At 44.8% G+C, this 109,438-nt stretch overlaps 2 protein-coding genes across 2 annotated transcripts; one reads left to right on the top strand and one right to left on the bottom strand.

The window, feature by feature from the left end:
- Positions 1–13,250: 13,250 nt before the first annotated feature.
- RBP3 (retinol binding protein 3) lies at positions 13,251–43,095 on the top strand. Its single transcript, XM_088473489.1, has 4 exons — positions 13,251–16,250; positions 33,411–33,601; positions 39,241–39,383; positions 41,320–43,095. The coding sequence occupies exons 1-4, from the start codon at positions 13,251–13,253 to the stop codon at positions 41,646–41,648; spliced, it is 3,663 nt and encodes a 1,220-aa protein (XP_088329615.1). The 3' UTR covers positions 41,649–43,095.
- Positions 43,096–68,125: 25,030 nt separating this feature from the next.
- Positions 68,126–76,774, bottom strand: ZNF488 (zinc finger protein 488). Its single transcript, XM_088473554.1, has 2 exons — positions 76,648–76,774; positions 68,126–69,064 (listed from the first exon to the last, which is right to left on the bottom strand). The coding sequence occupies exons 1-2, from the start codon at positions 76,769–76,771 to the stop codon at positions 68,328–68,330; spliced, it is 861 nt and encodes a 286-aa protein (XP_088329680.1). The 5' UTR covers positions 76,772–76,774; the 3' UTR covers positions 68,126–68,327.
- Positions 76,775–109,438: the final 32,664 nt, after the last annotated feature.

The following is a 109,438-nucleotide window of genomic DNA, read 5'->3' as shown; positions in this document are numbered from 1 at the left end:
TGTGTGTTTTATAGGTTTTATTTTATTTTTTGTTTGTGCCTCGCTCCTCTTCCCTTGACCTATGACTTTTCTTTTGATATCAAAGTGGTTTTTTTCCCCCTGACTCTCCCTACTCGCTGGGATAGGGAGATGGGGACTAAGATGTTTATCCTTTTCTAGTATATCTATCCCTGGCTAGGTATTGGCTGATATAGATGTGAATAGTCCCTCGATACCTAAGTCTTCATCTGGATCACATTTTAAAATTCTTTCCTGGAACGTGGGCGGCCTTAACTCCCCTGTTAAGCGTAAGAGGGTGATAACGCATTTAAAACGATTCCGCCCTCAAATAATATTTCTTCAAGAAACACTCTGGGTGGCGGGACATGGTTCTTCTCTTAGAGCCCCTTGGTTAGACCAATGTGTCTCTGCTGACTTTCATAAAAAGGCTAGAGGGGTAGCAATACTGTTTGACAAAAGCATTCATTATACTCTCCTGAATTCAGTAGTGGACCCTAATGGCCGTTATTTAATTCTTGATGTGGAATTGTGGGGTTCCAAATACACATTGGTTAATGTTTATGCCCCCAACCTAGCTACTCCTGAATTCTTTCAAGACTTAACAAATCTTTTACGACAACGTACTAATTTACCACTTACCTTGGGGGGGGATTTAAAGTCGGTGGATGACCCCATCTTGGACAAAAGGCCTCCACCACGACATGCTGGCTCTACCGCATGGAAACAAATCCAAACAATGAGATCCGTTCTCCAGCTTACAGATATCTGGCGACTCCTGAATCCTACTGATAGGTCTTTAACATTTTATTCTGGAGTCCATAAGTCCTGGTCCAGAATTGATACTATTTTGATAGCTGACTCCTTAGTAACTCGGGTTAAACATACTGATATTCATAGTATATTGATCTCTGACCATGCCCCAGTTTCCTTATTATTATTACAAAGATCGCTACAATCAGGAAATTTTAGATCTTGGTGCTTTCCCAGTTATCTTTATCAATCTGAGGACTTTCGTGGATTTTTGACAAACAGTTGATCAAATTATTTAGACGACAACTTGGACTATTGGGATAGACCAACCATATTTTGGGGTGCAGATAAAACTGTGCTTTGTGGTCAAATAGTAGAGTATGTTAATAGACAGAAAAAGAGATCGGCTGGAACGTACTGCTCTTTACATGATTCTTTAACCAATGCCCTCCAAGCGCACTTGACCTCTCCTAGTGAGGAATCCTTGCAATTATATATCGAAGCTAAACAATTGTTGAATGATTACTTGTTATCGCAAGCCAAAAGAGATTTAGTTTTTTCCAGATTTAAGTATTATAGATGGGGAAATAAGGCAGGTCGCCTTTTGGAAAACATGTCCAGAAAACTAACAGCTCGTCGTTATATTACAGCCATTAAACATCGTCATACGGGACAACTTATTACCGATTCTTCCGCCATGTTAAACCATTTTGAATCTTATTATACGGAATTATTCTCTAATCTTCCCTTTGATGAAGCAGCCCATGCCCAAATGTTGAGGGACGCTAATTTGCCTTCTATCACTCAATCTGAATCTTTAGCTAGAGTTATAACTCTTGAGGAAATCAATACGGCCATTTCAAAACTTCATATAAATAAATCCCCAGGTCCGGATGTTTTTTTTAATGAATTTTATAAAATTATCCAGCCACATATTGCTCCCCCATTGTTGGAACTCTTTAATGATATCATACAACATCATACCCCTTTTCAGCACTTTAACACCGCCCACGCAATTTTAAGCCCTAAACCCAACCAGGATTCTCAGTTGGTAGGCTTTTATAGGCCTATTACGTTACTAAACACAGATATTAAATTACTAGCATAAAATTCTTGCCGATAGACTTCAGGCCTTTCTTCCCCAGACTCTGTCAGGCCACCAACTTGGATTTGTCCGCAACAAGCATTCTATTAAAGGGGTTAGGGCAGCAGTTGCTGCGGTCATTGCATCTTCTCATTCATCTAATTCCCAAAATATATTATTGAGTGTCGACACTACCAAAGCGTTCAATACTGTGCTTTGGCCGCACTTATTTTCAGTATTGCAACATAGAAATTTCCATCCGGACTTTATTAAAATCATTCAATATTTATATTCGTCTCCTTCCACCTCCCTGCTACTTAATGGCTATTGCAGCGAACCCATTGTAATGCATCGAGGAACACGCCAGGGATGCCCTCTTTCCCCACTTTTATTTAATTTGGCTAATGACCCCCTTTTGCATTTACTACAGGATGACTCCCAGTTATAAGGGATTAAGATTGGACATAGAGAAATAAAATTGACAGCTTTTGCTGATATTTTGTTGTATGTATCCAAACACACTGACTCTTTACCACAAGTTGTTCAAATTTCACGTCTTTTGGTGCTGTTTCGGGTTTTTGTGTTAATTGGGCCAAATCAGAAGTATGCGCTTTTGTTGTTTCCATTGCTTTCAATGCATTTTGGCCTAAAACGGGTAATTTCATTAGGGGAGGTGTTGGTACTATACCATTGACTTGGAAATCTGATCATATTACTTACTTGGGTATACGGATTCCTAGGAAGCTATATAATCATAATTTTACCACAATTATTCAGAAAATCGCTGTGGAGTTGGAGAGCTGGAAATCTCTCTCTCTGTTCTATTTGGGGAGGGCCAGCTTGGTTAAGATGGTGTCATTCCCTCATCTTATGTACTTTATTCAGGCCTTGCCAGCGGTGCTTTCACCCAAAGACATCCAATATATAAATTTTATTTTTCGAAAATGTATTTGGCAGGGAAAAAGCCGCGCATAAGCTTGCTTAAATTACAACAACCAGTATCTAATGGTGGTGTTAATTTTCCTAATCTCTTGTGGTATTCTCAAACTGCTCAACTGCAGTACCTCAAGGATTGGATACATAACCAAGAAAACTATGCTAATACAGATCTTGAAAGGGAATTTTTACAAGGTGAGGATTTAATCTCTTTTTTAAATCTTCACAATCAGGAGGTCCCTTCCCCAGTTAGGGAAAATCCATTATTGTGAAGTATTAAAAAGTTATAGGTTTGAATGAGACATAAATAGAGTGTTAATACGCACAAGTCATTATTCCTTCCATTTTTAGCCAATCCAGACTTTCAAGAAGGAATGGCGCATCACCCTTTTAATATTTGGAGGCTGAATGGGGTGCTTAATATAGGTAACTGGACCGCTGACCATGCTCAAAGGCCGCTCACGTTCCAGGAGGCTACTGACAAATTTCCTGTTTTGGCGGCGTATCCAGTGGCATTTCTCCTTGCACAACACTACACCAGCTCAGTATTACGATATTTCTCCCCAGTAGATTGGCAGAATCCAGTGGATGAGATGCTTAGGCAACTGCCGTCTGTTGTGACTATTTTGGATCACTCCACACGTCAACAGGGCCTAGCAAATTGGCTACAGCACTTACCTGACCTTCAGTTAGATGATCTATTGCAGTCTCATACTCGATCATGCAAAATGTTATCCTCTTCAATGTATAGAGATGTTTCTAAATGTGCTTCACAGAACCTACCTCTCCCCTCATAGAAGATTTTTATTTGGAGTATCTACCACTTATAACTGTCTTAAATGTGGTGAGTCACATGCAGACCTCTATCACTGCCTTTGTCCATTAGTTTGTAGGTTTTGGGTACAATTGCGTAACTTCTCAACTGAACATTTAGTTAATTTCCTGCCCTTAACCCCTGAATGGGCGCTCTTTGGTATTTCTCCAAGAGGTCAAAATATCTCCAGAGGTGGTAAAAAATTGCTACTTGCAATTAGTGCAGCAGCCTGTAAGTCTAATTTACAAACTTGGATAAACCCTGAATCACCATCTTTGTCGCTATTCAAAGCTAAACTCTTTTATCTCTTCCAGATGGAGTGCGTGGGAGTGATGTTGGAGAGCGACAGGAGGGTGGAACAATTTTTTGGTGTATGGGAGAGTTATATTACAACGTTATCTAGTGCTGTTAGAGCTCAACTTCACGGTTCATTATCCAATACTGTTTGGTACATGACACGTATGACAGAGGGTGATCCACCCATTGTCCTCTAATCTTTCAGCCATTTATATGGGGTTGGGGTGGGGGGGGGAGTGGGCGAGCACAATTGTTTTTCTTTTTATTTGTTTTGATTAGTTTATTTGATTATATATTGGGATGGTGATGTTATTTGATTGATATGTCTACTATATACACTCCATACTATAAGGTTACCTTTATCTATTAGGCTAATTTATTTCTCAATATTTATATTATACGGTAACCTGGTATAGTTGACGACCCTATTCTAATATCTGGTTGTTTTTTAATTACATGTACCACTTTTCATCTTAATGTCATATGTAATTTGATATTATGATTGTTATATTTTGTTGCACCATTCATTGCTTCAAAAATAAAGATAATTAAAAAAAAATTCAATAAATAAAGATAGAACACACATACACCGTATATAGTACAAGTTTATTACACACCTATCCCATTCACACATATTTACCTGCTGCCAGAAGTTTCTGTCCACTTCTCCAAGTAGAAATCCATAAGGATGTACCTACACATTTTTTTCCCCCTATATTTAAAACCAGCACTGGCCCTGCAGCTAGGTGCTGGTTCTTAAATAAGGTGGATCCCTTCTCATTTTGTTCCCCATAATTTCTGGAACTAGGACTGGCTGACCAGTCCGGTGTTGGTTAGCCTTTGGGGGGGGGACCCCATGTAAATTTTTTCATTAAAATTAGCCCTTAAATTAAAAACAAACAAGCAGCATGGACATATTTCCCTGATATGTGCAGGCTGCTTGTTCAGGAGAGAAAGTCAGGCTGGAAACTCGAGGCTTCAACATGGACAGGATCGTTCATTTACACCATCAAAACAAACGATCCTGCAAAAACCAGGAGCTTGGTAGATTCACAATTTTTTAAGTGAAAAAAACGGCCATTTTTGATTGATCCTATCTGAACTGAAAAACGGGACAAATTGGGACCAACATGAATCTTAGTAAATTTACCTTATGATCTGGGAAAAGACAAAGTATCAACAATTTACCTTGGGTGCAGGGCATATGCTCACATTCCTAAAGAAAGAAGATGCAAGCTTGATCCCAAGTCCATCTCATGTATCATGCTTGGATACTGCCTATATAGACAGCACAGGACTGGAACTCTATATATTCTTGTGTTGTTCTGCTTAAAAGAGACCTGTAAGGAGTCTCCAGAGGTACCAGTGACTGCAGCGTCGATTGTGCAGTTTCAGAACTTTATTTATACGTATATATATATATATATATATATATATATATACAGTGCTCGAAGTGTGCCGGTATGCAACGGTATGGCATACCGGCACTTCAAGCAATAAACATTTTTTTGGTTTCTAGTTTATAGGACAGAGGGATGAGCGGGACAGCCCCTAAAGTTAGCCGCAGTTTGTGTTTTTCCCACCCATCCACCCGCCCATGTGTGCTGTGAGCCATCCCCCATCGGAAGGGCTCTGGAGCCAGTCCTCAGTCCAATTTGTGACTACTGGCTTGTGTCTCCAAAGCCCCGCCTGCGCGCGGGTTCCGTTACCCACCTGGAAAGTCTATGCAGCATCAAAGCTGCAGAGTCCAGCATTGTGGCTTGCTCGTTCCTCAAAACCCCGCCCACTTACTCGCGTGTGCCGGGTGCATGTCCTCCGCCTGCCCATGCCGGATATTTGTGTTTGCCGGAAGGTCTGCAGCACCCATTACATGCTGCAGGAGGTGCAGAGTCCGGAATTGGGTCTCCATCATTGCTCTCCCTCCCGGCCATCTATGTGTGCCCATCCCCCGCCGATTTTAGTGACAGGACAAGAATCATAGCCATACAGCCCCTCATACTGGCCTCCGCGTTTACTGTGCGCTGGCTGAAGGAGTCCTGAGGCTTGGTTCTACTGCTGGGGGCTGAGGCTTCCCCCCTCCGTAGTACAGATGTTGGTGCCACTGGCTCCTGTACATTTCCCTGCTTCCCTCCTCACTCCTCTGAATAAAGCAATCTCCACTCCACCTATTTGGAGTCAGAGTCAGACAGCCTCCTCCGCAGCAATTGGTGAGTAATACTTGCTTCAGTTATTTTTCCTATGTAGTGTGTGCCTCCCCATCCCTGCGTACGTTCCCCCCCCTGTGTACGTTCCCCCTCCTGTGTACGTTCCATCCCCTGTGCACATTCCCAGCCCTGTGTACGTTCCCCCCCTGTGTACGTTCCCCCCCTATGTAAGTTCCCCCCCCTGTGTACGTTCCCCCCCCTGTGTACGTTCCCCCCCCTGTGTACGTTCCCCCCCTGTGTACGTTCCCCCCCTATGTAAGTTCCCCCCCCTGTGTACGTTCCCCCCCCTGTGTACGTTCCCCCCCCTGTGTACGTTCCCCCCCCGTGTACGTTCCCACCCCTGTGTACGTCCTCACCCCTGTGTACGTTCCCACCCCTGTGTACGTTCCCACCCCTGTGTACGTTCCCCCCTGTGTACGTTCCCACCCCTGTGTACGTCCTCACCCCTGTGTACGTTCCCACCCCTGTGTACGTTCCCACCCCTGTGTACGTTCCCCCCTGTGTACGTTCCCACCCCTGTGTACGCCCCCCCGTGTACGTTCCCCCCGTGTACGCTCCATCCCCTGTGTACGCTCCATCCCCTGTGTACGCTCCATCCCCTGTGTATGTTCCCACCCCTGTGTACGTTCCCACCCCTGTGTACGTTCCCACCCCTGTGTACGTTCCCACCCCGTGTACGTCCCCCCCCCTGTGTACGTCCCCCCCCCTGTGTACGTCCCCCCCCTGTGTACGTTCCCACCCCTGTGTACGTTCCCACCCCTGTGTACGTTCCCACCCCTGTGTACGTTCCCACCCCTGTATACGTCATCACCCCTGTTTACGTCATCACCCCTGTGTACGTTCCCACCCCTTTGTACGTCCTCACCCCTGTGTGAATCCTCATCCCTGTGTACGTTCCCACACTGGCTTAGGGCGCACTATCCAGCATCTCCCAACTTAGTGCCAGTCACGTGGGAAACAATTGAATAGCTCTGGGAACTCAAAACCTATAGGGGAAATTCAATTACTCTGGATGATGTTTAAAGTAATAGGTGCCCAATTGATTAATTAAATTTAGTCAGGCATCCATTACTTTTGAAGCACCCAGACGCACTGGGTTTAGCTGTGCACAGCGGCCAGACGTGTCTAACTCTGTCTCTTCAGGAGGCTGCGAAAAGCATTGTGTCACCAAGAGTAATGCGTGCCCGAAGGAGAAGCATTTTAATTGATCCATCGGGCGCCTATTAGTATAGGCGCCATCCAGAACTATTGAATTCCCCTGTTTGTGTTTGGTTTTTTTCAGATGTCAATGTGTGTGATTTTTTATTTCTTTTTTCATGCAAAGCTTATGTGACTTATTTATTTCCTATGGCAACCTATGTGACTGTTTTTTTCATGTAAACATTGTGATTTAGTTATTTTCTGTGGCGGGGTCCTATGAGTTTGGTTTTTCCCTATGGGTGTCAATGTGTTTTTATTCCATTCAAATTTTCTGTGATTTTTTTACTTTCTGCGGCGGGGCATACGTGTTTGGTTTTTCCTATGGGTGCCAATGTGTGTGAGTGATTTTTTTATTTCCATGCAACGCTTATGTGATATATTTTCTTCAGGGGTCCTATGCGTTTTTTTTTTTTTTTATATGGGTGGCAATGTGGGTTTTTTTTTTCCATACAAAGCTTATGTGATTTACAGTATATATTTTCTGCGGGGGCCTATGTATTTCTTTATTCCCCTATTGGTGCTATTTGAGTTTTTTTTCATGTAAAGCCTGTGTATGTGTGTGTCATGCAAAATGCACATTTATTTCATGTGGGGCCCTATGTGTTTTTTTTGTTATCAGTTGTTTGTGTGTTTTACGTGCAAAGCCTATGGGACTTACGTAATAAGGGCCGATTCAGACCCGCTCGCAAGTGCATTGCGCTCGCAAACGGGTCGATGGTTGCCCAGTGCGCACGTGCGGTGTGTGCAACACATGTGCGTGAGCCCCATAGCGAGTGAGACCTTCATCCGTTACGGAGCGTGCAGCAAAATGGGGTGGCTGTCGATGTTGAGGGTGGTTCAACAAACTGAGGCGTTCCAGAAGGAATGCCTGCCGTTTGTGGGCGGCCCTACTGACATCACTCGTGATGTCAGTAGTGGACTTCCTGCTACCTTAGGGTTTCCTCGCAATGCAGATAGTCACAATAATCGCGACCATCTCCTGCCCGCTCGCACTAGCTGTGGGTGGGCACCCATAGCTTAGCGAGCAGACAGGAAAAAAAATATATATATATATTACCCGCCCTGATTCAGAGCAAGCACTCGCAAATAGCGAGCGGCTCTGAATCAGGCCCTAAGTTTGTGAGCTGCATCTGCGGCAGGGATTTATGCGAGTCTTCCCATATTTTTTAAGTGTCAATTACAGTATTTTAAAGGCAAAACCTAGGTAGTTTTCCTTTAAAATGTTTGCCATTTTAAAAATATGGGAACACTTGCATGAATCCCTGCAGCGGCTGCAGATCACAACCGATTGCATAAGCCCTTGCATGTGTTTTTGTTCCAGGTATGCTGCAGTGAGTCAGGTAATGAGTATGACGTGTATGTACTATCTATGAGCAGTGTACGACCTGTCTATAGCATTCAGTAACATTATATAGGGAGTGAGAGAGGGAAGGAGAGAGTAAGAGGTAAAAAGAATGTAAAAAGTAAACAGGGAGTGAGCGATGCAGGAGGTTACAAAGAGATGGAAGGAAGAAGTTAGATGTGCAAAGGGTGAGAGATGGAAGGAAGGAGTCAGAGGTGCAAAGCTTGAAAGATGAAAGGAAAGAATGAGAGATGGATGCATGACACTCCCCGTTTTGAGTGGCCACGCCCATAATGACACATAACCACACCCCCATGGTGCGTGGTCCCGCCCATTCTTCTCGCGCACCAAAGGCATGCACTCCGAATCCCCATACCCCCACTTTAAAATTCCCACTTCGACCACTGTATATATATATATATATAATTATATATATATATATACTGCCAAGAGAGCTAAGGTTCCAGATTATGGGACATCAGCAGCAAAAAGCTTCTAAAATCAAGAGATGTTGTGTTTCACGAGACCACTTCAGCTAAAGATAGGCAAGATATCGTAACACCACAAAAACTTGTGATGCTAGAAATGGTTGCAGATGGAAGCGTGTCAGAGACTTAACCCACAGATACAAGTGATCAATCACAAAGCAGAAGTTTTATAAGAAGCAACAAAGGAAAACCTCCTAGAAGGTACAGCTAGGAATTTGCAAACTTTGGCTGCTGTAATCCTCAAACCCTCCAAGAAGCAAATCACACATGGACTATTGTGGAAGGCAGAGTGACCATAAAACTGTCAAAAACAAGTTTATCTTCTGCAAGAAGCTTCATACCAATGGAAGTCTTGCATGTTACAAAGTCCGACTTGCTGCCAAGGGTTACATTGACTACTCAGTCAAATTATTCCACGTGTCCAGTGAAAACAATGTCATTGACATCTTCACAAAAGGTCTGAAGTCACATTTGCTGAATGTTATCTTGCAGAAATGTAGACTGAAATACGTTTAAATATTGATGTATTTTGTTATGTCTTGTTTACATAACATTCTCTTGTGTTTTTGGTTGTATGTGAGTCCTAAATGTGAGATGCTCATGTTGTTAAACTTCTGTAACTAGAGACATCCTTCAGTTAGGGGAGTGTTGAGATGTGCTCTGTGCTGCCTCCGTGTTGCTGGAGCCTCAGCAGCCGCCAGGCACTAGGACCCAGCAACTTGCCGGAGGTACATCCTCGGAAATTAGCTTTTGCGCATGCGTGGCTTTCTGACACGTCTTTCCTCCAGCGCCCACCATTATGAATTTGTCCCTGACAGTGTCCTATAATGGAAACTGTACCCACATGGGGTGACCAAATTACACTGTGCCACCACAAGGGGCGTAGAGAGCCGTCCCCGTCCCGAGGGAAAGGGGCATGACCTTAACGGGGAGGTGTGGCCATGCCCCCTTTGCAGCCTCCCACTGCAGCCCAGCACACAGCAGCATGTGCTGGGCTGCTGAGAGTTAAGAGGGGGGGCGATGGACCTGGGCCCCTGCCTGGCCCTCCATCAAGCCCGGTCCCAGGTAATTAGTTGCTGCCCCCCTCTCGGCACCCCTGGCCACCACCTCTTCTATTATTAAGTGCATAGAGGTGGGACAAGCGAGTAAAGTAAAGGCGAGATGTGTACTGCTCTGCCTATGGCTTGTTGAAATACACTTTTATTTTTTTTTTGGAATCGTTTACCACTATTTTACCAACTGATATGCATCAGCTGCAGAGCCTCCTTGTACATTTATCCTTCCCTCTGTAGTCTGTATGCTTATTAGCAATGCAGTACCACTACTTCTCCTAGCAGGACTTATTATATTACACTATATTGAGGCCTTTGGGCCTGATCCACTGTGGATCGCTATTGTGATTGCAGCTGCGATTACGCACGCAGGTCTGCTGCGAAAATATGCTAATTAATGCTATCGCAAAGCCCTTGCACAGCCAGCACAGAGACGCCCACTGCCGCCCACTACCGCTATCTCACATCTGTAATACCTTGCAGTCCTGCGTATACATCAGGAAAATCGAGTAACATTGGCTCCTCATGCAGAATTACAACAGATCTGACCTTACTCAGAAATTGCTAACCTTGTCACACGCAGTGAGTATTCAAGCTGCATATGCCATCGCAGTGGCTAATGTATGTACGCCCATGCAACCACGTTCAAACGGACAGGTACGCATGTGTTTCTCGTACCACTCCTCCGTTACCTCCCCCAAATGCTGACCTCCCGTTACTCTGTGATGGATTTGTGTCTGCATAAGTGGTTGCAATGCTAACTCACGGACGCGCACTGCGGTACATATGCATGCCCAGTACGCACCATCGGCCGATCTGCATACGCTGTTGCAGTTGCAATCTAATGAATCAGGCCCTTTGGCGGTATTCAATTGCTATAGTGCGCCCGATCTCCCGTCTAAAGTGACGGGATATCGCGGGGCGCTATTCAATTGTTGCTGTTTTTGGCGCTGATCGCGCCCAAAGTGATCGGGTTTAGCCACGTAAAATGGCTACCCCCGACCAAAGTACTGGGTGCGATCGCAATAAGTGCAGTTTGAGCACCCAAACAGGTAACTTTTCGCCCATTTCAGCTTGCACCCCCTGGGGCTGCGAGTTGAAATGGTGCACTGGCAGCTGATCGCGCACGGCAGGAGCAACAATTGAATAGTTCCTGTTGGGCGTGTAAAGGGGCGAAACAATTGAATACCGCCCTTATGTCCAAATAAAATTACTATAAAACATAGACCTGCAATAGTGTGAGGTTTGCCAGTGGCATACTTGCCTACCTTTGAAAAAGCATTTCAGGGAGATTGTCAAATAAACACCTATTAGCGTGGCGGTAAAGTGGGTGTGTACTGCTACATCTGAGAGGCGTGTCATAAACCTGATTTACACCCAAATGTAAATGAGCCCCAAAGCAGTTAGTAAGATCTGCATGTTGATAAAAACGCACTAATACTTTTCTAAAATGCATGTAATCATAGGGATCATTGTGCCTTATACCCAATATATCTCTGGTTTTTCTTTTTCTATCAGGTGCTGTCGGGGTAGGCAGGGGAGACAGAACCTTCCCTGTTATAGTCCCTCCCCTATCATACTACCTGTCATGCTCCAGAGTTTTGATATATAAACTTGTGGGCCTGATTCAGCAAGGACCGCTGATGCGAACACGGCAGTTCTGCTGCAAAATTAGGCAAATGATTGCGATCGTAATGCCGCCGCAGCACAACATAAAGACGCCCACTTCCCTTTACTCTCATCCGTAATACCTTGCAAGTCTACGTAAACATCGGTACCATCGAGTACCATTGGAACCTCACGCACAATTAAGGCAAGTCAGACCTCACTCACAAACTACGAAACTACGGTATCTAGAGCTCAGGCTGCGTATGCCGTCGCAGGGGCTTAATTATGACGTTCAAATGCACTGGCACGCCTGTGTTTCTCCCCCCCATCACCACCCCCAAACGGTACTTCCTGTCAATCACTCTGCGATAGGTCTGCATAGTCACTGCGATTGCAGTTCCATTCGCAGTGGCTATTTTGCGTATAGCGATACATACGCATGCGCAGAACGCAACAATCAACCGGATGCGTGCGTTTTTGCACTTGCAATCCTTGCTGAATTAGGCCCTGTGTTTATATACATGTGTAAAAATATTGACCATGCCATTGACCTCACCGCACGTCACTGTTTTCTATAACAGCTTCATAATGGGAGTAAGGTGTAGTCAGGGAGATTACTAAACTCTTCAAGGAGTCAGGGAGATTGCTGCTATTTCAGGGAGTCTCCCGAATAATCAGGGAGAGAGCGGCAAGTATGGCCAGTACAGTATCGCAATGTCTTTCAATCTATTGTCTTTCATTACGTTTCATTTATTAGAAAAAAATCCCCTCCCCATGTGTTCTCTTCATCCTCATCACCTCAATTCATGTAGACATTAGCTCTCCGAAGGTCTGAAGATAGGATTAAAGAACCATCCCTTATCGGCTTTATGTCAGGTTGAAAAGTTCGTGCTCTAAATTAACCCTAGTTTAAGTTCTATTGGTCATGCACAATGGTGTCAGATGTGTCCCTGTGTAACACCAGGATAAAGTAGACAAATCCTAATTAGCAAAATGAATTACAATTAGTGTCTATAGTAAAACCATATTAAATTTGATGATTTTACCTGTAAATATCCAAAACGCTATAATCCAAAGGTAAATTTGTCATCATGAAAGTACATGGCTGCACAAAGAGACATACTGTATAGCTTTACAATTAATGCACAGTGTCCTGTTTGTATAATATATGCATACTGTATGTATCTATGCATGTTTGTATGTATGCATGTATGTATGTAAATATATAGAATATATATATATATTGTGTAATTATTGGATCCTAATGATGTCCAGCCATCACTGTGTTTACCCAGAAATTGTGAGCACCCGTGTGCTGATGCTCATGATTTCATTAATGTGATTAAAGGTTTAGCAGAGATAAAAGAGAATTCTCTGTGCCCTGCCTTGGTTTATTTCTTCATTCTAAGTCGTAGAAGCAGCATCAGAGACTACACAGTGGGCACAGGAACAGCCACCCCGGAGCTGTGTCAGATATGTCCCCTTGCTATCAGACACTGATATTGATGCTACTATTTTGCAATGCCTGCAGCAACCCTGTCTTTCAACCTTCTCTGGTGCTGGACATGGCCAAAGTCCTGCTGGATAATTATTGCTTTCCGGAGAATCTGATAGGAATGCAGCAAACTATTGAGCAGGCGATAAAAAGTGGGGAGATCCTACATGTCACAGATTTCCATACTTTAGCCAGTGTATTCACAGCTGGGGTCCAGGGGTCCCTAAATGACCCTCGTCTGATAGTATCTTATGAGCCGGCTGTGTCTGTGATAAAGCAAGAGGAGGAAACCATCCCGACTCCTGAGCAGCTGCAGTTCTTGGTAGATCATTCTATTAAATACGAAGTCCTGCCTGGTAACATTGGATACCTTCGAGTTGACTGCATAATAGGCCAAGATGTGGTACAACAAATCGGTCCCTCTCTTGTCAAAAACATTTGGCAGAGGCTAATGTCAAGTTCTGCTCTCATCCTCGACTTCAGGTACAGCTCGCAGGGTAAGGTCTCGGGAATTCCCTTTGTTGTGTCCTACTTATGTGAAGCTGAGCCTGTGGTCCACATTGACACCATTTACAATCGACCCTCAAACACCACCACTGAACTGTGGACACTGCCCAAACTGATAGGGGAAAGATATGACAAAAGCAAAGATGTGATAGTGCTCACAAGTAGGTTCACCCAAGGTGTGGCAGAGGACGCAGCCTACATTCTGAAGCACATGAACAGGGCATTATTGGTTGGAGAGAAAACTGCAGGTGGGTCATTGGACATCCAGAAAATAAAGATTGGCCAGTCAGATTATTACATCACTGTTCCAGTTTCCAGGTCTATAAGTCCTCTGACCGGACAGAGCTGGGAAGTTGCTGGGGTATTCCCTTGTGTGGTTGTCAATGCAGAGGATGCGCTAAATAAAGCTTTAGCCATTCTGTCTGTGCGGTCTAAAATCCCGAATGTCTTACATCAGCTTACTCAGGTCTTAGGGAAATTCTATGCTTTCTATGACCGGATCCCAAGCTTACTAAGGCACCTTAACACTATGGACTTCTCCTCAGTCATTTCTGAAGAAGATCTTGCTGCCAAATTGAATTATGAGCTTCAGTCAGTGACTGAGGACCCAAGACTGGTACTAAGGGGCAAATCAGAAACACCAGTAATACCAGAAGTGTACCCACCTACAGAGAATTTACCAGATGATGAGAACATTCTTCAAGCTGTGGTGAACAGTGTCTTCAAAGTGGATATCCTCCCTGGAAAAATTGGCTATCTCCGTTTTGATGAATTTGCTGATGTCTCCATTCTTGCCAAATTAGGACCTTACATTGTCAACAAAGTGTGGGACCCAATTACCAGCACAGAAAATCTCATTATAGACTTGCGTTACAACACTGGTGGGCCCTCTGCAGGTGTTCCTTTGCTGCTGTCTTACTTCCAGGAACCAGAGTCTAGTATCCGCCTGTTCACTGTGTATGATCGGCTTGTCAACTCTACTAAGGAGTTCTATAGCTTCTCTGAGCTCCGTGGAAAACCCTATGGCTCTAAAAGAGGGGTCTATGTGTTGACTAGTCATAGAACTGCAACATCAGCTGAGGAATTTGCATATCTTATGCAATCCTTGAGCAGGGCAACAATCATCGGTGAAATCACATCCGGGACTCTCATGCACTCCCGCTCATTTAATCTGGGAGGCAGTGATTTAGCTGTCACAGTACCAGTAATCAACTTTGTAGATAACAATGGTGACTGTTGGCTTGGGGGTGGAGTAGTTCCAGATGCTATAGTCTTAGCAGATGAAGCCTTAGACAAAGCCAAAGAAATAATTGGGTTTCATCCAGAAGTGTTTGCATTGGTAGAGGGCACTGGGCTTCTCTTAGAAGTTAATTACGCCATTCCAGAGGTGGCAAACTCAGTCAGCCACACCCTTCAGGGTAAGTGGGCTGAGGGTGGATACCGCTCTGTGGTGGATCTGGAATCCCTGGCTTCCCAACTCACAACTGACATTCAAGAGATCTCAGGCGATTATCGACTTCATGTTTTTTTCAGTAACATAGAACCAGAGATCTTAGAGGAAACAGCAAATATTCCCTCTCCTGAAGAGTTAAACTACATCATTGAGGCACTATTCAGGATTGAAGTCCTCCCAGAAAATGTAGGTTATCTGCGATTTGACATGATGGCCGATGCAGAGATAATTAAAGCAATTGGTCCTCAACTGGTTAGTCTAGTCTGGAATAAGCTTGTTGACACAAAGTCCCTAATCATTGATATGAGATTCAACACTGGTGGGTATTCCACTGCTATCCCTATTTTCTGTTCCTATTTTTTTGACCCAGAGCCTCTGCAGCACCTGTACACGGTGTATGACCGTAGCACTTCAACCGGTACTGAAATCTGGACACTGCCAGTAGTGGCTGGCCAAAGATATGGCTCCACTAAGGACATTTATGTTCTGACAAGTCACATGACAGGATCAGCAGCTGCAGCCTTTACAAGATCAATGAAGGATCTAAACAGAGCAACCATCATTGGGGAGCTGACTGGTGGGGTGTCCCTCTCTGTCGGTATGTACAAAGTAGGGGCGAGTCACCTTTATGTGTCAATTCCGAACCAAGTCGTGATGAGCTCGGTGACCGGTAAAGTGTGGAGCGTGTCAGGAGTTGAGCCTCATGTTGTCATCCAAGCCAATGAGGCTATGAATGTCGCCCATCATATCATTAGACTGCGCTCCAAGATACCTTCTGTCATTCAGACAATTGGGAAATTGGTGGCAGACAACTATGCTTTTGCAGAAACCGGGGCAGAGGTGGCTTCCAAACTACTTTCACTGGTGGAGACCGTGGACTACAAAATGATTAAATCCGAAATGGAGTTAGCTGAGAAACTCAACTATGATCTTCAGACACTATCCGGAGATGTCCATATGAAAGCTGCCTACATACCAGAGAATTTAAAGGATCGCATACCAGGAGTTGTGCCCATGCAGGTAAGAAAGATAGGGGGAGTTGTCCTTCTTTGGCGGGATGTGGAGCAATTGCCCATAGCATCCAATCAGCTTCTAAATATAATTCTATAAAATGATAGCTACAAGTTGATTGGTTGCTATGGTCAACTTCTAAACCTGCCATCTACAGAAGACTTGATACATCTTCCTCATATTAATTTACTTTCCCTTCTATTATATCCACGTACCAAATTTCAATTTATCCAGTACATCTTACAGTTCATACAAATCATACAGTTTTCCTATAAATGTTTGCTAAATGTTTAATCATAATTCATAAGTCAGAGAATATTAGAGCTGCTGTACTTCTTGTTCAGCTGAGGTGAATTGAAGTATCATCCTTAGATCTGGAAGCAGCTTCACAGTAGCCAGATTATTACTGAAAATTTGTTCATTTTACTTGTATTTACCAAGATTTTTTTGATTATCGACATCTAAGCTCATGCAAAAGGTTTTGTGAACGTGTGTTAAGCGCTTTGAAATGACACCAGTGGGTAGACCTTAATCTTTGGGACACTTTATTTTTAAAAAAATTCAACAGACTGGGGGCCTCATTCAGAGGCGGTCAGAGGATGCAAGCGGTCGCTCAGAAACTGGGCGGCCACTTGCATCCTGACCGTCCGCCTCTGTTGCGGTCGTTAGGCTGTGGGTTAACACCCACAGCTCTAACGACCGCTCGGGTGATGGTCTCGATGGTCAGAGACTTACGACGAGACCCTAGGGTAGGGTCTCACTTGTCGTAAGCCCCGGAGAGCTTCTGGCTCTGTCAGAGCCGGAAGCTCTCCACTGACATCACTAGTGATGTCAGTGGGGCCTCCCCCAAACGGCAGGCATTCCCATGGGAACGCCTCCGTTTGGGCTGCCACCCCCCCGGCCCGCCTTCCAAACGGGGCGAGCTGTCAATCAACATCGACAGCTCGCCCCCTTTGGAAAGAGACCCGCTACGACCAGCGCTGCCGGTCGTAGCGGGTCTCACGCATGCGCATGCACACTGGCAAAACATCGAGGCGGCCGTGCGGTCTGAATAAGGTCCTGAGAATCGACATCAAAAGGAGGTAGTTGAAATCCCAGCGCTCGGAATGCTAAGTATTGGGGTTAGGTGTGAGGGTTAGTGTTAGACACTATGCGGAGGGTTAGGGTTAGGCAATAGGCACTAGGGGGAGAGGTTAGCGTTAGACACTGGGGGGGGTGAAAGGTTTATGGGAAGGGTTAAGATACTTACAGACAGGTGTCGGTATCCTAACCCTGTCAGGATGCCGGCGTCAGGATTCTGACTGACGGGATCCTGAGCGAGCACCAGCATCCCGTACCCAACCCAGTCAGATATACACAAGTGCAGAATATGCAGATCCCACTACATTTTGAGGCACATAGTATATGTTTTGTGTATACAGACAGGCAGAAGAAGTTGTAGATGTGTACTGTTCACAAAAGACACTAAAGGAGAGATGTAAAGATGTGTTCCCCCAATCTAAGTGCAGGAAGCTACAGTCTGAACATTATTTGCTAATGCAGTGCAAATCTGAGCTAATGCAATAGCAGCAAATCAGTAATTAGCGTTCACAAGCCTCGTGCATGTTAAGACATTGAGAGCAAACATCTGATTGGTTGCCATTATTTTAGTGTAAGGGCGGGATGCAACAACAAGCATCGGATTTTGGATGCAGTGCATCCAATCAATTATCGCATGCATACCGGCATTTAGTAACACCGTATGCTTGATGATTGTAGCAAAGTACAGCTCTCCCGATAAGAGCCGTCCTTTGCGGTGTGGGGACTTGCGTGTTTATGACCCAGGAGTTCCTTTGCGCATGCGTGGCCATCGACCAGCGCATGCGTGAGCTGTGGGGAACCCTGAGAGGAATCCTATTGGATGTGGCATTTCCAGGGTTATATTAGTGGAAGGCAGGAAGGGACTGGAGTTTCCCATTGGAATGTATGCATCACTAAACCAGATTGGGAACACTGCATTTTACTGAATGGAAGACATCGGCATTCAAAACATCTTGTGTGACACAAGCTCTAATACGTCACAACATACAGTAGAAATGGGGAAGTGTGAGAAATGGTTTCACATAGGAAAAGATGCTGGTTAATCGGGTAAGTTAATATAGATTCCAAGAATATTAGACTTTAACAAGAGCAACTGCAACCAGATAACACTGACAGATAGTATTACAGTCTAGAATAGATAATGGGCACCACTGCAGATTTATAATCAAATTGGCAAACCTGATTTTTTTAAGTTCCCTATATAGTGGTTTTGGTTTTGGATCTGGATTAACTTTTGTATTTTAGTTTTGGTTCTGATTTTGCAAATCCACGCTCATGTATTTTTTGTTTTCTTTTTGTTTTGGATCTGTATTTGTTTTTTTAAAAAAATGATAAAAACAGGTAAAATCACATCATTTGGGCCTGTTTTTGTTCCTACAGCATTATTAACCTTAATAACATTCATTTCCAGTCATTTCCAGTCAATTTTGACCACCTCACCAGTGGCAAACGCAGGATTTCTAGAGTGGGGTTTCCAAATGCCTGATTTTAGAGTGAGTGTAGCCAGTCCATGAAGAGGGAATAATTAGCACTTATCCAGCTTTAATATGTTATATACAAAGTGTATTGTGTTGCATAATTCCAGCATATACAGGACCAGCGATCACAGTAACCATTATATGCGGCAGAAGGTCCATCCTGCCTGAGATGTTTTTTTTTTCAGATGTGGGCACCATTCCGGAGCATTGGCGCAAGTCCGGAAATCTGGGGTAGCAGCAGAAGAACCTAGAACTGCCCTGGACATATATGTACATATTGGTCTCCTTATGTACTGGATAATGTATTATTATACAGTATTAATAATTAACCCTATTGATGGTCTATAATATACCAGTGCATGTTTTCCACATGTCCTAGTTGGTGCACAGGTGTATTTATTACTGGCTGACACATTTTAAAAGATCCACAGGTGGTGCTGATTATTTCACTTGTGATACTGTGAAGAACATGCAGCACTAGTAAAATTCGATTACATTACTATTTCTATTGTGGTCATGGTGTGGGCTGGGGAGGGGGGTTTCCAGGCAGACGGAACCCCCCCTGCGTTTGCCTATGCTCACAGCTCACAATATTGTTTTCACTACATTTCCCCAATATAGGCCAAAGGCTGCAGTTGAGCTGGCTGGCTAAAGTAAGCGACAGAGCAGTGGCACAAACACGCGTCAGTTATTTCTATTTAAAAATGTTTAGCAAATTATTAATGTATTAGCAATAACCAATCAAATTAACTGACAAGTACTTTCAATAGAAAACAATACAACACAGAAATTTACTAAAAATCGTGCGTGGAATATCCTTGCTCAAAACAAAACTAGTAGTATCTCTGTAACCATAAAAACAGCATTCCATTCCTGCGGGTCAGAAACTGTGGGTCGGATACAGTGCAGGTCAGATATAGTGCGAGATACAGTGGAGGTCAGATACAGTGTAGGTAGGATACAGTGCGGGATATAGTGTGGGTTGGATACAGTGCAAGTCGAATACAGTGCGGGATACAGGGGGGTTGGATACAGTGCGAGTCGGTTACAGTGTAGGATGCAGTGTGGTTCGGAGAGAGTGTGGGTCAGATACTGTGCAGTTGCCATCAATGGCATATACCAGTGTGGGTTGGGTACAATGTGGGTCGGATACAGTGCGGGATACAGTGTGGGTTGAATACAGTGCAGGATACAGTGTGGGTTAAATGCTGTGCAGGTCGGATACAGTGCAAGATACAGTGTGGGTCGGATACAGTCCAGTTTATAGTGCGGGTCGGATACAGTGTGGGTCGGATACAGTGTAGGTCGGAAACAGTGCGGTATACAGTGTGGGTTGGATACAGCGTAGTTCGGATACAGTGCGGGATACAGTGTGCATTGGATACAGTGCAGGTCGGATACAGTGTGGAATACAGTGTGGGTTGGATACAGTGCAGTTTATAGTGCGGGTCGGATACAGTGTGCGTCGGATACAGTGTAGGTCGGAAACAGTGTGAGTCGGATACAGTGCAGGTCAGATACAGTGCGGTATACAGTGTGGGTTGGATACAGCAGAGTTCAGATACAGTGCGGGATACAGTGTGAGTTGGATACAGTATAGGTCGGATACAATGTGGCATACAGTGCAGGTTTGCAGGTCAGATACAGTGTGGGTCGGATACAGTGTGGGTCGGATACAGTGTGGGTCGGATACAGTGTGGGTTGGATACAGTGCAGGTTTGCAGGTCAGATACAGTGTAGGTGACAGTGCCGGTTGGATACAGTGTAGGTTGGATACACCAATAGTGCACTTACACTGTCAGTGGCGTCCTCAGTGCAAGAGTGCCAGCAGTGTACTCAGTGCAGGGGTGTCGGCAGTGTCCTCAGTGCAAGAGTGCTGGCGGTGTCCTCAGTGCGTGGGGTGCCGGTGGTGTTCTCAGTGCGAAAGTGCTGGTGGTGTCCTCAGTGCGTGGGGTGGAGGTGGTGTCCTCAGTGTGGAGGTGCTAGCGGTGTCCTCAGTGCAGGGGTGTCGCCAGTGTCCTCAGTGCTGGAGAGCTGGCGCTGTCCTCAGTGCGGGCAGTGGCGGGGGTGTCGGCGGTGTCCTCAGTGCGGGGATGCCGGTGGTGTCTTCAGTGCAGGGATGCTGGCGGTGCGGGGGTGCCAGCGGTGTCCTCAGTGCAGGCGTGCTGGCGGTGTCCTCAGTGCAGGCGTGCAGGTGGTGTCCTCAGTGCAGGGGTGCTGGCGGAGTCTGTAGCGGGGGAATGCCGGCGGTGTCGGCGGCGCTGTCCTCAGTGCGGTGGGGGCCGCCATGTTGCATGAGTCTGCCCCATGAGAAGCGCTGATTGACTGAGAGCCAGGGGAGGCGGCATTGATTTCAATGGGACTTTTGAAATTGGCGCCCAAGGCAAAACCATGAGATCCGACAGCGGGATCTCATGGTTTTGCCTCGGATTGGGATCCAGGGCAGGTGCGAAGATCCGAGCTTCCGGGATCTCCCCAGGTTCTCTGAGAACCGAGCCTGCTTATCTCTAGTTATGACTGTCTGTTGATACAATTGCAGCCTATAGCTATCTGACTGTCTAACAGATCTTTGGCATGTCTAGCCTGTGTTTTGTATTGAATAAAATCAGTAGAATAGGAGAAGTACACTTAGCAGCGAGTTGCAATGGCTTCTAATGGACTAGGCAAATATGTAGATAGTTTGGGTTTATTAGTTGTGTGAATAATATTATTGTGGGAGAGTGGATCGTTATTGCAGTCATGAAAGCGCTCTGCACATAAATGAAAGGCCATAATTCGATATGTGGGCCCTATTGCAAGATTTTGTAAGTAAGTGAGTAAGTAAGTGACCCACTTAGAGATATTTCTCAAATCCAACTTACTGATCAGTGTTTGGCTACTGTTATAGCACTAACCAAGAGTAATCATCCTACACTGATAACAAATCACAGGTTTTCTTCTGGTTACCATAGCTGTAGCCATGGGGTCTGATTCAGCAAGGATTGCAATTGCAAAGCTGCACGCAGGCTATAGATATATGATGTATGCACGCAGGCTATAGATATATGATGTATGCACGCAGGCTATAGATACAGTATATGATGTGATCCTTGCTATTATGAAAATGCAGCAGGAGATGTATGACACCCTCTGCTGCATTTCTGATCCCAGCACTACGACGGAGGTCGCATGCTGGGATTATCATCAAGGCCATCGGTGGTCGATGGTTGTGATGATGGACGGTACTGGGCAGCCGGCCAGCTGAGTAAGCCTCAGCTTACTCAGGCTGGCCGGCTTGCGAGCCCAGCAGACTGCGCACATCCACTCAGTCCCTGGCTGGCCACTCCTGGAAAACGGGGCGGACACACCCCATTTCCGGGACCGCCGGCTGACCCTGCACCATACTTGCCAACTCTCCCTCATTGTCAGAGAGACTCCCTGAAATAGTAGCAATCTCCCTGTCTCCCTGAAGAGTCTAGCAATCTCCCTCATTTCATCCTTACCCCCATTATGAAGCTGTTATATTAAAAAACAGAGATATATACATTCCAATGGGATCATTAGTGTCATTTCCTTGCATTGGTTATTATAAGGCACAATGGCCCTCATTCAGAGCCGTACGCTATTTGCGGTCGTTCGTTTAAAAACAAGGGGTGGCTATTCAAATGATCCGTACGCACATTGCAGTCTGTTCACACCTCTAAGTCTGAACGAGCGAGCAAAACATACGCTCGTTTATTTGTTAAAAACGCCCCCTGGCCGCACGCATCCTACGTCATGTCCGCTATTTATTAGATTAATCGAGTACATCGACCAGCGTATGAACTGCTCGCTATTCTTGTGGTTGGTGTTTGCTACCACAAATTTGCGTGCAGTTCGGGCTATAAAATAACCCAGTGACGTGGTCAATGACGCTGCTGTTTTAAATATACACACCCATAAAACGCCCGTTTTGACCTTTAAGCACGCCTGCGTTCGGATCTCCACTCCCCATTTTCAAGCACCTTCCCCTGTTACCACCCACATACGCCTCATTCTGTCACTCAAAATAGCAGGCACTCGCTATATAGCGTACAAAGGATTTTCGGCCGCACTGACTGGTTCGCGCATGCGTACTAAAAAGCGTACGCATGCGCAGATGTGCAAACATCGCTCGGAACGAGCGTACTGTTGTTAACGTGCGGCTCTGAATGAGGGCCAATGATCCCTATGAATTTCTCAAAAGTATTAGTGTGTTTTCATCAACAAACAGATCTTACTAACTGCTTTTGGGCTTTTTTTTACATTTGGATGTAAGTCAGGTTTAGGACACGCCTCTCAGATTTATCAGTATACGCCCACTGTAACACGCACTCATATGTGCTGCTTTCACAATCTCCCTGAAATACTTTTTCAAAAGTAGGCAATTATGCCCTGCACTGCCCCTTAAATGTCTCTGCCTGTCAATCAGGCAGAGGCATTCAAGGGCTTGCGTGCGTCTTAGCAGGACCCATTGTGCACACTCGCAGAATGGGTCCTGCACACTCGCAGATTCCCGATAATCAGGAATCTGCATTCAGCAGTGCACTTACGTGCACTACTGAATCAGATTCATAGTCTGGGTGCAGTAGATATTACCGCCGGCCGCATGGCAGCCCGGCAAGGGTGAAGATCCCGATCGTCGCTAAGGTAAGTATCGCTAACCTAATTCTACCCCCTAACCCTAACCCTCCCTTAGGGGTGCCTAACCCTAACCTTCCTCCCCAAGTGCCTAACCCTAACCCCCCCTCTATGTGCCTAAATCTAAGTCCCCCGGGGGGTGCCTATCCCTAACCTCCCCCCGGGGGTGCCTAACCCTAACCCCCCTTCCCCTAGATTAACCTAACCCTCCCGGGGGGGTGCCTAACCCTAAATCCCCCCGGGAGCCAGAAACCTAACCCCCCCCCCCCCTGCGGTTGTCCACGCCCGGCTTACCTTCATTCGGTATGCTGGAAATGGTAAAACAATTTGACATTGACTGACAACAACCATCGATGTTTTCTAATCATTGCTGGTTGATGGACATCCCTAGTCCCACTGTTGCACCATGGGGCTATAAAAGGGCAGTTGAAGCCACTCCTCCCCACGATTGCTGGCTTCCTGGCAGATGCACCTCTTGCTACTATAGTATTTCTGCCCCTGCTAGTGAGCCAAAAAAGTAGTTATAGGAATAAATGTACTTTACATTTATATACCCAGAGTATTTTTGTTATAGAGGAGATCCTGAAGTGTTACAGCAGGCTCAGATGCAAAAGATATTAGCAGATTTATTAATCAAAATGGCAACCGGAATAGCAGCCTAAGGAGAATAAGGGGTTCCCAACTTACCCCAAAGTTTAGGCCTGTGGGGGAGATGTACTGAGCCTTGGAGAGCAATAAAGTGGAGAGAGATAAAGTACCAACCAATCAGCTTCTAACTGTTCTTTTTCAAACACAGCCTGTAACATGACAGTTAGGAGCTGATTGGTTGGTACTTTGGAGTCTATTTACTAAGCAGTGTTAGGAGACAGAGTGAAAAATTATAAGGTACCAGCCAATCAGCTCCTAACTGCTATCTCACAGGCTGTGTTTGAAAAATGACAGTTGGGAGCTGATTGGCTGGCACCTTATCACTTTTCACTCTGTCTCCTAACACTGCTTAGTAAATAGACCCCTTAATCTCACTCCTTTTTATCACTCTCCCAGGCTTAGTACATCTCCTCCTGTAAATGAAAAGGGTGTATCTGTAGCACTACAAAAGTGTGAATATTATAACCTCTAGTAGGATAGAAAATAAAGTGTCTGTGACACAAGAGCCATGTCTCAACAGTTCCTTACACCAAAGAAGAGCCGATACATATGATGGAACTGTTCAACAGATTAACACTTCCCCAATCAACTTCAAAGATCAAAAACCTTGTACTCAGTAAATATGTGTGTGCTGAAAATTGCAATGGGAAATGACCAGAGGGTTAATGATAAAAATACATATGCACAAGAGGACATCGGTACATTATTTTGATTGTGTTTAAACATTGGCACTTGGCCTTCTCCCCGATCAAGCCCCTAGTATTAATGGGAAAACCTGTTAATGGCGCTGATGTCATTGTCACATGCTGTGACTGCTTACCTCACAGCGTCCCTAGTAACACAAGCAGGTAAGGAGGATGTATTTGCTAAATGAAATAATTCCTTATAGTGACCTATTAGAAGGATGAATACATCTCTATGGTGAGTGTAAGTAACCAACATGCGCCTCCTGCTCTCTCCTGGCTGCGCTTCTGCACGTGTGTTAGTTGATCCCCTCTCAGAAGTTTAACTATGTCTATTCTCAGCATCCATTCATGGAGTTGTGGAAGACGTGTTAGGCTCAATCCATTTAGGTACGAGTTTGCGAATGCAAGTTTGTTTGATGAACCTTGCACACTTCGCACTACAGCACACTCTCGAGAAACGCCAATCCAATTAGAAATGCTAATTCACTCAAGTCGTAGCGAGGTTGTGCAAAAAAGCAAAATGAGAGAAGAGTAGGAAAAAGTAGGTAAACCATCCTGGACCCCCAAGAATTGACAACTGAGATAGCAAGACCACATAGAAGGCTGTCAGTGGCCATAAGTTAAGTACTGGAGGTTCTTAAAAGGTATCAAATATTTGTTTTTGCATTTTTTAATAATGGTTAAAAAATTATAACAAGCAAGTGTTTATCAACAAAGTAATGTCTTTCCATCATTTTGGGGTACAAGTTTGTAAGTCGGAATAAACATCTTTACCTCTCATCTGCAAGCTTAAAAAAACCTCCCATTAATACAACACCTCCACATGCCTGTCCCACACCATTTACACCTCCACATACCTGTCTCACATCATTTACACCTCCACATACCTGTCCCACATAATTTACACCTCCACATACCTGTCCCACATTATTTACACCTCCACATACCTGTCCTGCATCATTTACACCTCCACATACCTGTCTCGCATCATTTACACCTCCACATACCTGTCTCACGTCATTTACACCTCCACATACCTGTCTCACATCATTTACACCGCCACATGCCTGTCCCACATCATTTAAACCTCCACATACCTGTGCCACATCATTTACACATCCACATACCTGTGCCACATCATTTACACCTCCACATACCTGTCTCGCATCATTTACACCTCCACATACCTGTCTCACGTCATTTACACCTCCACATACCTGTCTCACTTCATTTACACCTCCACATACCTGTCCTGCATAATTTACACCTCCACATACCTGACTCACATCATTTACACCGCCACATACCTGTCCCACATCATTTACACCTCCACATGCCTGTCCCACATCATTTACACCTCCACATACCTGTCTCACGTCATTTACACCTCCATATGCCTGTCTCACATCATTTACACCGCCACATGCCTGTCCCACATCATTTACACCTCCACATACCTGTCTCACATCATTTACATCTCTACATAGCTGTCTCACATCATTTACACCTCCACATACCTGTCTCACATCATTTACACCACCACATGCCTGTCCCACATCATTTACACCTCCACATACCTGTCTGACATCATTTACACCTCCACATACCTGTCTGACATCATTTACACCTCCAAATACTTGTCTCACATCATTTACACCTCCACATGCCTGCCCCACATCATTTACACCTCCACATACCTGTCTCACATAATTTACACCTCCAAATACCTGTCTTACATCATTTACACCTCCACATATCTGTCTCGCATCATTTACACCTCCACATACCTGTCAGACATCATTTACACCTCCACATACCTGTCAGACATCATTTACACCTCCACATACCTGTCCTACATCATGTACACCTCCACATACCTGTCTCACATCATTTACTCCTCCACATACCTGTCTGACATCATTTACATCTCCACGTACCTGAGCCACATTATTTACACCTCCACATACCTGTCCCACATTATTTACTCCTCCAAATGCCTGTCCCACATCATTTACACCTCCACATACCTTTCCCACATCATTTACACTTCCATATACCTTTCCCACATCATTTACACCTCCACATAGCTGTCTCACATCATTTACACCTCCACATACCTGTCTCACATCATTTACACCACCACATGCCTGTCCCACATCATTTACACCTCCACATACCTGTCTGACATCATTTACACCTCCACATACCTGTCTGACATCATTTACACCTCAAAATACTTGTCTCACATCATTTACACCTCCACATGCCTGCCCCACATCATTTACACCTCCACATACCTGTCTCGCATAATTTACACCTCCACATACATGTCTCACATCATTTACACCTCCAAATACCTGTCTTACATCATTTACACCTCCACATATCTGTCTCGCATCATTTACACCTCCACATACCTGTCCTACATCATGTACACCTCCACATACCTGTGTCACATCATTTACTCCTCCACATACCTGTCTGACATCATTTACATCTCCACATACCTGTATCACATCACTAACATCTCCATATACCTGTCTCACATCATTTACACCTCCACATACCTGTCCCACATCATTAACACTTCCATATACCTTTCCCACATCATTTACACCTCTGCATATCTGTCTCATATCATTTACACCTCCACATACCTGTCCCACATCATTTACACCTCCACATACCTGTCTGACATCATTTACACCTCCAAATACTTGTCTCACATCATTTACACCTCCACATGCCTGCCCCACATCATTTACACCTCCACATACCTGTCTTACATAATTTACACCTCCACATACATGTCTGACATCATTTACACCTCCAAATACTTGTCTGACATAATTTACACCTCCACATGCCTGCCCCACATCATTTACACCTCCACATACCTGTCTCACATAATTTACACCTCCACATACGTCTCACATCGTTTACACCTCCAAATACCTGTCCTACATCATTTACACCTCCAAATACCTGTCCTACATCATTTACACCTCCAAATACCTGTCTCTCATCATTTACACCTCCACATACCTGTCCTACATCATGTCTCACATAATTTACAAGTCCACATACCTGTCTCACATCATTTAGACCTCCATATACCTGTCTGACATCATTTACACCTCCACATACCTGTATCACATCACTAACATCTCCATATACCTGTCTCACATTTACACCTCCACATACCTGCCCCACATCATTTACACCTCCACGTACCTGTGGCACATTATTTACACCTCCACATACCTGTCCCACATTATTTACACCTCCAAATGCCTGTCCCACATCATTTACACCTCCACATACCTGTCTCACATCATTTACACCTCCACATACCTGTCCCACATCATTTACACTTCCATATACCTTTCCCACATCATTTACACCTCTGCATATCTGTCTCATATTATTTACACCTCCACATACCTATCATACATCATTTTCACCTCCACATACCTGTCCCACATCATTTACACCTCCACATGCCTGTCCCACACCATTTACACCTCCACATACCTGTCTCACATCATGTACACCTCCACATACCTGTCCCACATCATTTACACCTCCGCATACCTGTCTCACATCATTTACACCTCCACAAACCTGTCTCATGTCATTTACACCTCCACATACCTGTCTCACATCATTTACACCGCCACATGCCTGTCCCACATCATTTACACCACCACATACCTGTCTCACATCATTTACACCTCCACATAACTGTCTCACATCATTTACACCACCACATGTCTGTCCCACATCATTTACACCGCCACATGTCTGTCCCACATCATTTACACCTCCACATACCTGTCTCACATCATTTACACCTCCACATAGCTGTCTCACTTCATTTACACCTCCACATACCTGTCTCACATCATTTACACCTCCACATACCTGTCTGACATCATTTACACCTCCACTTACCTGTCTGACATCATTTACACCTCCAAATACTTGTCTCACATCATTTACACCTCCACATGCCTGCCCCACATCATTTACACTTCCACATACCTGTCTCACATAATTTACACCTCCACATACATGTCTCACATCATTTACACCTCCAAATACCTGTCCTACATCACTTACACCTCCACATACCTGTCTCGCATCATTTACGCCTCCACATACCTGTCAGACATCATTTACACCTCCACATATCTGTCCTACTTCATTTACACCTCCACATGCCTGCCCCACATCATTTACACCTCCACATACCTGTCCCACATCATTTCCACTTCCACATACCTTTCCCACATCATTTACACCTCCACATATCTGTCTCATATCATTTACTCCACCACAAACCTGTCCCACATCATTTACACCTCCACATACCTATCCTACATCATTTACACCTCCACATACCTGTTCCACATCATTTACACCTCATAATTGTCCCATATAATTTATACCTCCACATACCTGTCCCACATCACTTACACCTCCACATACCTGTCCCACATCATTTACACCTCCACATACCTGTCTCGCATCATTTACACCTCCACATACCTGCCAGACATCATTTACACCTCCACATACCTGTCCTACATCATTTACACCTCCAAATGCCTGTCCCACATCATTTACACCTCCACATACCTGTCCCACATCATTTCCACTTCCACATACCTTTCCTACATCATTTACACCTCCACATATCTGTCTCATATCATTTACACCACCACAAACCTGTCCCACATCATTTACACCTCCACATACCTATCCTACATCATTTACACCTCCACATACATGTTCCACATCATTTACACCTCCTCATAATTGTCCCATATAATTTATACCTCCACATACCTGTCCCACATCACTTACACCTCCACATACCTGTCCCACATAATTTACACCTCCACATCTACGCTCCACATAATTTACACCTCTACATATCTGTCCCACATCATTTACACCTCCACATTCCTGACCCTCATAATTTACACCTCCATATACCTGTTTCACATCATTTATAACTCTACATACATATCTCACATCATTTACACCTTCACATACCTGTCCCACATCATTACACCTCCAAATCCCTGCCCCACATTATTTATACCTCCACATACCTGTCCCACATCATTTACATCTCCACATACCTGTCCCACATCATTTACACCTCCACCTACCTGTCCCACATCTGGTACATCTCCACAGAGCTGTCCCACATCTCCATATATATGTCCCACATCATTACACCTCCACATACATGTCCCACATCATCCCTGCCCACACCATTTACACCTCCACATCCCTGCCCCTCATCATTTACACCTCCACATCCCTGCCCCATATCATTTACACCTCCACATCCCTGCCCCACATCATGTACACCTCCACATCCCTGCCCCACATAATTTAACCCTTTATTGAGCTTTTTAGAGAAATTCACCTGAAAACTGACATGTCTTCATTGGCCAAAGTATGTTAATTAAACCCCTCTAGGAGTGTGATCATTCATTGGGATGGATGTATTAGAGGTTCTGCACTGTGTACCTTAAAATAATAATCTTCCTGTTTAAAGGGCTGCATATAAAAAAATGCAAAAGTCCTCTGAAAAATTCCATGCTAGATTGTAATTGGATTGCATCTGAAATTTGCGGTCTGAGGGGCTGATTCAGCTTTGGATGCATTTATGGATCCTAGCGCAGATTCCCAATTATTGGGAATCTGCGCAGGACCCATTCTGTGCATGTGCAGAACAGGTCTGCGATCCCACACGCAGATGGGGAAGGGTGTTGACGGCCTCCATTTCCCAAACAGAGGTGTGTTGCAACTGTTGGGGGGAGGGACGAGGACAGGATTTCTGTCGGCTGGCAGAGATTTCCTGGCCACTTTCTTTCATCTGCAGTGGCTGGCTTGCATGACCGGCCGACGTTGTACAAAGCAGCTCGGGTCCGTAATGCATTCAGGAAGCATTACCAGCTGTGATGGCTCTTGCGATCTAAGATGAATCAGCCCCCAAGTTCGCCGTGAGACCGGCCCGCACCTAATTGCATGTCGATGTGAGAATGTCGACATGGTCTGCATGTAGACATTCAGTATGTTGATGGGTCTCCATGTCGACATTCAGTCGACACTGTCATAATGTCGACATGTTCACCATGCCGAAATTATACATGTCAATGGTGTGAATACTGGCAGTACTATCTAACCCCAACCACAGCCTAACCCTAATACTGATATTATGTTCATAATGTCAATAATTTTGCCATTTTGTCAATATGTTGATTGTCAACATTATGAATGAAGTTGTCGACAAATGATTTGATTGCATACCCTTCAGGGATATGCAGAGGAGCAATAAGCAATGTAAAAGAAACAGCAGGATGAATATTTCTGAGTACTATGGCAACAGAAAACTATACATTTTACTTGTACAGTAATGCTATATATGGAGACTGATTGTTATATATATATATATATATATATATATATATATGGAAGAGAAGGGGTACCTTTGGTGCGCTACAACTTTGAGTATTAATTGAACAGAAGAAATTTCCACCACTTAGGGGGATTTATTGCAATATTAGCTGTTGGTCAAACACAACCCTCTAGTTAGTCTTCAAATCACCATAAGTTTATGTTTTGGATATTGTTCATAAAATAAAAGCCCTATGGTAGCCCATAATTCTTATACCTGAATATTTTATTCTTGGTATATCAACAGAGGTAAAAATGTAAACAATTTACAATACAAATAAATACATAAATCGCATAAAACAACTTTTAGTAAACCTGCCCCAGTACAGAAGGATAGATTTTATTGGATTATTATCTGCCACCTACACCTTTACTTCTGGACTTCTTATGTGGTAGGTGCAGGTTTTTCAAAGCGATGACCCTACGCGTTTCGTCCACCTACAGGATCATCAGGGGTAAACACAAAAATGGAACTGGTCTGAACAAACACTTCATGATATGGAACTGGTTAGAACACTCAGTAGTATAAGCTTATTTTCTGTCCCTTGATAGGGAGAAATTCCTAGAAAGGCTTTTAAAAGCCAAGTAGTTCTTATAAAGATTTTACTGGAACGATTAGATGGATGTTTCTCAACCAATAAATGTAACCAGATTCCTTAACAGCAATTTAAATATGAAGATGCATCATATACTCCCAGTGTGTAAAAATGATGAGACCCAGTGCCAAGCAAATGGTAAAACTCTATTCAGTCCAATGAAGTGTATGTCTCCCTCTGTTAGCAGTCTATATATACATATAATCTGGGTGTCCACACACGTTATTAGAATAGAGAAAATCCTTTATTGAGGCATCTCAGCAATAAACAAACACCAACATTTCGGTCCCCTTATGGATCATTTGGTACAATAAACTATAAGCACTTAAATACCCGCATATCCCCTCCCCAAACAATCAATCCAAACAAACTGGATACATTAAAAAACATATATTAAGTTAAGTGCTAAGTTAAGTGCTATGGTCTCTCCTGTTCCTACATCCATCATGCCACAGTGGAACACATATGGAACGTGTGTGTGTGTTTATATCAAGTAGAACATTATAGCATATCTCTTAATCTCCTATACATTATTCTCCCAAGGGCTGAATATATGGCAGATATTAAATGTACACTGGAATTGTTTAAATAACACTCCATATCCTATCTATTTATATTTAGTACCATATCTACTATATTAAAAACTGAAAAAAATAGTATGGGCACCAGCAGTATACTTCACAGACCCATTAACTCCACAAATAAAAAAATATTAATAACTAAAACAGGAAAAAAGAAAAAAGTACTTAAGCAATAAGAAAAAATAAGTTATACCGGTTTTAGTGCACCCCCTAGATAAAAATTGCTATATGACTGTGCAATCGTAGAGATGCCAATTGGTTCTTGGCTGGAAACCAGTTCTCCTTTACATTGTTCACAGACATTATTGGATGCATAGGCATGGTCTGGGGGCTTGGACCCCTCCTATATGCAATGAGGGGCTTTTTAAAAAGAGTTTTCCCCAATATTGGGTCTGTTGCCAAAATGTCTACAAACAATCCTACTCCATAGTAGGATTATTAAGGTGACTCTATATTCGTATTCGTTCATATATAGATTAGCATAAACAGGAGCAATGTTGCTTCCCATCACTGTCCCAGAGGTCTGGAGGTAATATCAGTCACCACATTTAAAAAATTACAAGTGTCATCTATAATATAATTTAATTAAGAAATCAATTGGTGGTTGGCTTCGGTGATGGCGTAACAGGGCAGAATCAGTATCTGAGTTGTGTGGAATAACCGTATAAAGTGAAGAAATATCAATTGTTACCAATAGATGTGTCTTAGGATCTCTCATAAGGTCATTAAGATCTCGACTGAAGTCTTTGTTATCCTGAAGAAAGCTTTGTATATGTTTTACACATGGTTGTAAGGAAGAATCTGACCACAGATTGGAAAAGTGAACCTTAGGCTGGACACCTGACACACTTAGAAGAGCAATGCATAGAGGGCAAGAGAATAGTCCTCATCTGCTCATTAGATAGAAATGAGCGCTATATAGCAGGAGCATCAGTTGAGAACAATAAGCAACAATGTATCATTAGTATACCATTTGTTGTTTCAGATCCCATCGCCTGAGATGTTTGAGGAGCTCATCAAATTCTCCTTTCACACCGATGTGTATGAGAAGAACATTGGCTACATGAGATTTGATATGTTTGCTGACTGTGATATTCTTAGCCAAGTGTCAGATTTGTTGGTTGAACATGTGTGGAAGAAGGTTGTGGGCACAAATGCCTTAATTGTCGACATGAGGTAGGTATAGATTTAACAGTACATTCAACAGTGAAATTTAACAGATGTAATGTTTATATTGTTTTATGTGTGATTAATGAATATATAAAATATTGTTAGATACAGCTTTGGGTGTTTTACTAACATTAAAGCCCTATCATCTGTGGTCTAAATACATCACAGATTGTTCTGTTTATTTATATTTGGAGAATAAAGTACTGTACCTCTTTTTTTTTCCTTTATGTATGCAGCACTAATCTCTGTATTATATACAGACTACATGCACATGAAAATTATATTTGTGCATTTTATTCTGATTAAAAATAATAAATAAACTGAGATTATTTTGCATACAATAACTAATACATTTAATGATTTAATTCTTATGTATGTATATTATAATAGTACCTTATAGCTGTCTTTATTTTACTTGTCGTGAAGATATTTTGTAAATTTTCTAAAAATGACTTTGAGGATTTTATACTGGTAGTGTGTGCTGTATCAAAATGTATCCAGAAGGAAAGTGGTAGCAGCTTCAACATGAAAATGGGCCTCAGGGACTGTAAGAAAAGGATTGACATATTTATATGAAACAAAAATGTTGTGCTATGCTTCTGTGGTCATTATTATAGTGTCAAAGGGACATCAGAATTTAGTTGTTTTTCTTACTTACGAAAATTAGAATATTTAGTAACTGCTAATATATTTGTTGATTGTTGGCAAGCCAGCTTTGGCATATTATAGGAAACTAGCTGAAGTACCCAGCATTGCCCGGGTTTAAAGCTTCAAGTTATTCAGTTTTATTATGAGATGTCGTCCAAATCCATCCAGTGGAAGGCCCAGAATAGGCTCCCTGGTTCAAAGTTGTGTACGGCGCACTCCACCGTAAGGTCCGGCCAGGACCCCAACCACTCCATTAGGCATCCCAGACTAATTGCTATCCCTCTGTGAAGTTTTCATCCAAACCCATCGAGTGGAAGGTCAAGAACAGGCTCCCCGGGTCAAAGTTCTGCTCAGCGTACACCAACGGTAGGTTCGACCAGGACCTCAACCCCCCTAGTATATCTTCTGAGATCCAATCTTACCACTCTGTGAAGTTTTCATCCGTATCTATCCAGTGGAAGGCTCAGAACAGGCTCCCTGGGTCAAAGTTCTGCCCAGCATACCCAACGGGAGGTCCATCTGACCGGGACTCAAAGCCCCCTAAAACCAGGCCAGGATCCAACTGGACCACCATTGTTGGTTTCATCCCAATTGGTGCAGGGGTGTCCGAATGCATAACTGTACAGATAAACAAAGGGGGGAATTCAATTCAATGCACTATGGAATAGCGACGGGAGGGACTCCCGAAGCTATTCAATACACCGTGCTGTTTGGGCGCGCTAAGGATTTCTTCTCGCACCCCCCTGGGGATGCGAAGAGAAATCCGACCAAAGTGCTGGGTGCGTGGCTGTTTTTCTGCATAGCGCGGCGCTAACAGCCGCGTGCCCGGCACTTTGGTCAGAGAATGCCGGGTACCGCGCTTTAACACCCTTGTTAAGGCGCGATGACCGCGATAACCGGCATTCTCCGACCACACAGCGCACAGCTCACTCCCGGCGCCATTCAATTTGCGTTGAATTGAATCGCCCCCTTTGGGAGACCAATTAATTTTATATATAAGATGACAAGCGTTAAATTATCATTCTTGCAGTTTACCAATCAACCATGGCACTATATGATTACAATAGTTATTGGCTAAATTCCTGAAAAAGTATTACATTTGTGAAACTGTCATCTAAAAATTTACTAGTTTTTATAGCCGAATTTACAAATGTTGTCACAACTTTAGTGAGTACTGTATGGGCCCTATTTACTACAATCTGTAGTGTGATATTTTCGCCTAAATTCGCATTGCAAATTTAGGAAATATCACAGGGATTTATCAAAAATCCCTTGCAGGGACAGAACTTGTTCTATGTAGCAGCTGACCAGGGTCACAGTGCAGGAGCCGAGAGGCCAGCTGACCGGAGCCCCAGAGGACATCACCGTAGCACCGATAACCAGTACCTGGCTTTAGATAAGTGTTTTTTGTTTTTGTTTTAACTATTCTTTGTTTTGTAGTGATCAGCTTGTGGTGCTATCTATATCACTGAGGGGGAGATGTTTCAAACCTTCTAGAGAGGACAAGTGAAAAAAATGCCCATTGCAACCACCCAGCTTCTAGCTCTAATTTAACTAGTACATTCTATAAAATGATTGGTTGCTATGGGTACCTCCATTTGCCCTCTTTAAAAGGTTTGATATACTGTATCTGTAATTTTGTGAGCAGCTATTTTGTGGTTGGTGCATGCCACTCCTGGTTACACTGGAGACAGCCTCTTATCGCACTGCCATAATTCTGGCAGCAATCAGGGCCGGGTTAAGGGGGGGGCGCCAATACACGGAGGGGCCGCCGCACAGGGTCTGTATGACCCTGCCGAGAACAGGTGTCCAATGGCACCTGTTTCTGGATTGAGGCTCACTGCTGCGATCCACTGTTACTGTATGCAGCAGCACAATCAGTGCCGCTGCATACAGCGCAGAGCAGCTTCCGAGTCCTCTCACAAGCTCCACGTGATACATTACGTCCGCAACGCTGATGAGAGGACCAGGCCTGCCAAGAGCTGCACAGGGCCACGACCCCTTAGGTTAAAAAAAATAAGTTTTTCCGCGCCGCTTCGCTGGTAAGGGGGGCGCAGTGAGCCCCCTTAGCCCGGCGTATAACCAGTGGGGGGCGCGATCAGCACCACTCCCCCCCTCTTACATCACAGCAGCCCATGAGACTGCGCATGTGCACCACCCCCTGCTCTGGTCGGCAGCTCTCCGGAGACATCGCAGGGACGGGCTCTGAAGCCCTGCATTTCCCGGATGATACATCTGACCTATAGGATCGCTTTTTGCAAAGCGATCAGGGGCGTTACTGGCATGCCCCGATGACATTGCAAAAGCAACCATTGATAAATGGGCATTTATTTAAGAGATTACTAGCTGGGTGGGATACAAATTAGGTAACTACATATATGGTTAGAGGTTATTAGAGAATGTTGGGTGGGGGACAGAGGCAATATTAATTTATAGATTATAAATTTGGCACCAAAATAATAACAAAAATAAATATTTTGTAGAGATTTTGTTTGTAAGCAGTTTCAGGCACTTTTCAGGCACGCACGTCTCCAGCATGCACAAATGATTTATTGACCGCACTAGTTGTCACCAATCCTAGTGCCGTCACTGGCCTGAGGAGCTGCATGTGATTATCTTCCCTGCATTCAACAGAAGCCAACGTCTTCTTTACATTCCATAAACATCATTAGATCACTGCATATGTGTAGTATGAATGGCAACTTCCTGAGCACACATATCCACCTTGCTCTTTTTAGCAGGGGGTGCTACAGGTGTATTAGACGAGGGCATCCAACCCTTAATCAGGCCCTGCAAGTATCATTGTGAAGGAATACAATTTGCACAGGCAACATGTCTGCCCGATTGCAATGGTCATGGCTATAATTAGGGGTGCTCGACTGGTTCTGGCTAGCAGGCAGGACCGTAACTAGGGTGGTGCGACATGTGCCATGGCACAGGGCACCGCAGGGCAGGGGGCACCATTCAGGCCTGTCAATTTTCTGTTTATAATTATTCTCACTTGCTGCTTCCTCTTTTGTTTATCCCCGGCATCTCCTGGCCTCCCCTATCTCCTCCCTATCTGACTCTCCCTCCATCTGACCACCTCCCCAAGCACCTTTGGTTACATCCTTTTTTATTTGCACACACATTTCAAAATACTGTCATGCCCAGGACTCAAACCAATCACCTCTCACATGGCAGTCAGACACCTTACACATGGAGCTATAGTATCTGCACCACAATTTCTGATGGCAGCCCATGAGGCCACACCCCTTTTTTGAGTGCACGTCTTATGTCCCTATTTGAAAAACGGGGGGAGCCAATGCTCTTTCTGGCCCAGGGCACCAAAAAGTCTAGTTACCGCTCTGCTAGCAGGGTTCCTTGCAGCTGGGATTACTGCAGTCTCAGGATGCTCCAAGTCAACACTGCACAGACTGGTACTGCCGGCCCAGTCCTCTCAATGCTGTGTAATGACATCATGAGCCTGGCATCATGACATTGGGCGCTAAGGGGGGAGGAGGATGGGGGGTCAGCACAGGGAGCACAGGAGGGCCAAAGGTTGAAGACCCATGACTTAAGCCCTGTTACGGCTCTGGCAATGGTTATGTGTATCTCTTTAGGTACATTATGTGCATCTGGTACACATTTTCCTTAGTAAGTGAACTGGGTCTGCTGTTTTCCATAAAAATCATTTAATTGAATTGTGTTGGTTCAAAAATTAGTTTACAGGCCAAATTAGGCCGGGAGAATATGTGTTACATTCTGTTTATAGGGCTATGTAAAAGTAAAACTAATATTTTGGAATAATCATTTGCCTGCTCACTAGCTATTGTACCTGTTGGTCTTCCCTTATCCCTCTCTCTTGCCATATTTCTCCCCATCTTCCCTTGTTCCTCTCATATCCCTCTCTCTCTCACATCTCTCTCTCTGGGGCCTATTGATCGTTACTAAAGATTCTCTGGAGGTAATTAGGTTTAGAACTCGCATGGAGTTCTACCTAATTACCGGGGAATTCATCATTCCTCCTCTCCATAACTATCTATTCCGAAAGCTGTCATTTTTGCGATGACAACTTTTTGGGAAATAGATAGTTTTCCCTCTCTACACTACCTTACCACAGCTGGGATCCGTGCTGTGCATTCGATGTTAGATCTGTAAAACCAGCGCATGCGCAGCACTGCCTACAGCTGCGGTCATTCTGTGGGCAAGGGATGTAAGATGGTCATCAGGCACTGCCAAGGCTGGGATACGGAGATAATCATAGGCAGCCAGAGAACATGCTGAGCATGAAGAAGGCACAGGCCCAAGAGAACAGCCACATCCCATTCATGGTGTCTGGGCTTCAATCAGGCAAGGCTGTGGTGTCCAGGTACAGGTGAAGATGTGGGAATGTCAGCCAAGATAGATCCTCCTCTTGGCCGTCTATGCTGCCACATCACCAGCCCGAACCTCCGAGTGGGGGGAAAAGAATGTATGGGAGTGGTGCAAGACCTACCCCTCTGGGGAGCAGGGTGATGGGAAGCACCCGGTTCAGGACTTTCTTCTCGGGAGTGCACTGTTCAAGTCCTTCTCCGTGGGGAGGTGGCTTTTTTATTCTCCAGCATTTTCCACTACTTTATTTATTCATCTGTCAGCACAGGGGGCTTGCTACTGCAGTGCGCCAGTGACGTGCGGTGAGGTAAATGGCTGGGGAGGCACTAGCCAGTATCAGAGCCACATTTACAAAAACATATATGAACCTGAGGTTTCATGTGGCAGTGCCTCACCTGCCATACACTTTTTACTCCACAGTTATGACTATAAAAATGATTAGACTACTACAAAGATATTTATAATATTTTCTTTACATTTTTATAGTCAAAACTCTGGAGCATACTGAAGTATGACAGGAACGGCTCTGGCTCACCTCATCGCACATCACTGCAGTGGGCATGCCCTAGACACATGCAATAAATGATTATATAACAGATTCTGTGTACTATAACATTAATTAATACATTTTTGCTTACTCATAGATTTAACATCGGAGGTCCCACAAACTCCATTCCAGCACTCTGTTCATATTTTTTTGATGAGGGAAGCCCTGTTCTCCTGGATAGAGTCTTCAATCGAACGGCAAATGCCATCACTGATGTGTGGAGCCTGTCTCAGCTCACAGGTATGTTGCAGAGGTTGTGTGCGAAGTATAATGTATTTTTATGGTGCAGAAGCAGCAATGTAGTGCACCATGTTATCATGTTACCATCGGGCATAACTAGGAATAACGGAACCCCATAGAGGCATTTTGAAAAGCTCCATTCACTCTCCACCCACTGCTCTGTGAGGGAAGGAAGCTGTGTACAAATACAATCACCAACAGCGAGTAGGTTAACACAGGGCCGGCTCTAGGGGTGTCCGACCAGTGCGGTTGCACAAGGGCGCCACCCCTAGAGGGCGGACCCTTCCCCAGCATCCCGATTTCAGCGGGACAGTACTGTCCCGCTGCTCCACCCGCGGGCCGAAGTGGCCAGTGGGTGGTCTAATCGGGAGGTTGGGGACCCCCACTGCCGCAGCTGTGCGGCGGTGCCGGACCCCCCGGAGTGTGATTGGATGCCGCGGCATCCATTCACTGACGGGAGAGGGCTGGGGGAACCCTAGCCAGTGACGGAGTGCTGGGCTTTACCCCCAGCCTGACGTTATTTGGAGACGTGCCATGCGGGCACGCCTCTACATAACGTCACATAGGGGGCGTGGCCTATGGTAATTAGGCCACACCCCCAAATTTGATGAAAGAGCGCCTTCTGATGGGCCAGCACAGGGTGCTCTGACCCCTGGAGCCGGCCCTGGGTTAAAAGATTCCTGGCACATGGGCAGTAATCCATTCTATGAATCCTGTCAGCAGCAAACCAGTACCTGTCAGGAAGTTAGCAGTCATGCTGTGAAGTAACACACAATGTAAAAGTACAGTGTTCCCTATGTTACTAAACACATATCTGCAGAGTATTATACAGTATGTAATCAATTACCCAACTCACTGCTGTCTGCCCACAGCTAACCTCCAATAATTTACTTTGACAAAGTTCCCATACGCCTTTAGCCATAAGGGCATAAAACTGTGAGCCCTCCAATAACCTAACAGAGAGATGGGGCACTTGGCTATACTTACCAACTTCTGTGACCCTCACTCCAGGATAGTCTAGGAGGGACTATCCCGGGATCGCAGCATTTTACAGTGTGGGCGAGGGTTAAGATGACATGATTCACTCCTCCAAACTGCAAAATGCCTTATACACTGGTGTCAGGTGTGTGGGGGGATCAATTGTATTTGTAGGGGCCCCCACAACTTAGTTGCCCCGGGGCTTGCACAAGGTGTAATCCGGCCCTGATCCTGCACTGTCCAGGTATATCCAATATGGTAGTGCTTATATCTATGTTTGCAAAAAAAACCCAAAAACTGAATTTAGGGGCCTATTGATCATTGCTACGGTGCGGGGACAGCTGCACCAAAAAGCAGCTGTCCTCACGTTTAGTAGTGCAGCTACAAAAAGAGCTGCGTTACTTACCTGTCCCTGCGGCTGGCTTCTGCACATGCCTGACCTGAGGTCGCGCAAAGCCACAGAGGAGTCAGCGAGGAGGCAGCGGAGGGATCTACTCAGATCCGTTTTGCATCGGGGGGTTACCCGAAAAATCGGGAGCCTCTCGCGAAAACCGGGAGGGTAGGCATGTATGAAATAGACTCATATGGGTATATTTACTAAATTGCTGGTTTTTAGAAGTGGAGCTGTTGCCCATAGCAACCAATCAGATTCTACTTATCATTTATCTAGCAGCTTATAGAAGATAATAGCTAGAATCTGATCGATTGCTATGGGCAACATTTCCACTTCTAAAAACACTCACTTTAGTAAATATACCCCATAGAGAACTGATTTCCTCTCCCTATCCCCTCATGGTGGGTGTTCCACCAACATAATTCTTGCAGTTGCATACAAACAGCGATGAGGACGTAAGGATCTGGTTTTGTGAATATAGGCTATGGGTTTGGAAAGAGGATTGACTGGGCTGGAACTCTAATGTTTGTGTCAGTATTTATTATTTTATCTGGTCTCCCACAGGTTCTTCTTATGGGTCCAGGAAGCCTCTCGTCATCCTGACCAGCTCAGTGACGGAGGGAGCAGCAGAGGAGTTTGTGTACATCATGAAGAGGCTGGGAAGGGCATACGTTGTGGGAGAAAAGACAAGCGGAGGCTGCCATCCTCCCCAGACCTATCATGTGGATGACACCCACCTGTACCTCACCATCCCCACATCACGATCAGCTAGCGCAGAGCGCGGAGCATCATGGGAAGGGAGCGGGATATCTCCTGACCTGGAGGTCCCTTCAGAGACAGCTCTGCTTCAAGCAAAACAGATACTGGCCTCTCAGATACAGGACAGTACATAAGAGATGGTTGTTAGTTACATATTGAGACACTGGGCTCTATTTACTACAATCCGCATACTGAATGCGGATTGTAGTGTGATGTTACCGAGTGAATTCGCATTGCGAATTCAGGCAATATCACAGGGATTTACTATAAATCCCTTGCAGGGACAGAGCTTGCGATAAAGCTCTGTCCCTGCGGATCCCATCCGCACTCTAGTCGCGGTATTTTCGGAAAAAAGAGCCCATGCATGCGCCGACCGACCACCGCTACTACCCCCCCAACGACGCTAAGCCCCGCCCCGGCACTAAGCCCCGCCCCCGCGATCGTAGACCCCCGCGACCCCCCCTCCCCCCCCGCGGTCTCCCCTCCCTTCATTACACTTACCTGCATCCTCCTGGCCTCCGGTGATCTTCTCCGGGCTTCCCGATCAGGTGATCTCCCATACTGCACTGGGGCCCGATCACCTGTACTATGTACTATGGGAGACCAGCTGACTGGAGAGGAGCCATCACCGGAGGCCCGATCACCGGTCCCTGGATTCAGGTAAGTTAAAAAAAAAATGTTTAATTTTTTTTTTCTTTTTTTTACAGCAATCAGCTTGCGGTCTGCTTAGACCACATAGCTGATTACTGGTACCGGCTCCCGCCTCTGCTCTCTCCGTTAGAGCAGAGTGGGAGCCCGGTAACCGGGGGAGACCCTGGATAACGCCACCTCCAGGTGGCGTTATTATCACAGGGCTTCCCCCGGTATTTTTTTACTATTTATTTTTAGTAACTATGGTCGGATCACATTTCCCATTACAATTATGGGAAATGCGATCTGCTTTACTAAAAATAAGTGATACTAGGGGTTGGAGTAGAATTTTACTAATTCTACTCCAATTGCCCTGTAATAACTACAGGTGAAACTAAAATAATGTGAAAAGGGTGTGAAAACACCCTTTTTCACTTTATTTTAGTAAAAATAATGTTAATAAATAGAGCCCACTGTGTGCATCTTATTCTGTGCCACTAAGAAGAAAAATAAATCCAACAATGTGCCCACCTTACACCCATTGTACACACTATATGCTATAAGACAAATAAATATATATGCAATATAGTATTGACCTGTGTAAAATTAACAATGGAGATTCAATTACAGGCCCCACAAATAAAAGCCCATCAGATTTGGCAAATAAAAGGGAAACATAATTAATTTTATTTTTCTTAGAAGCAAACAATATGAATTTTGGTCTTGTAAGTGGGATTTACTATAGTGTAATTTTCATGTTCTGGTCAGGGCTCCTATGCATCATCCACTGTGTCTCCAGCACATTGTGTAGGTCATAATTACCTGCTTAGATAGTTATTCCCTGTGTGCTTTGTGTGTGTTCCACATGAAACTGTTTATTCCTCTGAGGCTCCTTTTTTCTAGAGAAACATTTGTTTTTGTTTTTTTCAAATAAAATAATGTTTCCAGTAATTGCCTAGTATCTATACATCTGTAATTCCCCATCCCGTATGTCACACTCCCCTGTTATGCTAAATGTGGGGGGTGGGCTGTGGTTACAGAGGAGATTTCTCATAGCAGACTCTGGATAAATATGAGAAATAAACGATGAGTTAGTGCTAGGAGGATGAGTCATAAATTATAGAAAACTACATTATAGCTAGAAAAATGTCCAAGCTGGCACCTAAATGTACTATATATATATATATATATATATATATATATATATATATATATATATATGAGAGAGATTGATTGATTCCAGGATACCACACAAGATATTCAAGTGATTAGAGAAAAAAACACGTATGTCCTTCTTGTAAAGGAGGATGCAGTCTTTCCTTACTTATGTCTGTATGGCAACCGGATGAATGTGATCTGGAAAGGGGATTGGAAAGACCATGCACCTGATAGTGTAGTAAATGAAAAGTAATGTTCACATGCTCTAATAATAATGTACGTACCAAATACAATGTCTTTAAAGCTTATCTGAGACTTTGCATGGAGATTCCAGGTGATGGGATGAACCCGGGTTCCGGTGACTGTAAGACCTTATAGGAGGGGCTCAAGCAGAGCCAGAAACAAGATGATATAGTGTAGTACTTCCTTAGTAAATTATATGGTAATACTTAGAAATATTCGAAGCAGAAAAACACTTGAACTCATGGTCTGAGAGTCCTTCAGGTGCATTTTGGCAAACTCCAGGTGGGCTGCCATGTGCTTTTTACTAAGTAGTGGCTTCCGTCTGGCCACTCTACCATACAGGCCTGATTGGTGGATTGCTGCAGAGATGGTTGTCCTTCTGGAAGGTTCTCCTCTCTCCACAGAGGAATGCTGTAGCTCTGACAGAGTGACCATCAGGTTCTTGGTCATCTCCCTCACTAGGGCCCTTCTCCCCTGATCGCTCAGTGTAGACAGCCGGCCAACTCTAGGTAGAGTCCTGGTGGTTCCGAACTTTTTCCATTTACGAATGATGGAGGCCACTTTGCTCATTGGGACCTTCAAAGCAGCAGATATTTTTCTGTACCCTTCCCCAGATTTGTGCCTCGAAACAATCTAGTCTCGGAGGTCTACTGACAATTCGTTGGACTTCATGCTTGGTTTGTGCTCTGACATGCACTGTCAAGTGTGGGACCGTTTATACACAGGTGTATGCCTTTCAAAATTATGTCCAATCAACAGAATTTACCACAGGTGGACTCCAATTAAGCTGTAGGAACATCTCAAGGATAATCTGTGGAAACAGGATGCACCTGAGCTCAATTTTGAGCTTCATGGCAAAGGCTGTGAATACATATGTACATGTGATTTCTTAGTTTTCTTTTTCAATTAACTTTGCAAAAATCGCAAAAAAACTTTTTACAAGTTGTCATTATGGGGTATTGTGTGTAAAATTTTGAGGACAAAAATGTATTCTGTAAGATGCAGAACCACCAGTCATAAATAAAGGCCAAGGCCTTATACTTTCCTTGCCACTTTGTGTAGTAAATGGCATATTGCCAATATTTTGTTTCTCTGCAGCTAACTTAGCTTTTCATTTTTTTTTAACACTGTAAAACATTGCTTGTTTGATTTTGACTTAAGCCCTTGGGCATCGGCCTTCGTAGATGATGTTGACAGTCTTGCATCATCATCATGACTGCTGGCAGCAGCTGCAAGACTGGTATGTGGTTCCTGCTCTCCTCTAATTTGATTGTCCTCCATATCAACAAACTTACACGGTGGTCACCGAACAATATTTTTTTTGAAACTGGGGAAGAACACCCCTGAATGAGGCAGCAGCCCCTTGATGAACAACACAGACAGCACCCCTTTTTTATGGATAACAAAGCACCCCTGCCGAGTGCGGACAGACCACCTGCAGAGTCACAAATACGTGGGCGATAAACTGCGGCAGTGTCACTGTACAATAATAGCGCAGCTAAGTTACTAATGCACACAAAAAAATAACAAATAAAAGTTTGGGGTTTTATTTACACTGGGGAAAAGCACCCCTAATTGACAGAGCACCCCCCGTGGACAACACAGCACCCCTTTTATGGACTGCAGCCCTAGCCTGATGGACAGGACAAAAACAGCAGCAGCCACAGTTAATTGACAGGACAAGTGACACAGCAGCTGCAGTACCCACTGAAGGAAGCCTCCCTTTATATGCAGCAGCCTAAGCCCCTTTATGGATAACACAGCAGCAGCCTTCAGGCCAAGACCCCAGCTGGACACACACACTGAGTCACTGACAGTGACTGACTACGTCTGCTAGCTTCTCTCTCTGCAGCCGGAGTGAAAATGGCGCAGATCGCGGGGACCTTTATATAATCCAAAACCCCTGAGAATCCGACAACGGGAGGATGAAGCGTTTTGCCTCATTTTCGGATCCGAGTCAGGCAGGAAAACCCAAGCCTAACTCGGTTCCCGCCTCAGATCTGGAAGTTCGGGTGGGTCCGGTTCTCAGAGACATTCACATGCACAGTACGGGTGAGGTGCATGAGCAGATTCCCAATAATCGGAAATATGCATGATCACTGTCACTGCGTCCGCAGCTGAATCACCGCCTGAAATCACTCTGCAGACCAACATTGAAGACCATGTATAGCAGGGCTGCTATAAGGGGTGAATGCCGGAACTGAAGTTCCGTTCCCGGACAGAAGGGATCCGTCTGCAGTGGCACTGCGTGGCTGCGATCAATCTCCCCTGCTGTTTGCAATCTCCGTAGGATTTGCTAGGATCAAAGATTGTGGATTGATTATACTGTCTGCCACAGTCTGAATATATAGAGTGGAATGTATTAAGGGCCTGATTCAGAGCCGCTCAGAAGCGGCCGCTCCGAGCGATGTTCGCACATCTGCGCATGCGTATGGGTCGTAATGCGCATGCGCCAACCAGTCATTGCGGTCGGAAATCGTGTGCTCGCAAAATAGCGAGGGCCTGCTAATTTGAGTGACAGAATGAGGCGTTTGTGGGTGGTAACAGGGGATGGTGCTTGAAAACGGGGAGTGGAGATCCGAACGCAGGCGTGCCAAACGGTCAAAACGGGCGTTTAATGGGTGTGCATAATTAACAAAGCAGCGTCATCGACCACGTCACGTTGTCTTTTAGCCTGAACTGCTCGCATGATTGCGGTAGGAAAATGCTACCACAAGAATAGCGAGCAGTTCATACGCCTTTCGATGTATTCGATTAATCTAATAAATAGCGGAGATGACGTATGATGCGAGCGGCCAAGGGGCGTCTTTACAAAATAGCGAGCGCATGTTTCGGACTCTCGCTCAGACATAGAGGCGTCAACAGACCGCAAAGAGCGAGCGCTCAATTTAAATAGCCAGTGAGCGCAAATAGCGTCCGGCTCTGAATGAGATCCTGAGTGCTAAGATGCTCATGAGCCTGCCAGAGTGTGACAGTGTATGAAGCCAGCCCCTCAGCCCCAGAACCTGTGTAGTTTAAGAGTGTCTAGGTTTTTAAGCTCCAGTGAGGCAGGGACTAATCTAAGTGACCGAAATATCCCTGTACAGCGCAACACAATATGTGTGTGTTATATAAATACTCAGGGTCGGCCCGACCATTACGCCGGGTACGCGGCCGCGTAGAGCGCCACAGTGATGAGGGCGCTGCCATCCCGCAGCCCGACAACGGAAGTGATGAGGTGGCCGACAGGCGCAAAGTTCTAGGGAGCCAGGTCCGCGTATACCTTTCTTTCAGGGAAGGAAAGATAACGGTGCCCCGGCATACTTTACTCACATGAGACAGCTCCTTCCTGCTGCTTCTCTCTGTGGTAAGACACCCCAGGGGTCAGAGGAGCGTGTGGTGAGCCCTGATTGGAGGAGCCATGTACACATGCGCCTCTGACTCGGGCAGGGGCGTAGCTACACCGTCTTGTTCTTCAACTCCACAGTCCAGGGCTTCAGGCAGCATGGAGGAACTACTAGATGCTCCAGATCAATATGAGAGGGGGTGAGACTAAAGGGGAAGATATTGCTAATGTGCTTCACTCTCTGTGTGTGACCCTGCCTTGATGTGTGTGTGTGTGTGTGTGTGTGTATGTCTCTATGTAACCCTGTATGTCTCCATATGTAAACGTGTGTGTATGTCTCTATGTAACCCTGTATGTCTTCATATGTAAACCTGTTTGTGTGTGTGTCTCTATATGTAAACTTGTGTGTGTATATCTCTATATGTAAATGTGTGTGTGTGTGTGTGTGTGTGTGAGAGAATGGGTGACTGCTGTACATGTGTGCGTGTGAAACAATGGATGACTGCTGTGGGTATGCAAGACAACATCTGACTGGTGTGTGTGACAATGAGTGACCTCTATACACCTGCATAGTAGCCATATCTATCATCAGTAAAAACAAAATCAAAAGGCGGGTAGCTGCTTTGAGCAAGCGGTGAATAAATGCAGTACGCATGCGCGCTGCATCTATTCACTGGAGAGAGGAACTGGGGCATGCCCAGCAGATCTCGGAGTGCTGGGCATGCATCCAGTGTGACAAAAATGAGGTGTGGCTCGTGGGTATGGCTTTTCCCATGTGATCACGGCCCCTTAATTATTTTGGGCACGCGCAACAATATGCTTAGGGGTGCCCAAAAATATATTCGCTTACCAAAAAATTTGGGCTAGGACCGGCCCTATAAATACCTGCTCATTAATAAATATAAATCTATAGTGTGGTTTCCCCGGTCAGTGTTTACAATGTAGTTCCTTATCGCACAAAGATTATCTCCTTTCAGTCATGAGCGAATTCTTCCATCTAGTGGGTGTTTTGTAGAATAAAAGTAACATTGCATCCTTGTTGGATCAAACTCGCCTTTTAATTTACTGAAAAGCGAAATACCAACAAGCCACTTTGCAAACAAAGCCTTAGACCTACCGGCAGTAAGCTGCCCCCAAATGAAAGCCAGCATTGATTGCTTGTGCCCCTTACCTTGACCCCACTCTGAGAGTATCACGCGCGTGCCCGTTTTTCGCCGTATTCAATTTAGGGGTGAGTGGGTTCGGATTTCTGAAATCCGAACCCCCCCGAGCCCCCCCGATCTGAGGCAGATCCGAGTCAGGCTCGACTTTTCCCGCCTGACTCGGATCTGAAATCGAGGCAAAACGTCATCATCCCGCCTTCCGAGTCTCGCGGGTTTTGGATCCTATATAAGGTACCCGCGTCGGCGCCATTTTCTCACTCGGCTGTGGACAGTGAAGAGGGAGGGTGGGAGTTAGGGCTGGCTGGGCTGTGTAGTGTAGTGTAGTGCAGAGTAGTGTTGTGCTGTGCTGTGCTGCGCTGTGCTGCTGTTGTCCACTACTTCAAAGTCCATAGGGGCTGGCTGTGTTGTGCTGTGCTGCTGTTGTTAATAGGGGCTGTGTCCACTACTTCAAAGTCCATAGGGGCTGGCTGGACTGTGTTGTGCAGTCAGTTCTTCATAGGGGCTGTGTCCACTCCAAAGTCCTGTGCAGTGTCCCAGTCCTAAAGGGGTGCTGTAGTGTTGTCCAGGGGGTGCTCTGTCCATCAGGGGTGCTCCCCCCAAGTGCTAAAAAAATAATATTTTTTGTGTGTTTGTGAATTGTGTGCGCAGTAGCCGCACGTGCATCAACAAAGTAGTGCCAAGCGTGCGCCTGTGTCATAAGTAAAGGGCCGGCTGGCTTGACCGTTAAAGGGTGCTGTAACCCCCAAAGTACACTCCAGTCCAAACCAAAAAAAAAATTATTTTCTGTGTTTGTGAATTGTGTGCGCAGTAGCCACACGTGCATCAACAAAGTAGTGCCAAGCGTGCGCCTGTGTCATAAGTAAAGGGCCGGCTGGCTTGACCGCTAAAGGGTGCTGTAACCCCCAAAGTACACTCCAGTCCAAACCAAAAAAAATTATATTTTCTGTGTTTGTGACTTGTGTGCACTGTGGCCGCACGTGCATCAACAAAGGAGCAGCGCCAAGCGTGCGCCTGTGTCCCATAAGTAAAGAGCCGGCTGGCTCATTTCTTAAAGGGTGGTGTAACCCACAAAGTGCACTACTCTCCAGCAAAAATAAAAAAAATATTTTCTGTGTTTGTGTGCGCTTTAGCCGCACGTATATATCAATATAACATAAATGGAGGACCAAACTTTCTCCGATAAAAATAAAATAGGGAAAGATCAAGAACCACTTCCTCCTAGTGCTGTTGCTGCTGCTGGGAGTTGTTCATCATCCCAGAGAGGAAGTAGGAACATCACTACTTTTACTAAATAATTGACCCTCCAACAGTCCCTAGCGATGAGGATGAAGTACGACAGCAGTCATCCTGAAGCAAAACGTATAACTGAGGCCTTGACTGCTATGTTGGTGTTAGACGTGGGTCCGGTATCCGCCATTAGTGCAGTGGGATTTAGACAATTGATGGAGGTAGTGTGTCCCCGGTTCCAAATCCCATCTAGATTCCACCTGCATCCTCAAAGCAGCAGCGACAAGCGTGCGTCTGTCTGTTAAAGGATGGTGTAACCCTCAAAGTGCGCTCCACAAACAATAAAAATATTCTTCTTCTTTTTTCTGTCTTTGTGAATTGTGTGGGCTGTAGCCGCACTTGCATCCTCAAAGCAGCAGTGACAAGCGTGCGTCTGTCTGTTAAAGGGTGGTGTAACCCTCAAAGTGCGCTCCACAAACAATAAAAATATTTTTCTTTTTTTTTCTGTCTTTGTGAAATGTGTGGGCTGTAGCCGCACCTGCATCCTTAAAGCAGCAGCGACAAGCGTGCGTCTGTCTGTTAAAGGGTGGTGACACCCTCAAAGTGTGCTACACAAACAATAGAAATATTGTTCTTTTTTTTCTGTCTTTGTGAAATGTGTGGGCTGTAGCCGCACCTGCATCCTTAAAGCAGCAGCGACAAGCGTGCGTCTGTCTGTTAAAGGGTGGTGACACCCTCAAAGTGTGCTACACAAACAATAAAAATATTGTTCTTTTTTTTTCTGTCTTTGTGAATTGTGTGGGCTGTAGCCGCACTTGCATCCTCAAAGCAGCAGCGACAAGCGTGCGTCTGTCTGTTAAAGGGTGGTGTAACTCTCAAAGTGCTCCAAAAAATAAAAAACTATTTTTTTAATGTGTTTGTGACTTGTGTGCGATGTAGCCGCACTTGCATCCTCAAAGCAGCAATGACAAGCGTGCGTCTGTCTGTTAAAGGGTGGTGACACCCTCAAAGTGTGCTACACAAACAATAAAAATATTCTTCTTTTTTCTGTCTTTGTGAATTGTGTGGGCTGTAGCCGCACTTGCATCCTCAAAGCAGCAGCGACAAGCATGCGTCTGTCTGTTAAAGGGTGGTGACACCCTCAAAGTGTGCTACACAAACAATAAAAATATTCTTCTTTTTTCTGTCTTTGTGAATTGTGTGGGCTGTAGCCTCACTTGCATCCTCAACGCAGCAGCGACAAGCGTGCGTCTGTCTGTTAAAGGGTGGTGTAACCCTCAAAGTGCTCCAAAAAATAAAAAACTATTTTTTTAATGTGTTTGTGACTTGTGTGCGATGTAGCCGCACGTGCATCAACATAGTAGCAGCGCCAAGCGTGCGCCTGTGTCATAAGTCAAGGGCTGGTTTGGACATCTGGTCCGGACTGAAGGACGTGCCAACAATTTCTGACAAGTCTACTGTCACTGCATATGATACTGTCCTCAAAGCAGCAGCGACAAGCGTGCGTCTGTCTGTTAAAGGGTGGTGACACCCTCAAAGTGTGCTACACAAACAATAAAAATATTGTTATTTTTTTTTCTGTCTTTGTGAAATGTGTGGGCTGTAGCCGCACCTGCATCCTTAAAGCAGCAGCGACAAGCGTGCATCTGTCTGTTAAAGGGTGGTGACACCCTCAAAGTGTGCTACACAAACAATAAAAATATTGTTCTTTTTTTTTCTGTCTTTGTGAAATGTGTGGGCTGTAGCCGCACCTGCATCCTTAAAGCAGCAGCGACAAGCGTGCGTCTGTCTGTTAAAGGGTGGTGACACCCTCAAAGTGTGCTACACAAACAATAAAAATATTGTTCTTTTTTTTTCTGTCTTTGTGAATTGTGTGGGCTGTAGCCGCACTTGCATCCTCAAAGCAGCAGCGACAAGTGTGCGTCTGTCTGTTAAAGGGTGGTGTAACTCTCAAAGTGCTCCAAAAAATAAAAAACTATTTTTTTAATGTGTTTGTGACTTGTGTGCGATGTAGCCGCACTTGCATCCTCAAAGCAGCAATGACAAGCATGCATCTGTCTGTTAAAGGGTGGTGACACCCTCAAAGTGTGCTACACAAACAATAAAAATATTCTTCTTTTTTCTGTCTTTGTGAATTGTGTGGGCTGTAGCCTCACTTGCATCCTCAACGAAGCAGCGACAAGCGTGCGTCTGTCTGTTAAAGGGTGGTGTAATCCTCAAAGTGCTCCAAAAAATAAAAAACAATTTTTTTAATGTGTTTGTGACTTGTGTGCGATGTAGCCGCACGTGCATCAACATAGTAGCAGCGCCAAGCGTGCGCCTGTGTCATAAGTCAAGGGCTGGTTTGGACATCTGGTCCGGACTGAAGGATGTGCCAACAATTTCTGACAAGTCTACTGTCACTGCATATGATACTGTCCTCAAAGCAGCAGCGACAAGCGTGCGTCTGTCTGTTAAAGGGTGGTGACACCCTCAAAGTGTGCTACACAAACAATAAAAATATTGTTCTTTTTTTTTCTGTCTTTGTGAAATGTGTGGGCTGTAGCCGCACCTGCATCCTTAAAGCAGCAGCGACAAGCGTGCATCTGTCTGTTAAAGGGTGGTGACACCCTGAAAGTGTGCTACACAAACAATAAAAATATTGTTCTTTTTTTTTCTGATGTGTGGGCTGTAGCCGCACCTGCATCCTTAAAGCAGCAGCGACAAGCATGCGTCTGTCTGTTAAAGGGTGGTGACACCCTCAAAGTGTGCTACACAAACAATAAAAATATTGTTCTTTTTTTTTCTGTCTTTGTGAATTGTGTGGGCTGTAGCCGCACTTGCATCCTCAAAGCAGCAGCGACAAGCGTGCGTCTGTCTGTTAAAGGATTACATCGGTGACAGCATCCAAGTAGGCATGTCAGACAGTCCGTACCTGTACTGGCAGGAAAAAGAAGCAATTTGGAGGTCCCTGTACAAACTGGCTCTATTTTACCTGAGTTGCCCCCCCTCCAGTGTGTACTCCGAAAGAGTGTTTAGTGCAGCCGGGAACCTTGTCAGCGAAAGGCGTAGGAGGTTGCTTCCACAAAATGTGGAGAAGATGATGTTCATAAAATTAATTATCAACTCTTCCAGGGAGACCAGCCTCCAGAACGTACAGAGGGACCTGTGGTTGTGGATTCCAGCGGGGACGAATTAATACTCTGTGAGGATGAGGATGTACACAACACTGAAGAGGGTGAGGAATCGGTGGATGAGGAGGATGAGGACGACATCTTGCCTCCGTAGAGCCAGTTTGTGCAGGGACAGATTAATTGCCAGCTTGTTTTGTGGGGGCCCAAACGAACCAATCATTTCAGCCACAGTCGTGTGGCAGACCCTGGCGCTGAAATGTTTGCTTTGTTAAAGTGTGCATGTCCTGTTTATACAACATAAGGGTGGGTGGGAGGGCCCAAGGACAATTCCATCTTGCACCTCTTTTCTCTTTTTTTTCTTTGCATTATGTATAGTTTGGGGCCTAGTTTTTCAAACTGCCATCCTGTCTGCCACTGCAGTGCCACTCCTAGATGGACCACGTGTTTGCGCCGCCCACTCGTATCTCTTAGCATAGTCATCCAGCTACCTCGGTGCAACCTTTTGGACATAAAAACACTATTGTGAGGTGTGAGGTGTTCAGAATAGACTGGAAATGAGTGGAAATTAAGGTTATTGAGGTTAATAATAGCATAGGAGCAGAAAAACCCACAAATTCTGTGATTTTAGCTGTTTTTATGCTTTTTTTTAAAAAAAAAACAGATCCAAAACACAAAACCCAGAACCCAAAACACGGAAGGGTGGTTTTGGCAAAACCAATCCAGATCCAAAACACGAAGAAAGATCCAGATCCAAAACCAAAACACAAAACACGAAAAGTGGCCGATGCACACCCCTAATTCAATTAGAAATCGGTGAAAACGGGAGCCGGTGAAACTGTAACATGCGAAAAGTACTGTCAGATTTGGGGTAATCAGCCTGACACCCTCCAAAAGATGCACTGACATTGGGGATCACTATAGATACCCCTGATTAGCCCTGCTGAAGGTATTTGGGGTACTTAAATGCTCTCAATAGCTGCTATTTTGCGTCTTTGCAGAAGTGGTGAAGAATAGCATTTACCAGGTTTTTGGGCTCAAAATAAGTAGCCCCAGCAAATTTGGGGTACCTGAAAATGGGTGCAAGCATATTTTTAAGTTGCTACAGTGTACTTTTAAAAATCATTAAAAATCCACCTTCCGCAAGCACCTGCAAACTTAAAAACGCCTGGGGCATACTTGGGGACTCCCTGGAGTCTAATTCGCTAGTTTTTAAGTTTGTCCCCCAACTTTTAATTTTTTCGCCACCAAAACAAAGTACTTTTTTGGGGTGATCTAAAGAATTTTTACAACTTTTTTTTGACGCAGATTACCTTAGGGGGACTGTCCGAAGTGAGCACCCCAAAACCCCAATTCTGCACTTTTTTTCGACAACTATTCAATCGCCAAAAATTTCACTGGTCCCATTGCATTGAGTTTCCTCAGCGGCGAAAAGTCTTTGGAATTGAATACGGAGAAAACTTTTCGAATGGCGAAATTACATCACTCGCGATACTTTTCCGCAGAAACAGACCAATTGAATACGGTCCTTAGCATGCTTTCAAATATCTCTGGCCTGATATACACAGTATACATGAATCCTTTTTATTGTTCAGTTTATTTTAATAAAATATTGTCATTCTGTATATGCTGTATAATATTTCGCTAATGAGGAGACTATTATTCTAAAGAAGGTCAAGGGAGAAGTAGGTGTTAGAAATGGCGCTCTAAATCTAAACAATATTTGACAATCTTTAAGATTTAAGTTACTGCCAAAAAACGTAAAATTGCCAAGATGCCATATACCACACGCAGTGGCAAGGAAAGTGGCCGTCCTGTTACTGCTCTTTCAGGAACTAGAATGCCTACTGCAAAAACCAGGGCCAAACAGTCAGGCTTTTGTAACCTCACATTCACCACCTACTCGCTCTGAGTCTAGAGGTTTATGTTATAGGCTGCGGACTTGAAAAGTACCAGTCATTTAAAAGGCAAAATCAACCTGGTTTTGCCTTTTAAATGACTGCTAGTCAAAAACATTGGGCAGTCTCGCACGGAACTCGCCGATGCTTGAACTCTGCAGCCTATTACATATACCCCTAGATGTGTCACCTCTAAAGCAGGAAATCAGTGCACAAAAAATATATTACTAGGGCTGAAGAACAAACTGTGTGTTCACAAGCTTCACAGATTCCTTAGGAGTCTAAGGGTGTCCAAGTGTGCTGTGTATGAGTCTGATATTTCAAGCCTCCTTCCACCTTTTCTAAACCATCTGCAAATGTGAAGATGAGTAGTAGGAAAATTAATGGCGATGATGGTTTAGACATAGAAATTGAAGATGCTACTGTGGAAGTTGCAACTGTGCAATAGGATGAGGGGGATAATTGTGCATCTGACACTAATGAGGATGTTGAATGTGTTGGACAAAAATAAGTTGATAAAATTCAGGAGGATGATATTGTTTGTGGCAGCAGTTCTTGCCAGTGATAAGAAAAAAGACAATGGGCCTGATTTAGACCTGCTCGCAAGCGCTATGCGCTCGCAAGCGGGTCGATTGTTAGGCAGTGCGCACACACAGCGTGCACACTGCGCATGTGCGAGCACCGGAGCGAGCGCAAAAAGCACTCGCTCTGGCGCTCGCATCCAAAAGGGGTGGCTGTCAATGTCGATCGACAGCTTGCCTCGTTTGGAAGGCGGGGCGGGGGGGTGGCTGGGCAAACGGAGGCATTCCTGCAGGAACGCCTGCCATTTGTGGGCGGCCCTACTGACATCACTCAATCCATTAGAGTAGGAAGTCCACTGGGGCTTGCGGCAACGAAACCCTACCGCAAGGGTTTCGTCGCAAGCCTGATGGTCGCTATGGTCTTGACCATCGTGACCATCACCTGGCCGCTAGCATAAGCTGTGGGTGGTAACCCACAGCTATGCGAGCGGCCAAGAGTCCACAACTAAAAAAAACAAGCGCCCGCCCTGATTCAGAGCTTCTGAATCAGGCCCAATGTCATGCCTGGGCATAAGACCAAAAAAGCCATCTCTTCTGTGTGGAGTAATTTTTACCCAAATCTTGACATTTGTCAAGGCATCTTTACCATTTGTAGTGGTACAGATGTAGATGTGGGGAGGTAAACAATCTAGGCACCTCCCTGTGCATAATTTAAATCTACAAAATCCTGTAAAATAATAGCAAGCAGTCTAGCAACAGCTACCAGCAGCATGGATAGATACTAGCACAGGCAATCTCCACCAACAACACCCTCATCATCAACCCCCTTTACGCATGATGTCATGATGTTGTGCATAAGGGGGCGGGGCCACCAGAACATGGAATTGCAGTAGTGTTTGGAGCGCCTTCAAGACACTCTAGGCAACTGTAATTATGGCAGGGTACCTGCCCGTGACATCAAGGATGCTATAGGCAGCACTGCCACAGTGATACTGGCTGCAGGGTGCTACTCCAGGCACCCTGTAGCCAAAAGCAGGGGCCATGGGGTGGCAACGGAGCTGCCCACAAAGCCTTGCTTTGTGTAGCTGCACCGGTCACACACCTCTAGTTACAGCCCTGTCCTATCCTATTCAAGTGAAAGCGGGCTCAAAGCACTTCTCCCCCCACCCCTTATCGGCTGCGTGCATGGTGCCACACCTGTCTCTTGCATTGATGATGTCAATACATTTATTATTTGTTATTACTCAGCTTTAACTTGACAGATCAAGATTAAATAAAGTGCAGGTTATTTCTAGGAGTTTCCACTACAAAATTATTGTTACAACTCCCAAAGCCAGCTCTGTGTGAACCCCCTAAAACCCAGGCTAGCAAGGTCTTCCACCAATAACAACCACCCGTTGTTCCCTTAGAACTATGAGATGTTCACCGGTACTTAGGTGGCCACCTGGTCTTATAACTCTGGGTAATAGAGGTTCACATGAAAATACAATGGGATTCAATGGAGAGAGGAATGACAGGAACAGAAACGGGAATCCAGGAGACTTGAGAGTCGATGATGTGACTGATGAACTGATGGTGCGGCTAGGAGCCGATTGTAGAAGATAGTACTCAATTGATGTGGCTTTATGGTATCCGATGCGGCTTGGAGCTGGTTGTAAAAGACGGTATTCAATTGATGTGGCTTTGAGAGCCGATGGTGTGGCCTGGAGTCGGTAGTAGAAGAAAGAAAGAAGTTGATGAGGCTTTGAGAGCCGATGGTGAGGCTTGGAGCCGGTAGCAGAGGATGGTACACAATTGATGCGGCTTTGAGAGCCAATGGTGTGGCCTGTAGCTGATTGTAGAAGAAAGAAATTGATGAGGTTTTGAGAGCTGATGATGCGGGTTGGAACCAGTAGTAGAAAGAAGTACACAATTGATGCGGCTTTGTAAGCCGATGATGCGGCCTGATGCTGATTGTAGAAGAAAGTAATTGATGAGACTTTGAGAGCCAGTATGCAATTTAGTGTACAAGTTCGTGTACAATTTGGTGTACAATTCTGTGTACTACGGCTTTGAGAGCCGGTATGCCATTAGTGTACAAGTTTGTGGACAACTTCGTGTACATCGGCTTTGAGAGCCGATATGCAATTTAGTGTAGAAATTTGTGTACAATTTCGTGTACTTCAGCTTTGAGTGCCAGTACGCAATTTAGTGTACAAGTTTGTGTACAATTTCATGTACTTTGGCTTTGAGTGCGATACGCAATTTGGTGTACAAGTTTGTGTACAATCATGTGTACTTTGGCTTTGAGAGCTGTAAGAAAGGCAGGTTAGCTGGTGGCAGCACGGGAGCTGCTGATGCGGCCAGGGAGATGTAGGAGAGATAGGTGAGCCGGTGGCAGTACGGGAGCTGCTGGTGCGGCTGAGCCAAGTGGACCTTCAGGAACGCTATAGTCAACGAGGCGGCAAAAGGCCAGAGTGTACAAATAGGAGGAGAGACCAATCATGCAGTGCTGTGAATGACACATCACCTCCTGAGTTGTGCCGATGACCTAGCAACTGAGGGAAGTGGAATAACCCTGTCCTGACCAGGTAAACTGCTCGAAGGAGACAAGTCGAGACCGCGACTTGTAACAATTATGCAGTTTTCATTAAAATTGTTTTTTGCATCAACTTGGAACAGACAGTCACAATTATATAGTACAAATTAATAGTACAAATATAGAAATATAAATAGAAGCACAGGAGGGTACACACTGATGAACAATAATAAACAATTAAAAACTTTAAGAAAACGTTTCTAAAAAGTTTTTTAAAATTGCTTTAAAATATATTAGAATAGCTTGAAAGAATTCATATGATGCTTATCTGTGATAAATTCATTTCAGGCAAGAGGCAGCTGCTTCTATTTATATTTCTATATTTGTACTATTAATTTACTCTCATTGTATATGCTTAAAGGTTGTCTTTTTAAATATTTATTAGCACCATCTTTGCACTTTATATAGAATATTTGCACGTATGTGCCTATATATGAATTCTTTGGCTAATCCCTGTGAACAGGAATAAGACATATATGAGCATTTGTTTGTTTTTGTATGTCTACATAATTTAATATTAAATTGAGATATTTTACCTTTTAATATTTTGTCACAGTATATATTTCATATATTTTAGTAATTTATTTATTCATCTATGCATTAATTCTTGCACGTTTGCACAACACTGGTTATAATGTATACGTCAGTCGCTTAAGACCTGGTATATTTAAACCATTCACATACAATGGCCCTTCCAAAGGCCTATTTTCACTAGGTTCAGCTGACACCCTGTATAATTTGGGAGAACGTAGTACACACCATTTTTGTAAAAAACCTCTTCTGAGTGGAGAAGTTGGCGCCAGTACCTCTCTTTGTGTATGTATATATATATATATATATATATATATATATAATATTATATATATATATATATATGTGTTCAAGTAGTGTATATACATATATATATATATATATATATATGTGTGTGTATTAGAGATGTGCATAGACCCTGGGATTTTGGTTTTGGTTTTAAGTCATCAACATGTTTTGGCAAAACCACCATCAATTGTTTTGGATTTCTGTAAATCAGAAATGGGGGCAGGGCTTTGCAGGTCACATTAGGGGTGGAGCTATGCTCCATGTCCCAACATTAAATTAAAAAAAAAAAAACATTGTGGGAGCTCTGTTCCATCGATGGTGGAGAACCATTGGATCTATGCCATCGATGGCAAAACCATCTAACATCAGATGTTAACCCTTGATGAGTGATGGCCAGCCCTAATTAGAGCAAGGCAGCTGGCTGGAGGCACACAGACTGGGGTGGCTGGTTAGACGCAGGCTGGGGCTGGCTGGTTAATACACAGGCTGGGGCTGGCTGGTTACACACAGGCTGGGGCTGGCTGGAGGCACCCAGGCTGGGGCTGGCAGGAGACACAGATGGGGGCTGGATTGAAACACAGAAGTGGGGCTGGCTGGTGAAATAAAAGGGGGCTAGCTGGGGAGACAGAAGGGGGGCTGGCTGGGGTGACAGAAGGGGTGCTGGCTGGGGAGATAAGATGGCAAAACCATCTAACATCAGATCAAAGCAGCTGGCTGAAGGCTGGAGGTACACAAGCTGGTGCTGGCTAGAGGCACACAGGATGGGGCTGGCTGTTGACACACAGGCTTGGGCTGGCTGGTTACACACAGGCTGGGGATTGCTGAAGGCACAAAGGCTGGGGCTGGCTGGAGGCACACAGGCTGGGGCTAGCAAGAAACACAGACAGAGGGCTGGCTGGTGACATAAAAGGGGGGCTGGCTAGGGAACCAAAAGTGGGGCTGGCCGGTGAGATAAAAGGGGGGCTGGCTGGGGAGACAGAAGGGAGTGCTGGCTGGAAAGACAGAAGGAGGTCCTGGCTGGGGAGACAGTAGGGGGTGCTGGCTGGAAACACAGGAGGGGGGCTGGCTGGTGACATAAAAGGGACCTGGATGGAGACACACAAACTGGGTCTGGCTGGAGACACAAAGTCACGGCCTGGTCATGTTTTCTGTGCCGCTGGGTCACTTACCGCTCCTTTTGCCAGCCCGGCTTGCTCCCAGGACTCGTTTGTGCATCCACTTCCATCCCTGTGAGATGCAGGCTTCATTTGTTTCTGGCCTGCTAGGCCGCAGTCCACATTAGAGCCTAGCCTGGAGTACTGCTGTGACAGGTCCCGATCACCTGACCATGGTCCATCCAATCCTATGCCAGACTGAGCCTCCCTGAACCACTTGATTCTGCTCAGCCTTTCACAGCTAACCCAGGAGTATAAGTTCCATCCACTGGCTCTAGCAAATTGCCAGTGCAACGTCTAAAGCCGCATACACACTGTGTGTGTGTTCATGTTTGTACATAGGGCGGCCAGATGGAGCAAAGTTTGCGGCGTTTGATATGCCATCTTTCATCCTTGAATTTTTCTTGTTTTATACCTACAGAGTATTAGCAGTGGTGTGTGTATATAGTACAGGGGATAGCAGGGAGCATACACTGGCCTCAATTCTATTAGGTGTGAGAAGGTTCCTGCGAGCTGTTCCCACTGGAAACTTGTGTTGCATGATGGTCTTTGTAGTCCTAGAGCGATACTCTGCTTTGTAGCAATAAGCTCCTAAACCTATGCCTATATTTGGCAGCAGGTGAGTCAATAAGGATGTGTTTTTGGCTTCATATGTTCCCGTAGCTGCATGGTAGTGCTGTTACTGTTGTGTCTGTGAGAAGACTGGGAGAGAGTCGTGATGTCCACATATAGAGGCCAAATCAGCAAAAGCAAAGATCCTTTAGGCTTATTGATCTCTGTCATCAGGTACAGTAGGTGGTGTGGCGGGTTACTCCAGCTGCCCCTGAGGGGGCAACATTCAGTGAGTTAGGGACGCCAAACTTGCTTGATCAATGCCTCCTTACTGGGTGTGGTGTGGGCGTGGTACTGCTCCGCCCACACTGCGCCCCCTGTCTGGAAGCACGGATATCTCAATGTTTCAGGCTCAGCAGGTGATCCCCTAACCCTTCCCCACCACCCGCGCCCCCTCTTCCGGCAGAGATTGGCTATTGGGGTATGTGCTGACAAATTTGTGGTCAGCATACTGTATACCTCCGGGGATTAGAGCAACAGAGGAGGTGCCCCCTTCAGGGCTAGTGCCCGGAGGCGGGCGCCTCCCATGTCTCCCATGTTCCGCCCCTGATTTAGAAGGAGATAGATAGGAATGAAGCACAAAAGTATGTAGGTATTGATCAAAGACACTGTATGAATAACTGTTTTACTTTACAGTTTGTCCATCAGTGAGGTACAGTATGTTCTAATTACAGATGAGTGGTTCGGTTTTCCTGATAAACGAACACACCTGAACTTAGAGGTTCCAAGTCGAATTGAGGAGCTGATTCAGACCCGCTCGCTAGGATGCGATCGCTCGAAGCTGGACGATATCTACAATCTGCGCATGCGCATGTATCACAATATGCGTGCGCGAACCACTGCGAAAGATCGGGAAGCGCTCGCTCACCCAGCATAGACAGCCCAGTTGAATGAGTGACAGGAGAGGCCATTTGTGGGTGGTAACAGGGGCAGGCCACTAGAAACGGGGGAGTGGAAGTACGAACGCAGGCATGCCTGAGGGTTTCAACGCTGTTTCAGTGGCATGCATAATTAACAGGCAGTTTCATAGTACACGTCACCTGGTTGTATTTCACACTGAAGTGATCGCAGTGCTTGCAGCCAGGTATAGTCAACCTCAAGCGCTGCGAGCACATCCGATGTACCAATGTTTTCATGCACTTCCAGGAGATGACATGCGCAAGTGGGCGTCTTATGAATAGATGGTGGCTGTCTGCATACACAAAGTGATCGCACGCCAAGACATAGTGGGCGTGCTAATGCCTTGCCGTACGATCGCATGCCTTCCTGGGCGTGCGCTAGATTTGCATATGCTGGGAGCGAGCGAAAGCATCTAGCGAACAGGTCTGAATGAGCTCCTGAGTCCCAGCTTCAATCACTTTTGGGGTTTTGGGGTTCTGAGTAGAACAGAGTCCCGGCTCTTGTCTGCTGTAAGTTTGGAACTCAGATTTAAAAAAACAAATCTCTGTTTTGGATTGCATGTAAATAGATCCAAATTACATGATTTCAGCTGTTTTTATCAATTTTAAAGCAAAAAACAAAACCAAAGTTAACCAAACCAATACCAAACCAAAACACTTGAGTGTGGTTTTGACAAAATACTGGGGTATGCGCACATCTCTAGTCCTAATATGGTCACGGTAGTGAATAATATCATTATATTTAATTAGTTATGTCACATAATAATTAAGATACTGAGATTTTTCACAGCGGACATAAGTATTCATATCACCCATGTATTGTAAGTAACAGACTAATAAATGTACTAGTAAGATAGTTAGATATATAGGTGACTGGTATTATATTATTAGGTCAATTACTGACAATGAGACAGATTTATTAACTTTTGCAGAGTGAGCGCGGAAATTAACATTCTTTATTGCTGCATATCCTGGGGATTTTGAAAGTTTTTCCTGGCCTAGTTATGAGGACACTTATGTCGAGGCATAGGCTCAATAACAGCCAGTCCCAGGAGAAGCTCACTTTACTTCTGGGTTCGGACCCAGATTGTCTTCTGTGCATGTGCGGCCACTGGATCCCCCTTGACCAAAAAGATACCTATATACAGAGCCGGATTATAGGCTGGTAGACAGGGGCAGTCGTCCCAGGGGCCCCACAACTAGTACAAAAAAAAAAAGAGCACAGCAGCTGCGGTCCTCTTGGTCGGCTGCTCAGTTGTTCCCTTACAGCAGCTGCGGTCCTCTTGGTCGGCTGCTCAGTTGTTCCCTTACAGCAGCTGCTAAGGAGCTTCACTGCAGCAGAGTCCCGCGAGATTTGAGGTCAGGAGACTGACTGCTCAGGACCAGAGCCGCTGCTGAGAATGCAAGGCAGAGCAGACTCAGACATCCTAGGCATGTGTGTGTGTGTAAAATATACGTCTTTTCCCTTTAGTAGATATACTGATGCAGAAATGCTAAATACCAGCATAAAAAAGACTTGCTCACTACAATGTGGATATCTTGATAAAAGAGTTCAGTCTCTGAAACGTAGATATCCACATTGTAGTGAGCAAGTCTCTTTTATGCTGGTATTTAGCCACAAGTGCTATCCATTTCTGCATCAGTATATATATATATGTAGAATAAACCGATTTCAGGGGGCCAGAAACTTGTGATTTAATATATATGACATTTCAGTCTCTCTATTGATCTGTTTCTTAGTCATCAATGCGTCTGATATTTGTTTATAGTGTTGTTGACCCATGCTTGATGTGGTTTTCTATTGGTTATTTGTTTGTTGGTAGCCAGGGCTGGCCCTAGCCCAAATTTTTTGGTAAGTTGGGTTTTTCGGCGCCCCCCTATGCAGTGCCCGCAGTAGTGGTCCCCCCTGTGCAGTGCCCCTTGTGCCCCCATTAGTAAGCTTATATAGTGCCCCCAGTAGTAGTCCCCCTATGCAGTGCCCCCAGTAGTAGTCCCCCCCATGCAGTGCCCCCAGTAGTGGTCCCCCCTTGTAGTGCCCCTAGTAGTAATCCCCCCTCTTGTAGTGCCCCTAGTAGTCCCCCCTTGTAGTAGTCCCCCCATTGTTGTGCCCCCAGTGGAGGTTCCCCCCCATGTAGTGTCCCCAGTAGTAGTCCCCCCAGTAGTAATCCTCCCTTCAAGTACCCCCAGTAGTAGCCCCCCTTCAAGTGCCCCCGGTAGTAATCCCCCCTTCTAGTGTCCCCATTAGTAATCCCCCCTTCAAGTGCCCCAGTAGTAATCCTCCCTTCTAGTGCCCACTGTAGTAATCCTCCCTTCAAGTGCCCCCAGTAGTAATCCCCCCTTCTAGTGCCCCCATTAGTAATCCCCCCTTCAAGTGCCCCAGCAGTAATCCTCCCTTCTAGTGCCCCCATTAGTAATCCCCCCTTCAAGTGCCTCAGTAGTAATCCTCCATTCTAGTGCCCCCTATAGTAATCCCCCCTTCGAGTGCCCCCAGTAGTAATCCCCCCTTCAAGTGCCCCCAGTAGTAATCCCCCCTTGTAGCCTCCCCCAGTAGAGAGACACGTAATAATGAAAAAACAAACAAAAAAACACTTACCTGCTACTCCCGACCATTCTCCAGGGCCGCTTTGCATTATGGGAGAGACGTTGTCATGACGACGTCTCTCCCATTACCCACTGCGGGAGCCGGAAGATGGCTCCCGCAGTGGGAGCTGCAGCAGGCGATGAGAGTCTGACAGACTCTCATCAGCTGCTGAAACAAACACACAGCTGCCGGCTCCGGCGGCTGTGTGTTTGGCACTGTGTAGCGCTGACCGAACTCCGTCCGGTCAGCGCTACACGCGTGGTGACGCTGTGTCACAGAGACACAGTCTGCACCACGGTAAGCCACTGAAATCTGCATGGTCGCGGCCGCGGCGCCCTTCACGATGTGGCGCCTTACGTGGCCGCGTACCACGCGTAACCATAGAACCGGCCCTGTTGGTAGCCTACCTGCTAAAGCATAATTTGTTTTCTTTATTTAACATATAGTCTATCTGTGTAGTTTGTACATGCATGAACATTTGTGTATGTAATCCTTAGGGCTCTATTTACTACAATCTGCATTTTGAATACAGATTGTAGTGTGATATTACCGACTGAATTCGCATTGCGAATTCAGCCAATATCACAGGGATTTACTAAAAATCCTTTACAGGGACAGAGCTTGCGATAAAGCTCTGTCCCTACGAATACCCTCCGCACACTTATCACCGTATTTTCACAAAAAATACCGTGACAAGTACCCGCGCATGCGCCGACGGGCCGCCGTTAAGCCCTGCCCCTGTTGCTAAGCCCCCCGCGACTCCCCCTGTGACCCCCCTTAATTGCACTTACCTGCAGTGATCAGGGCTCTGGTGATGTCCTCCATGGCTCCGGCCAGCTGACATCCCATTCTGCACTGGGACCCGGTCACCTGATGACCGGGTCCCAGTCCAGGATGGCAGACCCTCCGGGGATGCGAGCAGAAAAAGTCCAGGCGCGATGCTCTTTTCTGCCCTTAGCGCCGGGAAAACAGCATCGCGCCAGGAAGTTTAGTCGGAGAATGGCCATTCTCGCGCCTAAACACCCTGTTTAACCGTGAGAATGAGCCTTCCCCGACCTAACTTCTCACAGAATTGAATAGCTCTGGGAGCTCATTCCGGCGCTATTCACTTCGCGTTTAATCGAATCGTGCCCTTTGGCACACCTAGGACAACAAAAACCAGACACATAGGCTCCCACATTAAATAAATCACATAAAGCTTTGCATGAAAAAAAAAAACACATTGGCACACATAGGAAAAACCAAACACATAGGCCCCTGCCGTAGAAAAAAATAAATCACATAAGCTTAGAATGAAAAATAAAAAAACACATTGGTACACATAGGGAAAAAAAACAATCACATAGGTATTCAATTAGCCGCAGGGTTTCCCCCGCAAATGATTGCCTGCCCAAATCCCTGCGGTGCATGGAAAAACTATTCAACTAAATAGCCTTTTACCAGCACTGTAAAATCGGGACTCACGCATGGAAATACACTGATTTCACGTAAACTGCAGAATAAATTAGTTTTTGTCCCCACGTGCGAGCCCAATTTGGTGCTTTTTACACGCATTTTACCTCGCACCTCCATGAGGCCCGTATTCAATTAGCCACGATGTTAGTGCCTTAAGCCAGGTGTTTAGGCTCGCTAACTGGCAGGCATTTTCAAACTAAAGTGCCTGTTGCAATGCTGTCAGCGCCTCACTAAGTTGAAAAACAGCATCGTGGACGGCACTTTAGTTGGATTTCTGCTAACACCCTCAGGAGAGTGCAAGCATAAATCCTTTAGTTAGGTTTAAATTAAAAGCGCGTTCAATAGAATAGCTCTGGGACCAAATTCCCGGCGCTATTCAAGATCGCACTTAACTGAATTGCCACCAATAGGAAAAAAAAAATACATAGGATACAGGAAAAAAATAAGAAAAACATACACACATTGGAAAAAGTTGTGAGACACACAGGAGTGGTGAGGCACACAGGGGTAATGAGGCACAGGATAAGATTAATATTCCAGCAAAGGGGATGCCGGCGCTTAGAATACCGGCTCCGGAATCCCGACACCTGTCAGGATCCCGGCGCCGGCATTCCGAAGAAAAGTAGCGGGGTTAGGGGGACGGTTAGGCACTAGGGGGTGGGTTAGGTTTAGGGTGCGGGAAGGTTAGGTTTAGGCCTCGGGAGGGAGGGTTAGGAAGAGGGGAAGGGATTTCGGCGTCCCGTACCCAACCCTGAGGAAAACGGGTAGCGAGGCACACAACAGGGGTAGCGCGCACACAGCAGAGGGGTAGCCAGACACCCAGCCACACTATTGAAATCCTGTATTACTCACCGGTTGCTGCTCTCACAGAGCTGAGGAGGAGGCTGGCTGAGGAATCCATCCAGAAGAGTGAAACAGGGAGAAGTGCAGTGGCACCAACAGCTGTACTTCGGGGGGGCTCCTTCAACAACCTTACAATCCCCCTCACCGCGGAATCCAATATTAGGGGCCTTCAGGCTGTGACTCCTGTCAGTGTCTGACCTGACTGTCACATACACCGGTGGGGGATTCGCACACACAGAGCCGTACCGGGGGGCGTGGCCTAATCACGGGAGGCGTGGCCATGCCCCCTTAGGCTTACATGGGGGGGTGGCGCGATCAATGTCATCGCTCCCCCACACAGGCATAGGAGACTGACGCGGGGGGGAGGTGCGGGAGTCTCCTATGCAGCCCGGCACACAGCAGCGTGTGCTGGTCTGCAGCGAGTTAAGAGGGACGGGTAGGCCAATGCCGGTCCCTGCACAGGCAGCGTGTAATGCTGCTGCAGAGACCTTCCAGTGGGGGAAGGCATCTGGCAACGCGGGAGGGCAGCCGGGCGGCAGTAGTACACTCGGGCAAGTGGGCTGGGGTTTGGCACTAGGAGGACGGTAACAGCTAGATCCCCTTCCGTAGATTGATCATGACGTCATCAGCAGTGTCCAACGTCATTTCTTACAATCCAAGTGGGCATAGAGGGGGAATAGAACCATGTGGCGAGCGTAGCGAGCCACCTTGCCCGAAGCGTGGCGAGCGAAGCATCCATTCAGCTGCCCCGGGATCCGGCACCCAACCTCCCGACCAGACACTTCGGCCCATGGGTGGAACCGCGGGACAGTGCTGTCCCGCCGAATCGGGATGTTGGGAGAGGGTGCGCCCTCTATGGGGTGACGCCCCTGTTTGACCGCACTGGTTGAACACCCCAAGAGCCGGCCTGTGCCCGGGGGCCCCCACAGACATTAATCCGGCCCTGTCTATATATAGCCTATAGAGTATAATGTCTTACACTATCTAAAGATGGTATTTGCTTACACGGCCAGGCTCTAAAGGCTAACCTTTTTGGAACTTGATAATTGGGGCATTTTTGCAGTCCCAATAGAAAGCTGTAGGGACTACTGCAGTGATCATTATATGAGAGAGACCACAGCAGATATTGCAGATACCCTCTTGTTAAATAGCCGTTATTCTAAAATGCAGCAATATTACAAAAATGTATGTTTTCAGAGGATTGATCACAATTTTTAGTTTAATAAATAGATTCCAATATCAACAATTACTATATTACATTATCCAAAATGTGGAAAATTTCAGTGACCTTCATCCCCAATTAGCTAAAAGGTTAAGCCATTGTGCCGATAAGCCATGGCTAGCTGTCTAATTAATGAGATGGGATTCTGCAGAGGATTTCTGCTTTTTTCAATTAGTAAAATTTTATTTAATTACTCTAAAATGAGATGGGGGACTTTAACTCCCCTGACTACCCCCAGATAATTTGAAACTACCAAAATCAGGTTAATTCACTTAATAATGATACAGATGTGTAATATTTTTTCCATGGTAAGGATAATAACTAGAGCAAAAAACGTCAATCTACAAATTCCAATATTACACAATTTTACTGGCATTTGTTGGGTTATATACCCCATTTAATATTTTCTTAATCTTGCTTAAAAAAAACAATATGTTCCTATTGGAGTGGAAACATCAATAAAATTGTCATTGACGGTGTATAAAGCCATGGACAGACATGCAATCGATCTGATTATATATATTTTATATTTTTTTCATGTTTTACTTCATTATACCCTATGGGTCTTTTAATATGAGTTACATGTTAAAAATGTAGATGTGATATACTTCTGGATCAATACCCTGAAACGCTATAAAGCGCAGTGTATGATGGCTTAAAAAAATTAAAATTCACATGTACAGAAGAAATTTCTAGTCTTTATTCCAAAATATGCCAAAAAGAGGTAATTTTATATGAACTTGCTCTTATCTTAGATCTGCTTCAGACGATTACAGAGCACATGGTATGAGGCCCGGAGACGCTACCAGCATTAAAAAACATCTATTTGTTTGGGTTTCATGATGCAACAAACTTCCTATACTGCCCTGTTTCCAACATTCCATCTTATATTGTGAAAATTGTGTAGTCCAATGTTTCCCAAACTTGGTCTCCAGGGACCCTGCCAGTGCATGGGAAATGAGAAATACTGGTTTCTTTACTGACCACAATTTTTTTCTTTGCTTAATTGTGCTTAGCACAGTGGGAAACCCATGTTAGACCAAGTTATTTTACTTAAACTTGCAAAATAGTGATAGCAAGTCAAGCAAGATTTGTGAACTTTTCTGCAAAAAAATTTAGAACAATTAGTCCGTCCGTCTCCTCCCCCCCCCAAAAAAAACCTCCTTAATCTCATCTTACAGTATTAACTTTCTTTATAGTCAGCTATATCTAAGCGGTATTTTTATACATAATTCCAAGCATGTTCGGTCAAAGTTAGCTTACAGTAATCATTGAAGGCTATATCTATATAGAAGTCTCTTCTACGAATATACATGGTGCATTCACTGACTTCTTTGTCCAGAGTACAGTATGTGTATGACCTGATAAAACCATGTCAGCAGTGGGAGGTCATGTGACGAGACAAATGATGGCGCTCTCTAAAATAGGCACAGCAAACGGGGCATGACAGTTGTAGCTCTCTTCGCCTCTTACCCTGAGCTTCAAATCTGGTCTCCTTATGGCGTGACCTCATGTGGAGAACCAGGTCAGAGGTCATGCGGAAGGAGAGTTTGCATTTGGCACACCAGATTTGTGCTGTAGACCCAAGGCTTGTGACGGTTGGTGGGAGTACCTGTGGTAAGTGTGGGATTTCAGATTTTGGCCATACTTCTGGAAGGGGTAGGACCGCCAGAGAATTAGGTAATGTCAAGTATTCACGTGGAGTTAGAAAATCAGTCGGAGCAGTGACTCTAAAACTCTTTACAGATTTGAATACTGTGTTCATCTTATTCCCAAATCTGCTAGGCACGGGTGAGAAAGCACTGCCTGACAAGTCTATCTTCCGGTCACTAGCGCTGTAGAGGCTCTTTGTTCTATAAACTTCTGTAAACGCGCTCCGCCTCTGCTCAAGCAGCTCAGCTTTCATCTTTCTCCACATTTCTCCTTTGCATTCTGATGTCAATCCTGCTAACAATTCCTCTCGCCTACTGCTTTCAACCAAGAGGTTGGTTTTCTCATGAAGTACTGTTTTCTCCTCATCTGATTGTTCAGTCCTCTCCTGTTCCACATCCCTTGCCAGGCTGTGAAAGTTGGTGCCATGTTTTGGTTGTTTTATTTGTGCTCTGTCATTCTCTGTAGAGCAAAGGAAATAGGGGAGAGTCAGGGGTGCAGTAAAGAAAAAAGGGGAGAGTCAGGAGAGCGATAAAGGAAATAGGGAGAGTCAGGAGAAAGAAATACTTTTTTGAGATGATCATTTTAATGTATCAAGAAGTGCAAAGAGTGGACATGTAGACAAGTGGAGAGGTTGTCTATACAAACCCATCAGCTTCTGCTGTTCCTATTATTTTCTAGATTATCTATACTTATAATAAAGTTGTAATGGTTGAGTCTGTACATAGAAATATGTTTGGAGAAATGTACTCCTTGGGACTGTGTATGAACTATGGAGACAAATGATTTTTTTTTTCTGAATTTTGTTCTGGCATCACGCAAAAACTACAGGATCATTTAGATTGCATTTTGTATAGCTTAGTCACCTAGAAAGAAACTGAGGTATGTATTATCTCAATGTGACATCAGGGAGAGGAGCAATAAAGGAAAACACGCTAGTTAGTCTAGACTCCCTGACGAAGGCCCAGACAGGCTGATACGTGTAGGAGCACACAGCTATTTCACCTCTTTAACTACACTTCAGCAGAAGGAAGCAGCTTGAGTTTAGAGTACGGTGACCGCAGACAGCGTGAGACGCGGCCTTGGTCAGCACCACATCCGTGATCATGTGACCACATCCACGGGACCCAGAAGCAAAAGCGGCTATACAGTGAAAAGCAACAGGCGGCGGAGGGTGCCTGAAGACGGAGGCAGACGGGGTCAAGACGACTGCGACAGACAAAGGTAAGACTCTGTAGGTGGGGGTGCCTGGTTACTAGTCTTGGGAGACTTTGCACTAGAGTCATCCCCCCCAAGACTAACACTGCGGTCTTGTGAGCACAGGGTCAGGGATACGCGGCCTCTAACTAGCGTGTCACTGACAACCTAAGCTACAGTACAATTTATCTTAACAGAATGCAGCAATAAATGATAGTCCTCTAACGCGTTTCGCTTCTGATCCTTGAAGCTTTATCAAAGAGAATAGTCCTCTTTGATAAAGCTTCAAGGATCAGAAGCGAAACCCGTTTATTGCTCCATTCTGTTTTCAAGAACTGCCAGGCATTGGCATTATCCGGTTGGGATTTCCACTTACCTGGCATCAATCCTCCATCCTATTGCGGGACTGGGTCAGCTATAGATGAGAGACAAGGTATTAGAGGCGGTCACGGGCTTACTTTATTACAAGCCTCAGGACATCTCTCTCCTAAAACAAGCATCTGTACACCTGTCCCTGCGAGTCGGGGCGACCATCACCACGGCCCCTTTTAGCTAATACGGATTGGAGTTACTATTTCTTCTTTCTTCAAAGATTGGAAAATCATCAGCACTAGCGGCTCTCCTGGATTTAAGGAGAGACTTGCCACATCCTACGGAGCTCAACAATTGCCTAAGCAAGGTTTGGAAATCCTTATACTTACCTCCGTGTAGAGACCATTTATGCTTGTGATTTTCAAGTGAAAACTGTGGATCCAAGACTGTCTCATTTATACATCTATTATTATGCAAATTCATTTGTTCTGAGATTGCAAGTTGGTGAGCTTATATGCCATTAATCAGGACAGTCTTAGGTGTTCACCAATATAGTTAGTTGCATTATTTAGAACCCTAGTGGGCCTTTTTTTATATACAGTCAGGTGCATAAATTTTGGGACATTGACAGAATTTTCATATTTTGGCCTCTATTCACCACCACAATGGCTTTGAAATGACACAAATAAGATGTGCTTTAACTGCAGACTTTCAGATTTAATTGGAGGGTAATTACATCCAAATCAGGTGAACGGTGTAGGAGTTACAACGGTTTCTATATGTGCCTCCCACTTTTTAAGGAGCCAAAAGTAATGGGACTATCAACTCAAAAGCTACTTCATGGACAGGTGTGGGCTATTCCCTCGTTATTTCATTATCAATTAAGCAGGTAAAAGGTCTGGAGTTGATTCTAGGTGTGACATTTGCAATCAGTTGCTGTCGACTCTCAATATGAGATCCAAAGAGCTGTCACTATCAGTAAAGCAAGCCATCATTAGGCTGAAAAATTAAAACAAACCCATCAGAGAGATCGCAAAAACATTAGAAGTGGCCAAAACAACTGTTTTGGTGTTGCTGGAGAGCTCAGCAACACCAAAAGACCCGGAAGACCACGGAAAACAACTGTGGTGGATGACAGAAGAATTATTTCCCTGGTGAAGAAAAACCCCTTCACAACAGTTGGCTAAATCAAGAACACTCTCCGGGAGGTAGGTGTATATGTGTCAAAGTCAACAATCAAGAGAAGACTTCACAAGAGTGGATATAGAGGGTTCACCACAAGATGTAAACCATTGGTGAGCCACAAAAACAGGAAGACCAGATTAGAGTTTGCCAAACAACATCTAAAAAAGCCATTACAGTTCTGGAACAACATCCTATGGACAGATGAGACAAAGATCAACTTGTACCAGAGTGATGGGAAGAGAAGAGTATGGAGAAGGAAAGGAACTGCTCATGATTCAAAACATACCACCTCATTAGTGAAGCATGGTGGTGGTAGTGTCATGGCGTGGGCATGTATGGCTGCCAATGGAACTGGTTCCCTTGTATTTATTGATGATGTGACTGCTGACAAAAGCAGCAGAATGAATTCTGAAGTGTTTCGGGAAATATTATATGCTCGTATTCAGTCAAATGCTTCAGAACTCATTGGACGGCGCTTCACAATGCAGATGGACAATGACCCAAAGCATACTGTAAAAGCAACCAAAGAGTTTCTTAAGGCTAAAAAGTGGAATGTTATTCAATGGCCAAGTCAATCCCCTGACCTGAATCCGATTGAGCATGCATTTCACTTGATGAAGACAAAACTGAAGGGAAAATGCCCCAAGAACAAGCAGGAACTGAAGACATTTGCAGTAGAGGCCTGGCAGAGCATCACCAGGGATGAAACCCAGCGTCTGGTGATGTCTATGCATTCCAGACTTCAGGCTGTAATTGCATGCAAAGGATTTGCAACAAAGTATTAAAAAGTTAAAGTTTGATTTAGGATTGTTTAGTTTGTCCCATTACTTTTGGCCCCTTAAAAAGTGGGAGGCACATATAGAAACCGTTGTAATTCCTACACCGTTCACCTGATTAGGATGTAATTACCCTCAAATTAAATCTGAAAGTCTGCAGTTAAAGCACATCTTGTTTGTTTCATTTCAAAGCCATAGTGGTGGTGAATAGAGGCCAAAATATGAAAATTCTGTCAATGTCCCAATATTTATGCACCTGACTGTATGTATATGTGATTAGTCTATTTAGACCTTTGCATTAGGTCATGTCATTTTAGCACATGTTTTATTGTCATATGACTATATATTGTATAAAGATTGACCATTTTTTATGTCACATATTGGTGTCTTGAATTTCTTATTTTCTGCCATATTTGGTTGTTTATTTATTAATTAAGATTATTAACGCAACACCATTATTGTTTTTGTTATTCCACACCCATACTTAGTGAGCGTGAGTTAATTCTCTAATATATGCAGGCTACTCAAGCCAAAAATGACTAGATGTATATGAATATATATTTTTGGGGACAAATATATTTTAGAGACTGTTTATGAACTATGGATACAAAATAAAATGTAACGGCATTAGCACAGGCTCCTCAAGACCAAAATTACTATATGTATATCTGTTATATCTGTATGCATTTTTTTTAAATACATAGATTTATATATCTCAAGATCTATTTTGCAGGAAAATCCAGCTATCCAGTACATTAAACCCTAATCAGGCAGCTTATCTTGACTCATGAAGTTGCAGTATACATGTCAATCCACTAGATGGTGCACCCAGACAAATACTACATGTCATTGAGCTGCTGCTCATCCTACTTGCAATCTTTCTATGTTACTGTAGGTTAAGTAGCAACGGATTTGGGATCTACAAGATAGTGCAGCTGGACTTGCAGCACACAGCACTGCACTGAAAGTTGGTGTTCCGATCATGCTTCTGCAGAACTTGACTCCACCCAAGTTATTCAACGGAACCCGACTTAAAGTCACTGCTCTTCTCAGTCCAGCGGCCGGCAGCGCACTGAGCGCAGCGCCGCACTGAGACTCTGGGCACTACAGTGTGCCCAGAGTCTACAGGGAAAATGGCTGGGTGGCCTTTTTCCCTGTGTTTTCCATACTGCGCAAATCGCTGGGAAAATGGCAGCGATGACCATTTTCCAGGTGTTTTTTACAACGCTGACACCGGCGCCGACATGGTACTCCGGAGTGGTAAGTATAATATGGGTGCAGGGTGTGTGATACGGGGCCCCCCTGGACCCAGGGGCCCGTGAGCACCCTACATCCTGCGCCCATTATAATTACGCCCCTGATAGGAACCTAATTCTAATGGGATCTGGCGCAGGTAAGACTGTGTTTATACCATGCATACGCCTTATCCCCAGCAATTTTTCTTTTCAATTCATGCACATGCAGATTCCTGTAAACTTGTGCTTCGCTATGACGATCAACAAGTCGCAGGGACAAAAGCTCAGGTCTGCAGGCGTAGATCTCAGGACCAGCTGCTTCTTCCATGGGCAGCTTTACGTGGCTTGCTCATGAGTTAGTAGCCCCAAGCATTTTTTTGTGTTAATCCCTGAAGGAAAAAACTGCAAATAGTGTTTACAAAGATATTTTGTGATCAATGTTTATAATATAAAATATACATCACAATATTAGATGCTACTACTGTCTCTGTAAAATTAGCTCTGCTGAGCAATAACAGACACCCACACGAGCAAAGCTGCGGGCAAACACTAGTACTTGATAAATGCTATCTCGCAGATGATTGGTTGCTATGGGCAACTACTCAGTTTGTCCATTTTTTCACTCTTTACACTTCTTGTTACGTCTTTTCCTCATTCTTTCTAAGACAATGGCTACAAGTGTCATCTCCTTCTAATGATAGATCTTATCCTGACGTATCTCAAAGGAGATTTCCACTTTGTTTAAGATATTTTGTAAGTAAATCTCCCCCTTTCCAATAATAGTTCTTTAGTAATGTTCTCTTCTCAGCAGCCACCACTTGTCTCTCAGTTTAGCACAGTCCTGGTACTCACATATAGGCAATCATCTCACATCTTACAATGAGAGCCCCGACGTGGCTATGAAGAGACTTCAGCACTGGCAAATGTGATTGGCAGAGATCCTGGCTTTATGTGAACAGCATGACCTTGATAAATAAGATACATGGTGGGGGTCCAAGATGAATGGTTGTTACCACAGTGCAGAAATGTTAAATTAGTCACTTACACAAAATCCAATTCTCAAATCCCACCTACACAGTGATATAACAGTGTACAATCAATGAGCCCATACATCGTAGATATGAAGGTGAAAATAAATGACATGAATACATATTTACACAGTAGGGGCTCTATTTATTATCATTATTTTTACTAAAATAAAGTGAATAAGGGTGTTTTTACACCCTTTTCACATTATTTTAGTTTCACCTAAAGTTACTACAGGGCAATTGGTAATTCGTAAAATTCTACTCCAACCCATACTTGGCTACTTTTGAAAAAGCATTTCAGGGAGATTGTGAAAGCAGCACCTATGAGCGTGGCGGTAAAGTGGGCGTGTACTGCTACATCTGAGAGGCGTGTCATAAAATTGATTTACATCCACATGTAAATGAGCCCCAAAGCAGTTAGTAAGATCTACTTGTTATTGAAAACACACTGATACTTCTCAGAAAATGCATGTAGCCATAGGGATTATTGTGCAATGCAGGGAAATTATACTAATGAACCCATTTGAATGTATATATCTCTGTTTTTTCTTTTATATAACAGTGTCATAATGGGGGTAAGGTGAAATGAGGGAGATTGGTAGACTCTTCAGGGAGACAGGGAGATTGCTGCTATTTCAGGGAGTCTCCCTGACAATGAGGGAGAGTTGGCAAGTATGCTCCAACCCCTAAGTATCACTTATTTTTAGTAAGCAGATCGCATTTCCCATAATTGTAATGGGAAATGCGATCTGTGTGCAAGTTACTAAAAATAAATTGTGAAAAAGATACCTGGGGAGGCCCTGTGATAATAACGCCATCTGGAGGTGGCGTTACCCAGGGTCTCCCCCGGTTACCGGACTCCTGCTCCGCTCTAACGTGCAGAGCAGAGCCCGGAGCCAGCCCCAGTGATCAGCTGTCTGGTCTAAACAGACCACACGCTGATCCACTGTATAAAAAAAAAAATGAACTTACCTAAGTCCAGGGACCGGAGTTCAGGGCTCCGGTGATGTCCTCCCTCTGGTCAGCTGGTCTCCCATACTGCACTGCGGCCAGGTCATCATGTGACCGGGTCCCAGTGCAGTATGGGATGTCAGCTGGCTGGAGTCATAAGGTAAGTGCAATTAAGGGAGGGGGGTCGCAGGGGGGGTCCGCGATCGTGGGGGGTGGGGCTTAGCACCGGGGGGGTAACAGTGGCAGCCGGTCAGCGCACTTTTTGCGAAAATACCGTGATAAGGCTGCGGAGGGGATTCGCAGGGACAGAGCTTTATCACAAGCTCTGTCCCTGCAAGGGATTTTTAGTAAATCCCTGTGATATTGCCTGAATTCGCAATGCGAATTCAGTCGGTAATATCATACTACAATCTGCATTCCCAATGCGGATTGTAGTAAATAGAGCCCTTAGAGAGAGATTTCCCTCATCTCACTCGTAAAACTCTGGCCCATGAAAGGGCACCCCTAGCTGTGGCATCAGTCCCCCGTTAGAAAGGGTCCAGGGCTGGATTTAAATATACGGGGAACCTCACGCCATTTTTTTTCTCCATATATTTAAAACCAGCTCTGTCCCTGCTGCCTGTTGCTGGTTCGTAAATTTACAGTGGAACCCTACACATTTTTTTCCCTGTAAAGTTAAGAACCAGGACAGACTGGCAAGCCCGGGGCTGGTTAGTCTCTTGGGGGGGGACCTCTCGTAATTTTTAAAAAAACATTAAACCCTTTTTAACAAGTCTTAACACACATTCAGCCAACACATATCTCACTGATATGTGCAGGCTGCTAGCTCGGGAGAGATTTGCAGAGAGAAAACAATGCAATCTCGGGTGAGTAATCTCCTGCAAAATGAGATACTCGGGAGAGATATCTCGTTCTGCTTCACCATCGGCCAACTCGTTTAGCCTCAAATCGCCTGTTGGTAAATTTGGTAAAAAACAAGGGATTATATCACCCGAATATAGGCGAGTTCCAGCGAGATTAATCTCCTTGAAAATCGGGACCATCTCGAATCTTAGTAAATTTACCCCCTAGTGTTAATGGCACATACATTTTCATTTTTAGAGTACTACTACCATTTACTGTATAAAGTTAGTAGTGAATTACCAATGAATCAACTACCAATGGTCCTTTAAGTCCTCTGTCACACCTCCCTGTAAGGTCACATATTCAGGATATTCAGAGACTCCACCTGGCATTCCACAGCAATAAAGGGCTAATTTTGTTCTAGGTTGACTAAGTGGAGTACAATGTGTTTGTAGCAAACCTATTTCTTTCCACAACGTAAGTGAACTTGTTTTTCTATAAGGAATGAATTTACCTACCCTGGCTAAGTGCTCGGAGCTCTTGTAAGCCTAGCATTCTGGTGATTTGTCCATCATACAAAACCAACAGTTGTTCTCCCTTCTGAACAAGGTGTGAAGCCCTGAAGGTACTCCCTCCCTGCATATAGTCTTCCAGCCTCTTCACACCAGGACCAGATGAGGCCTGAACCAACCGTAGCCACGTTACATCAGGACCCTCCGTTGTGTCCACCTGAAACAATAGTTGAGAGCAACTAGAAATAGAATGGAAAGTATATATTATGTGTAAATACACAAACAACTAAGAAATCTGTAATAAGTTATAGAAGTGGCAAATGTGAATGTTAGAAGTGCATAAAGCTATACAAAATGTGTTATCTATGAGGCCCTAATCTTAGGTGGCAAAAACTCAAGCTACTTGCTGGAGACAGTATTTTGTCATGACAGAATCAATTTCAAAGGCTTTAATAAACAATTAATTCAGTTGGGGAAATATGTAATGTCTTGCAAGTCAACTTTGGTCAAAGCAGTTAACAGTATGTTAATAAAGCAATCTGAATCGAGATGCAGTTAACTTACAGGTGGCTGGGATGCCGACTACCAAAATCCTGATCAGCATGAGAAGACGGTGACAGAATCCCGACATGGATGGAGATGCAGACGCCGGAATCCCGACAGCCAGCATCCTGATCATAGCGGGGCCAATTAGGTGTTAGCCACGGGGGGACGGAGAGAGTTAGGTTTAGGCCTCCCGGGGGGAGTTAGGCTTAGGCTGCAGGAGGTGGAGGTTAGGGTTTGGCTCCAGACACGGGGAGTTAGGGTTAGGCTGCGGGAGGGGGAGTTTAGGGTTTGGCTCCAGACAGAGGGGGTTAGGGTTTGGCACCACCGGGGAGAGATTAGGGTTAGGCACTAAGGTGGGAGGGTTAGGTTTACACACTTACCAGGAGGGTTAGGGTGCGGGGTATCAAGGCTTAGTGTTAGGATGCAAGAAAGGAGGGTTAGGGGGTAAAAAGGACAGGGGAACACTACTAACCGTACCCCTGTCGGGATTGTCAGCATCGGGATGCCGCTGTCAGTTTATTGACAGCCGGCATTCCATTTGTCGGTATATCATACCCAACCCATCTGAATCTAGTAGTCACTGTTATTATATTCTCAATGAGCAGTTTTAAAGCTCCAAAACTACATCACCTATCATTAGGTAACACTGCATACCCAACACATACAGTCAGGTCCATAAATATTGAGACATTGACAGAATTTTTATATTTTGTCCTCTATTCACCACCACAATGGCTTTGAAATTAAACAAACAAGATGTGATTTAACTGAAGACTTTCAGATTTAATTTGAGGGTAATTACATCCAAATCAGGTGAACAGTGTAGGAATTACAACGGTTTCTATATGTGCCTCCCACTTTTTAAGGGGCCAAAAGTAATGGGACAAACTAAACAATCCTAAATCTAACTTTCACTTTTTAATACTTTGTTGCAAATCCTTTGCAGGCAATTACAGCCTGAAGTCTGGAACGCATAGACATCACCAGACGCTGGGTTTCATCCCTGGTGATGCTCTGCCAGGCCTCTACTGCAAATGTCTTCAGTTCCTGCTTGTTCTTGGGGCATTTTCCCTTCAGTTTTGTCTTCATCAAGTGAAATGCATGCTCAATCGGATTCAGGTCAGGGGATTGACTTGGCCATTGCATAACATTCCACTTTTTAGCCTTAAAAAACTCTTTGGTTGCTTTTGCAGTATGCTTCGGGTCATTGTCCATCTGCACTGTGAAGCGCTGTCCAATGAGTTCTGAAGCATTTGACTGAATATGAGCATATAATATTGCCCGAAACACTTCAGAATTCATTCTGCTGCTTTTGTCAGCAGTCACATCATCAATAAATACAAGGGAACCAGTTCCATTGGCAGCCATACATGCCCACGCCATGGCACTACCACCACCATGCTTCACTGATGAGGTGGTATGTTTTGGATCATGAGCAGTTCCTTTCCTTCTCTTCCCATCACTCTGGTACAAGTTGATCTTTGTCTCATCTGTCAATAGGATGTTGTTCCAGAACTGTAATGGCTTTTTTAGATGTTGTTTGGCAAACTCTAATCTGGTCTTCCTGTTTTTGTGGCTCACCAATGGTTTGCATCTTGTGGCGAACCCTCTATATTCACTCTTGTGAAGTCTTCGCTTGATTGTTGACTTTGACACATATACATATACTTCCTGGATAGTGTTCTTGATTTGGCCAACTGTTGTGAAGGGGTTTTTCTTCACCTGGAAAATAATTCTTTAGTCATCCACCACAGTTGTTTTCCGTGGTCTTCCAGGTCTTTTGGTGTTGCTGAGCTCTCCGGTGCGTTCTTTCTTTTTAAGAATGTTCCAAACAATTGATTCGGCCACAACTAATGTTTTTGCAATCTCTCTGATGGGTTTGTTTTCATTTTTCAGCCTAATGATGGCTTGCTTCACTGATAGTGACAGCTCTTTGGATCTCATATTGAGAGTTGACATCAACTGATTCCAAATCCAAATGTCACACCTAGAATCAACTCCAGACCTTTTACCTGCTTAATTGATAATGAAATAACGAGGGAATAGCCCACACCTGTCCATGAAATGGCTTTTGAGTTGCTAGTCCCATTACTTTTGGCCCCTTAAAAAGTGGGAGGCACATTTTGAAACTGTTGTAATTCCTACACCGTTCACCCAATTTTGATGTAATTACCTTCAAATTAAATCTGAAAGTCTGCAGTTAAAGCACATCTTGTTTGTCTCATTTCAAAACCATTGTGGTGGTGAATAGAGGCCAAAATCTGAAAATTCTGTCAATGTCCCAATATTTATGGACTTGACTGTATGTCAAGGACAAATTTATGAGTATCTGTAAAAGGACATTCTTACTGTATTCTGCTGTTGTAGTACTGATGATAATAATAAGGCAAATATACTAATGACCATCTAATAAGTAATTATTACTAATAGAATTTATTAACCTCTTGCAAAAGTGAATTACAGTACCCATGAAATACAATTCCTTTCCTGCTCTAAAGTCACAGAAACAATGATACTCATCTCTTTAGCATATAATTATATCCAATGGTCAAATTGATACAGCATATTTTAAAGTATGCTATACTGGCACCTCTCTACTCTTACTGTAAGTCTAAATCAGCACTTGATGATCAGTTGTCACAATCAAATTTGTCTCGAATGTAAAAGTCACGTCGGAAGTGCGGGAGAGTGATGCCGTGAAAAGTGTCATAGCAGCCCTGCCCCCTCTGTACTGTACAATGCTGCAATAATACATTTTATTGTGGCATTATATATAGGGGTTCAATTCACTACAAGTTACATCATCAAGCCACTGGACAACCCACTTCTCTGGTCTGCAATCTCAGAGTCCCGGTGAGTTCCATGAAATTCAAGAGTCTCTTTTGTATATTCCAGGAGAGTAAGCATAAGGCAACCCATACCACATAGAGCTGATTGTTTTCTGTGTTTAACACTTAGTGGATAATACATCTGAAACTGCAGAACTTTATTTAAGAACTTATAATCAGCAGAATGAACAAACCTGGCGGTCTATTCTATTTTTATATTACTCAACACTGTTCTCAGCATCTGTCTTAGGGCACAGGTACTTTATTGAAAGTTTTCTACATACTGGATCTTATTCTCAGTATCTGTTCTGTGTGTTTCTCTGTGTGTGTGTGTGTGTGTGTGTGTGTGTGTGTGTGTGTGTGTGTGTGTGTGTGTGTGTGTGTGTGTGTGTGCTCCATGTGTTTGTGCATGTCACATTTGGGGGCAAAGATGGGGGAAAATGTGCCAAAGCCATAGTAGCTTTTTAACACTATTTAGTAAGATTCAAATACATATTAATTGCTATCTCTTAATATGTATTAGTATTTTTTTTAAATTTGGGCTAAAGTTTATTTGAACGCCCCCCCCCCTCACACACACACACTGGATCCGTAAACCATGTTCTTCTTTCTCCTATCTCTGGAGCTGAAGTCCGTACTTTTTTTGCTTTCTCTGAACCCTCCACCTGTCTTCTTGACCCAATCCCCTTGCACCCACTCTAAACCCTCCCTCCAAATCATGTTCCCGCTTTGTCATCATGGTCCATTTATCCCTCTACTCTAGAACATTCCTCTTCTGCTGGGCTACGATGGGTCCGGGGAGGCCACTGCCTCTGAGTTCAGCAGTACCTGCAGTCTCCTTTGCCTGCACGTGATGTGATGTCCCCCCTCTAAATCTGCTTCTGGCTGAGAGGGTAGCAGTGCCCCCTAATGGCGCGTGGCACTGCTACAATTATTATTTTTGAATACTTTTTTTTGGCTGGAGACCTGGCCATGCCCTACGATTAGGGCAGCGCCAGGCCCTCTACAGTGCCGGAGCCCGGCACCTCTCTTAACAGCCATGCTGGTGGCCCACAGTGCATTGGGGAAGAACAAGAAGGTGGAGGGTTATGCCTGTAAGAATTTACATTCTAAGTGGAAGGGGTGAACAGTTGGAGGGTGAACTGGGAAGGATACATGGTGGAGGGATGAGTATTGAAGATTAATATTTCGTTGTGAGGAGGGCTGGTATGCTTTAATAAAAAGTACATTGTAAGGGCACATTTAAAGCCGGGGAGACTGGCAGAGAGTGTGAATTGTCGAAGGAGTGAGGTCCAGGGGATGGGGCACTTTGAGTAAAATCTTGAAATGCCCTCCCAGGCTCCACTGCACTTTCATCCAGTTCCCTAGCTTTCATACTTGCCCTTAAAACATTTTTTTTCATTCTAGCTTACCACCATTTCTTCTAACTCTTTAATATTTGTCCTCCTTTACACTGCCCACGGTTCCCTATTGTGTCCACCCATATCCCTTTATGAGGGAATTCAATTTGACTGCCTGGAGAAAGCCTGCCATTCTGGAATGGCACATCGCCTCCACTGGCATCACAAGTTTTCCCCTCACACCCCATACCTCTTGATTTAATCCTGATAAACTGCTTCAAATCCTTTTTGGTATATGCTATATATATGTGTACAATAAATGTTCTAAAAATACTGCACTGTTATCGGTGATTCTTCTCTTTATATATGGATGTGTCAGTGATGAAAAAATCCATGAAGTATATGAACTCCTAGATGTTCCTAAAATTTTGCACAGATAGTTCCAACACTGATGGTAACCCTATCCCAAAGCACGTCCTCATATTAAGAAAACACTAAATAATCAAAAGACATCACCACAGATTTTTTTAGTTTAGATTGTGTCTATCAGAGCGCCCTCTTCAATAAAATAGTAATATATATATATTATATATATATATATATATATACGGTATATAGTTTATTTTGTGTGAGGAAAGCACAATTTTGATTGATTTGTTCCTCCATTGTTCAGTTCAGGCAGCAGTTATTATTATACATGTTGAAACATGTTGATATTTTCCCTGTCAGGCCAATTCCGTGCTTCCTCTTGCCTCTTGTCAGGCTGCAGAAAAGCCAGTTGATGCTGGCAGTGCCCTTAGGCTGGTGTGCATATGAGCGAGAGACAAACAGTGACAGGCAGGTCAAGAACAATGCAATCAAGGAAACTACTAAAATACTTGGACTTATAATAAAAGATGCTGCACAACATGCATTCTGCTGTTTACTCCACCAGACCCTGATTTTGTACAGGACTTACCCTTAACCTCTATATGAATAGATTCTGCCACGACCACCCTGCCCCCTACTCCCATTGATTGAATAAGAGGTCAGATAACATTAAAATTCACTTATTATTATTACTATTATAATAATTTAGTAGTGAGTCAATTAAAGTTTAATTTGTATTAAGAGAGCTAATTATTTATTAATTATATAAAAGGGTCAATAATAATGTATTAGTGAAACAATTAAAGTGTAATTTGTAGTAAGAAAGCAAAATTATTTCTTAATTATATAAAAGGGTCCATATCATTTATTAGTGAAACAATTAAAGTTTAATTTGTATTAAGAGAGCAAAATTATTTTTTCATTTTATTAAAGGGTTGATACCAATTGCTGATGTTTAAAAATGTTTTTTAAGACTGGGGCAACATTTACTATTTCATGATGTGGGCACCATTTACTTGGACATAAAATTATAGATGTAACCCATCATAAAACCATTTTTACACAAGTGAACAATTAATTAAAATTGCCCCTTCAATATAATTAATAAATAAAACTGCTCTTTTAAGAAAATAAAACATTACATTTTCCTTCTAACCAAATAATAAAATAATATTATTAGATGTATTAGCCTTAACATAGTAACTTACTAAAAGGACAAAATGGATGTGCTTCCTGTAGCAATCAATCAGATTTAGTTATCATCTAGAGCATTCTATAAAATGATAGAATCTAATTGTTTGTAGCCTTTAGAAGGTTTGAAATCTCTTGTACTATAGCAGAGCTAATAGACTGAGAGACTATTGCGCAATCCAATTATTTTATTATTAAGTTTATCTTAAACTCAGGCAAACAGCATCCGTCATCATAACTGTAGACATGCCTTCCTACTGTCCCAATTTCGCTGGGACAGTCCCATAATGAGATGTCTCTGCTGCATCTAGTCATACAAAGGTGTTTCTGTAGGAGGGGATTCAGGGCTTGATTGAGACCGGGACGCTATTTGCGGACGCTCGTTCTGAAAAAGGGGCCGGATATTTAAATTGAGCGCTCGCTCTTTGCGGTCTGTGGACGCCTCTATGTCTGAGCGAGCTTCCGAAACATGCGCTCGCTATTTTGTAAAGACGCCCCTTTGCTGTTCGCATCATACGTCATCTCCGCTATTTATTAGATTAATCGAGTACATCGAAAGGCGTCTGAACTGCTCGCAGTGCTTGTGGTAGGTTTCACTTGCCGCTATCACTGCGAACAGTTAAGGATAAAAGACAACCAAGTGACGTGGTCGATGACGCTGCTTTGTTAATTATGCATACCCATTAAACGCCCATTTTGACCGTTTGGCACGCCTGCGTTCGGATCACCACTCCCCGTTTTCAAGCACCTTCCCCTGTTACCACCCACAAACGCCTCATTCTGTCACTCAAATTAGCAGGCCCTCGCTGTTTTACGAGCGCATGATTTCCGACCGCAATGACTGGTTGGCGCATGCACATTATGACCCATACGCATGCGCAGTTGTGCGGACATCGCTCGGAGCGAACGAGCGGCCGCTTATGAGCGGCTCTGAATCAGACCCTGAGGCCTAACATTCAGCACTTCAGAACCAGATTAACAACAGGGCAGCTGGGGCAGATGCCCAGGTTGGGGCCCACACAGAGCTACAGCACCAGTGTGTGCAGCACTGTTGCATATGAGAACTGGGGTTTCTGGGTGGCATAATGAACAGGAGGCACTAAAGTATGGTAAATTTACTCATTATACTTTTTAATAGCATCACCAGTATGTATGTGACAATTTTATTGGTAGGCGCCCACAAAATTTATTTGTCCTGGGGGCCCCACAAACTGTCCCTAAAACACACCCACTAGGGGGCATAGCCACTCGCACTTCACATTCCTGATTCCAGAATTACATATGTTGGGAGGTATATACAGTAGATGTTACAAGTCAGCATGTGAATGGAAAGGTGTAATAAAAATGTCTTTATATATATGATGCTGTTCCAGCCAGGCACCCTGCTAGCCAGGAGCAAGGGCTGTGGATTGGCGACAGTGCAACTAGAGTCGTAACTAGACTTTTTGGTGACCTGCAAGTAAATCTTGGGTAATTTAGAGTGAGCTATCTAAATACTGGTATTCACCAGAGCTCACCTTCCATTGCAAAATACATCAATATAAAAAATCAAGTTTAGGCCTAGAGAGATTAGTAATAAAAACAGCAGGACAAAATAGGAACAGTTACAAGATGAATTGTAAGAGATTAAAACTTCCATTAGGTCACAGGTTCTCAAACTCGGTCCTCAGGACCCCAAACAGTGCATGTTTTGCAGGTCTCCTCACATAATTACTAGTGAAATAGCTGCACCTGTAGATCTTTCAAAATGTGTCAGTGAGTAATGAATACACCTGGGCACTTGCTGGGTGACCTGCAAAAAGTGCACTGTGTGGGGTCCTGAGGACCGAGTTTGAGAACCACTGCATTAGGTTATAGGATGGCAAGGCAGGGATGGGGAAGGGAAGGGGGGGTTTCCCAGAGCAAACCAAGTCTATGTGGGCCTAACCTCCCTGCACAATACTGCAATTTGCATCATCAATCCCCCGGATGGACCACTTCATGGGAGGTCTGGGAGGCTGGTCCTAGGAGTACGGGAGTCTCCTGTATAGTTCAGTAAAGTAAGCAAGTAGGCAAGTATGATTTTAATTCAATGTGGCTATAATAAGATTTGCTCTCACCTTAAACACATAGTGAGCATTTCTTTCATCTGGACATTTGAGAGCGATGAAGTCAATATTATCCTTTAGCGTATGTGTCAGAGGACAAGGATCCAGCATCAGCTCCTCTGGAGTATCCTGGGCAGTTTGGCCAGTGGCACACCACAGGAATAATGGCAGAATATGTCGTCTTTCCCTTACAAGACGTCCCACAAGTGACGGCAGAACAAAGCAATGATCATGAGCTTATGAAGAGCTTCTTGGAAACCTGTCAGAGCAGGACAGGAAGCCTACATGTTATTAAATTTTTATATACATTTTCACATTTAATGTAGTTATGCTTGAGATCATATTAAAAAACACAGGGCACATTAATGTATCATGAGCACGTCATAAATAACTTTTACATACAGTTATGCAATGGACAGCATGGTTGCGCTGTGGTTGGAATTGCTGCTCATGTCACTGGAGTTATGGGTTGAAATTCAATCACAGTCTTATCTGCATGGCACTCCCACAGGCTCTACCTACATCCACATTCCTCCTAGGTGCCCCAGCTTTCCCCTACACCCCAAGGACACATCCATAGGTCAATTGGCCTTTGAGGGAAATACTGTATGTAATCAAGCAAATATTCGCATTGCCACCACTTCTTATGTCCTGCATCCCATTCTCAGCATCTGTATGGAAAACTATCCAGTACTAACTGAACTCAATACTGTACAAAGCAGGATTAAATGTAAGACACAGTAAGCATTTGCCTAAAGGAGGCTGGGAAATGGGTTTAGGCTTCACCGCTGGAGAGTCATTAAACAAATAACCACAGTAACATCATTTAAGGAGGAAGAGATGAATTGCATAGACTATTATTGGAATGTTGTGCTATGGACAGGGTGTGATTCAGGGAAGTGTCTATTGCAGATACAGTGGGGTAGCCAACCCCAAACCCTGCCCGTGACTGCGATAGGTCTGGAGACTACCTGCGGCTTTCCGCTTGGTCTGAGCTGCTGTCACTCTTCTCTATCATGCTCTTGCCTTTACTCTCTCTTTTATTACAGATTTATTTTATTAATTACTGGGAAAATGGAAGAAAATAAGGCTATTGGGATATTATGTTTAAAATGAAGTGCAGATGATTATGTCCTCATGGACTTTTTTGTTGAAATCCAGCAGAATTTTCTTTTTATTAAGTATTTATGGGAAACTGCATGTTACTATATTTTAAACAGATGTCTCAATTTTCTAAAGGAAGGATCCTGTTTCATGGGTTCTGTCTCTGGGAAGCTGTTGGCCCTGGGAGCCCAATTCTGCTACCTCATCCTTTGTGGATGGGCCATTAAGCAACAGGGAACTGGCAGTAACCAATGTCTGCACTAAGGTTGCTTCCTGTATCAGCAGCACCAGAAGGTGGCAGTATTGTGTAGATTGGGTTAATCCTGTTTGGATATAAAGGCTCTAGTGACATAATGGAGTTATATGATGGAATGGTGGACCTACTAATGACACGATGGTACTGTTAGGTGGTATGATGGGGTTATAAGACTATTGATGACATGACGGTACTGTATTGTGGAGATATATGATGGAATGATGAACCTATTGATGCCATGAACGGTAGTGTATCGTGGCATGATAGGGTTATATGAATGTCCTGTAGATGACATGATAGTACTGAATGGTGGAATAGAGTGGCTTTTGGGGAAAGGTATGACAATGTCAAATGGTGGTACTACATGGAGCACATGGTGACCTAATGGGAATTTATAGTTGCATGATAAGGATACATGGTGATATGTTTGTGATGTACTATATGTGCTGGACACTGGGCTGTATATGGTGGACATGGGGCTATATATGTTATAATGGACTAGGGGCTAATTCAGCATTGCACGCCATTGCAATGCCGTATGCAGTGTCCTGCGTGATTGCATGCAGTCTCTTCTATGCTGCTGTCTGATGGACAGGCAGAGGCATTTAAGGGGCAGTGCGCGGGTACAGTCAGCTGGCGTTCCCGGAAATGGAGTCATGTCCGGCCCATTTTCTGGGAGTGGCAAGGCCAGGGGGTGTGTCCACGGACGCAGTTTCCTGGCCTCGCAAGCCATTCAGTCTGCGTAAGCTGAGACTTACTCAGCTGGCTGGCTGCCCGGCGCCATCCACCATCGCAACCAATGGTCACAATGGTGATCCCAGCCTCCAACCTCGGTCGCCGTGTTGTGTTGGCGCAAATGCAGCAGGGGGTTATACACATTTGCATATTTACAAGGACGGAATTGCAAAGCTGCTTGCGTGCAGCTATGCAATTCTGTTCCAAGCTGAATCAACCCCTAGGTCTGGTATTTATTTATAATGCACCATGACATGCATTGCACAGTAAATATGTGGTTTTTACTATAGCGGCCATGTAAGTATCCACTTGTAGAATTAAATAAGTATATCTATATTTGACATAGTAACCAAACTAAATACACTTTCAATTTACCTTTTGCTTAATAACACCAATTATTCATGTTCCTTTGCAATCACAGTTGAATGCTATGTGGTTACATTTCAAATGAACCAAAAGAGCCATAAGCTAGTGGGGGCGCGTAAAACTTTTGGTATTGGTCTGTTTTTTGGAGCCATTTCAAAACTGCTAAATTTATTGAAAGCCAAATCGCTAGAAAAGTAATGGGCTAAACCACGTATATATTTAGGGGTTAAGAAATCAATGTACATCACAGAACTTTTCACTTATGATAGTGCCTTTCTAAGCTGAGTGTAGTTGTGTTATCTAGTAGAGTGTAGTTGTGTTATCCTGCGTTAATAATTTCCTTTGCCATGCAGTTAAGAATCTTAGTTACTTCCTGCAGCATAAGATCACTTCCAAGCATTGTTCTAATTTCCAAAGCAACAAACTCAATTATAGTTTATATGAGGCAACAGTATCAACATGCACAGACGTTTTATAGAAGAATGTGCCCTGTCCTGCCACCGTAACCTGTTTAAATCTCTCCTCTATTTTCCATTTACCTTTTTTGTCTAGGTTTCTGTCTAAGTTTGCTTATTTAATGATACGTTGCGCAGAGAACATATACATATGAATCAAAATGTTGAAAGAAATATAGGCTAAACCAGTGGTTCCCAAACATTCTTGAATCACGGCGCCCTAGAGTATCAGCATTTTTCACAGCACCCTTAGGCCAAAAGTTCCTTATTGAGAGATACTGCAAAACATTTTCAATGAAGTAAATTGTGCTTATATGTGATCCATAGGTTCTGTTGTGTGGTAGTGGATAGAATTCTGCTTCTCTTTGTCCACATATTTTATGATTGGAAGCCACCAGCACTGGTTTTGTCTATTACCTTAACCATCAATAATTTGATTTGATCCCAAACCACCGACCCATGGCACCAGTGCAAGTGATCTGTGGCAACTCCAGGGAGCCACTGCACCAAGCTTGGGAACCACTGGATTAAACTGCAATACAGTGGTTTAACAATGGTTGCTGCAAGGTGCTATGTTTATATCATACTTACCTACTTTAATTATCTCCTCCCCGGGAGATAGCCGGGGAGCAGACACTGATAACCGCTTAGGGAAGCGGGCCGGCTTTCTAAGTCATTAGGGTAAATGACATGTTTTTGTGTCATTTAGCCCAGCCCCTTCCATATGAAGCCGCGATTCACTGCAATTATGCATTTATCTCCCCATCTTGGCCACTTCACTAGGAACTGGGCTGGATGCGGGAGATGTGGATACTCTTCCAGAGGTGCGGGGGACGCCCCTAAAATTTGCTAGCCTTCCGACACTTCCGGGAGAGTAGGTAAGTATGGTTTATATGTAAACAAAATGGCTGGTAAGCATAAATGGCTTTAGTTTCTTCATGTGTTTGTGGAGTCTAATATACTGACATGTATCAGTTCTCTTATACCCCTTTTACACCAACCGAATAACCCAGGTTATTGCCGGGTCGATCCAGGTCGAGGCTCTGTGTGAACGGCTCCCAGAAAAATAACCCGGGACGATTTACCCGGCAATCTTACTCAGATTGAAAACGGGTTGTTCCCGGCTCATGCGGCAGTGTGAACAGGTGCTACCCGGATTATTTGACCCAGCTACATTCCGCTATTTGTTGATTGGAAATTTCGGGGGCGCTGGCAGATGATGTCATTTGTCAGTGCCCTGCAGAGAGACGCACACGCAGCCATCACTTGCCTGCCTAACCTCCTGCACACAGCCTGCACCACAGCCTGACCAACTGTTACAAAATGCAGGCTGGTACACAGCCTGCCAGTCAGAACTGCAGCCTGCACCACAGCCTGACATGTGCTCCGTCTGCCATCATTGCTGCAATGCTGTAAGCAGTCCCCACCCCTCTCTTTTGTTGCCTTTTGTGACCTCATATTTGTCAGCCCTTAAGAAAAAACATTTTTAATGACATCTATAGGGAAAAGCAGGGATTACCCAGGTTCAGTGTAAACGGGGCAAACCCGGAAATAACCCGGGTCGAGTTGCAGTTTAAATGGGGTCAGCAGCTGAATTGGACCCGGGATTGACCAGTGTTCAAATTCCAGGGTTGGACCCGGGATTTTGGTGTAAAAGGGGCATTAGAAACGGTGAACACACCCATCCCCTGCTTTCACGATGTACTACAATAAGACCTGACCGTAGCCCCTTCCGGTTCTTTACTTTGTTGCAAAAATTGTTCTGTTATACAAATATGCTGTAAAGAAGCTGATAACCGTAATGGTGCATACACACTAGACGATATGCTCCCTGAGCGATATCGTCTAGTGTGTCCCCGGCAGCCTGTGCTCAATGTCGTTCATGACATTGAGCACAGCCGCTGAACGATATCATTAGCGATATCGTTCAGCGCCGGGCTCTCTCACCCATTCCCTGACATGCAGCAACCTGACGAGGTCGTCAGGTTGGCCTGCATGTCAGCCCGATGAACGAGGATGATGAACGACCCGCGGGAACGCACGTCGTCGTCATCGTTCATCTTTTTTGTGTTAAAAATGGTCGATAAAGTGGACGACTGAACGATAACGATATCGTTCAGTCTTCCACTTTAATCGCCCAGTGTGTACGCACCATTAGAGTTTGTTTTCAAATATTTATACCGAGTATACTGTATGACGTGTACTATATGACGTGAGTATACTGTATACTGTGTGACGTTCTGCCAATATGCACTAGTACATGCTTTAAATGTCTCCTAGTGATCCATTTGTAACACTTTTTCCATGTGCTTTACATGCATTTTACATTTACCATAAACAATCTACTGGTGGAATGAGTCAACACAAAGAATACAGGTCCTGGTTCACTACGGATCGCAATATAGCGTACGAACGCAGTTCAACTGCGATAGTATGCTAATCCATAGCGATTGCAATGCAAACTCAGCACTACATAAGGATGCCCAATTCACCTACATGCACATTCGTAATGGTTAGCAAGACTGTGAAAACATCGGTACAATCGAGTACCATCGAACCCATATGTAAAGTAAAGGCAGGTCAGACCACACTCTGGAATTACTAACTTCAGAGCACGCCATGAGGCCTCAGGCTACGTATGGTATCACAGTGGATAATTTATGCACACCCATGCAGCAGCTTTTAACCGCACTGGCACACCTACGTTCGCCCAACAACCCCCCCGTCACCACCCACAAACGGCACTTCCTGTCAATCACTCTGAGACAGGTCTGTGTAGCCTCTGTCCTGATCGCATACGCATGTGCAGTACGCAACAATCGCCTGATTGCTTGCGTATTAGCAACTACGATCCTTGCTGCATCAGGCCTATAGTGTTCTACGGGGTCTCTTTACTAAGCAGTGTTAAGAAACAGAGTGAAAAGTGATAAGAAAGTGATAAGGTGCCAGCCAATCAGCTCCCAACTTTCATCTCACAGGCTGTGTTTGAAAAATTACAGTTGGGAGCTGATTGGCTGGCACCTTATCACTTTCTTATCACTTTTCACTCTGTCTCCTAACACTGCTTAGTAAATAAACCCCTAAAACTTTAAACACCTTATTGACATTTTAGAATGCAATATGGGGACGAACCCATCAGAACCAATACATCCTATTTGTATTGTGCTTTGCAGGAAGCTGAAGGTGCATTACCAGGTGATTGGTGTGAACATGCCATTAACTTATATTCCAACAATCCAGAATAACAACAAAAAAAGTTTGTAAATCATTGTACTAACAAAGTGGGATATAAGAATGTAAACGACAAATTAGTTTTTTTTTTTTTTTTAAATGACAATTTAAAACACTGCAAAGCGTTGAAGGCATGAAAAGCCATAACAAACTGCAAAAGCCATATTTTACTGGCCCCACGTTCAAGAGTATTGTGAACTAAATAACACATGTAGCACCGCCTGAGAGTGCCGTGGGAGGTCAATGTACTCATTTGCCTAATTGAGGATTAACTATAGAAACATTACTGTAAGGAGACAGCATAAGAAAACAATTGGTATAAATATTTCTGGCTCCAGCCTTTCCTCTTTCTGAACATATGTAATATATTTAATACAATGCTTCATTCCAACCATAAATACTATATTAATTAGTTGGAGTAGAACTGTTGATCACTTTTCCTTTTACAATTGGGAAGCTAAAATGAATACGAAAAGCAATCAGACTTGTGTTTATATATAGACACCATATAAAAATTGGGAGGAATACAGTAACTAAACTGACTCATTACAAAGAATACAAAGTATGATACAAACAGATACAATGTAATTATTGAGGGAAAAAATAGATTTGTTACCTAGGCAACAGTTACTACACACCGATTGGCTAAGTTTCAAATGCAATCTGTAATATTATTGGCTGAAGCAAGTACTTAATGTCAGTGAATCCCAGCATTCAGACCTGCCTTCGACAAAGCAACCGCGAAACGCGTGTTGGCGTTTGCTGTGCTTGTCACATTACCATGATATTGTATGAATGACCTGTGGTCAGAAGTAGGGCTTATTCTGCGAGTCCAGCATAGTAGAGGGTGTCTGATAGAGATGAGCGGTTCAATTTTGACTTGGAATCTTTTCGTCATATTAGTGCAAGTTCCAATAAATCTTATTGGCTATCCAAAATATGCGAGAGCCGGATAGCCAATAAAATGCCGTTTTTGTTATCCGAACATAACCAAGTAAAACTGTGCCGCTCATTTCTAGTGTCTGACAGCCTCTTCATATTGCAACTTTGTAATGGCTGTCACAGCAAAGTATATAGGCCTGATTTACAGTTGTACGTTATTATATTCGCAGCTGTGATTTCTGAATAAGAAACAAGATTTAGGGCCGTATTCAATTGAAGACGAAAAGCCGCTCTCGGCGAAAAGTTTTTGCCGATTACGTCATTTCGCCTGTCGGAAACTTTCCGCCCAATTCAATTGAAATGACTTTTCACCTAAGCGGAAAGTCAATGCATTCAGATAGGCAGAAAAGATTTGCCTCTGAATGGAGGTGGAAAAAAATGCAGTTTGGGGTTTTTGTGGTGCAAAGTTGCGGGAACCCCCGTGCAATGTTAGGACAGTCCACCAAAGGTAAACTGCATCAAAAAAGTAAAAAAAAAACATATTAGAACACCCCCTAAAAGTACGTTCGTTTTGGGGGCGAAAAAGTGTAAAGTTGGAGGACAAACATAAAAACTAGTGAAATAGACTCCAGCGGGGTCACCAAGTAGGTGCCAGGTGTTTTTTTTCTTTGCAGGTGTTTGCGGCAGGTGGGTTTTCCATGATTTTTAAAACTTCACTTTAGCAACTTTTAAAAATGCTAGCCCCTATTTTCAGGTACCCCAAATTTGCTAGGACTAGTTATTTTGAAGAAAATATATTGCTAAATGCTATTCTTCACCCCATATGCAAATACGCTAAGTAGCACCTATTGAAACCATTTAAGTACCCCAAATACCTTCAGCAGGGCTATTTGGGGATATCCATAGTGATCCTCCATGTCAGTGCATCTTTTGGGGGGTGTCAGGCTGATTTCCCCAAATCTGACAGAACTTTTCGCCGATTTGAGTTTTGCCGGGACGCGTTCTCATGTCCTTTGCGATTGAACAGAGCTAATAGCGGTGACGAGCGCAATACTTTTCCGGAGGCAAACTAGCGATAATGGTGAAATCTCTGGCATGTGAAAAGTCCGGGACTTTTAGCCGGCAATTGAATGCGGGCCTAAGTGTGGTGTTCTACTAGAACTACTAAACCATGTCTCTGTTTTATATGTCATTGATGGATAGACACATTGATTTATATCAGTAGTTGATACATTGTCAACAAGGATTGTTATTATATAAAGCCAGCATTCTCAATCTCAATGAATAGGGTATAAAGAGATAATCAGGAATCACAACACTATCTGCTATAATAACAACACAGTACCTACACTTAGGGCAGTATACCATGCAATAAATTCTTGGTTACATTAACCATCTAAAACCACAGCATATCTCCAAGATATATTATACACTATTTGGAATTTCATTTAATAGCTATCTGGAGATTAATAATATATTGTGACAATGCACAGTCTTTATTTTAATTTACAACTCTTTACTATATTTGTTTTATATGACTGGATTTTAATGGTATACCACTATTCAAAATGTGGCTTATGAATAAAATGTATGTTTTATATATTCTACAAGTCATTAGTGCACTCATTTAAAGGGACTATCTTTCTCCTACTTTTAATGGACAAAATATTGATAGTCAAAATGTTGATATAATGTCAATATGGTCATCATGTGAGCATTGTGAATGTCGATATAACATATGCATTGGCACAATGTCGACATTCTGAATGTTAACATTTTGTACCACATCTATTTATAATTATATACTGTACTATGCAAAAGTTTTAGGCAGGTGTGGAATAAAAGCTACAAAGTAAGATTACTTTTAAAAATAGAAGTGTTAATAGTTTATTTTTATCATTTAACAAAATGCAAAGTGAATGAACAGAAGAGAAATCTAAATCACATCAATATTTGGTGTGACCACCCTTTGCCTTTAAAACAGCATCGATTCTTCTAGGTACACTTGCACAAAGTCAGGGATGTTGTAGGATTATAGTCAGGTGTATGATTAACCAATCATACCAAATGGGTGATAATGATCATCATTTTCATATGTAGGGTGAAACACAGTCATTAACTGAAACAGAAACAGCTGTGTAGAAGGCTTAAAACTGGGTGAGGAACAGCCAAACTCTGCTACAAAGGTGAGGTTGTGGAAGACAGTTTCATGTCACAGGTCATACACCATGGCAAGACTGAGCACAGCGACAAGACACAAGGTAGTTATACTGCATCAGCAAGGTCTCTCCCAGGCAAAGATTTCAAAGCAGACTGGGGTTTCAAAAAATTATGTTCAGGATCTTTTGAATAAGCACAAAGAAACGGTCAACGTTGAGGACCGTCCTACCCTGACTGCACATCCCTGGTAGGTAGGTAGGTAGGTAGATAGAGAGACAGAGATACAAGAGAGAGATATACTGTAGATAGATATAGATAAATAGATAGGTATATATATATATAAATATACGACCGATAGATAGATAGATAGATAGATAGATAGATAGATAGATAGATAGATAGATAGATAGTTTTTATATCATCCACAAATGGAAAGTGCAATAGAATGTGCTGATGTGCTGGTCAAAAAGAAATTACAAACGCGCGCACACACACACACACACTGCAATAGACATAATGTATCTACTCAACTGCCTGACTTAATATTAAGAATAATAATAGTAAAAAGAATAATGAATCAATATAATACCAATATTTGTACATGCTTACAACATTGTATGCATGCTATTTCTCTAACTATATATATTTTTTGCCTAATATGACAACATCTACATTGCAGATATAATAGACAAACTATGGCATGCAAATTACTTCATCATTCTCCTATTGCAAAGCTAAATTCTACTGTGCCTGTTATACTTATAAATGTCATTTTGCGTGCTCTAGCAGTGAGGCTAAACCTGAATTACTATGTCCCCTAGCACATAAGCCAAAATCCCAGAGAGAGAAACAAATTACTGTACCTGCTACAAAGCCAAATGGCAGATTGCCGGAGTTCTGACCATCATCTGCTTAAGGCATCCAACAGACAAACTGTGACACTGACACAGGACTTAAAAGAAAGACAGAGGGCGGGTGCATAGGAGGCTCAGCCAGTCATGAGATAGGGAGAAGTGCCAGAGACATTATAATGGGGGTTACAAATCTAATAGCCCTGGAGGGGCAGATTGGCTGATGCATGCTGTTCCTTTTGATCATGTGCAGGAATAGTTAAAGCTGATAAAAGGTTAGATGACCTTCAACAATGCAATTGTCTAACCTAGAGGGCTCTTGGTCAAGTTTGATTTGCTCCCTATTAACCTTTTCCTGAAGGAAGAGCGGGATGAGAGAACACATGTCCAAGGATCCACAGGAGAGATCCACAGGAGGATGTCCAAGGATCCACAGGAGATACATTAATATAGTGGTAAAAAAGTAACTGCAGCTATTTTCAGACATGAATTTGATGCTTTTTTATGTAAGCAAATGTTTTGCTCAAGAAACTGAAAGTGATATTGGTAACATTAGTGCTAATTTATATATATTTGTTTCAACATTAAAATGAATACAGAGAATCTTTGACTATCATTTACCGTTAAGCTCCGTACACACGGAGCAACTTAACGATCAGACAATGATCAGACGAGCAACCCCCCAACTACTATAACGATCCGCGATCAATGATCGCGGGTCCCTATAGTAAACAGGCAAACCATGTTGGCCTGCATGCATGGACGATGGTCGATATCTATATATGCCCGCGCCTCGACCATCGTTTGGTCATTTGAGGGGGCCAGAAACAGGACGATATGAACGATAATGATATGACGATATGGTTATCGTTCATATTGTCCTGTTTAATCGTATCGTGTGTACACAGCATTAGTTGGACTACAATGATAAGAAAAATGTGTGCTTGGTTATTGTACAAACAAAATGCACTTTTTCATTGAAAACCACTTTAAGGGGTAAATTTACTAAAGTTCGATTTTGCTTTTAGTGTAATTTGACATTCGATTTGCATTAGATTTTGCATTTGGATATTTACTAAAGGCAAAATCGAATGTAAAACATAACATAACATAAAACCGAATTTTACTTAAATCGCACTCAAAATCGAACATCGGAAATACAATGGTACTTTTACATAGACCAACATACAAATCCCTTATTTACTATTACTCGATTTGAAATCGAACTTCAAATCCCCCAATGAATACACCTGCTTTATGCTTTCGATTTCAGCATGAGCAGGTCGGCTTGACACAGATACATGCATACATCAGTGAGATGCATGCATGTATCTTACTGTAAAGAGCTTAGAAAGAGTTAAATTTTGAAAAAAAATGACGTGAGGTCCCCTCCTAAAACAGAACCAGCCCCGGATAGCCCGGGGCTATCCCCGCCACCCCTGGACGGTGGTTGGCGGGTTGATAGTGTAGGTGTTGTGTAAAAAAAGAAGTGTATAAACATTGGGGGTTATTCAGAGTCGGTCACAAGTGCTGAGCGCTCGCAGCCGACTCGATGTTGCCCCACTGGGCATGCGCACGACGGAGCCGGCTCCGTCGTGCGCATGTGCGGGACCCGGCTAGCGACGGACGCTCCGTCGCTAGGGGTCTCGCAGCAGACGGGGCGAGGTGTCGATGGTGAGTGACAGCTCGCACCCCTGTTTGGGAGGCGGGCTGGGGGCGTGTCTGCCCAAACAGAGGCGTTCCCGCCGGAATGCTTGCCGTTTGGGGGCGGCCCCACTGACATCATTGCTGATGTCAATGGGGAGCTTCCTGCTTGATCAGAGCTTACGAGTGCCCAGACCCAATCTTAGGGTCTAGTCGTAAGCCCCGATGGTCTTGACCATCGCGACCATCACCCATGTCGGCCGCTAGAGCTGTGGGTGTTAACCCACAGCTTAGCGATCGACAAGGAGGCGGTCATTCAGGATGCAAGCGGCCGCCCTGATTCAGTGCGACCGCTTGCAACTAACGACCGCCTCTGAATGAGGTCCATTGTCTTTACAGTAGAACTGCAGGTCCCAGAAAGCCTCCCCTGCATGCTGGTACTTGGAGAACCACAAGTACCAGCATGCGGGGCATTAAGGGCCCGCTGGAACCTGTAGTTCAACTGTAAAGAAATGTTTAAATAAACACAATACACACACACCGTGATAGTAAAGTTTTGATACATACACACTCACACATACCTACATTACCTGGACTGGTCCGCTTCTCCCCGTAGGCATCCATGGTCTTCGTAAAACAAAAAAACAAATAAACACAAACCACAAACTAGGTAACAACCATGATGGTTGTTACCTTCCAAATGAAGAGCTCAGAGACGTCTCTAGTCTTTGTAGAGCCATATCTGAGCGTTCATTGGCTGAGAGAGGTCAGCCCCCGCCTTTTTCAGCCAATGAACGTCTCCCTCCATTGAAATCAATGGTGGGAACAGCAGAATAAACTTTAATAACCCTGCGGATCTCCATTCGCTTCCCTGGATGGAGCCGTTTTTTTTCCTGAGAGAGGCGGGGGCTGACGCTCAGATACGGCTCTACAAAGGCTAGAGCGGCGGCTGATGATATATCTGCCAGTGTGTACCCAGCATTAGATTGCTGCTCTATCCTTTTGAAGGAAATACTAGCTGGCTAGCTAATTGATTCATTCTATAATGAAGGTATAGGCTCATAGTGGACTTTGGGGCTAATTCAGCAATGCTGAATGCAGATTCTCGGTTATTGGGAATCTGCGCGTATGCAGGATGGGTTCTGTGTGATCGCATGCAGCCCCTTCTATGACTCTGCTTGATTGACAGACAGGCGCATTTAAGTGTCGGTGTGGGGGTGGGGTCGGCCGGAGTTCATGGAAACGGGGGTGTGTCCGCCCCATTTTCTGGGAGTGGCAAGGCCAGGGGCTGCATCCACGCACGCAGTTTCCTGGCCGAGGCTTACTCAGCAGGCTGGCGGTCCGGCACTGTCCACCATTGCGACTGATAGTTGCAATGGTTATCCCAGTCTGCGACCACGGTCGTAGTGCTGGCATCGCAAATGCAGGAGGGGGTATCATACACCTCCTGCTGCATTTGCATAATAGCAAGGCCTGTGCAGCTTTGCAATTCCATCCCAAGCTAAATCACCCCCTTTATCACTACGTGATGGCAGTTACCATGGTTAGAGCATCAGATATGTGGTATAATAAAATCAGGGTTATTGACTAAATATTGATTAATTGTGTAATTAATTAATTTGTGTCTGATGTCTGATACCAGAGTGGTTTTGTAATACTGATATTCATCACTGCATATTTTTTTGCCACACTATCAGCAGGGCCACAACTGGATGTGTCTAGGGGTGGGGGGCATGTGCCCCGGGCTGCGCACGTGAGGAACAGCGTGTGCGTTGAGAGGGGCTATTTATGCATCTTTAGATGCAACAATCCAGCTTGGTGCATCTTTACCCATCAAAACTTGTAACAGCCCCATACTAGGTACAGGTTTTCCATTACAGTATGGCATCCAATATCAGCGTCTGAGTTGGCAGCCAGTTCTGCAACACGCCCATGACAATAAATAGAGCTTGGAAGATGACTGTAAAATCATTATCTCATGGGGTTTGGATGGGGTAGCAATTTGAAGACTTATAGCTGAATTTCACCCATGAAATGTATAAAATATTGCAACCTTGCTAAGTGCCCCATTAAACACTACTGAGATGTGTTTGGAAATTCATGTAGAAATCTTACATATTGTCTGTCAGTTTGCTGAGCTCACGCCTGGCCACCCTGGTGACCTGTTTTTCACATCAGTGCAGAAAGGAGCAGAGGGCAGTCAGGTTGTTGGACTGGACATGTATGTTCCTCCCCAATGTGCCTGGGGGACAGATGCTCACTGGAACGTAGCAGAATTGTGCACAGGTGACGGCATTGGTTTGCTGCATTAGTATTACACACATTTGTTGCTTGCTACAATTTATTACAAAATTAGTGTTGAAGTGAATACTAAAACCACTGATTCTGAAGTACTGACTGGTTCTGCTCCAGTAGATGTTTAATAACAAATGTCTGTTCCCCATTTATTCTATTTGGTTGGTAAATTATAGCTATAGAATTAGATATTTTTGGAGACTTCACTTAAGCACGCGAATGCTAGCATAAGCATGAGAGGAGATAAGCACCCTGTTTTTTATTGTAGCAGTACTGGTTAGAACTGGGTTTGTGGTCGCAGTCATGTTATTGGTATTTGTATCGAGTCAATCAGAGTTTGACAGCCTATCAGGGACCTGTTTAGGCGGGCTCTGTTTAGGGTTATCAGTGCACTGGGAGGAGTCAGCTTCCTCTTTTCCAGTTGTGATCTCCTCTGGGATAAGTACCTCAGTAACTCAGTGTCATAATATTTATTCATTATTCTTGCCACTGCTTGTTTTTACCTTCATTTACTATCCCATATATATTCTGCCTCTCCTATCTTGTATCTCCTCTATTATTTTCATCCCACCCGTGTATCCCCCCCCACACGCTCCTCACCTCCCTCTGCCGGCTCTTTCCCCTCTGCATTTACTTGATAACCCCCCCTCCTGTGCCCCATCCATTATGCCGCGTCCGCGCGGCAATGCTTCCCCCCCAGCGGCTGGTCGATGCAGCCAGGCCGCGCGTGTGTGATCCAGGGCGCTGGCGGCGGCTGCTTACAGCGCGGGCCCCGGCGTCCTCGCGCCTTCACCGTCGGGCCTCCAGGTTTGGCTGGCCCGCGGTGGGGGCCCGTCTTCAGGAGCCTCTCAGTCTCCAGGGTTTGGCGGCGGGAGCGTGTCGCACCATTGGCCCTGCCCAGCAAACAGCGGCGGCCATTTTATATGTGCAGGGCCTTTAGGGCCTCTAACCTTGGCAGCCGCCTCTCCTCACACACGCGGGGCACGTGCACTGCACCCGCGCGCGTGTCCTCCGGGCTGGCGGCACCCGCCGCGCCTGGAGCATTTGTTAGTGCACCCGCTCCTTCCCCATCCAGCCGGCAGGCATGGCTGGTGCGAGCGGGTGCTGCATCGGGGCCCCCCCCACGCTCACCAGCCGCTTCCATGAGGCCAGGCAGCACGGTGTCCACAGACACTGCGCTAAGCCCCGCCCCCACAAGTAGCGGGCGCCATATTAGGTGTCCTGAGTCCCCATTGCCGCGAATGGTGGCGCGCGGCGTGCACACTGCACCCGCGCGCGTGCCCTCTGGGCCAGCGACACCCGCCGTGCCCGGAGCGCTGGTTAGTGCACCCGCTCCTTCCCCATTCAGCCTGCAGGCATGGCTGGTGCGAGCCGGTGCTGCATCGGGCCCCCCCCGCTCACCAGCCGCTTCCATGAGGCCGGGCAGCGCGGTGGCCTCAGACACTGCGCTAAGCCCCGCCCCCACAAGTAGCGGGCGCCATTTTAGATGGCCTGAGCCCCCATAGCACTCAAATGTCACCCTCCACTGCTCCAGGAGCGGGGAAGGTTTCTTTGCTGCTGACCCCTGCCAATGGGCACCCCCTTTTACAGGGGTCAGCTACTTGCCAGCACAGCTGGGTTGAACTATTCACCAATGAGCCACATTGCCGTGGACAGCCATCATAGTGATTCAAACCGCAATACCCCGTTATACCAGCAGTTCTCATACCCAGGTTTAACCCCTTTTACCACCTGTCACCAGCGTTCCCATCAGCGGTTTGGCCCACCATAAATTTTCAATAGGTATTGCCCCGCCCGCTGCACAGTGGTCCCCATATTTTGGTCAGGGTTTTAGCCAGCGGACACTTCCGCCTGCCCTTCCTGTCTTTTCCCAGCGATTTATTAACCCTCAATTGCCCCATGCTCTGGGCCATTATGTACCGCAGGTGCTACACCCTTCGTGTGATCAGTAGTTTCTTTCCACTTCGGCCGTACATAACCCTTACCCATAATTTATCTAGCAGGTGCCCAGGGACATTTTTACAGCCGAATCCCACCCTACAACCCCCCTTGCCTCTGGTCCCGCCACCTGGCAGGCCTTCCACCCCTCCGCACCCCACCCAAATTCATCCACAGCCCCCTCTGTCTGCCCGAGCCAGAACTCCCATCCCTGTTGCTTTTCAGCTTCAACTTTGTCCATTACTAATGTTGATGTCCCCAGTTCGCAGAGCATCGTGTCACCAGCGTCTTTGGCTCCTGCTGCCAATGTCACGGAGGACGTTCCGGCTTTATCGATTCAAGTCGTGGTGGGCACATCTCACAGCGCGGGACAGGAATCGGTTTCCTCGGTTGGGGCCGCTACCCCTCGACGTCTGGAGCAGGTGAGATCACTTCGCCACATAACACTGCCACGTCATCACACTCTGAAGTCTCATACGATTCATCTGGCTCAAGCGAAAAACCGCACAGGCTCACGCGTTATTTTGTTCAAAAAAGAAAAAAAAAAGGGGAGGCATAAGAGCACAAATAGATTCCGTAGTTATGCAGACAGCTCGGTTCCGGATGCATCAGGCGATGCAGTTCATTGCTCTAATACTGCGTTTTTGCGGGGGTTAGATAGGTTTGTTAAGAGGTTTTTTATTGAGGGTTTCGTTTGCCCGTTGTTCGTCCAATTTTTTGTTTCGGCCAAAGGAACATTAAGTCAGCTAGGGATTAACCAGTGGTTGTGAGGAAAAAATCGTTTCCCCTTCGGGTGTTTTTCCTAAAAGGAGGCCGGTAAATTCCGGTTGATTCAACACCTGTTCTATCCGGAGGGAGAGTCCGTTCACGACGCTCTAGATCCAGGCGAGTGCAGCGTCATTTATCAATCTGTTGAGGATGATCTACGGTGGGTGCACGAATTCGGTGAGGGAGCCCCATTGGCGAAGAGTGACAGAGTCCGTTTTCAGGCTGATTCTTTCAGATACATGGGTTTCAAAATTGATGCGTCATATTGTGTGGATAAGTGTTTGCCAATGGTATTCTCCATTTCCTGCTCCTTTTTCGAGTATTTCAGCTCTTTCCTACAGTGGTGCATTCAGCCAGGTTCAGGGCAGTCAAGTATAGCCCATTATTTAGATGAATTCTTATTGGTAGAGAGGGCCACAGCAGGCGTAAACAATAATAAAAAATAAAAATAAAAAATAAAAAATAGTGAACTAGTTTGAATAGTGAACTTAAGGTCGACATGCGCTTATGGTGCACTTTTTGCTGGATTTTAACAGGGTTCGGTTTTTGGTTGCCCAAGCCAGTGGGCTTTGGATTTTGGGGCCTTTTTTGAGGGTCAGTATTGCGCGGAGGCTTGGCCACAGGATTGGCGAGCTGCCGGTTTTACAAGCAATATGCTCCTCCTCGAGTTGTTCCCAATTGTAGTGGCCATAGAGATCTAGATGGCGCAGCTTAGTAATCGGAGCATAATTTTTCTGGTGTGACGGCAGACTCACTCTGGAAGCGCTGGCGACGGGTACCCTAAGGTCCTATACGGAAGCGTGGAACTCTTTGCTGGCTTTCATTAACAAAATAGATCAGGGTAAGAGTGTTGAAGGTAACAGGTTGCAATTCAGTGGTTTTGGCATGAACAAATACGGTCAAAAGCAGCAATGTCCGGTGCTTTGGCAGGCACTTCATATTTTTCACAATTGCGTGTCTTGGTAGACCCAACTAAGTCATTTATTCTTTCCAAAGCTCTGAAGGGTTGGGCGTAAGAACAGGCGCATTCAGACGATTCTCGTAGGCCAGTAGGTACCAGTTTGTTAAGGAATAGCGGCCTGGCAGCGGCAGGTGCGGCCTTTAGAGATTATGAGGCGATGTCAGTTTGGCATTTGTTTTGGCATTTTTCGGGGCGCTGCGTGTAGGTGAACTGGCAACTGCTAGTAAGAAGTCAGTGCGCACAGGAACTTTGTTGGAGAATGTGATTATGATATCGGACTCGATTTTTGCTGAAAATTCTGAGATCAAAGACCGACCAATTAGGTGGGGGACATTGGTAGTCAATTACTGAGCATCCGGACCCGAGCATATGCCCTGTGGCCATAGCTAAGCTTTACAATTAGCGGCGTCCGCGAAGGGGGTTGCAATGGCTAGTGCATGGGGATCTTTCACCGCTCTCGCGTTTTTTCAGTTCACAGCGATTTTTAAGCATTATTTGATAGCCCTTGATTTGCCGGTGGACATTATGGCGCACACTCATTCAGATTTGGTGCGGCCACTTGTGCAGCAGCAGCGGGTTTTTCCAGCGAGGCAATCAAGCGATTGGGTCGGTGGAAGTCTTCCGCTTATAAAGGTTATGCTAGAGGTGACAAGCTGCCTAAGTAGATAGCGCTTCAATGCGAGTTTGTTTTTTGGGAAACCCAGTGCCTTAAGCTACCCGCCGCTAGGGGGGATTTGAGCTCTTTTCACCTTTTGCCCTCAATGAGGTTTTGGTGTTGATCACCTCCATCTGGGTCACTCAAACAACTTTCCCTCCCTGGTTGGTGGTTAAAATGCTATGGTGTTTGAGCAATAATATTCCTTTAAAAACTTTTTCCTTACAGGTCGTGGTAGGGTACTTGATAGGGTGTGGATTGTGGGTCATTCATATGTGTATTGGGCTGGCAGGCACCCCCTTGCTCGAGAGACCCCCTTTAATGTCCGCTGGATTGGGGTGCGCGGTGTCAGATGGAATGGCTTTTTGACTCTTCTCTGGGATTCAGAGAAAAAATGGGGTGCCCCAGATTGCTTGGTCATCCATCTGGGAGGCAATGATTTGGGCACGTGTAAAGGTGTAGAGTTCATCATTGCTATAAAGAGAGACTTGCAAATAATTGCTCAGCATTGGTCACAGGTTCAGTTGGTTTGGTCTGAAGTCATTCCCCGTAGATTTTGGAGAGGAGAACAAGGAGGTGCAGCTTGAGAGAGAGTGAGGAGACAACTGAATGCTGCGGTGTCTTGTTCCGTGGAGAGTCTCGGGGCGTGCTATCAAACACCCCCGTCTCCGCTATGAAGAGGTTGACTTCTATAGATCAGATGGAGTGCATTTGGTTGGGGAAGGTTTGATCTGGTTTGTATCAGTTCTTTTGGCTGGTATGGGCAGCAGTTAGCGGTCCTAGTTAGCTGGTGGTGGTACGTCATCAGTGGACCCCGTATTTGGCGGAAAGCAGTGCTCCTCGGCGGCTCAATTTAGTGCAGCTGAACTTGGCTAGCATCCCCCCTTTGAGGAGGCGAGTCGGTCGCTGCCTTAGGGGAGGACCAGGTCTCCATCTTATGGAGGGATCAGCACTTTGCTAGATTAAGGGGAGATGGTACTACTCGAGAGAGCTCGCACTTGGGGGTGGAATCTCCACCCCCATCTTAGTAATACATTCCGCTTATGGGCTGTAGCCGAGTTAGCACTGCTTTTTCGCCACCATGCTCGATGCTATTACAGATCAATTACAATTCAATTAAATAAATTTGGCTGCGACCTCTTTATTGCAAATCTATTCAGTTGTCAGTGTCGTTATTTTAGATGTTAAGTTTAAGTTAAGTATGGTGAAAATAATAAAACTATGGGTGACTTAAAGCACGCGAATGCTAGCATAAGCATGAGAGGAGACAAGCACCCTGTTTTTTATTGTAGCAGTACTGGTTAGAACTGGGTTTGTGGTCGCAGTCATGTTATTGGTATTTGTATTGAGTCAATCAGAGTTTGACAGCCTATCAGGGACCTGTTTAGGCGGGCTCTGTTTAGGGTTATCAGTGCACTGGGAGGAGTCAGCTTCCTCTTTTCCAGTTGTGATCCCACCCACCCATCCTGCAATTTGAATCGGCTTGGGCCGATGTTATTCGTTGGAGTGTTATTCTTTGTTTTCTTCCAACAGGTGAGGCGCAGCTGGCGGAAAGCAGTGCTCCTCGGCGGCTCAATTTAGTGCAGCTGAACTTGGCTAGCATCCCCCCTTTGAGGAGGCGAGTCGGTCGCTGCCTTAGGGGAGGACCAGGTCTCTATCTTATGGAGGGATCAGCACTTTGCTAGATTAAGGGGAGATGGTACTACTCGAGAGAGCTCGCACTTGGGGGTGGAATCTCCACCCCCATCTTAGTAATACATTCCGCTTATGGGCTGTAGCCGAGTTAGCACTGCTTTTTCGCCACCATGCTCGATGCTATTACAGATCAATTACAATTCAATTAAATAAATTTGGCTGCGACCTCTTTATTGCAAATCTATTCAGTTGTCAGTGTCGTTATTTTAGATGTTAAGTTTAAGTTAAGTATGGTGAAAATAATAAAACTATGGGTGACTTAAAGCACGCGAATGCTAGCATAAGCATGAGAGGAGACAAGCACCCTGTTTTTTATTGTAGCAGTACTGGTTAGAACTGGGTTTGTGGTCGCAGTCATGTTATTGGTATTTGTATTGAGTCAATCAGAGTTTGACAGCCTATCAGGGACCTGTTTAGGCGGGCTCTGTTTAGGGTTATCAGTGCACTGGGAGGAGTCAGCTTCCTCTTTTCCAGTTGTGATCCCACCCACCCATCCTGCAATTTGAATCGGCTTGGGCCGATGTTATTCGTTGGAGTGTTATTCTTTGTTTTCTTCCAACAGGTGAGGCGCAGCTGGCGGAAAGCAGTGCTCCTCGGCGGCTCAATTTAGTGCAGCTGAACTTGGCTAGCATCCCCCCTTTGAGGAGGCGAGTCGGTCGCTGCCTTAGGGGAGGACCAGGTCTCTATCTTATGGAGGGATCAGCACTTTGCTAGATTAAGGGGAGATGGTACTACTCGAGAGAGCTCGCACTTGGGGGTGGAATCTCCACCCCCATCTTAGTAATACATTCCGCTTATGGGCTGTAGCCGAGTTAGCACTGCTTTTTCGCCACCATGCTCGATGCTATTACAGATCAATTACAATTCAATTAAATAAATTTGGCTGCGACCTCTTTATTGCAAATCTATTCAGTTGTCAGTGTCGTTATTTTAGATGTTAAGTTTAAGTTAAGTATGGTGAAAATAATAAAACTATGGGTGACTTAGTTTCCTTGACTGGATATTGTCACAAATAAAAGTGCACACAAAGGGTACATTTACTCATTTGAAACGGCATTACCATTCAATAACAAACAATGCGTGTTTTACTATTGCCGTTTTAAATGACCTTCTTAAATATGCCGACAAGTGGCAGCTTGCAAAAGTAAATTAACCTGATTCAGGGTTCGAGGCAAAAATAGGAGCATTTTGCACCTTGGTGAAATCATTTTGCACTGCAGATGGATCAATGTGCATAAAGAAGTAAAGTTGGGAAGCCTTGTGTCCTAGTTAAACTCTAAATTTCACTTAATGTGTGCCTACTGTGACCTTGAATCAGGTCCAAAGCCATTGTCATGGCCGTAAAAAGGGTGTGCAACATGTGTCGTCGCACAGGGCACAGGGGGTGGCACCGTTGCTGCCCCACAGCTCCTGCATCTGACTAGCGGGGTACCTGGAATGGCATCCTGCAGTGAGTGCAGTCATTCAGGATGCTCTGGGTAGTACTGCACTTCACCGTGGTCCTGCCCCCTCAGCACAACGTCATGCGCTCAGGGGGGCGAGGCCAGCACAGGGCACCCGGGCTCCTTGTTAAGGAACACATCCACTAGGCGACTAGTGAAGGACTGAACGATAACGATATTGTTATCCTTCAGTCATTCATTAAACTGTGCTGTGCCTACACTGAACAATATATCGTTCAGTGTAGGCACCCTCCCTCATTAATGAACATGGTCAATCTGTCGTTATCGGCAGATTGACCGGCATGTTCAAGCGATGATTGATGTCGGAAACGTCCAGCAGGAGCGCGCATCGCTGGTTGTTTACGACATTATGGTGCACGGTTTGTGCATGATTAATGAGCGATTGAACGATAACGATGTCGTTCAATCATATCGCCTAGTGGATGTGCCCCATTACAGTGCTGGTCATTTCTGTGTATTATTTAAGAAATGGCAATATTTTATGCATTGCATTATATCAGGGAGAGAAAGCAAACATAAAATAGATAACAAAATTAAGATTTCTTTAAGGGTTCTACTGTAGTTCTGGACATCAGCCACTAGCACTACTGTATATGTAGTGGGTACAGGGCTGGGCATGAACCTGTATAAGGGAGGCATTGGAAATAGAGGCAGTGGTTGCACTTAATATAACGAGTTTCACCTTACCTGTATTTGTATTTCTAGATATCTTTTACCATTGACTATTGTGAATAAAGGAGCTCATGTAGAACTGGATGCATTTGCACTAAAAAGGCAGTGTAAAAAAAGGTGTCTTTTGTGCGACTTGCACAGCTGGACATCTGTAAAGATGCTTCCAACTCTACAAGGTTAGCATGTGCTCCAGTTTTACGCTAGTGGAGAACAGTGGTATACAGTATGCTGCAGTACTCGTATGATGGGGATGTAGTTATGTGACCAATCATGACCGCAGAACGCCGGCAAAGGAGTTATGACAGGCGTCAAGATACCGACGCCTGTCATAATCCCTACGCCGGAATACAGAACAGCGCCATCCCAATCGTTGTGGACAAGGTATTTACCTAGCCCGGGGATGGGGGGGTTAGGTTTAGGGCACCCCAGGATGGACTTAGGGTTAGGCACCCCCCCGGGGAGGGTTAGGTAAGGCTAGGGGAAGGGGGGGTTAGGGTTAGGCACTAGGGGTAGGTTAGGGTTAGGCACCCCCCTGGAGACTTTTGTTTAGGCCGTGGGGACGGGGGGGGTTAGGTTTAGGGCCCCCCGGGGGGACTTAGGGTTAGGCCCCCCCCCGGGGAGGGTTAGGTTGGGCTAGGGGAAGGGGGGGTTAGGGTTAGGCACTAGGGGGGGAGGTTAGGGTTAGGCACCCTCTCGGGAGAGTTTGGTTTAGGAAGCGGGGAAAGGGGGTTAGGTCTAGGCACTAACGGGGGGAGGTCAGGGTTGGGCACTAGGAGGGGAGGTTAGGGTTAGGCACCCCTAAAGGAGGTTTAGGGGGGGGAGAGGGGAGGGTTAGGGTTACTTACCTCCGCTGTCGGGATTCTTTCCTGCCGGGCTCTCCTTGTCGGTATTTGAACAGCCACTGGTAATTCAATCCCATTCCATATCATGTCAGGAAAAAGTATTGGTATACAGTATGCACCTGGTTTTCCCACGACATGTGGTTTGATAGTGGTAGTAGTGAATGCTCAAGTATCATAAATGTAAGACAGTCTTTCTGAGGCTTTTATGTATGACAGCCTTTTTAATAAGTAAGTTGCATTTGCCATGTAAAATACATTTACTAATAAAATTAATTTTGTACCATCAGCCAATTGAAAATTTCTTATAAATAATCCAAATACTGTAGACTGCGAAAGCCACACTATTAATAGTAATAGTGTCAGATTTAATAATCCAACTATAAGCGGCTGCTAATCGTCAGGGCTGTATTATTCATAAGGCTGACTAGGCTGAAGCCTAGGGAACCCGCAAGGAGAAGTTGCTAGGCACACTTGTAGTTAGCTGAGATTTGTTTTGAGACAATGGGGGGGGGGGGGGCTGTTACACTGCCATGAGAGGACACGTGACTCATCACAAATGCTGTCACTGCTGCTACCTGAAGGAAGTTCTCTCTCTCTACCAGACCTCAGCACACACAGGGACAGGAGTCAGCGTCCCCGTTTGTCAATCAGCCAGCCTCCCCCTTTTGTACCAATCAGCCAGCCTCACCCTTTTGTGCCAATCAGCCAGCCTCCCCCTTTTGTGCCAATCAGCCAGCCTCCCCCCTTTTGTGCCAGTCAGCCAGGCTCCCCGTGTCTCTCAGCATCATCCTCTGTTTCCCCAGACACGTGACCAGCACTGCACACACTTACCTCCTCCTGCTGCTGCCTGCTTTCTTGCTGCTCGGCCTCTCTTCCTACAGTGCTGTCTGTGCTCCCAGTCCTTTCTGTGCAGCGCGGTGGTCCTCTGCTCACATCATGATGCACTGGGCAGAATTCAATTGATTTTGCGGCCCGCATCTCCCGTCTAAAGTGACAGGAGATCGCGGGCCGCTATGCAATTGTGCCAGCTTTTCACGCTGATAGCGCCCATAGAGGTGAGGTTTAGCCGCGTAAAGCAACTAAACCCGACCAAAGTGCTGGGCGCGATCGCGAAAAGTGATGTTTGGGCGCCCAAACATGTCACTTTTCGCACATTTCAGCTCTCATCCCCCAGGGGCTGCGAGCTGAAATGTAGCGCTTGGCAGCTGATCGCGCCCGACAGGAGCAAGAATAGAATAGCGATAGGGGCTGGAAAGAATTGAATTCCGCCCACTGTGTGAGTAGATGCAGCAGGGGTGGCAGAACTCGGGAGGTTAATGTAGTCTTCCCGGTCCTTGCCAGCAAGGGGCCCACCCCTAGAAACAGCCCGGGATGCGCCAGCATAGGGGTGGAACCAACTGGATTGAAGACCTGGAGTGCACACACCAGTGCGGACGCAGCAGGATAAAGGTAAGTGCATAACT

The sequence above is a fragment of the Taudactylus pleione genome, unplaced genomic scaffold (assembly GCF_031769625.1).
Source record: "Taudactylus pleione unplaced genomic scaffold, aTauple2 ptg000136l, whole genome shotgun sequence".
In the NCBI taxonomy this organism is placed as follows: domain Eukaryota; kingdom Metazoa; phylum Chordata; class Amphibia; order Anura; family Myobatrachidae; genus Taudactylus; species Taudactylus pleione.
The sequence above is the reverse complement of the archived record's forward strand: the minus strand, read 5'-3'. Positions and strand labels throughout refer to the sequence as shown.

Bases quoted from the DNA above. Each gene is read 5' to 3' on its own strand.
- RBP3 (XM_088473489.1), top strand. From the start codon at position 13,251: ATGTCCCCTTGCTATCAGACACTGATATTGATGCTACTATTTTGCAAT. The intron at 16,251-33,410 runs GTAAGAAAGATA...TTGTTGTTTCAG, and splicing joins CAGGAGTTGTGCCCATGCAG to ATCCCATCGCCTGAGATGTT. The intron at 33,602-39,240 runs GTAGGTATAGAT...GCTTACTCATAG, and splicing joins GCCTTAATTGTCGACATGAG to ATTTAACATCGGAGGTCCCA.
- ZNF488 (XM_088473554.1), bottom strand. From the start codon at position 76,771: ATGCAGGGAGGGAGTACCTTCAGGGCTTCACACCTTGTTCAGAAGGGA. The intron at 69,065-76,647 runs GTAGGTAAATTC...TTTGCTCTACAG, and splicing joins GCTCCGAGCACTTAGCCAGG to AGAATGACAGAGCACAAATA.